The sequence below is a fragment of the Rutidosis leptorrhynchoides genome, chromosome 1 (assembly GCF_046630445.1).
Source record: "Rutidosis leptorrhynchoides isolate AG116_Rl617_1_P2 chromosome 1, CSIRO_AGI_Rlap_v1, whole genome shotgun sequence".
NCBI classification, from domain to species: domain Eukaryota; kingdom Viridiplantae; phylum Streptophyta; class Magnoliopsida; order Asterales; family Asteraceae; genus Rutidosis; species Rutidosis leptorrhynchoides.
This window is the reverse complement of record NC_092333.1, coordinates 331,724,940-331,869,118: the sequence shown is the minus strand read 5'-3', so window position 1 is coordinate 331,869,118 and position 144,179 is coordinate 331,724,940. Positions and strand designations below refer to the sequence as shown.

The window sequence follows — 144,179 nt, the reverse complement described above, 5'->3', positions numbered from 1 at the left end:
TATAACTATTTCGTACCCCTATGCTTTAACATCAAATTCATATATAGTTTAATATATAATATTCGAATTAATTAATACGTATCGTGACCCGTGTACATGTCTCAGACTCGATCACAACTCAAAATATATATATTATTATAGAATCAACCTCAACCCTGTATAGCTAACTCGATCATTACTGCATATAGAGTGTCTATGGTTATTCCAAATAATATATATAGATGCGTCGATATGATATGTCAAAACCTTGTATACGTGTCCCGATATTTAAAATGCGTAAATAACAGTATTAAAATGATGATAAATAAAGTGCGTAAAATAAATAACAGAAATTAAATGACAATAAATAAAATTGCGAGAATTAAATTGCGATAATTAAAATGTAATAAGGAATTAACAGTTAGCTAGGAACAGTTAGCTAGGATTTTGTTAGCGTGGATTCTTAACAAAATTTCTCATACTTAATTTGTTTGTTTCTAACAAATTTTATTTTTGTCCAATGTTTTCTTCATTATGCCACTTGTTGAATTCTGATAAGTCGAAATCCAAATATGAAATTGAATGAAAATGGTTATTCTGTGGTGAACGGTTACGTATATCGGTGGATGTAAGTAAGATGGTAAATGACTGTCGAATCAGATTGGAAGAATGTACAGTTTAACTTATTAATGTGAAACTAAATATTCCTCGGATATTACCTACCCGTTAAAATATTTTCACCATTAACAGTTTGTACGAAAGAATTTTTAATTACAATCTTTATGAAAATATACTTACATATATATTTTCTTCAGATGTTATCATGGATTTAATGAGTCAATTGTGATATTAATCTCATTTGCTTTCCGGTTTGAGCTAGAATAAATAATCTCTAAGACTTTAGAGATTACATAATCGCCATGAAGAACGAAGATAATTGATGTAGAACGATACGTAGAACGATGATTATACTCGAGGTACAGAATGAGATGTTGAGGCATGTGATGTTGAAACTTAGGTTGTTGGTGGTACTGGTGTTGATGTTGGTGGTACTATTGGTGCTGATGATGTTGCTGAAGCTGGTAAGTTTTGCACCATATTCTTCAAAGTTGTTTCTCGGGCGCGAAGCTCGTTGACTTCTTCTATTATTCTGGGATGATTGTCGGTCGAAATGAGCGGATGAATAAGGTTTAGAATTTTAGATAGAATATAATCGTGGAGAGATATTCGGGAAATGAGGGTGAAAATGGTGTTTCGGATTGGTTCGCCGGTAAGTGCTTCAGGTTCCTCGCCAAGAGGTGAATTCGGTTGGTGGAAAGGATCGCCTTCTCCTCGTCTCCATTGATTAAGTCGACTACGAACTCATCAGATGAATTGGGAATGGCTTATTGGTTGATTCATTCAGGTCACACTGCTTTCGAAGCTCAAGTGAAACTCTATATTGGAATCCGAGGGGCTTGAACTAATGACGAATTCCATTTCGTACGATTGAATAAAGGATTTTTTGATATGAAATGATTTTCCGGCTATCGTGGGGTATTCTAATTACATAGAATATATATATATATATATATATATATATATATATATATATATATATATATATATATATATATATATATATATATATATATATATATATATATATATATATATATATATATATATATATATATATATATATATATATAGAACAAAAGATTTCATAGATTACGGAGAAATTTACGAAATATATCAGGCAAAGTTTACAGTAACAGATATGCTAAGATATGAATTAGCAGATACGCTAAGATATGAATTTTGTCTATACACTATTCATGCAATCAATGCAGTAAGATGTGTCTAGACTAAGAATGATAAGCAGGTAATTTTCGACACAAAATGATAAGCAAAACTTTTGACATGCAGACACACTCGAAGTCCAGACCCACTAATGCATCTAAACAACTATCAGTTAGACACACTAATGCAAGACCTGGTTCGCTAAGACCACCGCTCTGATTCCAACTAAAAGGACCCGTTCATATACATTATAAACGATTAGCAATAGTTGATTACATCGCGAGGTACTTGACCTCTATATGATACATTTTACAAACATTGCATTCATTTTTAAAAGACAAACTTTCATTTCATCGAAAGTTGACGACATGCATACCATTTCATAATATATCCAACTATAATTGACTTAATAATAATCTTGATGAACTCAACGACTCGAATGCAACGTCTTTCGAAATATGTCATGAATGGCTCCAAGTAATATCTCTAAAATGAGCAAATGCACAGCGAAAAATTTCTTTCATACCTGAGAATAAACATGCTTTAAAGTGTCAACCAAAAGGTTGGTGAGTTCATTAGTTTATCATAAACATTCATTTCCATCATTTTAATAGACCACAAGATTTCAATTTTCATAAATAACATTACACTCGCAAGTGTATAAAAATCCATTCGTATGATGAACACCTGGTAACCGACATTAACATAATACATATAGAATATCCCCGCATACTCGCAAGTATGCCATAAATATTGGCAATCGCAATCACCATTTAAATCGAAGTACTAAAGCATTTCAAATTTCAGAATGGGGTTTGTTAAGCCCATAGATCTATCTTTAGGATTCGCATCAATTAGGGGTCATTTCCCTAATTCTTAGGTTACCAGACTTGAAGGGGCGATATTCGGTATAGTAATCCAACCATACAATGTAGTTTCAAGTACTTGTGTCTATTTCGTCAAACATTTATAAAAGCAGTGCATGTATTCTCAGCCCAAAAATATATATTACAAAAGCATTGAAAAAGGGAGCAAATGAAACTCACCCCACAATATTTTGTAGTAAAAATATTCATACGACGATACAGAACAATGCAGGTTTGGCCTCGGATTCACGAACCTATATCATTTGTATATTTATTAATACACATAATCGTATTCGAACAAATTTATATATTATTGTTAGTGAAATAATTTTTTTTGTATTAATATCTTGTATATGTCAATTTATATATATTTTAAATAAATAACAATATTATTATAGTTAGGTTTTGTATTAAATATATTTTTCATATAACTAACTTTCATTTGTGAAATTAATAATTATAATAATACTAGATTAAGGATATTAATAATAATGATAGTAATAATAGTAATGTAAATAAAAATGAAATTTTTTAATAAGGATAATAATTTAAATAATAAAATTATATGATAGTTTTAATAAACATTTTAAGAATCATACTAATGATTCTAATATAAAAGTTGTATTATTTTTACAATGAAAATATTAGTTTTGATTCTAATTTCAGACTTAATAATACCTAGTGCTAATATTTTGTAATAATAAATATAAATATAATAAAAATATTAATATTAATGATGATAATAATTTGTATTACGATAGTGATAATAATACTAATATTACTTATACATATAATCATATTCCAATGTTAGTACGATAATAATCATTTTGATAATAACAATAATTAATTATAATCATAGTAATAACATTAATAATAAGAATCATAATAATAACAATAACAACAAATAATAATCATAATAATCATAATAATAATAAATATAATGATAATAATAATACTTGTAATACTTTGTGGTTTTACTTAGTAATAACAAAAATGATAATAATATTGAATATCTTATTAACTTTAACATAATAACAACACTAATTAACAATAATAATAATAACTACATTTTTAATAATAATAATAATATTAATAATAATAATGATAAAGATAATAATAATAATAATAATAATAATAATAATAATAATAATAATAATAATAATAATAATAATAATAATAATAATAATAATAATAATAATAATAATAATAATAATAATAATAATGATAATGATTAAGTGACTACCTCAAAAGAAGCCTTAAAAAGAAAAACTGCCGCAGACCGGACTCAAACCCGAGACCTCTTGCTCAACCACAATCACACTGAACCATTGAACCAAACTCGTTTTTCTGATTTAAACTCCCCCATTTAAATATAACCCATTTTAATTATTTCCTTCTTCTCTTCTTCTTCACCATATCCAAATCGACCAGTGTTCAATTATAACTAGGACCACCTTTACAAATTTTAGTTTGATACTTGAAACTAAATTAGAAACAATTAGTAGTTGTTGCATTTGATTTAACGAAAAAATAAAAAAAATAACAGTACAGCAGCAGCTGTATGAACACGCGAAGAAAAAGCAGGAATAAAAACACTGATTTTGAATTTAAAGCAGTTTTGGATTATGATTATAACATGAAACAGGTTTTAAATCGCTTATGTAAGCTATACGATTCATCAATTGATCCTATAACACGAAAACGAATCCAAATTTTGATGAAAAACAATCGTTTGAGTTTTAAAAATTAACTTTGACTCTCAAAATTCGAATTCAATATAGAAAATTCAAACCTTGCAGATAGTTAAAACACATCAATCCTAATACTTCTGCATTTCTATATTTTGAGGAATGGTTCGATTTGGAGTTTTGGCTTAAAGATGCCACGAACAGAGGAGGAAGAAGCTGTAACCCCATTTTTCTGTTTTTATCTCTTGAATTTTAATAAGTATCGAATTATAGAATGCAAGTTAGTCTAATACAGCTATTGTATCTCAATTATCACTTGTTTGTTAGTTAATTGGCTTGACACAGCTCATTTGTTAGTACAGAAATAAGAAAAAAAATGTAAAAGGCAAATATGACTTCTCACAGACTTTTGGTTTGATTCCCACGATTATATCCTGATTTGTACTGGTTTCTCAATTAACTATAGATGATAACGATGTGAAACTGTATCCTAATTTTCTGTATTTGATTTGTATAGATATACGGATTATACTCATATTTATATATAAATATATTTAACTGTGTACTATATATATATCCATTTTTAATTATATATCCACTTTATATTTGTATATTAAATCTGTATATGTGTATCAGTATATATATTTTAGTATTTATACATCTGCATTTTTATATTTATTTGTATTCCTTTAATATTTATATATTTATATTTATAGATTATAGTTAATCTTTTAATAAATGAAATAATAATAATACCCTTAATATTTTAACTAATAGTAATACAAGTATAAAAATAATATTATTACTAATGATAATTATAATAGTTACTATAAAATGTATAACAATAATAATAATAATACTAATTTTAATAATACTTATATTTTTAACTTTTGTTTTGATAAACATACCTTACAATTATCAGAATTTTAATTATAACGATAATAATAATAATAAGATTAATAATACTAATATTGATATTAATATTAATAAAAATTATTGAAAGTAACTATAACAATTACACTTAATTATATTTTTACCCATTAATCAAACTTAATATTACATTTTATTATTTATGACATACATATAATAACATATATATAACATTTAATATTTATATATATTACCATATACATATAACATTAACTATGTATAGAAATCATATATATTTTATTATTTTACATATTCCATTTAAATGGTTAAATTGTTTCCTATTATTTCAAATTATTATGTATACTTATATTTATATTTATATATATATATATTTATATATCTATATATCTATTTACATGTTTATTCACACGCAATTGTTCGTGAATCGTCGGGAGTGGTCAAAGGTCAAATGTATATATGAGCACAGTTCAAAGTTTTTGAGACTCAAACATTACAGACTTTGCTTATCGTGTTGAAATCATATAAAGATTAAGTTTAAATTTGATCGGAAATTTTCGGGTCGTCACATTTTACATATATCTTAAAAGTACAAGCACACAACAATACATATATTACACAGCATGATTACAACTCTTTATTCCGACTCACTCGTTTCTTCTTCTTTGGACTTGATTCGTTTGGCTAACTTCCTCGGGATACATGGTGATCCTATAATAAGAGCCTTCATTTTCACAAATGGTTTAGAAAAACCTGGTGGCCTAGATGTTTCCGGATTATTGTTAAAATTTAAGAAATACGGGCGTTTACGATACACATAAAGTTCATCAGGGTCGAAATCAGGTTTCTATATTTTGATGCCCTTTCCCTTATTATTCTCTTTTTCCTTATTAAATTGAGTTGGGGTAATTTCTATAACATCATCGGAATCCTCATCGGGATCCGATTCATCAGAAAATTGGTAATTTTCCCAATATTTTGCTTCCTTGGCGGGAACACCATTGACCATTTTTAACTTTGGTCCATTGGTTGAGGATTTATTTAATCGTTTTACTGTAGGTATTAATATTTCTTCCTCCGGAACCTCCTCTTCTTCCGGTTCCTCCTCTTTCGATTCCTCCTCTTTCGGTTCCTCTTCGGGAATTTGTGAATCTTTCCAAAATATATTCGACTCTTCATTATTATTAGGTGAGTCGATGAGATTTGTACTAGATGTAGACATCTATTACACAATATCAAACACGTTAAGAGATTAATATATCACATAATATTTACATGTTAGTAATATGTAGTTTCCAACAAAAAGTGTTAAGCAATCATTTTTAAAGAAAACACGATCGAAGTCCAGACTCACTAATTGACCCTAACAAACTCAGTAAGACACACTAATGCAATTTCTGGTTCTCTAAGAACAACGCTCGGATACCAACTGAAATGTCCCGTTCATATTGATTATAAACGTTCCATATTAATTGATTTCGTTGTGAGGTTTTGACCTCTATATGAGACGTTTTTCAAAGACTGCATTAGATTTTAAAACAAACCATAACCTTTAAAATATTACGAAGATTATCAGAAATGATAACCTGAAATATAGCATTTTCACACGACCATTACATAATGGTTTACAATAATATTACACAACAATATATGTCTTCGAATGCAGTTTTTAAACAATATTATACAAGCATGCTGACTCCAACTCTTGTCCATAAATTAGCATGCAATAGCGGAAGCTCTTAATAATCACCTGAGAATAAACATGCTTTAAACGTCAACAAAAATGTTGGTGAGTTATAGGTTTAGCCTATATATTTATCAAATCGTAATAATAGACCACAAGATTTCCATTTCCATTTCTCAATAACATGCAATCTGCATAAAAATCATTCATATGATGAACACCTGGTAACCGACATTAACAAGATGCATATAGAATATCCCCATCATTCCGGGACTCGCATCGGATATGATAAATCGAAGTACTAAAGCATCCGTAACTAGGATGAGGCTTGTTGGGCCAAATAGATCTATCTTTAGGATTCGCGTCAATTGGTGGCAATTATCATAAACACCAATTCTTAGGCTACCAAGCTATAAAGGGGCATATTCGGTTCGATAATTCAACATAGAATGTAATTTCGATCACTTGTGTCTATTTTGTAAAACATTTATAAAACTGCATGTATTCTCATCCCAAAAATAATAGATTTCAAAAGTGGGACTATAACTCACTTTCACGTATTTTCACTTTGTTGGAAAATAAGACTTGGCCACTGGTCGATTCACGAACCTATAACAAATATGTACATATATATCAAAGTATGATGGAAATATATGCACAACATTTTTATTACGTTTTAATGATTTAAGTTTGTTAAGTTAACAGTCCAACGTTAGTAATCTACAACTAGTTGTCCACAGTTAGATGTACAGAAATAAATCAATATATATTATCTCGAATCAATCCACGACCCAGGGTATACAAGTCTCAGGCTAGATCACAACTCAAAGTATATATATTATTTTGGAATCAACCTCAACCCTGTATAGCTAACTCAAGCATTACTGCATATAGAGTGTCTATGGTTGTTCCGAAATATATTATATAGATGGGTCGATATGATATGTCAAAACATTATATACGTGTCTATGGTATCCCAAGATTACATAATATATGTTAGAATACATGTGTAATACAATATAAGTTAGTTAAGTTATGATTTGTATAGATTTGTTACAAATTTCACGTAGCTACAACAAGCATAATTATCCAATCTTGTTTTACCCATAACTTCTTCGTTTTAAATCCGTTTTGAGTGATTCAAGTTGCTATGGTTTCATAATGAATTGAAATTTATGAAACTAAACAGAAAAAGTATAAGTTTATAGTCAGAAATACAAGTTACAAGTCGTTTTTGTAGAGGTAGTCATTTCAATCGAAAGAACGACGTCTTGATGACCATTTTGAAAAACATACTTCCACTTTGAGTTTAACCATGATTTTTGGATATAGTTTCATGTTCATAAGAAAAACCATTTTCCCAGAAGTATAGCTTTTAAATCAAAGTTATCATAGTTTTTAATTATCCAAACCAAAACAGCCCCCGGTTTCGCTACGACGGCGTATGTCCGGTTTTACGGTGTTCTTCGTGTTTCCAGGTTTTAAATCATTAAGTTAGCATATCATATAGATATAGAACATGTGTTTAGCTGATTTTAAAAGTTAAGTTAGAATTATTAACTTTGTTTGCGAACAAGTTTAGAATTAACTAAACTATGTTCTAGTGATTACAAGTTTAAATCTTCGAATAAGATAGTTATATATATATGAATCGAATGATGTTATGAACATCATTACTAACTCAAGTTTAGTAGGTAAACCTACTGGAAGTGACAAGAAATGATCTAGCTTCAAAGGATCCTTGGATGGCTTGAACGTTCTTGAAGTAGAATCATGACACGAAAACAAGTTCAAGTAAGATTTCTACTCGAATTAAGATAGTTATAGTTATAGAAATTGAATCAAAGTTTGGATATGAGTTTTACCTTGAATAAGAAAGATAACCTACTGTAAATAACAAAGATTTCTTGATCTTAGATAATTACTTGGAATGGATTAGAAAGCTTGGAAGTTGAAAGGACCCGTTCATATACATTATAAATGATTCACAATAGTTGATTACATCGCGAGGTATTTGACCTCTATATGATACGTTTTACAAACATTGCATTCATTTTTAAAAGACAAACTTTCTTTACATCAAAAATTAACGGCATGCATACCATTTCATATTACATCCAACTATAATTGACTTAATATTAATCTTAATGAACTCGAAGACTCGAATGCAACGTCTTTCAAAGTATGTCATGAATGACTCCAGGTAATATCCTTAAAATGAGCTAATGCACAGCGGAAGATTTCTTTAATACCTGAGAATAAACATGCTTTAAAGTGTCAACCAAAAGGTTGGTGAGTTCATTAATTTATCATAATTAATCATTTCCGTAATAGTAATAGACCACAAGATTTCAGTTTTCATAAATATCCGTACACTCGCAAGTGTTTAAAAGTATTCTATAAGTTGTAGGCACCCGGTAACAAGCCTTAGCATTCATGTTTTACCCTCTAAAGTACACCAGATCAGGTGTGTTTAAAATAACCTCGAAGTACTAAAGCATCCCATAGTCAGGATGGGGTTTGTCAGACCCAATAGATCTATCTTTAGGATTCGCGCCTACCGTACATAGACAAGTAGTTTAATGTTACCAAGCTAAGGGTATATTTCTGGTTTAAACCCACATAGAATTAGTTTTAGTACTTGTGCCTATTTCGTAAAATATTTATAAATCGGCGCATGTATTCTCAGCCCAAAAATATATATAAAAAGGGAGCAAATGAAACTCACAATACTGTATTTCGTAGCAATTATGTATATGACGGCACTGAAAATGATAAACGTTAGGTTGACCTCAAGAGCAATACCCTCGATCAATACCCATAACCTCCATAGCTATAACCCATAATTTCCTTAGCTCTATCCCGTTTAAAAACTTATTTTGAAATCGTCCGAGTATAACTCCGTCGTAGTATTTTATGTATACTAATAATATCTTGAAATAATACAAAAAAATATATATATATGTAATTCGATTGAGAGAGTTTAGAGAAATATATTTTCAAGTTTCTATGAAATAATGAAACCTATTGAATTCTATTTATAATAGATTTTTGAATTATTAAAGTATGAATTATTAAAGTAAATTATTAAAGTATGAATTATTAAAGTGAATTATTAAAGTATGAATTATTAAAATGAATTATTAAAGTATGAATTATTAAAGTGAATTATTAAAGTATGAATTATTAAAGTATGAATTATTAAAGTTAAAGTAAAGTAAAAGTAAAAGTAAAGGTAAAGTTAAAGTATAGTAAAAGTATAAAAAACTATGTATGTATAATACGCGTATAAATATATATAATATTAATTTAAATCGTTATATATATTTAATAAAATAAAATATAAATATCGTTATCTTTATCATACTGGTTAAGTAATGAGTTGTCAAAAGTGGTTCTAGATATTTATAAAAGATATATACGTTTTAATAATAAAGTTCTTTTTAAACTGAAAACGTTTTTTGTACTTTTGAAACTAAATCAAATAAATATGATAATTTTGTTTTCCAAAACTAAATATATTTAAGAATCATTTTGTTAAAAGGTTAAAATAATGGAAATCGTTATACCACAAAACATTTTAGAAAAGTAGAATTATATATATTCATAATAGGTTTCAAGTTTTTAAATTACAGTCTGTTGGTGAAGCATGGGATAAAGTCCAAAGGTTAAATAAACGTATGAAATCATCTTAATGAAAAATGTCGAGTTACTTAACTTATCGATATCCAACATCTAAGTTATTTACACTCCACGTTCTTATTTTCATATTAAATAAAATGAAAGTTAACATAATTATCTTATCAAGGTCACGAGGAAAATATTATAAAACATGCCTTGGAAATTAAACAGGAATTTCCACTAACCCTTGTCTAGTCCCCGTTAATTGTCACATTTGTTCTTATTTATAAATCACTTTATCATTTTCCGAATGTTGTCAAAAAGAATAGATTTCTTAAATCACAGTGGACCTCATAACATAGGCCCGTAATCATATCATAATGTATCTAATAATTCAATCATTTGATATTATCTCTTAAGTCTGTCGATAAATATATCAAAACAAATACGTTCATGTAAAGTATCATATATCTAATACTTTGTTAATGTTTTTAGTTAATATTATATATTATATATACATATCCATATACTCATAATTGTTCGTGAATCGTCGAACACGGTCAAAGGGTAATTGATTACATGAATGTAGTTCCAAACTTTTTGAGATTCAACATTACAAATTCTGCTTATCGTGTCGGAAACATATAAAGGTTAAGTTTAAATTTGGTCGGAAATTTTCGGGTCGTCACAGTACCTACCCGTTAAAGAAATTTCGTCCCGAAATTTGATCGAGGTCTTCATGGCTAACAATAAGAATGTTATTATGATGAATATAAGTTGATTCATAGGGTTTTATCATGATTAAGAAATATGGATAAAATAATTCGATTACTCGAAACGTATGAGTGAAGCTATCGTAAAAGAGTGAAATGAGAAAATAGGGATTCGTCTTATCTTTTGACGTCATCACGGTTGATCTCCGGATTAAAGAAAATCTTTGTAATCTATATAGGATTTGATTCTTCGATGATTAAGGAAATTATGATCCTCTTCGATTTAATGCGATGATTCATCTCGATTTTTCTGTCGAATATTTCACTATAAATCCACCTCCTTCGTTTCCTTTTAATTCACACCTTCTATTCTTTCTCCCTCAATTCTTACTTTAAAATTATTCGTCAATATGCTTCATCCAGTGCTGATTCTCGATATACTCCTCACTTTCATATCTGTCGTTCTTCTTTTTCATCTACCTCCGGAAGAATCTATTTACTTCTACTATACTCTTGGTTTTATAGTGTTTTTTGTTCTCCTGTGTCTTTATATTGCTATATGCATCGATATATACGGTTTATAATTTCTGGGTTGTTGTTGGGTTTTATATCTTCCCTTATATTTCGATGTCCCTGCTTCTGTCTTCTATAATCATTGTCATCCCCAATTAATGCTCTCTTTTATTTGCTGCGATTTATACCCCAATTTCTATTTCGGAGTTTTGTCCTTTCGTTTCTTCTTCTTGCGATTAAGCACCGCTTGTAATGGTCCAGAATTCGCATATATGAATTTCGGAATGAACATTGTTAATGTTCTAAGAAGGAAATTGTAATGGCACGATCTTGACTTGTCAAATTACTAGAATACCTCGGATAAGGCCGAATCATCAAGAAATATTTTCTTGATATTTTAGAGGTTAAAGAGAATACAAGAGTCGTGTAACATAGAACATGATGACGTTATAATCTGTGAATCATCGCGTTCCATTTAGAAACTCAGCATGACTTACTGTAATATAATCACGTTGATCAAGTGTCATTATATTATACTAGTTCATGCTTCAGTTCCCAACACTACTTCAAAAATATTCCTATTTTAAATTCGAAAGTTTCAGAATTTAGAAACTAAAATAGTTTCTTTTATGATGTAATACAGACAGCACGAAGAGGTAAATGATTTCAGATAAGAATAATTATTGAAATATCTTCAGAAATATGGAGGATATTTATAATGAAAGATACGATGATATCTTAAAATTTCTAATATCAGAGGATGATGAAGAATATTGTCCGTAAGGGTTTAGAGTCAGGAGCAAGGTATTCGATAATGACTTCAGCAGACATGAAATCATTTGGATTCTTTGAAGGTAGATTTCGTCCTTGTGATTTATCCACAGCCTTCTTCATGGTTTGCTCAATCCGTATTTTTCAGTACCAAATCTTCTCTTTTTCTGAGCTTTGCTAACACACTACTCTTTATCATCAAACTTTTTACTATTAAGGTCGTTTATAGTTTTTGCTGCTTCATCAGTATTTCGAGAACTAGTTCGCAGTTTAGGGCATTTTTCAGAAACTTCACATTCAAAGTATATAAGTCCAGAAGATAGACACATATAATTGTTGGTGTAGACATGCTGCGAGATTTCAAAATACTGATTGCTAATTTCTGATGATTCGTATGGCAATTCTCGTTACAAGATGCAGATGAGTAAATGATGGGGTTTTGATAAATATAAAGATTTTTCGGAAAATCAATGATCAATGTAGTTGTTAATAAGTTTACTGCAAATGTGGCGAGATATGAAAGGTTCCCCGGTAATAATGATGAAGGGGTAATCATTATAATAAGGCTTATTCGAATGAACAATTGAAGTTAGTTTGCTGGAGCTGTGACAAAACCGTCTATTTTTAGAAGGGATTGAAAAGTTATTTTATCTAGTAAATGCCAAAAGGTCTGACATGGATACATGTTAAATTATGACTTTGGTTTCAAGAGTTTTTCAGGTACGTAACTGTGGATAACATGTGGTTGGATCATCATCTCGATTGTTCATTATTTGAAGTGTCTTCAGGTATTTCGAAGGGTTTGAACACAGATTATAATCGTTAATATACATACGATGTTCTAACATAGTTTTGAAGTTAAAGTATAGCTTTGAAAGATGTAAGAATCTAAGAGTGATGATACCGGTTATAACTTGAATTGAATTCGGCGATTTCAAAATCAGAATATGTAATTAGATTTTTGAACGAGTATGGTTGTTTTGATTTCTATAAAAGAATGTATATTGTTGTGAAAGTAGGGAGTATAATGGATGATTTGCTGAATCAGATTCGAAGAATGTAACATATTAATTGTGAATTTATATATCTCTCGGGTATTACCTACCCGTTAAAAAAATGTCACAATTAATATTTTGTACAAAAGAATTTTATTACAGTCTTTATGGAAATATATGTGTATATTTCTTCAGATGTAATATAGATTTAATGAGTTAATATTAAATTAAACTCACTTGATTTATGGTTAAGGCTAGGATAGATAATTTCTAAACTTTAGAAATTACATAATCGTCGTAGAATGTTTTCCCAATGAAGTTATGAATCAATACTTCATCGTTGTGGTATTCCTTAGTATCTACAGGGCGTATGACGTCGATGTTCATGGGACTTATTGTGAAGTTGAGGTTTGCGATGCGGTTGTTGTTGGTGGTGGTAATGGTACTGTTGATGTTGTTGATGGTGGTACTTGTTATGTTGCTGGTGCTGCTGCTGGTGTTTGTAACCTTTGCACCATATTCTCCAAAGCCACTACCCGAGCGCGAAGCTCGTTGACTTCTTCTATTACACCTGGGTGATTGTCGGTTCGGACGAGCGGATAAATAAGATCTAGAATTTGGTGTAGTATATAATCATGACGAGATACTCTTGAAATGAGAGAAAATGGTGTTTCGAACAGGTTCGCCGGTAAGTGCTTCAGGTTCATTGCCAAGAGGGCAATGTGGTGGATGGAAAGGATCGCCTTCTTCTTGTCTCCAATGATTAAGGAGGCTACGAACCCATCCCCAATTCATCCAGAATAGATGATGGCTGATTGGTTGATCCATTCCAGTCTCACTGCTTTCGGAGCTTGAGTGGGATTCCATTTCAGAATTCGAGGAACTTGAACTGATGACGAATTCCATTTCGGACGATTTGATAAAGGATTTTTCGATACGAAATGATTTTCCGACTATCGGGTGGTATTCTAACTACATAGAATATCTATAAATATAGATCAAAAGATTTCATAGATTACGGAGGAATTTACGGAATATGTCAGGGAAAGTTTACGGTAATAGATACGATAAGATATGATTTAGCAGATACGCTAAGATATGAATTTTGTCTATACACTATTCATGCAATCAATGCAGCAAGACGTGTCTAGACTAAGAATGATAAGCAGGTAATTTCCTAAGGATGGTAAGTAGATGATTTCCGACTAAAAATGATAAACAAAACTTTTGACATGCAGACACGGTCGAAGTCCAGACTCACTAATGCATCTTAACAACTATCAGTTAGACACACTAATGCAAGACCTGGTTCGCTAAGACCACCTCTCTGATACCAACTGAAAGGACCCGTTCATATACATTATAAATGATTCACAATAGTTGATTACATCGCGAGGTATTTGACCTCTATATGATACGTTTTACAAACATTGCATTCATTTTTAAAAGACAAACTTTCTTTACATCAAAAATTAACGGCATGCATACCATTTCATATTACATCCAACTATAATTGACTTAATATTAATCTTAATGAACTCGACGACTCGAATGCAACGTCTTTCAAAGTATGTCATGAATGACTCCAGGTAATATCCTTAAAATGAGCTAATGCACAGCGGAAGATTTCTTTAATACCTGAGAATAAACATGCTTTAAAGTGTCAACCAAAAGGTTGGTGAGTTCATTAATTTATCATAATCAATCATTTCCGTAATAGTAATAGACCACAAGATTTCAGTTTTCATAAATATCCGTACACTCGCAAGTGTTTAAAAGTATTATATAAGTTGTAGGCACCCGGTAACAAGCCTTAACATTCATTTTTTACCCTCTAAAGTGTGACGACTCCGTCAAAACACTTAACGGCTCCGTCACTCGGTCCCACAGCTTGATCGAAACTCTATATGAATTTTATAAAACAACCTTGCATTCTTTATTTAAAAATGATTTCCTATAAAGGAAATCTACTAAAATGTATAAGTTTAGAAAAACTATACAATAATACTTTAACCAAAAGTTGACCAAAATAAAGTCAACAAACAACCACTTTTTAATGTAATAAAATAGAATGCAAGTTAATGTTTAACAAAAGCTGCCATCATAAATATGCAGACTCTCTAAGCACAGCGGAAGCAATCAATCATGAACCTGAGAATAAAACATGCGAGTAACTGTCAACAAAAATGTTGAGTGAATTATAGGTTTAATATTGCAAACAATATTTAATTTAAACAATAAAAATTTATGTTTGAAAACATAAAAACTCCTTTTTGAACCACCAAATTATATGCTAGAAAACATATAATAAAACATTATTCCATTTTCCGTGAGCCACCTGGTGACCACTTAACCATTTATTTACCCTTGCCAAACACAATAAATAATATACACCGAACAAGTGTATCTACAACAAAATACGAAGTACTAAACATTCCGATAATAAATTGCTAGCGCGACTAGCTCGAAATGGGGTTGTCAAACCCGATAGATCTATCCATAGGATTCGCGTTCACCAGTAGAAACCAGTGATTACAGTTACCAGACTAGGGAATATTTTTGTTCAACTCACAATGAATAATTTAAACCAACTTCCACTTGTGTCCAAAATATAAATAAATTGCATGTATTCTCATCCCAAAAGATTTAAAATAGAAAAATGGGACTATAACTCACCTTAATAGCAACGAAGTAACCAATACAATTAAGCGAACAGCAAATGTAGTACAGTGATCAGGAATGATCACAACGCCGACCTATAAATAAAGCAGGTCGATATAAATAACTAACTTAGGTCAAGTCTTAGTATGACAGCTATTGTACATGTTGCAAGTAGTCATAGAACAATACTCAATATGCATCGGTTTGATCGGAACAGCTTACGGACACACACTTTCTATTTTTAGAAAGTTTCTATTTTTAGCAGGTTTCCATTTTTGGAAAGTTTTCTATTTTTGGAAAGTTTCTATTTTTGGAAAGTTTCCAAATTTAGAAAGTTCTATTTTTAGAAAGTTTTGAAGTTCGGAAAGTTTCCTTATTTAGAAAGTCAACAGAAGTCAACTGAAAGCCAAAGTCAACCGAAAGTCAACTCAATAGTCAACCTTGGTCAAACATAGTCAACATTAATTTTAAAAGTGTAAGTTATAATAATAACATAGGTTATAATGTTTATTAAAGTCAAAAGTGTAAAGTTATGTCATAACATAAGTTTAATTAAATAAAATAAATTATTAAAGTTAATATAAGTTGAAATGTTATAATTAGTATAACATAAGTATTTAATTAATTAATTAAATATTAATCATTATATAAGTTTTATTAATTAATAATGAATTTTAATTCATATCATAAGTATTATAAATTAATAATGAATTATTAATTATATCATAAGTTTCTAATTAAAATTATTAAATCATAAGTATTTAATAATTAAATCATAATTAAATAATAATTAAGTCTTACAATAATTAAATAATTATTTAATCTTTATTATAAGTCTTATAATAATTTCTCAAAAATAAATTTAATACTTATCATAAGTATTTTTCTTTAATAATAAAAGTATTATTAATCATAAGTTTAATTAAAATGTTAATTAAATCATAATTAATAATTAAATGATATAATAAATATTTATATCATAAGTCTTAAATAATAATAATTACTTCTTTTATCATAAGTAATTTATTAATAATGAAAGCCATTCATTTTAACATAAGTTTAATCATTAACCATAAGTTTTAAGTTTAAAAGTTCATCGGGTCGTATCTTGAGCCCCGGGTGTCGGTTTCGGGCGAGCCACATATGCATCTCCGCCTACTCAAACCACCCGACACAATTATGTACTCAAGAACACTCCAAGAACAGTCCCTAGGTCGTGGATATCAGCCATGACAACACTTGGGAATTCAATTTACTCAAAACAGTGATTTAGGCACAACGGGTGAACCGTGGCTCGGATTTAGGTGACCCGAACATGAAAATTCGTCCCACCATCAGTCCTAACCAAATGACACACCCTAAAGACACCAAGGATGATCACAAAGTCGGACCATACCTTGTTCTTGCCCATAACACCTTTCAATCTTTACCAAATATCAAATTAAGCATATCTAGGGCTCCGGGAATCGAAACGACATGAATCCGGAGTCTAAAATTAATGTCTTGATGAGAGGAACTCATTTATATACTTTATTTTATGATCAACATCAGTTACAATATCAGAAATACACGAAAAAGCTGCTGTTCCAATTTTATCAAACCGAAAAATATGCAATCGAGTAATTCTACGAATACAATCAACATTACAACAACTAATAATCATCATACTAATAAAATATAATCAAAATACAGAAAAATAAAGAAAAATTAAAAATCTAGGGTTAGGGTTTATACCCTAATCAATAATCAAGTGATATAGACGCGTAGAGAACGATGAGAGGAATCCGTTTATGTTGAAAGCCCTAATTCTTAACCTTGATTTGATGATGAAATGGTGATGATGATGATGAAAGGGGACGTTCATGGGAGGAGAGGGAGGAAGGAGGTGAAAAAAAATAAGATGATTAGGTTAGAAATGAGAGTAAGTAGTGAAGTTTAGAGTAATGGTCACTAGTTTGCAAGTTTGACAAAATACTCCCCTCCTTAAGGGATTTTCGGCCAAAAACTGAATGTGGTGGGCCCCATAGTGGCCCAATTTTATAAATGACAAAATCCTAGTGGCCCGAACGCCCGAACGAAACCCGAAACGCGAAAACGCCGCTACGCGATTGATTTTTCGGAGAGATAATAAGTACGCGACGAATAAAATATATAAACACTATATATAATCATATGACATCAAAATATCATATTTAAAATAATTAGGACTTAAAAATTCCAAAAGTTCGACCGTTGGTTTGAAAACCGAAAAGATTCGCCGGATAGAAATCCGCGACTCGTAGGAACGTATAATTTAAAATATGAATACAAATATTCATATAACACATAATAATTAATATATTATTACAAAAATAATAATATAGGTCATAGAAATGACGTGGCACGAATAACAATTAACGGTCGTTAAATAGTTAACGGTAAAAGATAACGGAAAAAGTAGGGTCGTTACAGTACCTTCCCGTTACGGAAATTTCGTCCCGAAATTTAAGCAGGTGCAGGGGTTTCCTCGGCATCTGGGAACAAATGCGGTTACTTCTGCTTCATCTGACCTTCACGCTCCCAAGTGAACTCGGGACCGCATCCGGTGTTCCCTCTAACTCGAACAATAGGAATTTTACTCTGCTTAAGAGTCTTTACCTCTCGGTCCATAATTTCAACAGGTTCTTCAATAAAATAAAGTTGCTTATCAACATGAAGTTCATCAAAAAGAATAGTTTCATTGGCCTCGGCCAAACACTTCTTTAAATTCGATACATGAAAAATGTCACGAATAGCACTGAGTTCTTGTGGCAATTTCAAACGATAAGCCACTGGTCCAACTCTCTCAATAATCCCAAAAGGTCCAACAAATCGAGGATTCAACTTTCCCCTTTTACCAAAACGTACCACACCCTTCCAAGGTGAAACTTTCAACATAACACGATCACCGACCTGAAAGTCGATATCGTTCCTTCTCTTATCAGCATAACTCTTTTGCCTACTCCTGGCAGTTCTCAATCTTTCCTTAATATGTGCAATCTTCTCGGTAGTCTCGTGAATGATCTCTGGTCATGTGAGTTGAGCATCCCCAACCTCATTCCAACAGGCAGGAGACCTACACTTTCTACCATACAGAGCTTCAAATGGTGCGGCTTTAATACTTGCATGATAACTGCTGTTATAAGAAAACTCATCCAGCGGCAAATATTTATCCCACCCATTTCCAAAATCAATAACACACGCTCTTAACATGTTTTCTACGTTTGAATGGTCCTTTCACTCTGACCATCCGTCTGTGGATGATAAGCGGTGCTCATATCCAATTTAGTTCCTAGAGCACCTTGTTAGGACTGCCTCAGTCCAACATAATCGATACGGGAACACCATGTCTCGAAATAATCTCCTTCAAATACAAACGAGTAAACTTCTTCATTGAATATGTTTCCTTAATTGGCAAGAAAAGAGTTGACTTAGCGAGTCGGTAACAATCACCCCAAATAGTATCATAACCACCCACAACTCCTGGTAACTTCGTAATAAATTCCATCTTAATACCTTCCCACTTCCACTCGGGAATTTCAGGTTGCACCAAAAGTCCAGACGGTTTCTGATGTTCAGCTTTAACCTTAGCGCAGGTCAAACACTTAGCCACATACGTAGCCACATCAGCTTTCAAATTAGGCCACCAATACAGCTCCTTAAGATCATGATACATCTTTCCTGAACCAGGATGAATAGAGTACCTAGACTTATGAGCCTCATCTAAAACAAGTTTTCGTAGATCACCAAACTTTGGAACCCAAAGGCATCCCGCAAAATACCGAGTACCATCGGTTTGTACCTCTAACTGTTTACTCAAGCCTCGGACCTTCCCGTTACAAAATTTTCCTCCTTCAAGGCTTCTTATTGTGCCTCAAGGATCTGCCTAGCGAGGTTTGTTTGAATTGTCATATTCAAGGCCCTAAACCTGCGAGGTTCAGCCCTTTCTTTACGACTTAATGCATCAGCCACATCATTGGCCTTTCCCGGATGATATAAAAGTTCGCAATCATAATCATTTAACGTCTCAACCCATCTTCGTTGCCTCATATTTAACTGTTTCTGATCAAGAATATGTTGAAGACTTTTGTGATCAGTGTACAATGTACCTTTGACCCCATATAGATAATGTCTGCAAATCTTAAGCGCAAACACAATAGCTCTCAACTCTAAATCATGGGTTATGTAATTCTGCTCGTGAATCTTCAACTGACGTGACGCGTACGCAATAACTTTCTTTCGTTGCATCAAAACACAACCAAAGTCTTGACACGAAGCATCACAATAGATAACAAAATCATCATTACCCTCAGGTAGTGATAATATCGGTGCAGAAGTTAACTTCTTCTTCAGAGTTTGGAAAGCAGACTCTTGTTCACTCTTCCACTCGTACTTCTTCCCCTTATGCATTAAAGCAGTCAGAGGCTTCGCTACTCGTGAAAAATCTTGAATGAACCTTCTATAATAGCCTGCTAATCCTAGAAACTGGCGAATCTGAGTAGGAGTTTTCGGAATTTCCCACTTTTCAATTGCCACAATCTTGGCGGGATCAACTAGTATTCCTTGTTTACTAACAATATATCCAAGGAATTGAACTTCTCTTAATCAGAAATTACACTTAGAGAACTTAGCGTACAACTCTTCTTTTCTCAATAAATCAAGCACCAACTTCAAATATTCTTCGTGTTCTTCATCACTCTTAGAATAAATAAGGATGTCGTCGATAAAAACAATAACGAATATGTCCAGATAGGGTCTGCACACACGGTTCATGAGGTCCATAAACACAGCAGGTGCATTTGTCAATCCGAACGGCATAACAAGAAATTCAAAGTGACCGTAACGGGTGCGGAAAGCAGTTTTCAGAATATCAGTTTCTTTAGCGCGTAATTGGTGATAACCGGAACGAAGATCAATCTTATAATAAACGGACGAACCTTGAAGTTGATCGAACAGATCATCAATTCTCGGAAGAGGGTAACGGTTTTTAACAGTAAGCTCGTTCAATTCACGATAATCAATACACAAACGAAATGAACCATCTTTCTTCTCAACGAACAAAACGGGAGCTCCCCAAGGGGACGAACTGGGCCGGATGAAATAAAGTTGCAATAATGAAGGAAGAAATAAATATGGAGTAGTCACATCGGTGGCAGAGATATTTAAGGCAATTCTCTCAAAGGAGTTAACGAGGATCATGGACTCCAAAGTAAATTTTCATTATATTTCCGAAAGGAAGACGTATGAAAGGTGTGATAATTCAACGAGAGTGAACTTCCTTGTACAATGAGCGAGGAAGTCTAGGATTCATCCATATTCTTAAATTTATGTGCGGATGAAAAGAACACGAATCATGGGTTATAAAGAATGGCCGACTCCAGGTGAGATGAATCTCCAAAAATAATTTCGTGCACCCTAAAGTATCGAATCCTAGGATTGATGTTTACGAGGGTGTTGCGGTTGACAGCGAAAATTGAGAGTAGAAACTCCTCAAATGGTCTAGAGTAATATATATCCATGATACCCATTATAACAACAGTTGGGGTAGAAACCCACCTAGCGCCTTTTCTACAATAAGGTGACCATCGAGTGTACCCCAGAAACTTGATTTATCGGTCTGCGTTTCGGCCATGTCCAACCATAAGAGGGAAAATTCTATGAGCGCAAAGACTTTCCAACAAATTTTATAAAACCGGCATCCAAACTGGTGTAAGAATTTCTATCAATGGACTTAATGGTAAATTTTCATCCTTAAACGGAGGATGAGAAGAAATGTGATCCAAACACTCTGTAGAGTAATGTGAAAATTCTAATGTAATCAATCAAAGAAGTTTTGAAAAAGCTTTAAACGTCTAATGTAACCCCATAAATGGAACGAAGCTCTTAGTAAATTTAGAAGTATGTACAACGTGTACCATTTTACGTAAATCAATTTGAGTTAACTAGACAACTCAATAAGAGTGGTTTTAAAATAATTTTGAAGGTATAAATTAGTGTATACTAGCCAAAATATGTAAGGGTAAATTTGTCCATTTGAATTCATACGTACATATATGATTTTATAAATTGTATACATGACAAAATATTTCATTACTTCTATTCGCCCATAAATCTCGTGAGAACCGCCCAATTACACAAATGTGTAAATTTTTTTTTTTATGAAAAGCAGGGTATCCGCATTACAGAGGTTACGAGTTGAAGTAAGATCGTTGTAGCTCGGGTGAAGGACTTGAATCGTCTTGCGACATCTAATCAATAAATGCTACGAGGTCATGAAAACAACGAGTTAAATATTGTTTTGACTTTTATCAGAACACAAGTCCTTGGGTCAAAACTATTCACGTGCGAAGCTGTCACTAACAAGCGAGTTATAAATGATAAAACATGGGGTAAGTAGTTCGGTAAAGACGAGTCTCTCGTATATCAATAAATAAGATAATGAGTATCTTCCTTACTCATGTAACAACGTTAGAATTTCCGAATGAGTGGTGTATAAATTTTCTTTGACTCGCTTTCTATTCCTTATGTCACAATATTGGGACTTTTTATGAATTAACGTAATATAATCACGTTGGCCTGACGCCATTATATTTCACTAACTCATAGTTCCATTCCAATATCACTACATAAGGTCAGGACACGTGGTCAACCTCGAATTTCAACACAATTTACCTAAAACAATTTCTTAACAATGTGCTAAGGATAGCACAAGAGACAAAGACATCGAAAGTAATGAATAGGAGTAACGGTGACATAAAAATGTCTTTGAAGTACCAAGAATCTCTAAAAGTAAGAATGACGTTTTTCGTTTCAACAACCAAAGCACATAGGCACAACGGCACAAATGCACGTAATATAACAAAAATGTTATATACCTAAACATAATAGCTGACATTGAAATGCTGAGCATTTAGAAGTCAAGAATGACATCTCGCGTAATATAACTCAAACGTTATATACATAACCATAATAGATGACATAGAAATGCCGAGAATTCTAGAACACGTAATGTAACTTAAACGTTATATCAATAAACACTAATTATGACATAGAAATGTCGAGAATTCCAGAAGTCAAGAATGACACCCCCTCGGTTTCACTAACCGAGGTGTTCCTTTAAAAGATGAACTCGCATGAGTCGGAGAATACGTTTAAATCGGAATGGGAGTTCCTCCCGGATTCAGAACATAATAGAAATGTATGTATGATAACAATATACATACCAACACGACACAAATAATCACATATAATAATATATAATAGGCCGGGCTGTAGACTAGACTCACTAATGCACCCTATTGACCCGGGTAACGACATCAATGCAGCCTAATTCCCTACAACCAGAGCTCTGATACCAACTGTGACGACTCCGTCAAAACACTTAACGGCTCCGTCACTCGGTCCCACAGCTTGATCGAAACTCTATATGAATTTTATAAAACAACCTTGCATTCTTTATTTAAAAATGATTTCCTATAAAGGAAATCTACTAAAATGTATAAGTTTAGAAAAACTATACAATAATACTTTAACCAAAAGTTGACCAAAATAAAGTCAACAAACAACCACTTTTTAATGTAATAAAATAGAATGCAAGTTAATGTTTAACAAAAGCTGCCATCATAAATATGCAGACTCTCTAAGCACAGCGGAAGCAATCAATCATGAACCTGAGAATAAAACATGCGAGTAACTGTCAACAAAAATGTTGAGTGAATTATAGGTTTAATATTGCAAACAATATTTAATTTAAACAATAAAAATTTATGTTTGAAAACATAAAAACTCCTTTTTGAACCACCAAATTATATGCTAGAAAACATATAATAAAACATTATTCCATTTTCCGTGAGCCACCTGGTGACCACTTAACCATTTATTTACCCTTGCCAAACACAATAAATAATATACACCGAACAAGTGTATCTACAACAAAATACGAAGTACTAAACATTCCGATAATAAATTGCTAGCGCGACTAGCTCGAAATGGGGTTGTCAAACCCGATAGATCTATCCATAGGATTCGCGTTCACCAGTAGAAACCAGTGATTACAGTTACCAGACTAGGGAATATTTTTGTTCAACTCACAATGAATAATTTAAACCAACTTCCACTTGTGTCCAAAATATAAATAAATTGCATGTATTCTCATCCCAAAAGATTTAAAATAGAAAAATGGGACTATAACTCACCTTAATAGCAACGAAGTAACCAATACAATTAAGCGAACAGCAAATGTAGTACAGTGATCAGGAATGATCACAACGTCGACCTATAAATAAAGCAGGTCGATATAAATAACTAACTTAGGTCAAGTCTTAGTATGACAGCTATTGTACATGTTGCAAGTAGTCATAGAACAATACTCAATATGCATCGGTTTGATCGGAACAGCTTACGGACACACACTTTCTATTTTTAGAAAGTTTCTATTTTTAGCAGGTTTCCATTTTTGGAAAGTTTTCTATTTTTGGAAAGTTTCTATTTTTGGAAAGTTTCCAAATTTAGAAAGTTCTATTTTTAGAAAGTTTTGAAGTTCGGAAAGTTTCCTTATTTAGAAAGTCAACAGAAGTCAACTGAAAGCCAAAGTCAACCGAAAGTCAACTCAATAGTCAACCTTGGTCAAACATAGTCAACATTAATTTTAAAAGTGTAAGTTATAATAATAACATAGGTTATAATGTTTATTAAAGTCAAAAGTGTAAAGTTATGTCATAACATAAGTTTAATTAAATAAAATGAATTATTAAAGTTAATATAAGTTGAAATGTTATAATTAGTATAACATAAGTATTTAATTAATTAATTAAATATTAATCATTATATAAGTTTTATTAATTAATAATGAATTTTAATTCATATCATAAGTATTATAAAGTAATAATGAATTATTAATTATATCATAAGTTTCTAATTAAAATTATTAAATCATAAGTATTTAATAATTAAATCATAATTAAATAATAATTAAGTCTTACAATAATTAAATAATTATTTAATCTTTATTATAAGTCTTATAATAATTTCTCAAAAATAAATTTAATACTTATCATAAGTATTTTTCTTTAATAATAAAAGTATTATTAATCATAAGTTTAATTAAAATGTTAATTAAATCATAATTAATAATTAAATGATATAATAAATATTTATATCATAAGTCTTAAATAATAATAATTACTTCTTTTATCATAAGTAATTTATTAATAATGAAAGCCATTCATTTTAACATAAGTTTAATCATTAACCATAAGTTTTAAGTTTAAAAGTTCATCGGGTCGTATCTTGAGCCCCGGGTGTCGGTTTCGGGCGAGCCACATATGCATCTCCGCCTACTCAAACCACCCGACACAATTATGTACTCAAGAACACTCCAAGAACAGTCCCTAGGTCGTGGATATCAGCCATGACAACACTTGGGAATTCAATTTACTCAAAACAGTGATTTAGGCACAACGGGTGAACCGTGGCTCGGATTTAGGTGACCCGAACATGAAAATTCGTCCCACCATCAGTCCTAACCAAATGACACACCCTAAAGACACCAAGGATGATCACAAAGTCGGACCATACCTTGTTCTTGCCCATAACACCTTTCAATCTTTACCAAATATCAAATTAAGCATATCTAGGGCTCCGGGAATCGAAACGACATGAATCCGGAGTCTAAAATTAATGTCTTGATGAGAGGAACTCATTTATATACTTTATTTTATGATCAACATCAGTTACAATATCAGAAATACACGAAAAAGCTGCTGTTCCAATTTTATCAAACCGAAAAATATGCAATCGAGTAATTCTACGAATACAATCAACATTACAACAACTAATAATCATCATACTAATAAAATATAATCAAAATACAGAAAAATAAAGAAAAATTAAAAATCTAGGGTTAGGGTTTATACCCTAATCAATAATCAAGTGATATAGACGCGTAGAGAACGATGAGAGGAATCCGTTTATGTTGAAAGCCCTAATTCTTAACCTTGATTTGATGATGAAATGGTGATGATGATGATGAAAGGGGACGTTCATGGGAGGAGAGGGAGGAAGGAGGTGAAAAAAAATAAGATGATTAGGTTAGAAATGAGAGTAAGTAGTGAAGTTTAGAGTAATGGTCACTAGTTTGCAAGTTTGACAAAATACTCCCCTCCTTAAGGGATTTTCGGCCAAAAACTGAATGTGGTGAGCCCCATAGTGGCCCAATTTTATAAATGACAAAATCCTAGTGGCCCGAACGCCCGAACGAAACCCGAAACGCGAAAACGCCGCTACGCGATTGATTTTTCGGAGAGATAATAAGTACGCGACGAATAAAATATATAAACACTATATATAATCATATGACATCAAAATATCATATTTAAAATAATTAGGACTTAAAAATTCCAAAAGTTCGACCGTTGGTTTGAAAACCGAAAAGATTCGCCGGATAGAAATCCGCGACTCGTAGGAACGTATAATTTAAAATATGAATACAAATATTCATATAACACATAATAATTAATATATTATTACAAAAATAATAATATAGGTCATAGAAATGACGTGGCACGAATAACAATTAACGGTCGTTAAATAGTTAACGGTAAAAGATAACGGAAAAAGTAGGGTCGTTACATAAAGTACACCAGATCAGGTGTGTTTAAAATAACCTCGAAGTACTAAAGCATCCCATAGTCAGGATGGGGTTTGTCAGACCCAATAGATCTATCTTTAGGATTCGCGCCTACCGTACATAGACAAGTAGTTTAATGTTACCAAGCTAAGGGTATATTTCTGGTTTAAACCCACATAGAATTAGTTTTAGTACTTGTGCCTATTTCGTAAAACATTTATAAATCAGCGCATGTATTCTCAGCCCAAAAATATATATAAAAAGGGAGCAAATGAAACTCACAATACTGTATTTCGTAGCAATTATGTATATGACGGCACTGAAAATGATAAACGTTAGGTTGACCTCACGAGCAATACCCTCGATCAATACCCATAACCTCCATAGCTATAACCCATAATTTCCTTAGCTCTATCCCGTTTAAAAACTTATTTTGAAATCGTCCGAGTATAACTCCGTCGTAGTATTTTATGTATACTAATAATATCTTGAAATAATACAAAAAAATATATATATATATGTAATTCGATTGAGAGAGTTTAGAGAAATATATTTTCAAGTTTCTATGAAATAATGAAACCTATTGAATTCTATTTATAATAGATTTTTGAATTATTAAAGTATGAATTATTAAAGTAAATTATTAAAGTATGAATTATTAAAGTGAATTATTAAAGTATGAATTATTAAAATGAATTATTAAAGTATGAATTATTAAAGTGAATTATTAAAGTATGAATTATTAAAGTATGAATTATTAAAGTGAATTATTAAAGTTAAAGTAAAGTAAAAGTAAAAGTAAAGGTAAAGTTAAAGTATAGTAAAAGTATAAAAAACTATGTATGTATAATACGCGTATAAATATATATAATATTAATTTAAATCGTTATATATATTTAATAAAATAAAATATAAATATCGTTATCTTTATCATACTGGTTAAGTAATGAGTTGTCAAAAGTGGTTCTAGATATTTATAAAAGATATATACGTTTTAATAATAAAGTTCTTTTTAAACTGAAAACGTTTTTTGTACTTTTGAAACTAAATCAAATAAATATGATAATTTTGTTTTCCAAAACTAAATATATTTAAGAATCATTTTGTTAAAAGGTTAAAATAATGGAAATCGTTATACCACAAAACATTTTAGAAAAGTAGAATTATATATATTCATAATAGGTTTCAAGTTTTTAAATTACAGTCTGTTGGTGAAGCATGGGATAAAGTCCAAAGGTTAAATAAACGTATGAAATCATCTTAATGAAAAATGTCGAGTTACTTAACTTATCGATATCCAACATCTAAGTTATTTACACTCCACGTTCTTATTTTCATATTAAATAAAATGAAAGTTAACATAGTTATCTTATCAAGGTCACGAGGAAAATATTATAAAACATGCCTTGTAAATTAAACAGGAATTTCCACTAACCCTTGTCTAGTCCCCGTTAATTGTCACATTTGTTCTTATTTATAAATCACTTTATCATTTTCCGAATGTTGTCAAAAAGAATAGATTTCTTAAATCACAGTGGACCTCATAACATAGGCCCGTAATCATATCATAATGTATCTAATAATTCAATCATTTGATATTATCTCTTAAGTCTGTCGATAAATATATCAAAACAAATACGTTCATGTAAAGTATCATATATCTAATACTTTGTTAATGTTTTCAGTTAATATTATATATTATATATACATATCCATATACTCATAATTGTTCGTGAATCGTCAAACACGGTCAAAGGGTAATTGATTACATGAATGTAGTTCCAAACTTTTTGAGATTCAACATTACAAATTCTGCTTATCGTGTCGGAAACATATAAAGGTTAAGTTTAAATTTGGTCGGAAATTTTCGGGTCGTCACAGAAGTATACTTGCAAACTTGAAAGGATTTTCGAAGTGTTCTTGAAGTGTTCTTCCTATGATGATTATAGCTTGATTCTTGAAGTAGTTTTTGATGAAAATCATGATTTGGTTACTGGAAAAATTCGTTCATAGGTGTATGTGTGTGTTGAGAGAGAATTAGAAAGGAAAATGGAAATAAAATGAAGTGAATGGTGAGTGGTGAGTGGGGTTAAAAGGAGTTCTTGTTAGTTGACTAGTTCATGATAGAAGTTAAACTTGATTAGTCATGCATGACATAATCAAGAGTGGAATCTCATGCTAGTTCCTATTGGTATATACCCATAGTAAGTACGTCTAGAAGCTGGGTATAATACGACTACGAAGACTGAATGAATATGAGTAGAATTGTTGATGAAAATGAATGAGAATGTAATTGTAAGCATTTTTGTTAAATATGAGTGTTTTGATATATGTATTGAAGTCTTTCAAAAGTGTATTAATATAACTTAATACACTACATGTATATACATTTTAACTGAGTCGTTAAGTCACCGTTAGTCGTTACATGTAAGTGTTGTCTTGAAACTTTTAAGTTAACAATCTCATTTAATGTAGTTAACCCATTGTTTATTATATCTAATAAGATGTTAAATTATCATATTATCATGATAACATGGTGTATGAATATATCTTAATACAATATATATATATATATATATATATATATATATATATATATATATATATATATATATATATATATATATATATATATATATATATATATATATATATATTAAAACGTCGTTACAACGATAATCATTACATATATAACTCGTTTCGAAACTTAATTCAATAGTCTCATTTTTATGCATATAACTCATTGTTAATATACTTAGTGTGATACTTACCTATGATAATTCTCATGTTAACTATATATATATATATCCATATATATATCATCATGTAGTTGTTACAAGTTTAAACGTTCGTGAATCGCCGGTCAACTTGGGTGATCAATTGACTACATAAACTCATTTCAATTAATCAAGCCTTAACAAGTTTGATTGCTTAACATATTGGAAACATTTAATCATGTAAATATCAATTTCATTTAATATATATAAACATGAAAAAGTTCGGGTCACTACACAACACAGTAAAAAAGTACTCTGTATAAAATAAAGTTAATACTATTTTCATTATTCATTTCCTCTCTCTAACTCTAACTTCTTCTTCTTCATTTACCTTCCATAAAATTCATCTGTAACTTAAAAAAAAAAAAGTTTCAAACTCTGCAAATGATGCCCTTTAAATCTGGATGCCTGTGCGTCGCCCTTGTGCCCCGCTTGTGCTCCCAACCGTAGTGTCGGTACTGCTGGCAGTGGTTGCACTCAACAATTTTTACACTACTTAATAGTATAACTAATCAAAAGCTCAAAAAAATTTCTACTAAATTGTATATCTCACTGGTAGCACGTGCTACCAGTGATTGGTATATAGATCTACCCCTGATTTTAATTGCTCAACGCATTGAGGCGTGTTACGCTAACTTCATATTTTACGAGCGTTAATCATAATTAGGAGGCATTCTTTCACCCAATCAGTACAATTTAACATATTTATTTATATATAATAAATTTATAGTATTTTTTTCCTAAGTTACAATCATATTTTATTACATCAACAAAAATTTTTTCACTCAAATTTACCTACCAAAATACACCCTTCTAATTAAGCGGTGCTACATCACATTTATATTTTTTTTTATTTGCTTCGAAGAACGCATAATTTAACTCTACATCAGGTAAAACCATCAAGGTAACCGGGAGTGGTGATGCTAAGACTCTATCCATCGCAGCGTCAATTTTACCCGTCATATGAGGTGGAATGAGCTTTGACGCTCTTGACGCTATTAACGGGGCTTCAAAGTTTGACACAAAGGAGCTTCAGTCGAATTTTTGATGGAAGGGTGACGAATTTAACCACCAGTCTTGATTTATTATTAAATATATTTTTGTTATTTATTCATTTTTACCTACCCAATTTTCAATTAGATTTTACCACATCATCCTCCAAATATTTGACACAAAAATTTAACATTTTAAGTTAATTAGAGTCAAATACAGTCATAATTAAAAATCCACTTTTTCCAGTGAATTTCAAAAAAAAAAATGCACAATTTACCTCTGACATCGTACTCAGTATTAGGGATAGTGTAAGAAAAACAAGATCATTAAATTAGAGTGGACCAATTATCGGGCCAATAAGAAATTGACACCCACTCATCAACTAACGTCAACACGTAATCATCTTTCCTCTTTCTCTTCTGCTTACCTTCTCAACTCTTAACCCAAAAACGCTACTTTATCCGGCGACCAAAATAGAATTTCACTCTACTCCTTCAAATATCACCATATTACACAAAATACCCCTACACAATCGCAAACTCCGCAAATCATTAACAATCAGTAATGTCCTCACCTGAAAAATCTCCTCCGGCAATCGTTGTCCAACCAGCTTCCCCTCGATTTCCAATAACCGGCAATTTGACCGCCGAAAGTCAACGCAAAGTCGCAATAGCTGTAGATCTAAGCGACGAGAGTGCATACGCCGTAAATTGGGCCGTACAAAACTATCTTCGTCCTGACGACGTTGTGATCCTCCTTCACGTCCGTCCAACTTCCGTCCTGTACGGCGCGGATTGGGGCGCCGTTGAACCTTCCGTCACCGAAGACGAACAATCGAAGAAAAAACTCGAAGACGATTTCGATACGCTTACGACAGCGAAAGCGAACGAGATAGCGAAACCGTTGGTTGACGGGAATATTAATTTTAAGATACGGATCGTAAAAGATCATGATATGAAGGAGCGATTGTGTTTAGAAGTTGAAAGGTTAGGGTTAAGTGCTGTAATAATGGGAAGTAGAGGGTTTGGTGCTGCTTCTTCTAGAAGAAAACGGATGATTAATGATAATAATAAAGAAGGATTATTAGAAAGAAGGCTTGGAAGTGTGAGTGATTATTGTGTGCATCATTGTGTGTGTCCTGTTGTTGTTGTTAGGTTTCCTGATGAAAATGATAAGGATGGTGGGATTGCAGTTGGATCGCCTCTTCGAGTTAGTGATAAGAATGGTGGTTTTGACGGATCGTTGCCTCCGGTTCTAGAAGAGGAACCTGAGTTTCATGATGCTTCTGATAAACAATCAGGTTGGTAATTAGGGTTTGGTATATTTAGGGTTGTTTGGCTAAGCTTATATCTTTTACTATGTTTTATGTGCTTGAATTTTTGAAAACCTGAGGTCCCAGGAGCTGATAAGCTTAGACTTATGGTTTATTGAAGATGATAAGCTCAAGTAAATAAGTTTGCATGATCTAAAAATGAGATTATCGGTAAGCAGATGAGTCTGGAGAATTAGTTAAGCCAAACACCCTCAAGTAGTTTTTTATGGTTTATATGCTGTTACAATAATCTATTTTACATCAGATATCAGAAGTATAGATGCCTGACTCGACTCACTTTGTTTTATGCATTTGATTTGTTTGATATATTTAGGAAAATGCGCTATAACTTGACTGTTTATATGCTATTACAACAGATAGATAGATTTCTTGAATATGTATTGGAGATGTTGTATTAAGTTGAGAATATTTTACTACAACTATTAGGTTCTAATGTTCCATAAGCAATGCTTGCCTTGAATTGGTGAAAAACTTGAGTTTTGGTACACTCTATATGCTTCTAGAACGTAGATTGGAGTCTCCTACTCAGCAGAAGAAACTGTGATTTAGAAAAACGATTTTTAGATCCTAAAGATAGGATAGACAGGAAAACTTACTATAATCTATCAATCATCATGGACTGGTCTTATTATAAATTCCCGGAATTCAAATGAATTGGGGAAGGCAGTCATCTTAAAATCACACCATTAGTGATCTGCTATAAGATTTTGAAGGACACCACGATCTTATAAGGATGCGACTATAGATATGTTTGTTATAGATACTCGTATGACATATATAGAATATAACAAACACAATATTAAATTGGGAAAATAGAAGTATTACTTTCTCTCTTTTAATACAATGATTAAAATGCATAAAATCCCTTTTTCTTTCTCTAGTTCATATGTACAGAACTAGGCATAACTATGTTCCATTTACATATTACATAACTATTTATAATAAGAATGTAAAGGAGCAATATCTACATGTTTACAATAAATTGGAACATGGGTACATGGGTATGATTAACTGTAAGTCATGACCCACGCTTGTTCTTTTTTGTTGAGAAAGACTTGACTTTCCTTATTTCTTGGCTTATTTCTCGGAGACGGTTAAACGTGATCGACCCGGATTAATTAGCACGTTCGTTGATTATGTTACTCATGTCTGACATGGTTTGATTCAACTCAGTAATGGCAGTCATCTTAAAAGCAAGAATATATAAGTGTTACATGTTGTAGAGATCACGATTGTTACTCAATTTCTTTGATTACTCAACAGAATTCTTTAGAGAAAACGTATAATACCCAGTGGTGGATGCAGGATTTTTTTTTTTCACTGGGGGCAAATAAAAATTTAAAACCGTAGGAATTTTTTTGGGCAAAATATGGAGGTTTTTAGGCAAATTATGGAAGTTTTGGGGCAAAATTTGAAGGTTTTGGGGCAAAAAAAATCCACCGGGGGCAAAGTCGAAAAATCCAAAATTTTTACCACCCCCTCTCTCCTTGTCCTCACAATTTCCTGAATTCAAAAGGTACACAGGATTACAAACAAAAGGATTACAATTACCTAAATTCAAAAGGTACACAGGATTACAAACAAAAGGGAGAGAATTGTCACAACTGATCTATAATTCATCAACTGCCCTCCTAGGCGCCTAACTAACTGATCAGTTGGTTATAGTCTAAACAACACAATTTCCATCCTTGACTAGCTACTAATCAACTAAGTGATTAACAAACTCGCTTGCATAGCACATGGACCTAATTGGCGCATATCAGGTTTCAACTTGAATTAGGCTTTATGTATAACCGAATTACGCTAGTGTTATGAATAGACAAACTACTGCAGCTTAAACACTTTAAAAAAGTTAAATCAACGATGATCAAGGTTCCAAAAAACGCTAATCGGGGATTAATCTGTCGGGACCATATAAGGATTAATCGGGGATTAATCGGATGTTGACCAACGTTGACTTTTACAGTTTCCGGCCGTTTTTTTATTTTTTCCGGCCGTTTTTACGGATTTTCCGGCGATTTTTGCCTTTTCCGGCCGATTACCGATTAATTTGAAGGATTAATCGGAGACTTAAAAAAAAGGAGTAATCGGCAATTAATCGGGGGATTAATCCCGTTTTTTTTGGAACACTGACGATGATACTTAACTCCTTCAGTTCTCATAAACAAGAGGGTAAAAAAACTATACTAGAAAATGCTCCGCTTCAGTAACTTGATGGTTTTCAGTTACACGCAACCTTTATTCTCATATGTTATGAGTTTATCTTATATTTATGGAATTGCTAATTATATTTGTGTTGGAGCTAATGCAGATCTGGAGAAGTCCTTCTAAACGAGTCTGAAATATAGCGAGAAATTAAAGAGGAAGATCGAGTAGGCTAAGTATACGACAATTGTGAGCCTTTTGGAACCGAAGGGATTAATTTATCTTTGGGTGTTTTCTTCGTGTTTGTTGTGTGTTTGAAAATCAGGGATGGCAAGTAAGTTGTTATTGAGCTGTAACAAGTTGTTGCTGATACTGGATCCTTGTTTAATGGTTTAGTGTTTAAAACCAGGTTGCAACCCTGTTATTATATGTATCTAATACTATAGCCTTTTGGAACCGAAGGGATTAATTTATCTTTGGGTGTTTTCTTCGTGTTTGTTGTGTGTTTGAAAATCAGGGATGGCAAGTAAGTTGTTATTGAGCTGTAACAAGTTGTTGCTGATACTGGATCCTTGTTTAATGGTTTAGTGTTTAAAACCAGGTTGCAACCCTGTTATTATATGTATCTAATACTATGGCCTATGAATTGTGGCTTTTGATCTGGAATGCGATTTGGTCAGATTATCAGACGCTTTTGTTCACAAAGTCTGTCAAATACCACTAAAAGATAAGATACAATCTAGTCTTTCTAATAATAACTAAAATCTGCAAACCTTTAATTTTAGATTATTGAGAAAGAAAAGTGGTGAGAGTATTCATGATTGTCAAGAGTCACAAACTCGTATTTCCGAATTGTATTTTAGTGAAATATGTTTTGTGATTACTTGGGCTTTAAACTGCGAATTAGAGTAAGGTTTAAAGCAAAAAGTAAATCACACAGCTCTTGTGTATAAGATCTTTAACACAAGTAAAAGTAAAAAAGTAATACTCTACAACACGGGTACATTGTTTACACACGCATTTAAAATCAATTAAAACTAACAGGGCCAATAGCCCGCAAAAGGTAATATAAAAATCACAATTTCTGAATAATTGTAATATAGTTTTTTCTTTTGCCTATAAAGGACTTGATTTCAATTTAGTAACTAAAAAGGTATGTGATTTGGAAATAGTTGTAATTGATAGATTTTATTACTAGGCGTAAGAGTCGATACGTTGTGGTAAAAATAATCGTGCAAAATTAATTTAGTGTATCAAAGAATTAGTGTCGTGAGCTATAAATGAAAAAGTCTCAATATCTGTATCCTTGTATTTATTTATACATCTATCTATCTATACAATATTATAAATATTCTGCATTAAAGCTTAGGTGCAGTGACTCCTTATATATAGTTTGCTTAACAGTGCTGACATGTAATTTAAATATCTATATTTGCTTAATTAGAATTAAAGAAGAAAATTATGCGTGGCATCTATCTGTGGTGTCGGATAATTAAATCATAAAAATTGCATCTATGCTTAATTACAATTTACAATTGAATTATAAATATTATGGTATTATGCAAAAGAAAGAGGAGTCTGTGCAAATCTACCATTTGAGTTTTAATAGTGTATCCTATGAACTACACACATCAAAACATCATTTGTATATGAAAGAATCACTCTAAACGCACAAAAATACCAACAAACGAAATTTTTCATTATAGCGGTTCAGCGTTTTTCGATCAAAGCAGGCATCCCAGTGTCATGCGTAAGCCCTAAAGGCAGCTTCTATGCTTAAGCCCTCAAATAAGCTCGTGAGCAGCACACATGCCACGTCAGCGTCAAGCTCAAGTCTGTTCACGTCAGCGTTAAACATCATTTGACACGTTTATCCGAATATCACGGAGGATCTGTGCCCATAAATAGACCAAATGCGTCACCACATTACATCATTCAATAACTGGTGGAAGAGAACACATTTTCTCTCTCACACCATACTTTCTCTCTCTAGAACTCAACCACTTAGCAACAATACGCTAGATGGACCAACTTATAGTTTGGTCCCAGAAGATTGACAAGGCCACCCCACGGAATCTTTGTCCTTGATCCGGTTCTACAGGGATTAATCCGAGGGAAAAAATCAATCGACAACATATCCCACCCCACTAAGCAGTTTTAGTATTGTACTCGTATACATTAGTCGCTAGCCAGAAAATAGTACCAACATATGGCGCCATTTGTTTCAAAGAACATCATAAACACCAGGAGCACGAAAGCAAATGACATATTAATGCGGAATGAAAGGATCGATGGGTTAAACAATTAAGATTGGATAGATAATTAGTATTGGATATTACTCACCAATACAAATAGCAAAATATGATTGGATATTACACACCAAAATATAATTGCTAAAAAGAAACCAAGCCTTCTCGGCTATAAATTTTATTCTTCACGAATAACAAATAACATTAATCAACTACCCAAATAAAAACATCCGTCATCTTTAAATACTACCACTACCGTTCTGATGCATATCCGTATGATCCAGGTGGATCGAGCCCAACAATAATGATGGCTGTTTATTTGGACCGTGGTTACGAACAGGCAAATGAATTGAAATATTGAGATATGCATGAGTGGAGATAAAGTTTAAAGATAATTGGAGTCAAAATTTAAAATTATTATTATTATTCTTATTAATAGATAAAATTCCAAGAGATTTTTATTTGAAATAAATATTAGATTGATAACCAATATAGTTGATAGTTGATGTTACTCCGTATTACAATTCTCGTGAAGCTTCTAGGCGTTCGTAGCTACGGAGTTAGTTAAGGAGTATTTGTTATGCATTTTATTATTCAGTTATCTAGTCTAGCTACATATAGCGATGGTAGTCTTAGTTTTCAGTCAGTTTTTGATATTGAATAAATAAAATACGTGTTTACATTTTGTTACAAAGTAGCCATATTGGCTTTTGTTTCATTTATCTTTATTCGTTTTAATATCTGTTTGGCCACGATTCTCGCATTATTTGGTATCAGAGCCAGGTTTTGGCCAAACAATGTTTCGTGGAGGTTATCGAGGAGACTATTGCAGAATCGCCGATCGAGGCAGTGATGGGGATAATCGTAGACACGCCGAAAGAGGCAACGAAGACCCTCGAGACGCAGAAATTGAACGATTATATAAGCGAATCGTCGAGTTGGAACTGAACCAACAATGATTCCCCGCACGGTACAATTCGGAACGAATCGATTCAGAAACCAACTGTGATACCGATGGTGAGGATGAATTATCCATCTATGATTCTGAACCCATCTATGATACAGATGGTGATGATGGAGAATTCCCTTATGATACCGAACCCATCTATGATACTGATGGTGAGGAATTTTTTTCTTTTTCTAAATCTGATGATGAAAGTGAGTTTGAAGTAGTTACTAATAAAAACACCAACATGTACAATGTTGATGTTGATTTGAAGAACAATTTCATTAAAGATGTTGATTTTGGTGTCCAAGACCATCTCTATGCTCTTGTTGCAATAATTTATACATCCAATGAAGAAAATATTATTTGTGTAGTTTTTGAGGATCACTTAGATGTTACAATCTTTGAAGTTGTAGACTCGAGGACGAGTCTTTTGGAAGAAGGGGAGAATGATGCATATCCGTATGATCGAGGTGGATCGAGCCCAACAATAATGATGGCTGCTTATTTGGACTGTGGTTACGAACAGGCAAATGAATTGAAATATTGAGATATGCATGAGTGGAGATAAAGTTTAAAGATAATTGGAGTCAAAATTTAAAATTATTATTATTATTATTATTAATAGATAAGATTCCAAGAGATTTTTATTTGAAATAAATATTAGAATGATAACTAATATAGTTGATAGTTGATGTTACTCCGTATTACAATTCACGTGAAGCTTCTAGGCGTTCGTAGCTACGGAGTTAGTTAAGGAGTATTTGTTATACATTTTATTATTCAGTTATTTAGTCTAGCTATATATAGCGATGGTAGTCTTAGTTTTCAGTCAGTTTTTGATATTGAATAAATAAAATACATGTTTACGTTTTGTTACAAAGTAGCCATATTGGCTTTTGTTTCATTTATCTTTATTCGTTTTAATATCTATTTGGCCACGATTCTCGCATTACGTTCCCTACATTATAGTCGCTAATATAGATAACTAATAGATAAGAACATTTTAAAATTTAAAATAAATACGTGTAGATAAAAACATCAATTAAATGCATGGCTTGTAGATAACTAATCCAAAAAGTCTTCATCTAATCTCCAGGCAATGAATCAGCACATATGGTTGGCTTCCAGCTGGCCCACTTTGTAATCCTTAATATATCATTCCATATGTAACCGTCCCAATTGTTTTTTATTGTTTCTAAATCTACTTCGGCCCAAAGGTTCTCTTCTTGGCCCAACGTACGCCACTCTTTATCAAGCCCGTATGCATCATTCTCCCCTTCTTCAAAAAGACTCGTCCTCGAGTCTAGATCATCGTCGCGTTTACCAACATACGGGAACAAATTCGTGACATTAAAATTGACCGAAATATTGTAACGATCTAGGACTTCAATGTTGCATGTGCTGTTAATTTTTTTCAACACACAAAAAAGATCATCAACCGTCTCATCTTCACTCTCATGATCGATTGGCATTTTCAACCCGTCCTCTTGTGACTCGCATTTATCTTCATCACCGTCAGTATCATAAGATGGTATCTTCAACCACACAAAAATCAGAAACGTATTCCATGTTGAAAACTTGATCAACCGAATCAACAAAGTCATCCGGTTGAGCCTCTCCTAAAAATTTTGGATTTTCAAGCTTCATCTCTATATGACGCAAGAGATATTGCATGTCTTCTAACTCTTGAATCTTGCGATTCAAGCTCTCAATCTCAGCTTGTTTAGCCATGCCTGAAATCTGATACCACCTAACGTAGTTTAAGGATCGTGGCTAAATAGAATGATAGATATTAAACCTTCTCGGTTTAAACAAAGGATAAAAGCTAACTTTCACAGTATAACTGATGAATAAACCTTCACGGTTTTAGTTTCTTATTCACGATAAAAAAATAACCAAATCTAATTTCTAAAAGCATACACTCACTACATATAAATAAACTAAACAATAGATAAACTTATAGATAAGAGTAAAATATTTAAATTAAAAAGAAGGTGCAGCTTTTCAATTGTTATCCAACTTTCTTGTTTATCTTATACTGTTCCGTTTTTTCCTTCCGAGATATGCTCACAAGTCCATAAGGGGGCCCAAGTGTTGTTTCACCAAAATAATCATGTAGCCCAACAATTGATGGCCCACCATTTAGCTTCATAATTTTGGTCCAATAATTTTGCAACCCAAGTTCTGCGTACCCAACTTGACCAAATCCTGCATCATTCTCCCCTTCTTCGACAAGACTCGTCCTCGAGTCTACGTCATTGACATCGCCATTATAATTGACATGTGATGAGAAATTAGTAATCTTAAAAGTGGCGAATACATTATAACGAACCGGGAGTTCAATCTTAGACGTGTAGTCATTATAATGCGAGAATCGTGGCCAAACAGATATTAAAATGAATAAAGATAAATGAAACAAAAGCCAATATGGCTACTTTGTAACAAAACGTAAACACGTATTTTATTTATTCAATATCAAAAACTGACTGAAAACTAAGACTACCATCGCTATATATAGCTAGACTAGATACCTGAATAATAAAATGCATAACAAATACTCCTTAACTAACTCCGTAGCTACGAACGCCTAGAAGCTTCACGTGAATTGTAATACGGAGTATCATCAACTATCAACTATATTAGTTATCAATCTAATATTTATTTCAAATAAAAATCTCTTGGAATCTTATCTATTAATAATAATAATAATAATAATAATAATAATAATAATAATAATAATAATAATAATAATAATAATAATTTTAAATTTTGACTCCAATTATCTTTAAACTTTATCTTCACTCATGCATATCTCAATATTTCAATTCATTTGCCTGTTCGTAACCACGGTCCAAATAAGCATCCATCATTATTGTTGGGCTCGATCCACCTGGATCATATGGATATGCATCACATATCTTCAACATGTTCCATTTGAGACAATCAATGAACCCCTTGTTGAGAATCTACCACCTAATAGGCTCACTTTAGAAGAGGTATCTATTGAGGAGGATGAACACGCAAAAACTGAGGTATCAGAAAAACTTGTAAATAAAACATCTACATAGAATGTATCCTTCAAAAGAGCATATGAAGTTAAGAGAAAGCATACGAACAAAGGGAAAATAGTTTCTAAACAACAGTTGTTCAAGTTACTTGAACAATTGGTCACTTTGGTTAATGATTCAGAACAAGAGCACGATGATGAGTATTTTTTGGAGAATGAAGTGGAATTCAGAGAAGAGGAAGAGGAAGTTACATATGAGGAAATGGCAACTAGAATGTTAGATGGGATCTTAACATAAACAGTGTCATTAAAGTATAAGCAAAAGCTAGCGCATCCCGCTATTCGCGCAACGGCGGTAGACAATTTCTTTGCACTCATAAGAGGAGAACAAGCAACTAAGCTGCCAGCAATGGCAGAATCAACCCATTTTTTCATAAATCGTATAAAAAATTATCCAGTTCTGAGAAATTTGTGAATACCATCAATTGATGTTTATGATGGGACATAAGACCCAGCGGATTTTTTAACCATGTTTGAAGGAGTAATGAGATTATAACATTAGGATGATGAAGTTGTCTGTCATATGTTTTCGACGGTGTTACAAAAAATGGCAAGAGAATGGTTTGAAGGTCTACCGCCCAGAAGTATTACTAGTTTGTTTGATTTACGAGCTAAATTTGTCATGCAATGTCAGAGCTTGAGAAGTTGTACATTAACACACTTGGATGCATGAAATCACGATGCCTAACAGTGAATCGTTGATCAATTTTATGAAACGCTACAATGTTGATTGTCAAAAGATTCCAGATTTACCAGAATCAGTTATTATCTAGTTTTATCTCCTATTTAGATCAATGTCATTTTTTAAGCCTCATCCATGCACTACGGTATGATATACCTAAAACCTTGCATCAAGCATTAATAATAGCACAAAAATACTTAAGGGCTGGAGAAATGGGACAACGGAGGTTTGAAAGGAATTACAAACAGCACAACGAAGGATGGTATCTGGAAAGGCATCAACGCATAAATGATAACAATTACCAAAGTCAGCATCATGGTTGGTGAGGCAACAATCATCCAAACGACTATTATCACGATCGCAGTCCGCTGGAGAGACATCCATTGATCATGGCCAAATCTTGTTTACTGAACCAATCAAAGAAACTTTCAACCCTCCTGCACCCATGGAAGAGCGGGAAGGATCAAAAAGTGATATTTGGTGTGATTTCCATGAAGCTTATGGTCATGATACAGATAACTGCAAATCCTTATAGAGGGAAATAATTTCTAAAATAAAAGCTGGAGAGTTGAAAAACTTGTTACCTGGAAAACAATACAGAAGGAATGACTCAAACAAAAGGTTTGCATGGCAAAAAAAAAAATCTAGAAACGGTGGGTAGAGAGATTAGAAGAGAAGGGAGGATAGATATCAGTATGATGAAAGAAAGAATGAAACAATGAAAGAGACCCAACACCAGAGTTACGTATCAATGTTATTTGGAATGAGGAAGAAGAGGTAGAGCCAGAAGGAGAAAGAGATGAAAAAGCATGGATCACTACAAGAAAACTGACTTTATAGGACCCCTCGTCTGGGACCCCACTGAAAAAGCATCCCAAGCAACCATAAATTGGGACTGGGAAATTCTGGGGGTCCCATTAGATATATGAAAAAGTAGTGGTGTCCTAAAATGCATTACACTTATAAAGTGGGGTCCTAAAAAGTTATAGAATAGGACACATGATTTTTGGGTCATATTATTAGATACGCTTATAATCTTGGTCCTAAAAAGTTCTTTAATATAACACATTATTTGTTGGGGTCCTATTATTCTATATTTTTATAGGACACTTAGAAGGTGAGTCACACTATGATATATAGGACGCTTGAGTCACTCATTTGATATACATGTTTATAACAATAGGATGCTCGGGTATTTAAGGTCCTAATTATCATAGGACCCTTAAATTATGGTTGCATAAAAATGGATCTATTAGGACATTATCTTGTTGGCGTCTTATAATTAGTGACCAACAAGATAATAAGGTCATAATAATAGGACACTTGGGTATTTAAGGTATTAAGGATCATAGGACCCTTAAAATGTGGTTGCATAAAAATGGACTTCTTAGGACATTATCTTGTTCGCGTCTCATTATTAGTGACCAACAAGATAACAAGGTCATAAAAATAGGACGCTTGGGTATTTAAGGTACTAATGATAATAGGACCCTTAAAATGTGGTTGCATAAAAATGGACTTCCTATGACATTATCTTGTTGGTGTCACATAAGGAGTGACCAACAAGATAATAAGGTCATAACAATAGGATGCTTGGGTATTTAAGGTCCTAATTATCATAGGACCCTTAAATTGTGGTTGCATAAAAATGAACTTATTAGGAGATTATCTTGTTGGTGTTTCATAATGAGTGACCAACAAAATATAAGGTCATAACAATAGGACGCTTGGTTATCTAAGGTCCTGATTATAATAGGACCCTTAAATTGTGGTTGCGAAAAATGCACTTATTAGGACATTATCTTGTTGGTGTCTCATAATAAGTGACCAATAAGATAATAAGGTCATAAAAATAGGACGCTTGGGTATTTAAGATCCTAATTATTATAGGACCCTTAAATCGTGGTTGCGATAAAATGGACTTATTAGGATATTATCGTGTTGGTGTCTCATAATGAGTGACCAACAAGATAATAAGGTCATAACAATATGACGCTTGGGTATTTAGGGTCCTAATTATCATAGGACCCTTAAATTATGGTTGCGAAAAAATGCACTTATGACATTTACTATTTAATTCATATTATTTCACTTTTGTTACAAAACTAATTCAAGTATTATATAATTGAACTTCCATTCAATATTCAAAAGCATTGATAGTCTAGTGGTTTATGTGTGACCTTTTCAACTGATTTACCTGGGTTCAAATCCACCTTTTGTCATTTTTGTTTCAAAAATTAAAAATGTGTGTATAACAGATCAGATTTTCAACTGGGAATCGTGGTTGAGCCATATTTAATGAATTCATTTTTTTATTTATTTGGCCTAAACAACATGGCCCAAAAAACATGGTCGTCGATCAATAGTTAAAGCATTGTTAACTTTTTTTATTTACTCCATACTTTTCAAACCTAGAAAACTCAAGTCTCAAACCATGGCTGCTCATTCGTCATATTCTTTAAACAACACGAACCCAATGCCATGAAGAAAATATTGTGATTGTGGATATCAAGTATATGATGTAATTGATGGACTCATGCAAACCCAGGAAGAAGATTCGTTGTGTGTCCAATATTTGTAAGTGCTCAATTTGCCCTAATTTTAAGTTTTTAATTTTTTTCCCCAATTGATTGTTTCTTTTGCAGAATAAACAAAGAAAGTGTAAATTTTTTATGTTTCTTAATGATGAGCTTCCAAACCAACATTACAAAGATTTTCTATACAAAATGATTTGGAAACTAAAAAATTGGACCCTCGAATTCATGATGTTGAAGATTTGAAACTCACAAAAGACTTAGCTATTTTCAAGACAAAGCTGGAAGTTTATGATAAATTGTTTTTATCTATGATAGCACTTACGGCTGTCTTATGTGTTGCAGTTGCTATTTTGATAGTTGGATGAATGTATGTAACTGTTCTTGCTATTTTGGTGTGATGTTATGAATTAGGTTAGTTAATGATGTAATTAAGGATGTTTCATTCATAGTGAAAGTGTTTTGGCATCAAATTATGTGTTTAATAACTACAATAAGTTTTATCCTAAAGTATTTAATAACTACAGAATGTTTGGACTACGCGATGCCACGGTTTTTTTTAGATGATGGTTATTACAAATTCAGTTTGTATCGTATTTGGTATGCAAAATTGTGAAAGGCTTATTGTTAGACTCTTCCATTCAAAGTGTGTTGGACGACTGCCTGATCAATATTTCGAAGTAACATAACTAGTACACCAACTTTGAGCCTCAAATTGTGTGTTGTTAAGCTATTTAGGAAATTGGTATTGTACAGATTAGTATTAAAATCAGCGTAATACTACAAAATATCCTCAACAGTAGTTAAGGTACAAAATATGCCAACTTACTATTTAACCTACCAACACATGACATTGTTCTACCACATACATACAAGTTATAACAACTAAACACAAACACATGGTTCTTAGTTTATATCATAAACAACTTAAACATCTGAATTGTTTGAATCATCTTCATTGTTGTAAACATAAAGGAGATAGAAAGTGATGCGGGTGAGCTGGGCAATGTAACCACCAATACAACCAGCACAAGCTCAAAAGATGTTACACCCGAGTCAGGTCAAGCAATGGTCGTGTTGCCATCTCTTTCTTATCATCTAGGTATTTTTGGAGCTGGTTCAAGAGGGTTAGTCCTTAAACTGAAGTAGTTAAGTTTTCATGAATAAAGATTTTGACAGTTGATGGCAAGCTAGCAAAGAAGAAGAACCAGTAGTTGGGCCAGCAAACGAACTTCAGTACAATCAGCAAGATGAACTTTAGCACAACCAGTAAATGACGCTATTTTCTTTCTAAAAGGACAACTTGCAGATACGATTCAAGTTAAGTTTAACTTATGCTTTCAATAAACCAGCCAGGTTATGTGCTTAACACGTGCGTGGATGTTCTAGAATGTTAGCTGTCCAAGGAAGATTCTCATCTATCATTGGCTGCTTTTTATCATGGGAGGAGCACTACCAAATGACAGGCTTTTTGCAGATTATGTCCTTTATTCTTATTGACTAATTTGTAATTATTTGTCCTTTTTGTCTCCTTTTCCTTTTTATGTTTTTGTCTTATCTAAAAAGTAGCTGTTATGCTTCTTCTATAAATAGAGAGCTCTTGTAATTGTAAAACTCAGTTGATGAATGAATGAAAGTTTGATAGAGCTTATCTATTTACAAAATCTTCGTGTCTCTACGAATCTTTGATTCTGGTGGCTAAGAGTGGTTTCTTTATCAGTGTTTGTGGTGTTACTTTATCAAACATTGTGGTGAAATCCAAATCTTCATATCTGATATTATAGTTGTGGTGGAATCTTTATCAGCTGTAATTGAAGGTTTGGAGTGTTTCTAGATCTCTAATTATGGTGGTATCTTTATCAATTTGGGGTTTATATTCTTTATCATTTTTGTTCTTATTTTCAGAGTTTATACTCTTTTTTGGGGCTTTTACTGTTACAAATTGGGGGTTTCGTGTTCAGATCTGTTAGGTGAAGAAAGCTTATTCCAAATTGCAGTTTTAAAGTCATAATTATGGATCAACGTGGTATTAGAGCTTAGGTTTCTAATCCAAAGCTTTCTTATCATTTTGATTTGTTGTTTCAGTTCATACTATGTTTTAGAGCTGAAAAGCTTATTTCCAGATCTGATTTGAAATGGCTGAGATTCCTAGACATATGACTCTTGAAGAAGCTCATAATCTTCGAAGAGATATAGCTATTGAAGCTCTGCAATATTTGAATGGAAAGAATGGTTAATTTGTTGGAATATGGTGTGCCAAGAATAAATAGAGCTAGATCTAAAAATGGAGATACAACCATTGTGTCTTCTAGTACTGAATCTGAAGATGGTAGCCATGGATATACTGATGGATCTCATGCTTCTTCATAATGAAGAAGAAGGCATAGGAAACAAGCTGATGATTTGAAATATATCAAGATAGATCCACCTATTTTTGAAGGGTCCTCTAATCCTGAAGATTACTATGAATGGGTTCAGACCATGGATAGAATTATGGAAGTTAAAGGCTATGATGATAAAAAGGCCTTTAAAGTTGCTGTAATCAGATTAAAGAAGTATGCTTCAATGTGGTATGATAATCTATAAAGGGAAAGGCAATATGAAGGAAATAAGACCATCAAGACCTGGTCGAAATTAAAAGAGTTTATGCAGAAAAGATTTGTTCCTCAAGCTTACAAGCAAGATCTGTATATCCAAATGAATACACTAAAGCAAGGCATCATGAATGTTGTTGATTACATTAGAGACTTTGAGCAGCTCAAAATTCGTACCAGTGTCAAAGAAGCTGAAGAACACACTATAGCAAGATTCGTTGGAGGCTTAAATGCTTCTATTATAGATCAAGTTGAAATGCAGCCTCCATGGACTTTTGAGAGTGCTTTCAAGTTGGCTATTCAAGTGGAGAAACAAGCAAAAAAGAAAACTAATTTTAAGTCTTATTCCAAGCCAGCAATGCTGCCTATGAAGGGTCAAACGTCAATGCTGCCTAAGCATAACGAGACAACATCAAAAGCCATTAAAGGCAAAGAGCAGGTTGTAGCTGGTCCTAAAGATGATAGAAGAAAATGCTTCAAGTGCCATGGATTTGGGAATTTTCAAGCTCAATATCCTAATCAGCGTGCTCTTACTTTGAAGGAGGTTGAAGATTTGGAAAGGGGTTTTAAAATTGAACCAGCATATGATGAGTTTGATAATGAAGAGTTTGTTACTGCTGATATTGGAGAGTTTTTGATGATTCGAAGAGTAATGCACACAGCAGAAACTGTTGAAGATAAGAGCCAGCGTGAAAACATCTTTCATTCAAGGTGCACAATTAAAGGTAAAATATGCAGCCTGATTTTTGATGAAGGCAGCTGTGCAAATGCAAGATCTGCTCACATGGTGGAAAAACTTGAGCTGGTTACAAAGAAGCATTCTCATCCCTACAAACTTCAATGGCTTAACCAAGGCAATGAGGTAAAGGTCACTCGCCAAGTTACTGTTCCATTTTCTATTGGTAGTGTTTATCAAGATGAGATTACTTGTGATGTTATTCCTATGGATGCTTGTAACGACCCGACTTTTTCGACTTATATTTTTGTGCTCTATACTTTCACGAAACTTCATATTTGTGCGTACTGAGCTAGTTTATACTCTGTGATCTTTATTCATGATTAATTACTTCTGTTAATACCTTACAACATGCTATTAAGTGTTTAATCACCTAACTTGATCCTCGAATGCTTTTATGACCGTTAGTGTCACTGGACGTTTAGAACGAGCTATGTACTTTGTACACGATTAATTTTGGTCATAATTGGAATATTATGACTACGTGAAACTAATTGTTATTTTCTAATGACAATTACTTGGCTTATTGGTTGCTTAATTACGCTTAGTAATTTACTAATGCACACTAGTTAGTCTTGTTGGACTTTCTACCTTATTGAACTTAAGCCCACCCTACTTTAGTTATTGGACTTTTAAGTTAGCCCAAATTTAAATGAATTATGACCCATTAAAATGCAAGACAAAAACCCATTAATATGAGCCAACATGCTAGCATTTTTGTTAACAATTACCATACATGTTGCATGGGATCACAACAATAAGCACCACCTTTAGACCACCACTAAGCAAAAAGTAAAAAGTTGTCCCCTTGTTCCCCCCCTCCCCCCCCCAAACCCCACGGCCTAAACCACCCATCACCACTATAAATACCAAGCTCATTTCATCCATTTTACACTTGATCTCATTCTCATTTTACACACACTTGCTTTCTAATTCTCTCTCTAATCTTTCTGACACTAAAAATTGTAAGTTTTAAATTTTCTTCTTCTTCTTCTTCTCTTCTTCTTGTACACGACATCATCATCATCATCATAAGATCAAGCTTTTTAGCTTTTTGATCTTGTTATATCTTGTAGATTCAAACTTTAATTTGAATCCTTCAAGAACATGAAAGATTCAAGCTTTCTAGGTTTGAATCTTCATTTACTTTGTTGGTTCTAAGTTTTCTAGCTTGTGATCTCTTTATTTTGTTTAAAAGATCAAAACTTGTGTTTATGATCTTCATGAAACTTGCAGATCTAGCCTTTTGCTTTAAGGATCTTCAAGAACATTAAAGATCCAAGCTTTCTAGCTTAGGGTTTTATTATTTTGTTTAAGATCTAAGCTTTTTAGCTTATGGTCTCATTACTTTCACTAGATCTTAGTTTTTTAGCTTATGGTCTCATTACTTTCACTAGATCTTAGCTTTCTAGCTTATGGTCTCATTAATCTTGTAAAGATCCAAGCTTTCTAGCTTAGAGTTTCTTAATACTTGAGATCTAAGTTATTATTGCAGATCTCACTTACTTGGAACCTTTCTATGATTTTTGTGGTGATAAAGATCAAGTCTTCATCATCTCATATGATGAAGATGCATCAAAAGAACAAAGGTTGAAGCTTTATTGTGTTTATACAATAAAGAGACAACCTTGATGTTCAAAACTTGTAGAAAGTTAGCTTTTACATTTAGTTGTGTGTTGATGGTTAAAACTTGGTCATAATGATGCAAAAAAATCAAAGAGTTGTACACTTGAGGCTTATACGCATCAAGGATGAGAACCGTGATAAGCATCAAGCACCAAGAAACCCACCGAAGCACTTGTTTCTGTTTTTCGCGGTCTGATCAGACACCTGGGACTTCTGGAAAGTTAATTTTCAAATAGTTCATTTCGATTATATGACTTTTCATTTAAGACTCGCCTAAATCCGATATACGGTTTAGGATTTATAGTCTTCCGAAAATCACTACGCCTTTGTAACGACGTGCTGAAAATTCTGACCTACTCGCGCTTGAACCGTCGCCACGGTCACACGACATCGAGTTAGGATCTGAAATTTGGATAGCGGTACGAGGACTCACATAAGGAGCCTTGCCCACTGACCACGCATCTTTTCAGTTTGTATAAAGGTCGTAGCAGCTGTCCGAAGTCAGCCTTTTGTTTCGATCTCTATTCTTGTTGAAAACTTACTTTATCTTTTACGAATGATGATGATGATGATGATGATGATGATGATGATACTTAAGACTTAATTTATTTACTTTTAAACCTTTGGGGAAAATATACTGACTTAGTAACCTTTGACTTAGGCTGAGGACCTTTTTGGATCGGCCAACTTACTTGTTTGGACCGACTTACTACTTGCATACTTTTTGTATCGACTTTTGTTGCACATTCACTGTGAGTTATAGCTTCCCTTTTTTACTTTAACTCATTTTGGGACTGAGAATACAAGTGTTTTTTATGTTTTACATACTAGACACGATTACTTAAACTTTATATATGTGTGGGTGATATAACAGCACAAATATTCCCCTTAGCTCGGTAACGTTTACTTATTGGTTTATGAACCGGTGAACGCGAATCTTAGATATGGATCCATAGGGTTTTTCATCCCCACTCGAGCTAGTCGTGCTAGCATTCAATGGGTGTTTAATACTTCGTAAACAGACGCACTCGCCAAGTGTACTTTTAGGGGGTAATATTACGTTAAGTTAGTTACTGGGTGCCCACGGATAAGCATATACTTTATCATACTGATTTGAAATACTGATTTGAAACGCTGGTTGAAGCACTAAAATCTCGTGGTCTACATTACATTACTGATTACAAACAAACTATAGCTCACCAACATTCGTGTTGACTTTTTAAGCATGTATTTCTCAGGTGCTTAGACGTTGTTGCTTCCGCTGTTAGACTTGCTGTTATAGTCTTGGTGTTATAGACTTGCTATTATAGAATCGATGTGTTAGACTTCCGCTGCATTACTTAGAGATGTCTCAATCACGGAACTTTTACTTTGCATTCACAACTTATGTTATTTCTGAATAATGGCTTTGTAATGACCTTTAAGTCACGTACTTCTGTTTATGCTTTCTATTCGTAGAAGCACGTTATCTTTTGTAAAATGTTATCTTTTCATGAATGAAAAAACTGGTTTTTAAACAGCATATAGCGTTTGACCTCGTAATGATCCTGTTGTTGATGATCCATACACGATGGTTTTGTACGGGGTGTCACATTTGGTATCAGAGCATTGGTTGTAGGGAATTAGGTTGCATTAGTGCGTCTTGACCGAGTCGAGTAGGATTCACTAATAGGACTAATCTACAAGTTGCTCGTTTACTTGTTTTTGCGGAACTGCTGCATGCTACTGCTTACTTTTACTGCTATATGATCTTGCTGTATGCTACCGCTTATTCTCGTTACTGCGTGCTACTATCTGCATTTTGCATGATACTTCTGTTTGGTACTGTTATTATTTCCATACTATGTACTGCTGTAGACGATCTAGGCTGCTGTAGTTATTATGCTTGATTACGTTCTCGCTACATGTCTGCTATTCGCTGTACCGACTTGGAAAATTTATCTTTCCTAGTACAGATGTTTTTCTGAACCCCTTTCCCACTCGTCTAACCTTAAGAACTAGTAATGTAATCCACCTGTTGCTACCGTTCCACCTTCCCAGAGATCGAAACATTACTTCACACAATCTAGGAAGAGAACCCCTCGGATTGCACGCCCACTAAAGGTGATCCTCGGAGGAGGAGATATGTGAAGACTTGTTAGAGTAACCGCACCTCGCCCCACCCCCCGAGCTCACCCTAGTTAGCCACGTACAACGTATGAACATTAGAAGGTTGTTCAGTTTCCGCAAGTTGACCCGTATCCCGTACGCTTTCATGACCGTTACTTATATCTTTCATCCTTCACCACTGCTCGACGATCTAACGACACTTCTGGACTTAGGTCCCTAACACTCTTAGGCATTGGAGAAGTCGGGAAGGCATCTCCTTCTACAAGGTCAGAGTGTCTCCTACTGATTCTCAGACATACCTAAGGACTTGGGATTCGCCTAAAGACATATCGTATTACTACTTGCTACATGTACAACTCGACACGAGACCCAGATTGGATTTCTAGAAAGGAACCTAACGACATTACCTGAACCCGAACATTTTAAAGAAAATTTCAGGACATTTAGGCATTGATGCATGACCTACGGAACCTACGCACTCACACCGAGAAACCATGAGATTAATTATGTAGATTTTGTTTTGAGATAGCATAGATAAAAGCACCGTTAGATGAAATTGAGTAGAACTTGAAGTGATCACGTTACATTGACCATATGGAGTGATATTGGAATAAACGTACGATTTAGTACAATATAATGACGCCAGACCAGCTGTAATGACCCGGAATTTTCCGACCAAATTATACTTACGAGATTAATATTTACATAAATTAAACCATACCAACATGATAAGCAATCCAAATTGTTGAGATTGTGTTTTTGAAAAGAGTTTTACACAACGTTTGACCGTCCAATATGACCGATGATATCACGAACTATATAACATACGATAATTATACGTTTGTGTATATATATGTATTTATATATATTTAACATGATCTAAGGATGGTTTAACATCTAATTGTGTACTAATGACAATGAGTTATAAGTATATTTTGAAACTACTAACTTAAGTTTTCAAAACGATAACTATACGTAACATTCTTTGATATATATACTTATAATCTATAATGCTTATACATGTATTGTATATATAATGTATTTAATCACTTTTTAAGGACTTAAATACATAAAACAATATAAGTATATTCACAAAAGATAGCTATATTTGAATTCTGGTTCCATTTCCTCAAGATTTCTATACGTATATCTAGGGTATATGTACCCGTATCATACCCAGCTTCTATACGTATTTACTATTGGTATATACACATCAAATCAACATCCTAATCAACATTATTACTGCCCTAGATATGTGGTAACTAGGATTTGTCAAGTAGTATGAATTATTAGTAAGAAAACAAAATTAGGAATCCTTTTCTTTCTTTATAAACTAAAAAAGTTTTTATAAATGAACACCATTTCTTCACTCTATTTTCTCATACCTACACCCTCATTTCTCTCTCAAAATACTCCTAACTTCATACTTGATCATCTCCAAGCATTTTCCCCATCATTTAGCTTCAATTACAAGCCTTAAACACCATAAGAAAACTCTTTCAAGAACATATCAAAATAACCACCCATTTGAAGAAGTTTACTTCCAACCTTTTGATCTAACTCCACCACTCTATGATTCCAAGATTATTTCTTATCTTTTGCAGTAACTTTGTCCAAGTAACTTGAGGTAGTAACCTTTTCATAATCTTATTCAATTGATATTCATATAGCTATCTTATTTTGTGGTATAAAATTTTAACAACAAGAACATAGTTTGAATGATTTCAAACTTGTTCGCAAACTAAATAGATCCTTCTAACTTGACTTTTAAAACACTTCAAGACCTGTAATATATCATAATGATATGCTAACCTAACAAGATATAACTTGGTTTTACAAAGAACATCTTAAAACTGAATCTACGTCGTCGGAGTGCAACCGGGGGCTGTTTTGGGTTGGATAATTAAAAATCATCTTGAACTTTGAATTGGAAGTTCATGTTTTGGAAAAATAATATTTATTATGAATATGTTAACACATAAAAATTTCATGGTTTAACTCAAAGTGTAAGTATTTTTAGAAAAATGATCATTAAATGTTGTTTTTATGATGGAAAATGATCACTTTCATAAGTTTCACCAAAGTTTGACCTATAACCTATGATTTTGAATACAAACTAAGGCATTTTCAGTCCATATTCTTAAAATTTGACTCGATCCAAGGAAGTGGCAAGTTGAACCAACAAAAACGGAGTTGTAATGAAGAAACTACGACTAAAACAAGATTGGGTATCCGAAGCTAGTTTAGCTACGAAAATATTTGGAGAAAAAGTAAATTAATCATATCTTTTCTAATTAATATGATATTTTATATATAATTACTTATGATTTGATTTTATTTATTTCAGGACCACCCTTAAACAACACGAGAAGATTAATCATAAGACCTCATGATTGTACGCAACACGTCATTTGACAACACGGTACTTTATGTACGCAACACGTCATTTGACAACATGGTACCATGGGTCGAGATTAATTCTGATCAATACGAATACGATGGGGTCTTTATTTATTTTATTTAAGCAACTAATTGTGGACCACTAACATCGGACTGCTAACTACGGACTAAGAAAATATTAAAAGTATTAAAAGTATATATATGTGTAACGATTACTTAAAAAGAAAATATGTTGATATATTATATATATGGTTAGGTTCGTGATATCTATCGGAGAACAAGTCGAATTAAATACCTTCAAGGCAAAAGTGAGTTTCATTTGCTCCCTTTTTAATTGCTTTTGCAATATATATTTTTGGGCTGAGAATACATGCGCTGCTTTTATAAATGTTTACAAAATAGACACAAGTACTTAAAAATATATTCTACGTTGAGTTGTACCACTGGCATATTTCCCTATAGCTTGGTAACTACTATTTACATGGGTATTGTAAACGCGAATCCTGTTGATAGATCTATCGGGCCTGACAACCCCAACCGGACTGGACGACCAGTATTCAACGGTTGCACAGTACTTCATTTTGGTGACTACACTTGGTACGGTGTAGTGAGATTTCATAATAAAGGGAATATGCGACGTTGATTAAATGTTAAGTATGGTTACCAAGTGCTCAACCACTTAGAATGCTTTACATACACTTGCGAGTGTATTATGTTTATGATTATGAAATCTTGTGGTCTATTAACATATTGAAATGATTATTATGATAAACCTATGAACTCACCAACCTTTTGGTTGACACTTTAAAGCATGTTTATTCTCAGGTACGAATTAAGTCTCCCGCTGTGCATTTGCTCAATATAAGGACATTACTTGGAGCCGATCATCGCAATGGGACCAAATGTTGATGACTTCGTCCAGGTGGATTAGGACGGGTCCTTTCAGTTGGTATCAGAGCAGTGGTCGTAGCGAACTAGGTCTTGCATTAGTGTGTCTAACTAGTAGTTGTTAGGATGCATTAATGAGTCTGGACTTCGACCGTGTCTACATGTCAAAAGTTTTGTTTATCATTTCTAGTCGGAAATCATCTGCTTATCATCCTTAGGAAATTACCTGCTTATCATTCATAAGTCTAGACACATTTTACTGCATTTACTGCATTGATAGTGTATAGACGAATTCTTATCTTAGCATATCTGTTATTGCAAACTTTGACTGATATCTTTTCAAAGATTCTCCGTAATTTACGGGATTTTGGTATTATATATACATATGTTAATTATGTATTGAAGAGTACCAAATCTAACTCCTATAATCTATTCCATACCAAAAATTCATTTTCCCCATTATACAAGATGGATTCCGCATCTAGTTCGAATTCTTCAGATTTCGATAGTTATGCCGATATGGATTTCCATTCGGGCTTCGAAAGCAGCGTCACCGGAATGGATCAACCAATTTCCCATCATTTATTCTGGAGGAATTGGGGATGGGTTCATAATATACTAAATCACTGGAGACAAGAAGAAGGTGATCCATTCCATCCACCAAATTGCCCTCTTGGCGATGAACCTGAAGCACTTACCGGCGAACCTATTCGAAACACTATTTTCTCTCTCATTTCTAGAGTATCTCGTCACGATTATATACTATCCCATATTACAAATCTTGTTCATTCACTCGCTCCAACCGCCAATCATCCCGGTGTACTAGCAGAAGTTAACGAACTTCGCGCTCGCGTGACGGCTTTGGAGAACATGGTGCGAAGGATGCAAACACCAGCAGCAGCACTAGCAGCATAATCAGCACCACCATCAATAACATCAACAATACCATCATCACCACTAATAAACAACATCCGCATCACACGTCTCGACATCATAATCTGTCCCACAAACATCAACATCATACGCACCATAGATACCAAGGAGTACCAATAATAATGAACGATGAAGTATTGATCCATAACTTCATTGATATTCTGCGAAGAATATGTGGTTTCAAAAAGTTTTAGAGATTTCTTATTCTAGCTCAAACCGAAAAGCAAATGAGATTAATATCATATTAACTCATTAAATTCATGATTTCATTTGAAGAAAATATATATGTATATATGTTTTCATAAAGATTGTAATTAAAAGTTCTTTTGTACAAAATATTAATGGCGAAATTTTTTTTAACGGGTAGGTAATACCCGAGGAATAATTAGATTTCATCTTAATAAGTTACATTGTACATTCGTCGAAGCTGATTCAACAGTCATTTACTATCCTACTTACAACCACCGATATACGTATCCGTTCACCGCAGAATAACCATTTTCATTCAATTTCATATTTGGATTTTGACTTTCCAGAATCCAACAAGTGGCATATGAAGAAAACATATGACAAAATAAAATCTGTTAGAAACAAACAAATTAACTATGAAAATTTTTGTTAAGAATCCACGCTAACTGTTCCAGCTAACTATTCCTAGCTAACTGATTACATTTTATTTATCGCAGTTTATTTATCGCAATTTAATTATCGCATTTTTATTTATCGTCATTTAATTTCTGTAATTATTTTACGCACTTTAAATATCGGGACACGTATACAATGTTTTGACATATCATATCGACGCATCTATATATATTATTTGGAATCACCATAGACACTCTATATGCAGTAATGATCGAGTTCTATATACAGGGTTGAGGTTGATTCTACAATAATATATATAGTTTGAGTTGTGACCGAGTCTGAGACGTATACGGGTCACGACACGTATTAATTAATTCGTATATTATATATTAAACTATATATGAATTATTGGACTGTTACTGTGGACTATCGACTGTGGACTAATGACATTGGACAATTAAAATGAATTAAAATATTGATTATAACATATGAAACTAAACATTTCTTCAAGATTGCCACTCGATTTCATCTTAAACCTCATTGTATCTCGACGATTACAATCAACGTTCAAATCTATCATGATTCTTAAAAACACCTCAATCGAGAGGATAAACCAACTGCACTTCATCTACGGAAGAAAAGATTGATGCATATAGTTATGCACCTGAAAAACCCTCGGAAACTGAGTAAACGTTTGACACGTATCTGTTCTAGTTCCTTTGACATTGTTATTACCGAAGATCGTTTTGCAATCCCTTTCCAAAGTAGCTAATTTTTTCACAGCTCCAGCAAGTCAACTCCGACTTTTCATCCGAAACAACTTTATTATAACCGCGATATATATGCGTACTCTTTATTGTTACTGGGGAACCTTTTATATTCCACAATATTACCATCAGCGATTAATCATTCTAAAAACACAATTCTCCTGGAACTACCTCGGTTTGATAACCGATGACCCAGATCAGTTAACTTTGAAAATGCTGACGAAGCAGCATGTTGTAGATGATCTTAATGGCCAAAAGTTTAATGATAAAGAAAGGAGTGTTAGGAACGCTCGATAGAAAATTTAGTACCGAAAAGCGAATTATGCGAAACTATGAAGAAAGTCGTGGACAAATCACAAAGAATAAGTTTGCCTTCAAAGAATCCAAATGATTATCTGCCTGCTGAAATCGTTAGCAAACATCTTATTTTTCATTCTAAACCTTCACAGACAAATCTTCTTCATCATCCATTGATATTAGAAATTCTAAGATATTCTCATATGTTCTATTATAAATATCCTCCATATTTCTGGCGATATTTTCACAACTATTCTTATCTGAGATCATTTATCTCTCCGTAATATCTGCAACATAAAAGAAACTGTGTTAGTTTCTAAATTCTAAAACCTTCGAGTTAAAAATATGAATGTTTTGAAGTAGTGTTGGGAACTGAAGCATGGATTAGTATAATATAATGACACTTGATCAACGTCATTATATTACAGTAAGTCATGCTGAGTTTCTAATGAAGCATGATGATTCACAGTACCATCATCATGTGCCATTTACACGACTCTTACATTCTATCTAATCTCTAAACATATCAAGAGAATATTTTTCTGGATGACTCGGTCTTCTCCAGGATATTCTGGTAATTTAACAAATCAAAATCGTTCTATTACCATTTTCTTCTTAGAGCATTAGCTATGTTCATTCTGAATTTCATATCTACGAATTCCGGACCATTACTCGCTTGACTCGAAGTGGGGAAGAGAAAACAAAAGCATGAAGCTCCGAAAAATAATGAAGAATATAAACTCCGATAATAACCCCGAAATTACAAACCGTATATATCGATGCAGATAGCAATATAGAGACACGGGAGAATTAGAAACACTATAAACACAAGAGTATAGTAGAAGTAAATAGATTCTTCTGGTGGTAGATGAAAAAGAAGAATGACAGATATAAAAGTTAGGAGTATATCAAGAATCAGGACTGGATGGAGCATATTGATGAATGCTTTAAAGTAAGAATCAAGGGAGAAAGAATAGAAGGTGTGAGTCATGGAAAATAAGGAAACGAAGGTGTGATGACCCGGGAATTTCCGACCAAATTTAAACTTTAATCTTTATATGTTTCCAACACGATAAGCAAAATCTGTAATGTTGAGTCTCGAAAATTTTGAAACTATATTCATGTAACCAATTACCCTTCGACCATTACCGATGATTCACGAACAATTTTTGTAAATATATATATATATATATATATATATATATATATATATATATATATATATATATATATATATATATATATATATATATATATATATATATATATATATATATATATATATATATATATATATATATATATATAATTTCTTTTCATAATTATTATTATATTGTAATATATATACAATGTATAAATATTAAATATTAATATAGGGATGATCAACATTATAATTCGGTTGTAATCAAAATATTATTAGTTATTATTATTATCATTATCATTTATTACTTGTATCATTATTATTATTTTATTAGTATTATTTCGATATTTTTATTTTGATATTATTATTATTATTATTATTATTATTATTATTATGATTATTATTATTATTTCTATTAGTATTATTATTAGTATTATTATTATTAATAATAATATTAATAGTATCATTATTATTAATATAATTACTAAATTATTAATATTTATTAAATAAAAATAATAATAAATAATAAATAATAAATAAATAAATAGAAATAAATATCTGTTCTATTATATTTCAATATCTGATTCCGTATCCTGTCTATCCAATCCTATCTGTGAATCACCAAAACAAAGCAAATATTCTACTATTACTAATTGAAACTTTTACAATGATAAATTGATTGATAATACATGTAGGGTGCTTTCTGCTTCCTGTCTAAATCATCGCACAGCATCACATTTCTTTTTCATTTGTTCTATCGACAGCTCACCATGACCATTTATCAATCCTCCACTATCTCTTTACAAACTAACTAACTTCTATCTATATTCATATATACATACACTTGAATATGAGATAAAGATATCTCCAAACCTACCACAGAATCCTAACATCAACCATCTATCTTCTTTATCTTCGTAAAATGCTATGAACAACCAAGATCATAACCCTAACCATGACCACTTTCAAACAGCCCCACAACCGAACCACCTCTCTTTTTGCTTCCTATCGAACCCCAACGACCCCAACCTCCTGCAATTACCTTATTGCTGCTACTATGGTTTTGTTACCATTTTGCACACACCACGAAATCATCATCACAACAAAAGCAACATAGACACCACGAACAAACGTCATCATCCCTTCAATCCTCTCTTGCTTCCTGTAGATAATCTGTTTTTACTTCATCCACAAACAAATCGACAACAATCACCACCCCACCTCCTGCTTGTATTTTTCTCCCACCTTCTGTCCAAACAGCTGCCACGAAACCACCTATTGAAAGTTGCTTCTGTTACTATTATACTCGTTGCAAACCACCAATACTTGAACACCACTTCCTACTGCTGCATCGTTCCTCTTCCCTTCCTTTTTATTTTCTGAACCGCTGCTACTACTGCTATTTTTTTTATTTACTTTTCGATACAACCCCAACATAATCACCACCGGCAGTTATACGATTCTTTTCTGCCTCATCTTCACCTATCACTTCATGTTCCTGATTTCTATTGTAATTTAAAATGCGAAAATGATAACGATAATGATGATAAAGATAGGAAGTGAGCTGTAAAGATTAGCAAGAAAGATGATTTGGAAGGTTATGGAAGGCTGCTATCATTTGTATCTTTTTATTTAATTACCGAACCCCACAACCATTTAATTATACGATGCCTATATTAAAATTATATTCTGGACGTGGGATCTCTTTGGAACTTCGGCCGAGAATCACTTTTCAGTTTGGGCCGTGACCCATTTTGTTTCATTGGGCCGTATGTATATAAATTGTTGGGCCGAGGATCTGCATTTTTGTTGGATCGTGATGATACTTAAGGTTGATAATAAACCAGGAGGATGACGATGATGGTGTTAAGATCATAATGATGAGGGTTAAATGATGATATAAGTTAGGATGAAGATGATGGTACATGATGATGAGTATGATGGTGATACTTCATGATAATGTTGGTCGATGGTAATGTTAATAATGATGAAGGTCGCATATGATTCCCGAGTGATTATGATTTGAGGTTGTAAATGAATGATGAAGATGATAGCAAAGCGTTTAGATGATTATGATTATGATTATGATTATGATATGATTATGATTATGATATGATTATGATTATATTATGATTACGATTATGTTATAATTATGATTATGATATGATTATGATTATATTATGATTACGATTATGTTATAATTATGATTTTGATTATGATTATGATTAAGATGGTGGAATTAAAATGCTTAGGATTATGATTGGGATTTTAATGATGATAGTTTAATAGGATAATAAAAGTTTACAAGTGATGATGATTCGAGTTAAGGATGTTATCGGGTTAGCGGGACGTCTCGGGTTAAAACCCGGGCTTGGGCGTATTTTAATATCTACTTTGAGGTAGTTATTTATTTACTTATTTATTTATTTATTATTATTATATTATTATAATTATCATTTTTTATTATTATTATTATTAACATAAGTATCATTATGGTTATTATCATTTTTATTATTATTTTTACCATTAGTATTGAAATTATCATTATTAATAAAAATATAATTTTTAACATTAGTATCATTACTAATATCATTAAAATTTTCATTATTATTAAATTAATCATTTTTAGAATTATTATTATTATCATTATTATTATTAGTATTAACAATATTTTATTTTTAACTTTATATTTATTATTAATATCATTATTTTAAGATTAATATAATTATTATTTTAAAACAAATGATATTATATAAAAATATACTTAACACATATAATATGATTGTATTTATATTTTTATTTAAATGTGTACATGAAACATATCAATTATTATTGTAAAATGATATAACTAATAAATTTAGATATATATAAAGTTGTTCGATTACGAGTATATGTGTTAATGTATATACAACTGATATAGGTTCGTGAATCCGAGGCCAACCCTGCATTGTTCAATACCGTTATATGTATTTTTACTACAAAATACAGTATGGTGAGTTTCATTATTCCCTTTTTAAATGCTTTTACAATATATATTTTTGGGACTGAGAATACATGCGCTGTTTTTATAACTGTTTTACGAAATAGACACAAGTACTCGAAAATTACATTCTATGGTTGGATTATCGAATCGAATATGCCCCTATATAGTCTGGTAATCTAAGAATTAGGGAACAGACACCCTAATTGACGCGAATCCTAAAGATAGATCTATCGGGTCCAACAAGCCCCATCCAAAGTACCGGATGCTTTAGTACTTCGAAATTTATATCATGTCCGAAGGAGGATCCCGGAATGATGGGGATATTCTTATATGTATATTGTGAATGTCGGTTACCAGGTGTTCAATCCATATGAATGATATTTTTGTCTCTATGCATGGAACGTATGTTTATGAGAAATGGAAATATGAAATCTTGTGGTCTATTAAAATTATGAAATGATTATTTATGTTAAACTAATGAACTCACCAACCTTTTGGTTGACACCTTAAAGCATGTTTATTCTCAGGTACGAAAGAAATCTTCCGCTGTGCATTTGCTCATATTAGAGATTACTTGGAGTCATTCATGACATATTTCAAAAGATGTTGCATTCGAGTCGTTGAATTCATCAAGATTATTATTAAGTCAATTATATTTGGATATATTATGAAATGCATTACATGCCTGTCAACTGTCGATGTAACGAAAGTTTGTCTTTTAAAAACGAATGCAATGTTTGTAAAATTTATCATATAGAGGTCAATTACCTCGCAATGTAATCAACTGTTGTGAATCGTTTGTAATCGATATGGACTTCGTCCGGATGGATTAGGACGGGTCCTTTCAGTTGGTATCAGAGCGATGGTCTTAGCGAACCAGGTCTTGCATTAGTGTGTCTAACTGATAGTTGTTAGGATGCATTAGTGAGTCTGGACTTCGACCGTGCCTGCATGTCAAAAGTTTTGCTTATCATTTCGTGTCAAAAATTACCTGCTTATCATTCTTAGAGAATCATTTGCTTATCATTCTTAGTCTAGACACGTTTTACTGCATTGACTGCATAAATAGTGTATAGACAAAATTCATATCTTAGCGTATCTGTTACTGTAGATCTTGCCTGATATCTTCCGTAAATTTCTCCGTAACTTAAGGGATCCTGGTACTATATATATCTATGTAAATTATGCATTGAGAATACCATCCAACTATCAACTACTATCACTAAACTCTTCATATCAAAAATCTTTCCTGAGATCGCGTAAGATGGCCTCTACGAATCGATCAAATTCCTCTGACTCCGAAGACAGCGTGACAGGAGCACATCAATCAATCAACTATCGTGATTACTGGAGAAAATGGGGGTGGGTTCGCGACATACTCACTCTATGGAGAAGGGAAGAAGGTACTCCATATCATGAATCGAATCTACCACCTAACCTTGGAGTCCTCGACCCGCTCACTGGCGAACCTGTTCGCAACACCGTTTATACCCTTTTTGCCAGAATTTTTCGTCTTGAGACTACCATTAATGGAACTAGAAAAGATATCCAATCTCTACCTCACATTGATAACCAACCAGGGTTAGTAGAAGAAGTTAAAGAACTCCGAGCTCGAGTGTTAACTTTAGAGAGCACGGTACACAGTCTGCAAACACCAGCAGTATCACCAACACCAGTCACATCACCAACCTTAGCACCAACAACACTAGTACCACCAACAACAACATCCGCATCACCAGCTTCGACATCTCATTCTATACCTCAAGTATAATCATCGTTCTACGTATCGTTCTATCTATTTTATTTTCGTTCGACATGGCGATTATGTAATCTCTAATGTTTTAGAAATTACATATTCTTGTTCTAATGATAAATCAAATGAGATCAATATCACATTAACTCATTAAATTCATGATTACATCTGAAGAAAATATATACGTATATATGTTTTCATAAAGATTGTAATTAAAAATTCTTTTGTACAAACTGTTAATAGTGAAAATATTTTAACGGGTAGGTAATACCCGAGGAGTATTTAGATTTCACATTAATAAGTTACACTGTACATTCTTCGGAATTGATTCAACGATCATTTACTATCCTACTTATATCCACCGATATACAAATCAGTTCACCCCAGAATAACCATATTCATCCAATTTCATATTTCGAATTTGATTTATCAAAAATCAAGTGGCATAATGAAGGAAACATTTGACAAAATAAAATTTGTTAGAAACAAACAAATTAACTATGAGAAATTTTGTTAAGAATCCACGCTAACTGTTCCTAGCTAATTCTTCCTAGCTAACTGATTACATTTTATTTATCGCAATTTAATTATCGCAATTTACATTCTCGCAATTTTATTTATCGTCATTTAATTTCTGTTATTTATTTTACACACTTTAAATATCGGGACATGTATACAAGGTTTTGACATATCATATCGACGCATCTATATATATTATTTGGAATCACCATAGACACTCTATATGCAGTAATGATCGAGTTCTCTATACAGGGTTGAGGTTGATTCTCAAATAATATATATACTTTGAGTTGTGATCGAGTCTGAGACATGTACACGGGTCACGATACATATTAATTAAATCGAATATTATATATTAAATTATATATGAAATATTGGACTGTTAACTGTGGATTATCAACTGAGGACTATCAACATTGGACAATTAAAATAAATTAAAATATTGATTATAACATATGAAACTAAACATATCTTCAAGTTTGCCACTTGATCTCATCTTAAACCTCATCTATATCTTGACGATTACAATCTGCGTTCAAACCTTTCATGATTCTTGAAAACATCTCAATCGAGAAGATGAACCAACCACACTTCATCTACAGAAAGAAAAGTTTGATGCGTATAGTTATACACCTGAGAAACTCTCGGCAACTGAGTAAACGTTTAACGCGTAGTTGTGCTAATTCCTTTAGCGTTATTATTACCGAAAATAACTTTGCAATTCCTTTTCAAAATTAGTCAATTTTGTCACAGCTCCAGCAAGTCAACTTCGACTTTTCGTTCGAAACAACCTTATTATCACCTTGACTAATATGTATGTTCATTTACTGTTACCGGGAACCTTTTATATTCCACCATATTACCATCAGCGTTTAATCATCTAAAAACACAATTCTCCTGAAACCACCTCGGATTAATAACCGATGATTCAGATATCATAGCATTAAATGCAGAGGAAACAGAAAAATGGTAGATGGTCTAAACGGACAAAAGTTGATGATAAAGAAAGGAGTGTTAGGAACGCTCGATAGAAAATTGGGTATTGAAAAACAGATTGAGTTACCCATGAAGGAGACCAAGGACAAATACAAGGACCAAATCCTATATTCAAAGGATTCAGGTAATTCTGGATCCGTTGAAATTTTTAGAGAATATCTTGCTCCGAGGTCATGTTAAAATCTTGCGAAAAATCTTTCTCCATCAACCGTCAAACTTAGAAATTCCAAAAATATCATCATCAATATCTTCTATATTTCTGAGGATATTTTCATAAATATTCTCGTCCGAAATTATATACCTCTTCGTGATTCCTGTGTATTATTATATTGGAAACATTCAATAGAATATTTAGTACTGAAAAGCAGATTATGCAAAACTATGAAGAAAGCCGTGGACAAATCACAAAGAATAAGTTTGACTTCAAAGAATCCAAATGATTCAATGTCTACTAAAGTCTTTAGTGAATATCTTGCTCCTTACTCTAAACCCTTGCAGATAATAGTTTCTATCATCCTCTGATCTTAGAAATTCCAATATATCATCGTATCTTCCATTATAAATATCCTCCATATTTCTGAAGATATTTTCATAAGTATTCTTATCTGAAATCATTAATCTCTTCATGATATCAGTATTACATCATATAGAAACTGTTAGTTTCTATATTCTGTAAACTTTCGAGCTTAAAATATGAATGTTATTGAAGTAATGTTGGGAACTGATGTATGAGTTAGTATAATATAATGACACTTGATCAACGTGATTATATTACAGTAAGTCATGCTGAGTTCTAATGGGACATGATGGTTCACAGTAGATCATACCACCATCTTGTGTCATGTTACATAACTCTTTCATTCTAATTAACTTCAGAACATATCAAGAAAGTATATTCTTGATAGCTCTATTCTCAATGATTCTGGTAATTTGACGAATCAAATCGTGCTATTACGTTCATTCTTGATTATAACATTAAATTCATTCGAAACTCCATACTTACAAATTCTAGACCATTACTCGTTTTACTAGAGATCGAGAGGAGATTAAAAAGATGAAGAGCTCCGAAACATAAAGGAAGATATAAAACTCGACAACAACACTGAAATTACAATAATTAAAAATTAAAACATCACGACAATTAAAAATTAAAAGATTACAATCAAACTACTCGTCGTCGTCAATTGTCATCTGCTAAGTAGCGTTCACCAGTCATTTCACCATCCGTGAGGTACTATGGAGACATCGGTATTTCTCTTGATGCCTCAACTGCTGATTCAGTTGATTCATCGAAGTAACGATAACCCAACGTCTCTTCATCTTCAAGAACCGCATACAAAGAAATGCGTTTACCGCGATCTTCAATGGTATCTTTTATAAAGTACCATTGATCATCGGTACACAGAAAACTTGCCCTACAATCCGCATCATAATCGTCTCTATAAAAGAACACAGACGTGAATTCACACGGAACTTTTTCCTTCAGAAAGGATAGCAAATCTTGTAAACCAACATCACGAATGTCGATATCTTCAAATGAAATACTGTCGCCCCACTCATATTCCTTCATTTGATTACGGAAATCACCTCCGTAATGAACATCGAATGAAACAATCATTGGGGGAAGTGTTAACATTTTGCAGTTTGGGAGTGTTTGATTTTGATCTTGAGAAAGATGGAAATATAAAAGAAATATATGTTTGAGTGTATAAAATGAAGTATATGGTTGGTGTTTATATAGTGTAAAAAGTGACCGTTGGGATAGCCGTTGAATTTTTTTTTTTTATTTTACTAACGGCTAAAAATTTGGGCAAGTTTTTGGACGAAGGTGGACGATGCCCGTTGGGACCTCTCTCATGATAATTTCATTCGTGCTCTTCGAATAATCGAATTATTTTATCTGTATTATTCGGTAAAGATGAAAACTCTATTTATCAACCCATATTCGTCATGAAAACATTTTTATTGTTAGCCATGATGACCTCACTCAAATTTCGGGACGAAATTTCTTTAACGGGTAGGTACTGTGATGACCCGGGAATTTCCGACCAAATTTAAACTTTAATCTTTATATGTTTCCAACACGATAAGCAAAATCTGTAATGTTGAGTCTCGAAAATTTTGAAACTATATTCATGTAACCAATTACCCTTCGACCATTACCGACGATTCACGAACAATTTTTGTAAATATATATATATATATATATATATATATATATATATATATATATATATATAATTTCTTTTCATAATTATTATTATATTGTAATATATATACAATGTATAAATATTAAATATTAATATAGGGATGATCAACATTATAATTCGGTTGTAATCAAAATATTATTAGTTATTATTATTATCATTATCATTTATTACTTGTATCATTATTATTATTTTATTAGTATTATTTCGATATTTTTATTTTGATATTATTATTATTATTATTATTATTATTATGATTATTATTATTATTTCTATTAGTATTATTATTAGTATTATTATTATTAATAATAATATTAATAGTATCATTATTATTAATATAATTACTAAATTATTAATATTTATTAAATAAAAATAATAATAAATAATAAATAATAAATAAATAAATAGAAATAAATATCTGTTCTATTATATTTCAATATCTGATTCCGTATCCTGTCTATCCAATCCTATCTGTGAATCACCAAAACAAAGCAAATATTCTACTATTACTAATTGAAACTTTTACAATGATAAATTGATTGATAATACATGTAGGGTGCTTTCTGCTTCCTGTCTAAATCATCGCACAGCATCACATTTCTTTTTCATTTGTTCTATCGACAGCTCACCATGACCATTTATCAATCCTCCACTATCTCTTTACAAACTAACTAACTTCTATCTATATTCATATATACATACACTTGAATATGAGATAAAGATATCTCCAAACCTACCACAGAATCCTAACATCAACCATCTATCTTCTTTATCTTCGTAAAATGCTATGAACAACCAAGATCATAACCCTAACCATGACCACTTTCAAACAGCCCCACAACCGAACCACCTCTCTTTTTGCTTCCTATCGAACCCCAACGACCCCAACCTCCTGCAATTACCTTATTGCTGCTACTATGGTTTTGTTACCATTTTGCACACACCACGAAATCATCATCACAACAAAAGCAACATAGACACCACGAACAAACGTCATCATCCCTTCAATCCTCTCTTGCTTCCTGTAGATAATCTGTTTTTACTTCATCCACAAACAAATCGACAACAATCACCACCCCACCTCCTGCTTGTATTTTTCTCCCACCTTCTGTCCAAACAGCTGCCACGAAACCACCTATTGAAAGTTGCTTCTGTTACTATTATACTCGTTGCAAACCACCAATACTTGAACACCACTTCCTACTGCTGCATCGTTCCTCTTCCCTTCCTTTTTATTTTCTGAACCGCTGCTACTACTGCTATTTTTTTTATTTACTTTTCGATACAACCCCAACATAATCACCACCGGCAGTTATACGATTCTTTTCTGCCTCATCTTCACCTATCACTTCATGTTCCTGATTTCTATTGTAATTTAAAATGCGAAAATGATAACGATAATGATGATAAAGATAGGAAGTGAGCTGTAAAGATTAGCAAGAAAGATGATTTGGAAGGTTATGGAAGGCTGCTATCATTTGTATCTTTTTATTTAATTACCGAACCCCACAACCATTTAATTATACGATGCCTATATTAAAATTATATTCTGGACGTGGGATCTCTTTGGAACTTCGGCCGAGAATCACTTTTCAGTTTGGGCCGTGACCCATTTTGTTTCATTGGGCCGTATGTATATAAATTGTTGGGCCGAGGATCTGCATTTTTGTTGGATCGTGATGATACTTAAGGTTGATAATAAACCAGGAGGATGACGATGATGGTGTTAAGATCATAATGATGAGGGTTAAATGATGATATAAGTTAGGATGAAGATGATGGTACATGATGATGAGTATGATGGTGATACTTCATGATAATGTTGGTCGATGGTAATGTTAATAATGATGAAGGTCGCATATGATTCCCGAGTGATTATGATTTGAGGTTGTAAATGAATGATGAAGATGATAGCAAAGCGTTTAGATGATTATGATTATGATTATGATATGATTATGATTATGATATGATTATGATTATATTATGATTACGATTATGTTATAATTATGATTATGATATGATTATGATTATATTATGATTACGATTATGTTATAATTATGATTTTGATTATGATTATGATTAAGATGGTGGAATTAAAATGCTTAGGATTATGATTGGGATTTTAATGATGATAGTTTAATAGGATAATAAAAGTTTACAAGTGATGATGATTCGAGTTAAGGATGTTATCGGGTTAGCGGGACGTCTCGGGTTAAAACCCGGGCTTGGGCGTATTTTAATATCTACTTTGAGGTAGTTATTTATTTACTTATTTATTTATTTATTATTATTATATTATTATAATTATCATTTTTTATTATTATTATTATTAACATAAGTATCATTATGGTTATTATCATTTTTATTATTATTTTTACCATTAGTATTGAAATTATCATTATTAATAAAAATATAATTTTTAACATTAGTATCATTACTAATATCATTAAAATTTTCATTATTATTAAATTAATCATTTTTAGAATTATTATTATTATCATTATTATTATTAGTATTAACAATATTTTATTTTTAACTTTATATTTATTATTAATATCATTATTTTAAGATTAATATAATTATTATTTTAAAACAAATGATATTATATAAAAATATACTTAACACATATAATATGATTGTATTTATATTTTTATTTAAATGTGTACATGAAACATATCAATTATTATTGTAAAATGATATAACTAATAAATTTAGATATATATAAAGTTGTTCGATTACGAGTATATGTGTTAATGTATATACAACTGATATAGGTTCGTGAATCCGAGGCCAACCCTGCATTGTTCAATACCGTTATATGTATTTTTACTACAAAATACAGTATGGTGAGTTTCATTATTCCCTTTTTAAATGCTTTTACAATATATATTTTTGGGACTGAGAATACATGCGCTGTTTTTATAACTGTTTTACGAAATAGACACAAGTACTCGAAAATTACATTCTATGGTTGGATTATCGAATCGAATATGCCCCTATATAGTCTGGTAATCTAAGAATTAGGGAACAGACACCCTAATTGACGCGAATCCTAAAGATAGATCTATCGGGTCCAACAAGCCCCATCCAAAGTACCGGATGCTTTAGTACTTCGAAATTTATATCATGTCCGAAGGAGGATCCCGGAATGATGGGGATATTCTTATATGTATATTGTGAATGTCGGTTACCAGGTGTTCAATCCATATGAATGATATTTTTGTCTCTATGCATGGAACGTATGTTTATGAGAAATGGAAATATGAAATCTTGTGGTCTATTAAAATTATGAAATGATTATTTATGTTAAACTAATGAACTCACCAACCTTTTGGTTGACACCTTAAAGCATGTTTATTCTCAGGTACGAAAGAAATCTTCCGCTGTGCATTTGCTCATATTAGAGATTACTTGGAGTCATTCATGACATATTTCAAAAGATGTTGCATTCGAGTCGTTGAATTCATCAAGATTATTATTAAGTCAATTATATTTGGATATATTATGAAATGCATTACATGCCTGTCAACTGTCGATGTAACGAAAGTTTGTCTTTTAAAAACGAATGCAATGTTTGTAAAATTTATCATATAGAGGTCAATTACCTCGCAATGTAATCAACTGTTGTGAATCGTTTGTAATCGATATGGACTTCGTCCGGATGGATTAGGACGGGTCCTTTCAGAAGGGGTGAATTTATAGTGAAATATCTGACAGAGCAATCGAAACAGATTATTGCATATAATCAAAGAAGATCCTGATTTCCTTAATCACCAAAGAACCAAATCTTATTACGTAAGATTCTCTTTAAATCCCTTAAATCCCGAAAATCAATCATAACTACGTCATCGGTTAAGACGAATATATTTTACTCATCTCACTCTTTTACGATAGTCTCATTTATATTCTTCGCACAATCGAATCGTTTTATCTACATTACTCAATGATGATAAAACTCCATTATCACCTTATATTTGTCATGAAAACCTTCTTATTGTTATCTTTAACAACCTCTATCAAATTTCGGGGACGAAATTTCTTTAACGGGTAGGTACTGTAATGACCCAGAATTTTCTGACCAAATTATACTTATGAGATTAATATTTACATAAATTAAATCATACCAACATGATAAGCAATCCAAATTGTTGAGACTTGTGTTTTTGAAAAGAGTTTTACACAACGTTTGACCGTCCAATATGACCGATGATATCACGAACTATATAACATACGATAATTATACGTTTGTGTATATATATGTATTTATATATATTTAACATGATCTAAGGATGGTTTAACACCTCATTGTGTACTAATGACAATGAGTTATAAGTATATTTTGAAACTACTAACTTAAGTTTTCAAAACGATAACTATACGTAACATTCTTTGATATATATACTTATAATCTATAATGCTTATACATGTATCGTATATATAATGTATTTAATCACTTTTTAAGGACTTAAATACATAAAACAATATAAGTATATTCACAAAAGATAGCTATATTTGAATTCTCGTTCCGTTTCCTCAAGATTTCTATACGTATATCTAGGGTATATGTACTCGTATCATACCCAGCTTCTATACGTATTTACTATTGGTATATACACATCAAATCAACATCCTAATCAACATTATTACTGCTCTAGATATGAGATAACTAGGATTTGTCAAGTAGTATGAATTATTAGTAAGAAAACAAAATTAAGAATCCTTTTCTTTCTTTATAAACTAAAAATATTTTTATAAATGAACACCATTTCTTCACTCCATTTTCTCATACCTACACCCTCATTTCTCTCTCAAAATACTCCTAACTTCATACTTGACCATCTCCAAGCATTTTCCCCATCATTTAGCTTCAATTACAAGCCTTAAACACCATAAGAAAACTCTTTCAAGAACATATCAAAATAACCACCCATTTGAAGAAGTTTACTTCCAACCTTTTGATCTAACTCCACCACTCTTTGATTTCAAGATTATTTCTTATCTTTTGCAGTAAATTTGTCCAAGTAACTTGAGATAGTAACCTTGTTCATAATCTTATTCAATTCATATTCATATAGCTATCTTATTTTGTGGTATAAAATTTTAACAACAAGAACATAGTTTGAATGATTTCAAACTTGTTCGCAAACTAAATAGATCCTTCTAACTTGACTTTTAAAACACTTCAAGACCTGTAATATATCATAATGATATGCTAACCTAACAATATATAACTTGGTTTTACAAAGAACATCTTAAAAACCGAATCTACGTCGTCGGAGTGCAACCGGGGGCTATTTTGGGTTGGATAATTAAAAACCATCTTGAACTTTGAATTGGAAGTTTATGTTCTGGAAAAATGATATTTCTTATGAATATGTTAACACATAAAAATTTCATGGTTTAACTCAAAGTGCAAGTATTTTTAGAAAAATGATCATTAAATGTTGTTTTTATGATGGAAAATGATCACTTTCATAAGTTTCACCAAAGGAAGTGGCAAGTGGCAAGTTGAACCAACAAAAACGGAGTTGTAATGAAGAAACTATGACTAAAACAAGATTGGGTATCCGAAGCTAGTTTAGCTACGAAAATATTTGGAGAAAAAGTAAATTAATCATATCTTTTCTAATTAATATGATATTTTATATGTAATTACTTATGATTTGATTTTATATATTTCAGGACCACCCGTAAACAATATGAGAAGATTAATCATAAGACCTCATGATTGTACGCAACACGTCATTTGACAACACGGTACTTTATGTACGCAACACGTCATTTGACAACATGGTACCATGGGTCGAGATTAATTCTGATCAATACGAATACGATGGGGTCTTTATTTATTTTATTTAAGTAACTAATTGTGGACCACTAACATCGGACTGCTAACTACGGACTAAGAAAATATTAAAAGTATTAAAAGTATATATATATGTAACGATTACTTAAAAAGAAAATATGTTGATATATTATATATATGGTTAGGTTCGTGATATCTATCGGAGACCAAGTCGAATTAAATACCTTCAAGGGACCAATATATAAGGACATTACTTGGAGCCGATCATCGCAATGGGACCAAATGTTGATGACTTCGTCCAGGTGGATTAGGACGGGTCCTTTCACCAGCGTGGTTATATTGAAGTAAATCATGCAGAAGTCTCAATGATACTACATAGGTAATATGAAGTGATTCAAAGAAAATTTTGGTAGGAACCACTTGAGTATACGCATTATGGTCTGTTAGAGGTAGGGAAAGAATAACCACATAGCCCAGATACCATACAAGAAGGGCCTTGATTGCAGAATTGATAACACAAAAATTTGTTATAGATATAGACACCCTGTACGCTAAGGAAAAAGTTCTCAAATAGGAAAAACTTTGGACTTACTTGTGGTAGAGCAATCATTATCTCAGCTATGGAGATTCGCATGGATCCTGATTATAGTTAGGGTATGATTCGTCACATGTTTTATTGTCTCGAAGTTGTTTAATACTAGAGTGATAGAAACCTTATATCTAAGGACCATAGTGTTATGACTAATAAGCCATTAACAACCATGAGAGTTAAGTATTCTATAGGACAAGCTAATGGTAAGCTGGCAGAGATAGAGGAATAATTTAAGGTAGTACCTTAAAATTAACAGGTGGGTCATTTGGAGATGACCTCATGTCAACAAAACTTGGAAGTTTTAAAGTAGTAGTGGAAAGAATTAGTTGCCTACATACAAGCAGATGTTATTTGAGAAAATTGGTAGAATTTTTCACTGTAGTATAATAAGATTTGGTTTGAATGAACCTTAAGATTAACCTAACACCCATCAATTTGGGAAGCTTGATGCAATAATTGGAATGGACTTTAGGATTAACCTAATACTCATCAAGTTAGGAAGCTTTGATAGTTGGAACGGACTGGCTTTTAAGGATGAAAGCGAAAGTAATTTATAGTGAGAAGATTATTCGTATACCTCGCGAGAATGGTGAGCCAAAAACCATCTGGGTTACTTCAACAGCCCGAAATCCCACAATCGAAATGGGAAGGAGTAATAATGGATTTCATCACAAAGCTACCGAAAACGGTTTCATGACCCATCCTAATCCATCCGGGCGAAGTCCATATCGATTAGAAATGATTCACAACAGTTGATTACATTGCGAGGTACTTGACCTCTATATGATACATTTTACAAACACTTCATTCGTTTTGGAAAAGACAATCTTTCATTACATCGAAAGTTGACTGCATGTATACCATTTCATAATATATCTTAACTATAATTGACTTAAAAATAATCTTGATGAACTCTACGACTCGAATGCAACGTCTTTTGAAATATGTCATGAATGACTCCAAGTAATATCTCTAAATTGAGCAAATGCACAGCGGAAGATTTCTTTCGTACCTGAGAATAAACATGCTTTAAAGTGTCAACCAAAAGGTTGGTGAGTTCATTAGTTTATCATAACAATCATTTCAATATTTTAATAGACCACAAGATTTCATATTTCAATACACATCCCATACATAGAGATAAAAATCATTCATATGGTGAACACCTGGTAATCGACATTAACAAGATGCATATATAAGAATATCCCCTATCATTCCGGGATCCTCCTTCGGACATGATATAAATTTCGAAGTACTAAAGCATCCGGTACTTTGGATGGGGCTTGTTGGGCCCGTTAGATCCATCTTTAGGATTCGCGTCAATTAGGGTGTCTGTTCCCTAATTCTTAGATTACCAGACTTAATAAAAAGGGGCATATTCGATTTCGATAATTCAACCATAGAATGTAGTTTCATTTACTCGTGTCTATTTCGTAAAACAGTTATAAAAGCAGCGCATGTATTCTCAGCCTAAAAATATAAAGGGTAAAAAGGCAAATGAAACTCACTGTACTGTATTTTGTAGTAAAAATACATATGACGATATTGATCAATGCAGGGTTGGCCTCCGATTCACGAACCTATATCATTTGTATATATATTAAAACATATAACGGAAATCACATAATTTTTATTTATTAATATATATTATTTATATATATATTTGTATTTATATAGGATTTATATTAAATTACATTTAAAACATATACTTATATGATATCTTAAATTATATGCGATATATATTTATTTTGTATATATATATATATATATATATATATATATATATATATATATATATATATATATATATATATATATATATATATATATATATATATATATATATATATATATATATATATATATATATATATGTCCATATATTTATATATATATATGTTTAGTATTATATAGTAATTTGTTATACGAAGGTATTTATAAGAAAATATATATATTTGTTTGATATACAGTTATATGGAATGTTAGTGTAATTATGGTATGTGTAATATGTATACCTTATATACATAATATTTATAATTTTTTTTATAGTTTTAATAATAATGGTTTACTAATAGTAACGATATTGTTAATAATAATAATAATATTTATTCATATCTTAAGAACTTAATGGTTTTATACCTATACTTACGTATGTATATATACTTTGTTTACAATATGCACGATCATAGTTATATCCTAATCAATATAAATCTTATATTTATCTAAATACCTATCTTATTCAAGATCATAAGAATTTCCATTATTTCCAAGTTTAATTCATAAATGTATAATACTTATTAATAATAATCATAATTGTACTGTAATAACAATAATATATGATAATTAATACTTATGTTAATGATAAAAATTACATTTTTAATGATAATAATAATATTAGTAGTAACAAAAATAGTAACAATATTAATATTAATTTTACTAGAAATCTTATTACTCATATTACTAAATAACAACAATCATAAATAATAATAATACTAACAAATATAAAAATATTAATAATAATAAGTAGCAAAAATAATAATAATATTAAAAGAAATAATGAGGCTACCTTTAAAAGAACAATTCCAAAAAAAATGCTATAGCCCAGGCTCGAACCCTCGACCTCTCACCCACCCGCTAATCCATTTAACCATCTGAGCTACACCTGTTTTCTGATTTATTATCACTTTCAATCCTTCTAACCCGTATTTCATTTTTTTTTTCCTATTTCCTCATCTTCTTCATATGTAAACCGACCCAATCAATCAACTAATCAAAACAACAATTAGATTCTTACAAGGAATTGCTAAATCGAATTTAAGAATTTAATGACCAATATATACAAAATTATACGTAATTAAATAGATTTAAAAAAAAATATAAAAAAATACAGCAAAAATGTTGCTGTCGCAGTTTTTACTAAAAAAAAATAACGATTTCATTTATAAGAACGTTTTAGGCAAAGGTTAAAACACGAAATATATTCCAAATTGATCCTAAAAACTTTCCAAATCCTCAATTGATCTTGAATCGTAACAGGTATCACGAATTTGAGTGAAGAACAATAAGTTTGACTTTTTAAATAAAAACTTTGACTTCGAAATTCTCGATTGTTTCTTCGAATTGGCTTTTGAAATTTTGAAGAAAGTTTCAATCAATGGATTAGAACGTTTCTGCAATTCCACTTTTCTTCAATTAACTTCGAATAATTTTTATGATTAAATGGGTTCCGTATAAGGCAGAATGAAGAACAGAAAAAATAAAATAAAGAATCTGACTGCAATTTTGTGAAGGAGGATTATGAGGTGCGGTTGTATGTTACATTCCAAAATAAATTGATCAAAGTCTTCATGTAGGGTTGGGGTAAGATCACGAGTATAATAGAAGTGCAGAGAAAAGAACAAAAAAATAAATAAAAGGATATCTGCTAATGATCTGTACACTTAATTATATATCCTTATATATTATTTTTAATATTAATTATTAGTTATTAATAAATAATAAATATAAATACAAATATGTTAATAACAATAATATTATTAATGATAAATATTTTGATAGAGATAATAATAATAATATTTAATAATAATACAAGTATTAATTTAGATACAACAAGTCACATGTATCGAATTTCATATTAGAAACAATAATATTAATAATACTGATATTAATATTAATTAATATTAATGTTGATAATACTAATGAATGTAATTATATTAATAACAATTTGTATTATAACTTGTAACATATAATAAATTACGTATCATTAAATAATTATATCTATCATACATATAATATTTATATCTTTTATCTCAAATAATATTTATATCTTTTATATGCAATCCAAATATATATATATATATATATATATATATATATATATATATATATGTATATATATATATATATATATATATATATATATATATCATAATAGTTATTTATAGAATTCATACATTTTTATGTGTAGCTTTATTTTAATAACCAATTTATTATTTTGTATATTATTTTTCATAATAAATCTTACGGATCTATTGTACTTTATTATTTATATTTAATCAATATACTTTTATTTATTTGAATATATATATATATTTTTATTTACAAATAATTGTTCGTGAATCGTCAGGCATGGTCAATGGTTACATGAATCCATCTAAACAGTTCAAAATTTTTGTGACTCAACATTACAGACTTTGCTTATCGTGTCGAAATCATATAAGATTAGGTTTAAATTTGGTCGGAAATTCCCGGGTCATCACAGTACCTACCCGTTAAAGAAATTTTGTCCCGAAATTTGAGTGAGGTGGTCATGGCTAACCATAAAAATGTTTTCATGACGAATATGAGTTGATAAATAGAGTTTTATCACCATTGAATAATTTGGATAAAACGATTCGATTATTCGAAGAGTACGAGTGATGCTATCACTAAATAGTGGAATGAGAAAGACATGTTTCATCATAACTTTTGTCTAGTCATGGTTGAATTCCAAAATTCAAGGGATTTAAAAGAAAATCTTGGAAATCTATAAGATCTGATTCTTCGGGATTTATAGAAATTAAGATCTCTATTATTAAATGCGATCATCTGTCTCGATTACTTTGTCTGGTATTTTCACTATAAATGAACTTCTTCCGTTTCATTACTTTTCTCACTCATATAACAAATTCCCAAATTTAAAAGATTATGAAAATGCTTAATCCAGTTCTGATTCTTCTTCTTATCCTCACTATCACCACAATCATTCTCCTTTTCCAATTACTACTGGAGGAATCTGTTTTCTTCTACTTCGCCCTTGGGGTTATAATGTTTTTAATTCTCCTGTGTCTTTATGTTGCAATAAACATTGATATACACAGTTTGTAATTTATGTGTTGTTATCGAGCTTTATATTCTCCCTTATATTTCGAAGCCCTATGCTTTTGTTTTCTTTTCCCGACTTCAAGTCAAGCGAATAATGGTCCAGAATTTGTAAGTATGGAATTTCGGATAAACATCGTGTTCTAAATAAGAACAAATGTATTAGCACGATTTGATTTATCAAATTACCAGAATCACTGAGAATAGAACTATCAAGAATATACTTTCTTGATATGTTCAGAAGTTAAGCAAACTGAAAGAGTTACGTAACATGGCACATGATGACGTTATGATCTGTGAATCATCACGTTCCATTAGAAACTCAGCATGGCTTAATGTAATATAATCACGTTGATCAAGTGTCATTATATTATACTAACTCATCCATCAGTTCCCAACATTACTTCAATAACATTCATATTTTAAGCTCGAAAGTTTACAGAATATAGAAACTTACAGTTTCTATATGATATAACACTGATAGCGCGAAGAGATTAATGATTTCAGATAAGAATAGTTATGAAAATATCTTCAGAAATATGGAGGATATTTATAATGAAAGATACGATGATATCTTGGAATTTCTAATATCGAAGGATGGTGAAGAAAATTTGTCCGCGAGAGTTTGGAATCAGAAGCAAGGTATTCGCTAAAGATTTCATCAGAAACAGAATCATCAGGATTCTTAATGTACAAATTTAGTCCTTGTGATTTGTTCAGAGACTCCTTCGTAGTTTGCTCAATCAGTTTTTCAGTTTCAAACTTTTCCTGAGCTTTGCCAACATACAATTCTTTATCATCAACTTTTGGCTGTTGAGGTCGTTTACAGTTTTTGTCGCTTTATTCAACTTTTCAAAATTCAGAGTATTAATTCGCAGACTGGTTGCTTTTCAGAATTTCAGAATGGAAGATCATAGTTCTAAGAGATAAATATTATATGGATACATATAACTGTTGATGTGGAAATGTTGCGAGGCTCACAATACAGATTTGCTGATTTCCGGTAATTGGTATGGCAATTCTTGTCACAAGATACAGATGAGTACATGATGAGACTTCAATAGATAAGTATAGTGATTTGTCGGAGAGATTGTAGCCAAAGAGCGACGAGGTTGCTGGTACATCTGTTGATAATATGGTGGAATATAAAAGGTTCCCCGATAACATTAAAAGAGCACGCATATATATCAAGGTTATAATAAGGTTGTTTCGAACGAAAATTCGAAGTTGACTTGTTGGAGCTGTGACAAAATTTGCTAATTTGAAAAGGGATTGCAAAGTTATTTTCGGTAATAACAACGCCAAAGGAGATAGCACAAATACGTGTTAAACGTTTACTCAAGTTTCGAGTATTTTCAGGTGCATGACTATATGCATAAATCTTTTCTCCCGTAAATGAAATGCGATTGATTCATCCTCTCGATTGAGATGTTTTCAAGAATCATGAAAGGTTTGAACGCAGATTGTAATCGTCAAGATACAAATGAGGTTTAAGATGAAATCAAGTGGCAAACTTGAAGAATTGTTTAGTTTCATATGTTATAATCAATATTTTAATTCATTTTAATTGTCCAATGTTATTAGTCCACGGTCGATAGTCCACAGTTGACAGTCCAATAATTCATATATAATTTAATATATAATATTCGAATTAATTAATACGTATCGTGAGCCGTGTACATGTCTCAGACTTGATCACAACTCAAAGTATATATATTATTATAGAATCAACCTCAACCCTGTATAGAGAACTCGATCATTACTACATATAGAGTGTCTATGGTTATTCCAAATAATATATATATATATATATATATATATATATATATATATATATATATATATATATATATATATATATATATATATATATATATATATATATGCGTCGATATGATATGTCAAAACCTTGTATACATGTCCCGATATTTAAAGTGCATAATATAAATAACATAAATTTAAATGACGATAAATAAAGTACGTAAAGTAAATAACGGAAATTAAATGACGATATATAAAATTGCGAGAATTAAATTGCGATAAAATAAATTGCGATAAATAAATTGCAATAATTAAATTACGATAAATAAATTGCGATAAATTAAAATGTAATACAGAATTAACAGTTAGCTAGGAATAGTTAGCTAGGATTTTGTTATTGTGGTTTCTTAACAAAATTTCATATTATTAATTAGTCTGTTTCTAATCAATTTTTATTGTGTCCATTATTTCTTCATTATGCCACTTGTTGGATTCTGATAGGTCAAAATTCAAATATGAAATTGAATGAAAATGGTTATTCTGCGGTGAATGGATACGTATATCGGTGGTTGTAAGTAGGATAGTAAATGACTGTTGAATTAGCTTCGTCGAATGTACAGTGTAACTTATTAAAGTGAAATCTAAATATTCCTCGGGTATTACCTACCCGTTAAAATATTTTCACCATTAACAGTTTGTACAAAAGAATTTTTAATTACAATCTTTATGAAAATATACTTACATATATATTTTCTTCAGATATAATCATGGATTTAATGAGTTAATATGATATTAATCTCATTTGCTTTTCGGTTTGAGCTAGAATAAGTAATCCCTAAAATTATTAGGAACCACGTATTCTTCGCAGAATATTAATGAAGTTATGGATCAATACGTCATCGTTAATTATTAGAATCACATATTCTTCGCAGAATATTTCTTCAATGAAGTTATAGATCGATACTTCATCGTTCATTGTTGTTGGTACTCCTTGGTATCTATGGTACGTATGATGTTGATGCTCGTGGGACAGATTGTGATGTTGAGGTGTGGGATGCGGATGTTGCTGTTGGTGGTGGTGATGGTACTGTTGATGTTGCTGAAGCTGGTAAGTTTTGCACCATATTCTCCACATTGATTACTCAAGCACGAAGCTTGTTGACTTCTTTCATTATCCCGGAATGATTGTTTGTTGAAACGAGCGGATAAATAAGATCTAGGATTTGAGATATTATGTAATCGTGATGAGATACTCTGGAAATAATAGAGAAAATGGTATTACGAATAGGTTTGCTGATAATTGCTTTAGGTTCTTCACCAAGAAGTGAATTCGGTTGGTGGAAAGGATCGCCTTCTTCGCGTCTCCATCGATTAAGTGGACTACGAACCCATCAGATGAATTGGGAATGGCTGATTGGTTGATTCATTCTGGTGACGCTACTTCTGGAGCTTAGGTGAATTTCCATGTCGGAATAGCTGTCGAAATAACTATCGAAATAGCTATCAAAATCTGAGGGACTCGAACTGATTGAGGGATTCATCTCGTACGATCAGATGAAGGATTTTCGATAAGAAATAGATTATAGGATGTAGATTAGTACCCTGCAATACATAATTTACATATGCATATAAAATACTAAAAATCCCATAAGTTACAGAGGAATCCACGGAAGCTGTCAGGCAAAGGTAACAATAATATATACGCTAAGATATGAATTTATCTATACACTGTCTATACAATAGAGGCAGTAAGATGTGTCTAGACTTTAAGGATGATAAGCAAATAATTTTCGACACTAATGAATAGCAAAACTTTTGACATGCAGACACGGTCAAAGTCCAGACTCACTAATGCATCCTATCAACTTATCAGTTAGACACACTAATGCAGACCTGGTTCACTAAGACCACCGCTCTGATACCAACTTTCATGACCCATCCTAATCTATCCGGACGAAGTCCATATCGATTAGAAACGATTCACAACAGTTGATTACATTGCGAGGTACTTGACCTCTATATAATAAATTTTACAAACACTGCATTCGTTTTTGAAAAGACAATCTTTCATTACATCGAAAGTTGACGGCATGCATACCATTTCATAATATATCTTAACTATAATTGACTTAATAATAATCTTGATGAACTCTACGACTCGAATGCAACGTCTTTTGAAATATGTCATGAATGACTCCAAGTAATATCTCTAAATTGAGCAAATGCACAGCGGAAGATTTCTTTCGTACCTGAGAATAAACATGCTTTAAAGTGTCAACCAAAAGGTTGGTGAGTTCATTAGTTTATCATAACAATCATTTCAATATTTTAATAGACCACAAGATTTCATATTTCAATACACATCCCATACATAGAGATAAAAATCATTCAAATGGTGAACACCTGGTAATCGACATTAACAAGATGCATATATAAGAATATCCCCTATCATTCCGGGATCCTCCTTCAGACATGATATAAATTTCGAAGTACTAAAGCATCCGGTACTTTGGATGGGGCTTGTTGGGCCCGTTAGATCTATCTTTAGGATTCGCGTCAATTAGGGTGTCTGTTCCCTAATTCTTAGATTACCAGACTTAATAAAAAGGGGCATATCCGATTTCGATAATTCAATCATAGAATGTAGTTTCATTTACTCGTGTCTATTTCGTAAAATAGTTATAAAAGCAGCGCATGTATTCTCAGCCCAAAAATATAAAGGGTAAAAAGGCAAATGAAACTCACTGTACTGTATTTTGTAGTAAAAATACATACGACGATATTGATCAATGCAGGGTTGGCCTCGGATTCACGAACCTATATCATTTGTATATATATTAAAACATATAATGGAAATCACATAATTTTTATTTATTAATATATATTATTTATATATATTTGTATTTATATAGGATTTATATTAAATTACATTTAAAACATATACTTATATGATATCTTAAATTATATGCGATATATATATATATATATATATATATATATATATATATATATATATATATATATATATATATGTTTAGTATTATATAGTAATTTGTTATACGAAGGTATTTATAAGAAAAAATATATATTTGTTTGATATACAGTTATATGGAATGTTAGTGTAATTATGGTATGTGTAATATGTATACCTTATATACATAATATTTATAATTTTTTTTATAGTTTTAATAATAATGGTTTACTAATAGTAACGATATTGTTAATAATAATAATAATAATATTTATTCATATCTTAAGAACTTAATGGTTTTATACCTATACTTACGTATGTTTATATACTTCGTTTACAATATGCACGATCATAGTTATATCCTAATCAATATAAATCTTATATTTATCTAAATACCTATCTTATTCAAGATCATAAGAATTTCCATTATTTCCAAGTTTAATTCATAAATGTATAATACTTATTAATAATAATCATAATTGTACTGTAATAACAATAATAAATGATAATTAATACTTATGTTAATGATAAAAATTACATTTTAATGATAATAATAATATTAGTAGTAACAAAAAACAATATTAATTTTACTAGAAATCTTATTACTCATATTACTAAATAAAAACAATCATAAATAATAATAATACTAACAAATATAATAATATTAATAATAATAAGTAGCAAAAATAATAATAATATTAAAAGAAATAATGAGGCTACCTTTAAAAGAACAATTCCAAAAAAAATGCTATAGCCCGGGCTCGGACCCTCGACCTCTCACCCACCCTCTAATCCATTTAACCATCTGAGCTACACCCGTTTTTATGATTTATTATCACTTTCAATCCGTATAACCCGTATTTCGTTTTTTTTCCTATTTCCTCATCTTCTTCATATGTAAACCGACCCAATCAATCAACTAATCAAAACAACAATTAGATTCTTACAAGCAATTGCTAAATCGAATTTAAGAATTTAATGACCAATATATACAAAATTGTACGTGATTAAATAGATTTAAAAAAAATATATATATAAAAAAATACAGCAAAAATGCTGCTGTCGCAGTTTTTACTAAATAAAAAATAACGATTTCATTTATAAGAACGTTTTAGGCAAAGGTTAAAACACGAAATATATTCCAAATTGATCCTAAAAACTTTCCAAATCCTTAATTGATCTTTAATCATAACAGTTATCATGAATTTGAGTGAAGAACAATAAGTTTGACTTTTTAAATAAAAACTTTGACTTCGAAATTCTCGATTGTTTCTTCGAATTGGCTTTTGAAATTTTGAAGAAAGTTTCAATCAATGGATTAGAACGTTTCTGCAATTCCACTTTTCTTCAATTGACTTCGAATAATTTTTATGATTAAATGGGTTCTGTATAAGGCAGAATGAAGAACAGAAAAAATAAAATAAAGAATCTGACTGCAATTTCGTGAAGGAGGATTATGAGGTGCGGTTATATGTTACATTCCAAAATAAATTGATCTAAGTCTTCATGTAGGGTTGGGGTAAGATCACGAGTATAATAGAAGTGCAGAGAAAAGAACAAAAAAATAAATAAAAGGATCTCTGCTAATGATCTGTACACTTAATTATATATCCTTATATATTATTTTTAATATTAATTATTAATTATTAATAAATAATAAATATAAATACAAATATGTTAATAACAAAAATATTATTAATGATAAATATTTTGATAGAGATAATAATAATATTTAATAATAATACAAGTATTAATTTAGATACAACAAGTCACATGTATCGAATTTCATATTAGAAACAATAATATTAATAATACTGATGTTAATATTAATTAATATTAATGTTGATAATACTAATGAATGTAATTATATTAATAACAATTTGTATTATAACTTGTAACATATAATAAATTACGTATCATTAAATAATTAAATCTATCATACATATAATATTTATATCTTTTATCTCAAATAATATTTATATCTTTTATATGTAATCCAATATATATATATATATATATATATATATATATATATATATATATATATATATATATATATATATATATATATATCATAATAGTTATTTATAGAATTCATACATTTTTATGTGTAGCTTTATTTTAATAACCAATTTATTATTTTGTATACTATTTTTCATAATAAATCTTACGGATCTATTGTACTTTATTATTTATATTTAATCAATATACTTTTATTTATTTGAATATATATATATATATATATATATATATATATATATATATATATATATATATATACAAACAATTGTTCGTGAATCGTCAGGCATGGTCAAAGGTTACATGAATCCATCTAAACAGTTCAAAATTTTTGTGACTCAACATTACAGACTTTGCTTATCGTGTCGAAATCATATAAGATTAGGTTTAAATTTGGTTGGAAATTCCCGGGTCATCACAAACGGTAGGCGGTTATGACACTATCTGGGTTATCGTTAACCGCCTCACCAAAACTGCTCACTTTCTAGCCATGAAAGAAACCGATACAATGGACAAACTTGCACAACGATACATAAAGGAAATTGTATCCCGTCACTTCAGCGATTCAAATTCTATATTAAAGACTACCCAAGAATCTTATTTGATACTCATTCTTACGCGACTCTAAATCCCAACTCATTCTGAGAGATTTCTTATTTGATGATAATCACACCATCATCATTCTTACTTCGATATTAGTCATACCAGTTCAAAATTTTCCAAAATCAATGGGTGGTTAATTTCCATCCTCATACTCTCCCATTCGTATCTCACTTATAAGCAACAACTTCACACTTAAGCATTTTTGGTCAAAGGACTTAAGCCCTACTAATAGTCATCAATCACATTTAAATTCAACAGTTTTCATTACCTCGTGACATTGTTGCTCAATTATCACCCGAAATTTTCAAAAATCTTTTACTCGATCCTCATCAATCTTTTTTCAACTTGTAACCTCCGAAATATGAAAATTTTGTTTGCCAAAATTTTACACACACTATTTTACAGTGCGATCCTCTCAAAGTTTTATAAAAATAAATTTATTTTATTTGCTATACGTGCAAATTTTTGAAATCGTACATGTTATATAAAATAAAGTAAATAATTACTTATTTTTGACTAGTACATATGAAATTTTATTTTTACTTTTACGAATCAATTCTTTTATTCACAAGATATTTTACTTAGAATAGTACATGTTGTACATAACTCTAGTTTACTAAGAACTTCGTTTCTTTTCTTACATTGTCACCTAAAACGATTTCTATAAAATTTTCGTTGCTTATTATATAAAATTTTTCGTTGCTTATCCGTATCCAAGTCATCATGAAGACTTTACAATCGTCGAAATCGAGAGATTCATGTGTGTGTGTTTGTAATGAAGGCACTTACTACCACGTCATGCAGAGCCTTCGGGCATCCACTAACACTTAAACCATTCAAAATTATTGCATTATCCCAAGGATCTTATTTGCCATACCTGTTGGAACGATGCTCTTTCTTACATAACTCTAAGGCCTGACTTATTTCAAGGGATTCTCGTTTAGTGATATTAACACCATCAGTATTCCGACTTTAATATTAGCCATAACCTGTTTGGCATTTTGCAAAGTCAAGAAGCGATTAACTTCTTGTCCTCATGCTCTGTCCTTCATACCTCACTTTTTAGCAACGGCTTCGCACGTGGACATTTTTGGCCCAAAGACTTATGTTGTAATAATTATCAAAACTACATTTAATTCCTTAGTTTACATTACCTAGTGACATGTCACCCGATCATTCAAAGATTTTTCACTCGATCTTTTTCAACTCGTAACCTCTGAAATACGAAAAACTATGTTTATCAAAATTTTTACACGTTGTTTATTTGTGTGGTCCTCACGAGATTTATGGACAAATGAAAGTAATAAATTTTTTTTCTGTCACTTATGCGATTTATAAAATCATATATGTATGCATATAATTAAGTTAATAAATTTACCTTTACTTATTTTGGTTAGTACATACTAAGTTATACCTTCGAATTATTTAAAAAAATTGCTCCTTTATTGAGTTGTTTAACTTAAGTCAAATAGTTTTGTGCAAAATGGTACACGTTGTACATACTTCTAAATTTACTAAGAACTTCGTTCCGTTTATGTTGTCACCTCAAATGTTTAAAGGTTTTTCAAAACTTCCTTGGTTGATTTTATTAAAAGTTTTTGTATTAGTCTCCACCATGTATGGATCACACTTCTTCTTGTCCTCCGTTTAGGGATGAAGCTTACCATAAAGATCTTTGTTAAAAACTCTTGAGCCACTTTAGATGGCAGTTTTATAAAATTTGTTAGGAAGCCTTTGCGCTCATGAAATGTTCCTCTTAAGGTTAGACATGGCAAAAACGCGGGCCGATAAATCAGTTTTCTGAGGCACGCTCAGTAGTCACCCCATTGTAGAAAAGGCACTAGGTGGGTTTCTACTCTCAATATTTCACGGCTAATTATCCAGTATGATCCAGTATGTTGAGGTACAAGAAATCGTTTTCGAGATTCTTTTCACTTGGAGTAAACTATTTTTTATGACCAAGGGTTCACGTATCTTCTCATCCGCGCATCCCCTTTAAGTATAACGATAAATTCAAATCAACTCGCTCGTTGTACGAAGAGTTCACTCACGTTCAAAGATCACATCTTTCGTGCGATTTTCTTTCAGAAATGTAATATAAATTACTTTAAAAACCTATGAATCTTGTTATCCTCTTGGAAGGGACTGCTTAAAACATCTATAACACCGATTTGGCTATTCTATATATTTCTACCTTCGTTGGTATGGAACTGTGCTTTCATTCCATCCAAGGATAAATTCACATGCAGTATGTTGTGATCGCCATGTTTTTCATTCTATCTATCAGCTTTGTATTGCGACATAAGCGCTCAATGTTTTAGATGAGTTTGGTAACATCCATGATGCATTTCATGCACCCAGCTTACTGAAGATGCCTGTAAGGTTAAAAATATAATCTTTCCTTTTGTGGATATATATTCAGATGACATACTCATGTTAACAAGAAACGAAGTCAATTTGTTGATCTTAAGGTCAAGAGACTTAATTAATAGCATATACCTATTCTTACTTTTATACGCCCAAGTACCTTTCAAGGTAAATAGCTCACTTCTGAGCCCACGAGTCTCTCGGAACTTTGATACGCTCCTTCTTTTTCAAATTCGGTACCATTGTTGGTCACTCCTCAAAATTTCGGGACAAAATTTTCTTTAACGGGTGGGTAATGTAACGACCCGACTTTTTTGACTTATATTTTTGTGCTCTATACTTTCATGAAACTGCGTATTTGTGCGTATTGAGCTAGTTTATGCTCTGGGATCTTTATTCATGATTAATTACTTCCGTTAATACCTTACAACATGCTACTAAGTGTTTAATCACTTAACTTGATCCTCGAATGCTTTTACGACCGTTAGTGTTACTGGACGTTTAGAACGAGCTATGTACTCTGTACACGATTAATTTTGGTCATAATTGGAATATTATGACTACGTGAAACTAATTGTTATTTTCTAATGATAATTACTTGGCTTATTGGTTGCTTAATTACGCTTAGTAATTTACTAATGCACACTAGTTAGTCTTGTTGGACTTTCTACCTTATTGAACTTAAGCCCACCCTACTTTAGTTATTGGACTTTTAAGTTAGCCCAATTTTAAATGGATTATGACCCACTAAAATGTAAGACAAAAATCCATTAATATGAGCCAACATGCTTGCATTTTTGTTAACCGTTACCATACATGTTTCATGAGATCCCAACAATAAGCACCACCTTTAGACCACCACTAAGCAAAAAGCAAAAAGTTGTCCCCTTGTCCCCCCCCCCCAAACCCCACGGCCTAAACCACCCATCACCACTATAAATACCAAGCTCATTTCATCTATTTTACACTTGATCTCATTCTCATTTTACACACACTTGCTCTCTAATTCTCTCTAATCTTTCTCACACTAAAAATTGTAAGTTTTAAATTTTCTTCTTCTTCTTCTTCTTCTTCTTCTTCTTCTTCTTCTTCTTCTCTTCTTCTTGTACACGACATCATCATCATCATCATCATCATCATCATAAGATCAAGCTTTTTAGCTTTTTGATCTTGTTATATCTTGTAGATTCAAACTTTGATTTGAATCCTTCAAGAACATGAAAGATTCAAGCTTTCTTGCTTTGAATCTTCATTTACTTTGTTGGATCTAAGTTTTCTAGCTTATGATCTCTTTATTTTATTAAAAAGATCAAAACTTGTGTTTATGATCTTCGTGAAACTTGTAGATCTAGCCTTTTGCTTTAAGGATCTTCAAGAACATTAAAGATCCAAGCTTTCTTGCTTAGGGTTTCATTATTTTGTTTAAGATATAAGCTTTTTAGCTTATGGTCTCATTACTTTCACTAGATCTTAGCTTTCTAGCTTATGGTCTCATTAATCTTGTAAAGATCCAAGCTTTCTAGCTTATGGTTTCTTAATACTTAAGATCTAAGTTATTATTGTAGATCTCACTTACTTGGAACCTTTCTATGATTTTTGTGGTGATAAACATCAAGTCTTCATCATCTCATATGATGAAGATGCATCAAAAGAACAAAGGTTGAAGCTTTATTGTGTTTATACAATAAAGAGACAACCTTGATGTTCAAAACTTGTAGAAAGTTAGCTTTTACATTTAGTTGTGTGTTGATGGATAAAACTTGGTTATAATGATGCTAAAACATCAAAGAGTTGTATACTTGAGGCTTATACGCATCAAGGATGAGAACTGTGATAAGCATCAAGCACCAAGAAACCCACCGGAGCACTTGTTTCTGTTTTTCGGGCTCTGATCAGACACCTGGTGAAATGTCCCGTTCATATTGATTATAAACATTCCATACTAATTGATTTCGTTGCGAGGTTTTGACCTATATATGAGACGTTTTTCAAAGTCTGCATTTGATTTTAAAACAAACCATAACCTTTAAAATATTACGATGATTATCAAATAATGATAATCTAAAATATAGCATTTTTCACACGACCATTACATAATGGTTTACAATAATATTACACATCAACATAAGTCTTTTAAATGCATTTTTTAAACAATATTATACAAGCATGGACTCCAAATCTTGTCCTTAATTTAATATGTAACAGCGGAAGCTCTTAATAATCACCTGAGAATAAACATGCTTAAAACGTCAACAAAATTGTTGGTGAGTTATAGGTTTAACCTACATATTATCAAATCATAATAATAGACCACAAGATTTCATTTTTATAACACATCTCATATCAGGCATTTCGCAAACTGCATAGAGATAAAAATCATTCATATGTTGAACACCTGGTAACCGACCTTAACAAGATGCATATAGAATATCCCCATCATTCCGGGACTCTCATCGGATATGATAAATCGAAGTACTAAAGCATCCGTAACTCGGATGAGGCTTGTTGGGCCAAATAGATCTATCTTTAGGATTCGCATCAATTAGGGGCCATTTCCCTAATTCTTAGGCTACCAAGCTAAAAAGGGGCATATTCGGTTCGATAATCCAACATAGAAAGTATTTTCAATTACTTGTGTCTATTTTGTAAAACATTTATAAAATCGCATGTATTCTCATCCCAAAAAAATAATAGATTTTAAAAGTGGGACTATAACTCACTTTCACAGATTTTTTTACTTCGTCGGGAAGTAAGACTTGGCCACTGGTCGATTCACGAACCTATAACAAATATGTACATATATATCAAAGTATGTTCAAATTATATTTACAATATTTTTAATACGTTTTACTATTTTAAGTTTATTAAGTCAGCTGTCCTCGTTAGTAACCTACAACTAGTTGTCCAGAGTTAGATGTACAGAAATAAATCGATATATATTATCTTGAATCAATCCAGGACCTAGTGTATACACGTCTCAGGCTAGATCACAAATCAAAGTATATTTTTTTTTGGAATCAACCTCAACCCTGTATAGCTAACTCCAACATTACTGCATATAGAGTGTCTATGGTTGTTCCAAATAATATATATACATGGGTCGATATGATATGTCAAAATATTTGCATACGTGTCTATGGTATTTCAAGATTACATAATATATTAGAATACATGTATAATACAATAAGTTAGCTAGGATTTTATTAATATAGATTTGTTACCAATTTTCACGTAGCTACAACAAGCAAAAATTATCCAATCTTGTTTTACCCATAACTTCTTCGTTTTAAATCCGTTTTGAGTGAATCAAGTTGCTATCGTTTCATATTGAACTTAAGTTTATGAATCTAAACATAAAAACTATAAGTTTATAGTTAGAAATATAGATTACAAGTTATTTTTGTAAAGGTAGTCATTTCAGTCGAAAGAACGACGTCTAGATGACCATTTTGGAAACATACTTCCACTTTGAGTTTAACCATGATTTTTGGATATAGTTTCATGTTCATAAGAAAAATCATTTTCTCAGAAGAACAACTTTTAAATCAAATTTTATCATAGTTTTTAATTAACTAACCCAAAACAGCCCGCGGTATTACTACGATGGCGTATGTCCGTTTTTACGGTGTTTTTCGTGTTTCCAGGTTTTAAATCATTAAGTTAGCATATCATATAGATATAGAAAATGTGTTTAGTTGATTTTAAAAGTCAAGTTAGAAGGATTAACTTTTATTTGCGAACAAGTTTAGAATTAACTAAACTATGTTCTAGTGATTACAAGTTTAAACCTTCGAATAAGATAGCTTTATATGTATGAATCGAATGATGTTATGAACATAATTACTACCTCAAGTTCCTTGGATAAACCTACTGGAAATGAGAAAAATAGATCTAGCTTCAAAGGATCCTTGGATGGCTTGAAAGTTCTTGAAGCAGAATCATGACACGAAAACAATTTTAAGTAAGATTTCCACTCGAAATAAGATTGTTATAGTTATAGAAATTGATTTAAAGTTTAAATATGATTATTACCTTGTATTAGAAAGATAACCTACTGTAATTAATAAAGGTTTCTTGATCTTGGATGATTACTTGGAATGGATTTAAAAACTTGGAAGTAAACTTGCAATCTTGGAAGTATTCTTGATTTTATGAAACTAGAACTTTTGGAATTTATGAAGAACACTTAGAACTTGAAGATAGAACTTGAGAGAGATCAATTAGATGAAGAAAATTGAAGAATGAAAGTGTTTGTAGGTGTTTTTAGTCGTTGGTGTATGGATTAGATATAAAGGATATGTAATTTTGTTTTCATGTAAATAAGTCATGAATGATTACTCATATTTTTGTAATTTTATGAGATATTTCATGCTAGTTGCCAAATGATGGTTCCCACATGTGTTAGGTGACTCACATGGGCTTCTAAGAGCTGATCATTGGAGTGTATATACCAATAGTACATACATCTAAAAGCTGTGTATTGTACGAGTACGAATACGGGTGCATACGAGTAGAATTGTTGATGAAACTGAACGAGGATGTAATTGTAAGCATTTTTGTAAGTAGAAGTATTTTGATAAGTGTCTTGAAGTCTTTCAAAAGTGTATGAATACATATTAAAACACTACATGTATATACATTTTAACTGAGTCGTTAAGTCATCGTTAGTCGTTACATGTAAATGTTGTTTTGAAGCCTTTAGGTTAACGATCTTGTTGAATGTTGTTAACTCATTGTTTATTATAACAAATGAGATGTTAAATTGTTATATTATCATGATATTATGATATATAATATATCTTAGTATGATATATATACAGTTAAATGTCGTTACAACGATAATTGTTACATATATGTCTCGTTTCGAAATCATTAAGTTAGTAGTCTTATTTTTACATATGTATTTCATTGTTAATACACTTAATAATATATTTACTTATAATTTAACATAATTAACCAAGTGTATCAATATCTTAATATGATTCATATGTACCTAGTAATACGTTGTTATAACGATAATCGTTATATATATCATTTTCGAGTTTCTTAAATTAATAGTCTCATTTTTATGTATATAACTCATTGTTAAAATACCTAATGAGATACATACTTATAATAAAATCATGTTAACTATATATATAACCATATATATGTCATCGTATAGTTTTTACAAGTTTTAACGTTCGTGAATCACCGGTCAACTTGGGTGGTCAATTGTCTATATGAAACCTATTTCAATTAATCAAGTTTTAACAAGTTTGATTGCTTAACATGTTGGAAACACTTAATCATGTAAATAACAATTTCATTTAATATATATATAAACATGGAAAAGTTCGGGTCACTACAGTACCTACCCGTTAAATAAATTTCGTCCCAAAATTTTAAGCAGTTGGAGGTGTTGACGTATCTTCTGGAAATAAATGCGGGTATTTCTTCTTCATCTGATCTTCACCCTCCCAGGTGAACTCGGGTCCTCTACGAGCATTCCATCGAACCTTAACAATCGGTATCTTGTTTTGTTTAAGTCTCTTAACCTCACGATCCATTATTTCGACGGATTCTTCAATGAATTGAAGTTTTTCATTGATTTGGATTTCGTCCAACGGAATAGTGAGATCTTCTTTAGCAAAACATTTCTTCAAATTTGAGACGTGGAAAGTGTTATGTACAGCCGCGAGTTGTTGAGGTAACTCAAGTCGGTAAGCTACTGGTCTGACACGATCAATAATCTTGAATGGTCCAATATACCTTGGATTTAATTTCCCTCGTTTACCAAATCGAACAACGCCTTTCCAAGGTGCAACTTTAAGCGTGACCATCTCTCCAATTTCAAATTCTATATCTTTTTTTTAATGTCAGCGTAGCTCTTTTGTCGACTCTGGGCGGTTTTCAATCTTTGTTGAATTTGGATGATTTTCTCGGTAGTTTCTTGTATTATCTCCGGACCCGTAATCTGTCTATCCCCCACTTCACTCCAACAAATCGGAGACCTGCACTTTCTACCATAAAGTGCTTCAAACGGTGCCATCTCAATGCTTGAATGGTAGCTGTTGTTGTAGGAAAATTCTGCTAACGGTAGATGTCGATCCCAACTGTTTCCGAAATCAATAACACAAGCTCGTAGCATGTCTTCAAGCGTTTGTATCGTCCTTTCGCTCTGCTCATCAGTTTATGGCTGATAGGAAGTACTCATGTTTAGACGAGTTCCCAATGCTTGCTGTAATGTCTGCCAGAATCTTGAAATAAATCTGCCATCCCTATTAGAGATAATAGAGATTGGTATTCCATGTCTGGAGACGACTTCCTTCAAATACAGTCGTGCTAACTTCTCCATCTTGTCATCTTCTCTTATTGGCAGGAAGTGTGCTGACTTGGTGAGACGATCAACTATTACCCAAATAGTATCATAACCACTTGCAGTCCTTGGCAATTTAGTAATGAAATCCATGGTAATATTTTCCCATTTCCATTCCGGGATTTCAGGTTGTTGTAGTAGACCTGATGGTTTCTGATGTTCAGCTTTGACCTTAGAACACGTGAAACATTCTCCTACATATTTAGCAATATCGGCTTTCATACCTGGCCACCAAAAATGTTTCTTAAGATCCTTGTACATCTTCCCCGTTCCAGGATGTATTGAGTATCTGGTTTTATGAGCTTTTCTAAGTACCATTTCTCTCATATCTCCAAATTTTGGTACCCAAATTCTTTCAGCCCTATACCGGGTTCCGTCTTCTCGAATATTAATATGCTTCTCTGATCCTTTGGGTATTTCATCCTTTAAATTTCCCTCTTTTAAAACTCCTTGTTGTGCCTCCTTTATTTGAGTAGTAAGGTTAGTGTGAATCATTATATTCATAGATTTTACTCGAATGGGTTCTCTGTCCTTTCTGCTCAAGGCGTCGGCTACCACATTTGCCTTCCCCGGGTGGTAACGAATCTCAAAGTCGTAATCATTCAACAATTCAATCCACCTACGCTGCCTCATATTCAGTTGTTTCTGATTAAATATGTGTTGAAGATTTTTGTGGTCGGTATATATAATACTTTTGACCCCATATAAGTAGTGCCTCCAAGTCTTTAATGCAAAAACAACCGCACCTAATTCCAAATCATGCGTCGTATAATTTTGCTCGTGAATCTTCAATTGTCTAGACGCATAAGCAATCACCTTCGTCCGTTGCATTAATACACAACCGAGACCTTGCTTTGATGCGTCACAATAAATCACAAAATCATCATTCCCTTCAGGCAATGACAATATAGGTGCCGTAGTTAGCTTTTTCTTCAATAATTGAAACGCCTTCTCTTGTTCATCCTTCCATTCAAATTTCTTCCCTTTATGCGTTAATGCAGTCAAGGGTTTTGCTATTTTGGAGAAATCTTGGATGAATCTTCTGTAGTAACCAACCAATCCTAAAAATTGACGTATATGCTTCAGAGTTTTTGGGGTTTCCCACTTTTCAACGGTTTCGATCTTTGCCGGGTCCACCTGGATACCTTCTTTGTTCACTATGTGACCGAGGAATTGAACTTCTTCCAACTAAAATGCACACTTTGAAAACTTAGCGTACAGTTTTTCTTTCCTCAATACTTCTAGCACTTTTCTCAAATGTTCTTCGTGCTCTTGATCATTCTTTGAGTAAATAAGTATGTCATCGATGAAAATAATGACAAACTTGTCAAGATATGGCCCACACACTCGGTTCATAAGGTCCATGAACATAGCTGGTGCGTTAGTCAATCCAAACGGCATAACCATAAACTCGTAATGACCATAACGCGTCCTAAAAGCAGTTTTTGGAATATCATCCTCCTTTACTCGCATTTGATGATATCCAGAACGTAAATCGATCTTCAAATAAACCGACGAGCCATGTAGCTGATCAAATAAGTCGTCAATTCTTGGCAGTGGATAACGGTTTTTGATGGTAAGTTTGTTCAACTCTCTGTAGTCAATACACAACCTAAATGTACCATCCTTCTTCTTGACAAACAAAACAGGAGCTCCCCACGGTGATGTGCTTGGTCAAATGAAACCACGTTCTAAATGTTCTTGTAATTGACTTTGCAGTTCTTTCATCTCGCTGGGTGCGAGTCTGTAAGGAGCACGAGCTATTTGTGCAGCTCTTGGTACAAGATCTATTTGAAATTCAACGGATCGATGTGGGGGTAATCCCGGTAATTCTTTCAGAAATACATCGGGAAATTCTTTTGCGACGGGAACATCATTGATGCTCTTTTCTTCAGTTTGTACTTTCTCGACGTGTGCTAGAACAGCATAGCAACCTTTTCTTATTAGTTTTTGTGCCTTCAGGTTACTAATAAGATTTAACTTTGCGTTGCTCTTTTCTCCGTACACCATTAAGGGTTTTCCTTTTTCTCGTATAATGCGAATTGCATTTTTGTAACAAACAATCTCTGCTTTCACTTCTTTCAACCAGTCCATACCGATTATCATATCAAAACTCCCTAACTCTACTGGTATCAAGTCAATCTTAAATGTTTCGCTAACCAGTTTAATTTCTCGATTCCGACATATATTATCTGCTGAAATTAATTTACCATTTGCTAATTCGAGTAAAAATTTACTATCCAAAGGTGTCAATGGACAACTTAATTTAGCACAAAAATCTCTACTCATATAGCTTCTATCCGCACCCGAATCAAATAAAACGTAAGAAGATTTATTGTCAATAAGAAACGTACCCGTAACAAGCTCCGGGTCTTCCTGTGCCTCTGCCGCATTAATATTGAAAACTCTTCCGCGGCCTTGTCCATTCGTGTTCTCCTGGTTCGGGCAATTTCTAATAATGTGGCCCGGTTTTCCACATTTATAACAAACTACATTGGCATAACTTGCTCCGACACTACTTGCTCCACCATTACTCGTTCCGACACCATTTGTTCTTTTCGTTCTGTTAACCCCTGGTCCGTAGACCTCACACTTAGCCGCGCTATGACCATTTCTTTTACACTTGTTGCAAAATTTGGTGCAGAACCCCGAGTGATACTTTTCACACCTTTGGCATAGCTGCTTCTGATTGTTGTTGTTGTTGTTGTTGTTGTTGCGGTTGTTATTGTTGTTGGGATGATTGTTGTAGTTGTTGTTGTTGTTGTTGTTATTATTATTGTTGTTGTTGTTGGGCCGTTTGTTGTAGTTGCGATTGATGTTGCGATTGTTAGGATAATTATTGCGATTATTATTGTAATTGCTGTTGTTGTTGTATTGGTGATTCTTATCACTGTTTTTCTCCCACTTTCTTTTAACTTGCTTCACATTGGCCTCTTCAGCCGTTTGTTCTTTAATTCTTTCCTCAATCTGGTTCACTAGTTTGTGAGCCATTCTACATGCCTATTGTATGGAGGCGGGCTCGTGTGAACTTATATATTCTTGGATTCTTTCCGGTAATCCTTTCACAAATGTGTCGATCTTCTCTTCCTCATCTTCAAACGCTCCCGGACACAATAGGCACAATTCTGTGAATCGTCTTTCGTACGTGGTAATATCAAATCCTTGGGTTCGTAACCCTCTAAGTTCTGTCTTGAGCTTATTGACCTCGGTTCTGGGACGGTACTTCTCGTTCATCAAGTGCTTGAATGCTGACCACGGTAGTGCGTACGCATCATCTTGTCCCACTTGCTCTAGATAGGTATTCCACCATGTTAACGCAGAACATGTGAAGGTATGTGTAGCGTACTTCACTTTGTCCTCTTCAGTACACTTACTTATGGAAAACACCGATTCGACTTTCTCGGTCCACCGTTTCAATCCGATCGTTCCTTCGGTTCCATCAAATTCCAAAGGTTTGCAGGCAGTGAATTCTTTGTAGGTGCATCCTACATGATTTTCTGTACTGCTAGATCCAAGGTTATTGTTGGTATGTAGCGCAGCCTGTACTGCGGCTATGTTTGAAGCTAGAAAAGTATGGAATTCCTCTTCATTCATATTCACGGTGTGTCGAGTAGTCGGTGCTATTTCCTTCAAAATAGTCAAATGGAACAAATTAATCATACAGAATATTAAGAGTAGTTAATAGTATTTCGTAGCATAATATGAACTCATTTATAAAAGCTTTTTCTTCATATTAGCGTTTTATAAGTTTAAATTCGGGTAGTACCTACCCGTTAAGTTCATACTTAGTAGCTAATATATACAATTCAACTACTACAATTCTATATGAAAAACTGATTATAATAATATTTCGCGTTCAAACTTTTATACAATATTTTACAAACTTACAATACCGCTTATTTTACATAAAGCATGAAATATAGCACACAATAACTTTGATACAAAATAGTTGTGAAGATAATTCTAGCTAGTACATAAGTCGTTCAGCAAAGACAATAAAGACACGTAATTCATACGTCCAGAAACAAGTCATGCATTCTGGTTTTATTAGGACTACTTCCCATCCTTGGTCTTGGCGGAAACACCATTGACCAAAATTAACCTTGGTCGGTTGGTTGAGGATTTTCTTTTACTTAACCGTTTTATTATTTCCCCCACCGGTTCTATTTCCTCCTCGGGTTCCTCCTCTTCCGGTTTTGATTCTTCTTCCGATTCTGATTCTTCTTCCGGTTCTTCTTCGGGAACTTGTGAATCAGTCCAATATATATTCGACTCTTCGTTATTATTAGGTGAGTCAATGGGATTTGTGCTAGAGGTAGACATCTATCACACAATATCAAACATGTTAAGAGATTAATATATCACATAATATATACATGTTAATAATATATAGTTTCCAACAAAAATGTTAAGCAATCATTTTTAAAGAAAACACGGTCGAAGTCCAGACTCGCTAATGCATCCTAACAAACTCGATAAGACACACTAATGCAAATTTTCTGGTTCTCTAAGACCAACGCTCGGATACCAACTGAAATGTCCCGTTCTTATTGATTAAAAACGTTCCATATTAATTGATTTCGTTGCGAGGTTTTGACCTCTATATAGGACGTTTTTCAAAGACTGCATTCATTTTTAAAACAAACCATAACCTTTATTTCATAAATAAAGGTTTAAAAAGCTTTACGTAGATTATCAAATAATGATAATCTAAAATATCCTGTTTACACACGACCATTACATAATGGTTTACAATACAAATATGTTACATCAAAATCAGTTTCTTGAATGAAGTTTTTACACAATATCATACAAACATGGACTCCAAATCTTGTCCTTATTTTAGTATGCAACAGCGGAAGCTCTTAGTATTCACCTGAGAATAAACATGCTTTAAACGTCAACAAAAATGTTGGTGAGTTATAGGTTTAACCTATATATATCAAATCGTAACAATAGACCACAAGATTTCATATTTCAATACACATCCCATACATAGAGATAAAAATCATTCATATGGTGAACACCTGGTAACCGACATTAACAAGATTCATATATAAGAATATCCCCATCATTCTGGGACACCCTTCGGATATGATATAAATTTCGAAGTACTAAAGCATCCGGTACTTTGGATGGGGTTTGTTAGGCCCAATAGATCTATCTTTAGGATTCGCGTCAATTAGGGTGTCTGTTCCCTAATTCTTAGATTACCAGACTTAATAAAAAGGGGCACATTAGATTTCGATAATTCAACCATAGAATGTAGTTTCACGTACTTGTGTCTATTTTGTAAATCATTTATAAAACCTGCATGTATTCTCATCCCAAAAATATTAGATTTTAAAAGTGGGACTATAACTCACTTTCACAGATTTTTACTTCGTCGAGAAGTAAGACTTGGCCACTGGTTGATTCACGAACCTATAACAATATATACATATATATCAAAGTATGTTCAAAATATATTTACAACACTTTTAATATATTTTGATGTTTTAAGTTTATTAAGTCAGCTGTCCTCGTTAGTAACCTACAACTAGTTGTCCACAGTTTGATGTACAGAAATAAATTGATAAATATTATCTTGAATCAATCCACGACCCAGTGTATACGTATCTCAGTATTGATCACAACTCAAACTATATATATTTTGGAATCAACCTCAACCCTGTATAGCTAACTCCAACATTCACATATAGAGTGTCTATGGTTGTTCCGAAATATATATAGATGTGTCGACATGATAGGTCGAAACATTATATACGTGTCTATGGTATCTCAAGATTACATAATATACAATACAAGTTGATTAAGTTATGGTTGGAATAGATTTGTTACCAATTTTCACGTAGCTAAAATGAGAAAAATTATCCAATCTTGTTTTACCCATAACTTCTTCATTTTAAATCCGTTTTGAGTGAATCAAATTGCTATGGTTTCATATTGTACTCTATTTTATGAATCTAAACAGAAAAAGTATAGGTTTATAGTCGGAAAAATAAGTTACAAGTCATTTTTGTAAAGGTAGTCATTTCAGTCGAAAGAACGACGTCTAGATGACCATTTTAGAAAACATACTTCCGCTTTGAGTTTAACCATAATTTTTGGATATAGTTTCATGTTCATAATAAAAATAATTTTCTCATAATAACAACTTTTAAATCAAAGTTTATCATAGTTTTTAATTAACTAACCCAAAACAGCCAGCGGTGTTACTACGACGGCGTAAATCCGATTTTACGGTGTTTTTCGTGTTTCCAGGTTTTAAATCATTAAGTTAGCATATCATATAGATATAGAACATGTGTTTAGTTGATTTTAAAAGTCAAGTTAGAAGCATTAACTTTTATTTGCGAACAAGTTTAGAATTAACTAAACTATGTTCTAGTGATTACAAGTTTAAACCTTCGAATAAGATAGCTTTATATGTATGAATCGAATGATGTTATGAACATCATTACTACCTCAAGTTCCTTGGATAAACCTACTGGAAATGATAAAAATAGATCTAGCTTCAAAGGATCCTTGGATGGCTTGAAAGTTCTTGAAGCAGAATCATGACACGAAAACAATTTCAAGTAAGATTTCCACTCGAAATAAGATTGTTATAGTTATAGAAATTGAATTAAAGTTTGAATATGATTATTACCTTGTATTAGAAAGATAACCTACTGTAAGTAATAAAGGTTTCTTGATCTTGGATGATTACTTGGAATGGATTTAGAAAACTTGGAAGTAAACTTGCAATCTTGGAAGTATTCTTGATTTTATGAAACTAGAACTTTTGGAATTTATGAAGAACACTTAGAACTTGAAGATAGAACTTGAAAGAGATCAATTAGATGAAGAAAATTGAAGAATGAAAGTGTTTGTAGGTGTTTTTGGTCGTTGGTGTATGGATTAGATATAAAGGATATGTAATTTTGTTTTCATGTAAATAAGTCATGAATGATTACTCATATTTTTGTAATTTTATGAGATATTTCATGCTAGTTGCCAAATGATGGTTCCCACATGTGTTAGGTGACTCACATGGGCTGCTAAGAGCTGATCATTGGAGTGTATATACCAATAGTACATACATCTAAAAGCTGTGTATTGTACGAGTACGAATACGGGTGCATACGAGTAGAATTGTTGATGAAACTGAACGAGGATGTAATTGTAAGCATTTTTGTTAAGTAGAAGTATTTTGATAAGTGTCTTGAAGTCTTTCAAAAGTGTATGAATATATATTAAAACACTACATGTATATACATTTTAACTGAGTCGTTAAGTCATCGTTAGTCGTTACATGTAAATGTTGTTTTGAAACCTTTAGGTTAACGATCTTGTTGAATGTTGTTAACCCATTGTTTATTATAACAAATGAGATGTTAAATTATTATATTATCATGATATTATGATATATAATATATCTTAGTATGATATATATACAGTTAAATATCGTTACAACGATAATCGTTACATATATGTCTCGTTTCGAAATCATTAAGTTAGTAGTCTTATTTTTACATATGTATTTCATTGTTAATACACTTAATAATATATTTACTTATCATTTAACATAATTAACCAAGTGTATCAATATCTTAATATGATTCATATGTACCTAGTAAGACGTTGTTATAACGATAATCGTTATATATATCATTTTCGAGTTTCTTAAATTAAAAGTCTCATTTTTATGTATATAACTCATTGTTAAAATACCTAATGAGATACATACTTATAATAAAATCATGTTAACTATATATATAACCATATATATGTCATCGTATAGTTTTTACAAGTTTTAACGTTCGTGAATCACCGGTCAACTTGGGTGGTCAATTGTCTATATGAAACCTATTTCAATTAATCAAGTCTTAACAAGTTTGATTGCTTAACATGTTGGAAACACTTAATCATGTAAATAACAATTTCATTTAATATATATATAAACATGGAAAAGTTCGGGTCACTACACCTGGGACATCTGAAAAGTTGATTTTCAGATAGTTCGTTTTGAGTAGATGACTTTTCATTTAAGACTCGCCTAAATCCGATATACGGTTTAGGATTTATAGTCTTCCGAAAATCACTACGCTTTTGTAATGACTTGCTGAAAATTCTGACCTACTCGCGCTTGAACCGTTCCCACGGTCACACAACATCGAGTTGGGATCTGAAAATTGGATAGCGATACGAGGACTCACATATGGAGCCTTGGCCACTGACCACACATCTTTTCAGTTTGTATAGAGGTCGTAGCAGCTGTCCAAAGTCAGCCTTTTGTTTCGATCTCTATTCTTGTTGAAAACTTACTTTATCTTTTACGAATGATGATGATGATGTTGATACTTAAGACTTAATTTATTTACTTTTAAACCTTTGGGGATAATATACTGACTTAGTAACCTTTGACTTAGGCTGAGGACCTTTTTGGATCGACCAACTTACTTGTTTGGACCGACTTACTACTTGCATACTTTTAGTATCGACTTTTGCTGCACATTCACTGTGAGTTATAGCTTTCCTTTTTACTTTAACTATTTTTGGGACTGAGAATACATGCGCTTTTTATGTTTTACATACTAGACACGAGTACTTAAACTTTATATATGTGTGGGTGACATAACGGCACAAAGATTCTCCTTAGCTCGGTAACGTTTAGTCATTGGTTTATGAACCGGTGGACGCGAATCTTAGATATGGATCCATAGGGTTTGACATCCCCACTTGAGCTAGTCGCGCTAGCATTCAATGGGTATTTAATACTTCGTAAACAGACGCACTCTCCAAGTGTACTTTTAGGGGGTAATATTACGTTAAATTAGTTAGCGGGTGCCCACGGATAAGCATATACTTTATCATACTGATTTGAAATACTGATTTGAAACGCTGGTTGAAGCACTGAAATCTCGTGGTCTACATTACATTACTGATTACAAACAAACTATAGCTCACCAACATTCGTGTTGACTTTTTAAGCATGTATTTCTCAGGTTCTTAGACATTGTTGCTTCCACTGTTAGACTTGCTGTTATAGTATTGGTGTTATAGACTTGCTGTTATAGACTCGATGTGTTAGACTTCCGCTGCATTACTTAGAGATGTCTCAATCACGGAACTTTTACTTTGCATTCACAACTTATGTTATTTCTGAATAATGGCTTTGTAATGACCTTTAACTCACGTACTTATATTTATGCTTTCTATTTGTAGAAGCACGTTATCTTTTGTAAAATTTTATCTTTTCATGAATGCGAAAATTGGTTTTTAAACAGCATATAGCGTTTGACCTCGTAATAATCTTGTTGTTGATGATCCGTACATGATGGTTTTGTACGGGGCGTCACAATGCTGATGTGCAAAAGTGTGTAGTGCTTAATTTGCCTTTCAAACTTTTAAATTTATAAAACCTTTATTAATACACTTTTAACACCCTAATGAGCAACAAAACCCGATCAGAGGTAGTATTTTAGGTTATCGTCCCAAAAGAGCGTAGATGCGTTATAAGTTGTTTTATTCTATAGTTTAATTCTTATTAAAGAATTAAAGATATATTTTTATGTCTTTTATGGGATAGATTTATCTCTTAGGAAAGAGATGCTTTTTGAGATAAACAGAATAAAATAAAGCAGGAAACTTAAGATACAAAATAAACAGATAAAAGTAAAAGTAGTTACATGAACAACTAATTCATAAGGAAATCATATTAGGCAAGTTTCATGACTTATGGTAACACAAAGCAGAATAACAATCATAGACCAATTATTATCCCTTAATAGGCTAAGCTAAGTGTCGCATATCATTCAACAAGTAGGACTTAAAGCATATGCTAGATATGTGATGTGCATAACTAACATCTTAATTCTTCATGTTCAATTCAATTACATGATACATACCAATCTTGTGATGAAGATCAATATGCAAATAGACTAACAAATTAAATAAGCTATTAAACATCAAGTAGATCAACTCAAGTTACTAGCTGAAAGTCAATTACTATTAAGTTCACATGCAAACATTAATTAAACAAATCCAAACGAAGGTTCTTCGATTAAGCCTAACAATATCAAACTCTATTATATAAACTAATTCCAATTAAACAAGTTCATCACTATTATGCTGTTTAACTTAGTTACATGCAATTCAATTTAACAAGTTTGATGGACTAGATCTAAACAAGTAGCATGAATCGAATAATAGATTATCGGATTAAGTACTATTCAACCCTAAAATCATGTTGTTTAATCATTAAGCATGGAAAACAAGTGTAATTAAGCAAAACAGATTCGAAACAGTTCAATTATTATTACAGAAAATTGACCATACAGATCTAGAAAAGAACCAGAAACTGTACGGATGAAGCACTGAAGCCGGCTGCTTCCTCCCATCCAAGTCGGCGGCTTGGGGTTGTGAGGTCGGCGACTTCATCTGATTTCCAGATAAAGTTCAGTTTTCGTCCACGTAACCACTATGAACGTTTAGTTCATAGCAGAAGACGAACAGAAACAATTACAGTAAATAAAATAAATAAAGCAGTAAAATAAGGATAGAATCATACCTTGAAAAGCTAGATGTAAGAAACTTGAATTAATAACTTGAATGAATCTTATTTACAATGAATAAATCTAACCTAAGGGTTTAGAGAAAACCCTAAAAAGAAAAACGAACTAAGCAAAATTATTGAATTCTAAAAACTGCATATGAAAACTGAGACCAGAGGCCTTTATTTATAATGTTCAGATTCGGTGGCCAAGCCGGCGGCTTTAGTGGGAAGCCAGCGACTTCAGTGGGAAGCCGGCGGCTTGCCTTAAGTCGGTGACCCCTTTCAAAAGTTAAACTTAATCCGCAAGCACAAATCTTTTAACCGTCATCACTAAGCCAGCGGCTTCAGGGAAGGCCGACGGCTTCAAAGATCCGACAAATCTTTCTGATTTTGTTTCCATTTTTACTTGAACTTGGTCGATAAGTTGAGAAATTGTGTTTATTAGGCCGGCGGCTTCAGGATGAAGCCGGCGGCCTCCTTGCCTTTTTGCTTGATCAACAAGTTCTTTCAATTTCACAAAGATTCTGGAACATTTTGACGTATGTAACTCCAAGCCGACGGCTTCATGGAATCCATGCCGGCAGCTTCCTTAGCCTGTCTGCAATTTCCTGTATTTTTGATCCTGTTTGATACATAACTTTGATAAAATCATTAGAAATAGCTTTTTCCCATTTTTATCCTTTTTAGCGTGTTTCGAGGTTAAAATGACTCTAAAATACTAAGATAACACCTCAAATGTTATTAAAAAACTGTATAATTTAGGAGGTATCAAATGCTTGTCATTTGCTGCTTAGTAGACCTTGGTTATTTGATAATTATGTCTATCATAATAGACACTAAAATACTTACTCATTTTATGTGAATGGAAAGAAGATCACCCTCACTTCTTTAAAGCATAGTGAAATATCTAGAGCTGACCCTACTGCTAAGAATGAAAAGACTTTGTTTATGAGTCAAGCTAAAGTTGATACTGAGTTAAAGGGTGGTACTCGTGCTTACTTGTTGCTACTGGTTGAAAGCGATGAGTTGAACTAGCATGATGAAGTACCAGCTCGGGTAAAAGCATTGTTATCCGAAGTTTGCTGATGTGTTCCCAACTGAGTTACCTGCTGGTTTTCCACTAATCAGGGATATTGAACATCAAATTGATCTTGTACCTGGGTCTATTCTTCCTAACAAAGTAGCTTATCGATGTTCTCCTCATGAAGAAAAAGAATTAGAGAAGAAAGTTAATGAGCTAGTTGCAAAGGGGTATGTTAGAACCAGCATGAGTCCTTGTTCAGTACCAGCTTTACTAGTTCTAAAGAAAGATGGTTCGATGAGAATGTGTGGATAGCAGAGCTATTAACAACATCACCATCAAGTATAGGTATCCCATACCTAGATTAGATGATATGCTAGATGAGCTGCATGGTTCTTGTGTATTCTTCGAAGTTGATCTTAGAAGTGGGTATCATCAGATTCGAATGAAAGAAGGAGATGAATGGAAGACATCTTTCAAGATCAAAGGTGGGTTATTCGAGTGGTTGGTTATGCCTTTTGGCTTATCTAATGCACCCAGCACATTCATGACACTTATGAATGAAGTGCTCAGGCCACTTATTGGACAGTTTGCTGTTGTTTACTTTGATGACATTCTAGTGTACTAAAAACTAAAGAAGAACACTTGGATCATTTAAGGAAAGTATTTGAGCTATTAAGGCAGTATCAGTTATATGCAAAGATGGAGAAATGTGATTTCTTTGTTAGCTAAGTGGTGTTTCTTGGATATGTGGTTTCTAAAGAAGGCATTTCAATGGATCCATCTAAAGTGGAAGCAATCAGGTCTTGGCCTAGTCCTTCTTCCATCACTGAAGTCAGAAGTTTTCATGGTTTAGCTTCATTTTATAGAAGATTATTAAAGACTTCTCCACAATTATTGCTCCAATTACTGATTGTTTGTAGAAAGGGGTATTTGAATGGTCCGGTTCTGCTCAATCAACATTTGAATCATTGAAGGAAAAGATAAGTTCAGCACCTATATTTGCTTTACCTAATTTTGATATGCTGTTTGAAATTGAGTGTGATGCAAGTGGTGTTGGCATTGGAGCTGTGCTAGTGTAAGGAAAAAGACCAGTAGCTTATTTCAGTGAAAAGCTAAGTGGGGCCAAGCTAAATTATAGAACTTATGATAAAGAGTTTTATGCCATCATTCGGGCTGTTGATCATTGGTCTCATTATTTGAAGCCAAGGCAGTTTGTTCTCTTTTCTCATCATGAAGCATTGAAATACATTAATGGTTAGCACAAGCTAAATCCAAGGCATACAAAATGGGGTGAATTCTTGCAGATGTACTCCTTTGTTTCTAAACACAAGGCTGGTACTTCTAATGTTGTTACTGATGTTCTATCAAGGAGATATTCATTATTGTCAATTCTGGAAGCTAGAGTTCTTGGATTCTTATTTGTTAAGGAGTTATATGAAGCTGATCCAGACTTTGCTCCAATTTTAAATTGTTCACCTGCTGAGTTCAAAAGAGATTATGTTGAACATGATGGGTTTCTATTCAAGGCCAGCAGAGTGTGTATTCCAAAAGATTTAATCAGGGAGTTGCTGATTAGAGAAGCACATGTAGGCAGTTTAGCTGGTCATTTTGGGATTAACAAGACTTTGGAGATCCTAAATGAACATTTTTATTGGCCATGTATGGATAAAGATGTTAAAGCTGTAATTAATCGTTGTGCTACATGCTTTCAAGCTAAGTCAGCTTTTCACAAGGGTTTGTATACTCCTCCTCCTGTTCCCAACCAACCATGGGAAGAGTTGAGCATGGACTTCATTGTTACATTGCCAAGAACTCAGCGAGGCAAAGATTCAATTATGGTTGTTGTTGACAGATTTTCAAAGATGGCTCATTTCATAGCCTACAACAAAACAAATGATGCTACTATTATTGCTGCTTTATTCTTCAAAGAGATTGTTCGTCTTCATGGAGTTCCCAAAACCATTGTGTCTGATCGAGATACAAAGTTCTTAAGCTATTTTTGGAAGACATTATGGAAGTTGCATGGTACCAAGCTATTATTCAGCACTTCTCACCATCCCTAAACTAATGGTCAAACTAAAGTGACTAATAGAACTGGGGGAATGCTGCTAAGAACACTTGTGAAGAAAAGTTTGAAGGAGTAGGATTTGAAGCTTGCACATGCTGAATTTGCTTTCAACAGAGCACCTAATTACTCCACAGGAAAATCACCATTTGAAGTCTGCTATGGTGCAACTCCAATCACACCCATTGATCTGGTTTCTTTTGCAATTGAGCCTAAAGCAAGTGTTGAGGCAGAAGCAAAAGCAAAAGAAATGAAAATGTTGTATGAGCATGTGAAAGAACAAATTGAGAAGACCAACCAGCAATACAAGGCTAAAGCTAACCAACACAAAAAGTGGCCTACTTTCATTCCTAGTGATCTTGTTTAGATTCATCTAAGGAAGGAAAGATTCCCAGCAAAAAGGAAGAACAAATTGATGTCAAGAGCTGAGGGTCCTTTTAAGGTGTTAGAATAAGTTGGTGATAATGCTTACAAGGTCGAGTTGCCTGGTGATACAGCTATATCTAGCACTTTTAATGTGGGTGATTTGATGCCATACTTAGAAGATGACAACCTCGAGAACTTGAGGTCAAGTTCCTTTTTAGAGGGGGAGGATGATGCGGGTGAGCTGGGAAATGTAACCAACAATAAAACCATCACAAGCTCAAAAGATGTTACACCCGAGTCATGTCAAGCAATGGTCGTGTTTCCATCTCTTTCTTATCATATAGTTGTTTTTGGAGCTGGTTCAAGAGGGTCAGGGGTTATCCTACTTCAGTCCTTAAACTGAAGTAGTTAAGCTTTCATGAATAAAGATTTTGATAGTTGAAGGCAAGCCAGCAAAGAAGAAGAACCAGTACCCAGGCCAGCAAACGAACTTCAGTACAACTAGCAAGATGAACTTTAGCATAACAAGCAAATGACACTATTTTCTTTCTAAAAGGCCAACTTGCTGATACGATTCAAGTTAAGTTTACCATATGATTTCAATAAACCGGTCAGGTCATGTTCTTAACACGTGCGTGGTTATTCTAGAATGTTAGATGTCCAAGGAAGATTCTCATCTATCATTGGCTGCTTTTGATCATGGGAGGAGCACTACCAAATGGTAGGCTCTTTGCAGATTATGTCCTTTATTCTTATTGGCTAATTTGTAATTGTTTGTCCTTTTCAACACTTTTACCGTTTGAGTGAAGATGTCATCCTTCTCAGCAGCTTCATTGCTCCAATCTTCCTATTGTGCAGTTATCATTTCTAAGAGAATCCATGCTTCGTCTGCTATTCGTGACATGAAATTGCCTTGCGAGGCCATGTATAGGAGAGACTAATCATCATTGGTCAAACCATTGTAATGCATGCAGATTATGTATGCCTGACTTAACGAATGATTCGGACATATTTTAAGCATCACCTTTACTCTATTCCATGCTAGACACAATGACTCATTTTCTTTTTGAGAAAAGTTTGTGATGTCATTTTTTAAACAGGTTTGTAGGGAAGGTGGATAAAATTTGTTTAAAAATTTGGTGGCTAATTCCTCCCATGAATGTATTGAATTTGGTTTAAGCTCATCAAACCATGTTAAAGAGCGTGTAGACAAAGAATATTAGAAAAGATGAAGTTTCAAAATATTTTTCTCGTTTTCTTCCTTCTTAAAAGAGTCAACTAGACTGATAAGTTAATTTAGGTGAAAGTTTGGATCGTCAGTCGGAAATCCTTGAAATTTACAGATCTTGCTGACCAGTTTGATCATATGTGAACTGATTTCAGGTTTTCCTTCGGTTCCTAAGGTGACTGGTTCTCCTTTGTCTTCGAAGCATGACTTTTGCATAGAACCAAGGGTGTTTTGTTGTTCCATTTTTTAGATTTTCTATTTAAAAGGACTAAAAAAGTAACTTTTAGAAAATATTAATTAACTAAAAGGATCGATAATTTAATTAAAACAATTATTTTTGAAATTCGGTCGCTAACCTTATCGGATATTCTAATATATATGATTTCTTACATATTACTTTGAACCTAAGTGGCCTGATCCACTACGGAGAGGCATGATCCTTTTTGTTCCAATATAATTGAAGACTGTTTAGAAAATCCAACAACCAAGTCCGTGTATAATTGTCTTTCTTAGACACCACCAAATAATACTTTTGTCTGTTTAAAATCTTTCTCAATCAAATTATTCGATCCCCGGTAAGGGCACCAAAAACTTGTCTATCTCTTGATATGACCGAAATGGACGGTTTTATTTATGCGGTGTCATTAGGCCGCAAGGCGTCAGAATCAGCTATCCAGAGGGAGAACAGTGGTTTATTATTAATATTTTGCGGGGCTTAAATTTACTTTTAACTTTCTAAGGTAGAAGGTGTAAGTTAACCTAGGGTCGTGTTTTTGAATGGTCTAACGAATTCAAGATCAAGTGGATAATTGTCTTTGGTTAAATTACCCAGATAAAAGATAGTAGTTGGTTTTAAGCTAATGATCCTAATTATGGAAAAGTAACGGTAATGGAGGGATATCCGGAGTGTGCAGATCGGGGAAATGTTGACTAAGATATCAGTTTGGGCTAGGGAAAGGTAATTATATTTATGTTAAAGCTATGATTGGATTAGTGTAGATCTGGTTGGATGAGCCAATTACACAGACCTACTTATCTCTATACCCTCGAAGTTCTCGTTTTGAGTAGTTAAAAGTATGTCACTTGGTTGTATAATTGAAAGGTAACTATACCTCAGAGGTTATCCTCAGTAAAGCAGTAGGTTTATTAGTGAGTTAAGTTCTAATCCTAACCCTCGTTATCAGTTTGGATAACTAAATAACAGCGTGCCGCATTGAGTGAACACTGATCACAAACGAAAGGAGTCCGTCAGGTTAAGTTGACAAACCCTTAATGTAAACTAACAACCATTTCATCATACTAATGTGATCATACCAATCTAAACATTATACAGTGTTACAATTGACATACTGAAAGTAAAGCAGATAGAAACCTAATAGATACCTACACAGCTAATATGACTTAATCCTAGGACGACTTTCAAACAAGAACATGCGTTAGGTTTGGGTCACACAGTCAAGGCACTAAATAGATCTTAACAGCTCCTAAGAGGTCTCTTTGGAACAGTTAATAGACATACTAGGTCATTCATGTCTAAATTCCTAAGTTTCATGTCCTAAAAGCGCATTAGATGCCTCTCGGGAACTCCGGCCATACCGAGTTCATAGAATCTTCAGATACAGTATAACCAGGGGTCTTAATCTGTCATACCCCCAAATAGGACCGGGGGTAAATATGACTTCACAATATCACAACACAAGTATATAAGCGAGAATGACTCTAAATGAGACGTTTTTAATAGAAAAAATTTTTATTTGCAGCGGATACATAATAACTTTTTACATAATGATATTCATAAGTAAATAACAAATGATATGTTCTAGATATGTGGACTCCAATGCATCAGCTAGCTAAACGTCATAGGGTAGCACATAAGCTAATCTTCACATGAGATAAACATGCTTAAAATGTCAACACAATGGTTGAGTGAACATCATAGGTTTATATAATCAACAAGTTTTTATACCACAAGATTTAGTTCAAAACATCAAAATATCGATATGCCATGAGTTATAATATCGAGCTAAACATAAAACCCCTGACACTGTACGGGTGTCGGTAATCATTATTATGTACCCACTTGATGATAGGTCAATGGGTAGAGACGTCACTCTCAATAGGCCTACTCACAATAATTAAGCATGCAACATTTTAATTATAGCAATTAACGATATTATGGTGGGGATTTGCATGTAAAGATATAATCAATACAAGTTAACAATAGTCTCACGAAGTTGCATATAAAAAAGTGTAGGCACTTGTGTCTAAATTATAAATCATTTAAAAGTAAGCATGTGTCTCACCCCAAGATTTATAAAATTCAATAAATATGTAAAAGCGGGGCTATGAAGTTCAACTTAGTAGCAAGTAAGATATTCTATGCAAGAAGTATGAACAGAGTATGTAATCGGAGATCTCAACGTAGAGGTATAACATTTGATTAATTAATGTCTAACAGACATAAAGTATGTTTATTAATATAGCAACTATATTAAAAGTGAAGGTTTTCGAGAAAAGTTTCTATTTTTGGAAACCTACTATTTATGAAAAGCTTCCACTTATAGCAAGTTTCTAATTTTACTATGTTCGGGTTATAATTTATCACAAAGATGTTGTACAATCTTGCCCAAACTTCGTTGCTATCATGCAAGTCACTTAAATGATCTGTTGTTACCGGGCGCCCAAGATTCTTGACCAGAATCTAAGTCATGGCATTCGAAATCCACAAGCAGTTTTTATAAGGCAACAAGGACCACCCTAGGCCACAAGTAGCGGTGATGTTTGTAGACTTTGTACGTTATCTTTAATTATAACCTTCATGTTATAGGTGTATACACATAACAAATTATTGACGTACCTATTAATTATATATATATATATATATATATATATATATATATATATATATATATATATATATATATATATATATATATATATATATATATATATATATATATATATATATATATATATATATATATAGGTGATAATATAACTTAGTGTACTTAAGTGTTACCATATAGATAGGTTTATAAGTTATAATAATAATAGTATTATTCTTTAATTAAACAACTATTATGTAATCTTATCATTATATGTGTTACATATATAAATATACACCTATGTGATACATACATATATATTCTTTATTCTTATAATACATGTATATGTTTATAGCTATATGATATTTATGTATATATTATATGTAAGTGTTATATATATAAATAAAAATATGGTACATGTATATACACTTATAATACTTAACTTTTTATGGTTACTAACCTTATATACTTACACATACACACTCATACATACATACACACGTACATATACATACATACATACATATACATATACACGTATGTATATTTTTACATATACATACACACACGTATATCTACAATGTATACACGTACATACATACGTTTGCATGCATGCATGCATGCATGCATGTGTATCATTATCATTATTATTTACTAACCTTCATTCATGTACATAAAATCATAAACCTTTTATTTGTATTAATCATATTCAACAACCCTAATCTTATAAATATAATACCACATTTATTTAACTAGCTTATTAATCAATAATCATAATCTTTCATTATAATAACTAATCATAATCATAAACTAATTTCATAACTTATTCATAATCATAATCATAATTCATAATCTCATTAACCATAATACTTTAAATTTAACAATCTTAACTTTATTCATACATGATCATACTTAATCATAATTCATCACCTTAATCTTTTACTCATAATCATGACAATAATTATTCATATTCATACTCTTTAACTTATTAAACTGTTTTTATAACTTCTTAAACCTTTACTCACAATAATATTCATAATTCTAAACCATAACTTAACAACCTTACATATATCAATTAAAAGTATAATTAACACTAGGGTTTAGGTGTACCTTAGGAGGTTAGAGATCTAGAAGAAGGTGATGATTAAGGAACCGAAATAGCAGCAGATATCCAGCAATAAATTCGACCCAAACAAAGATTTCTTAGGTCTGTTTTGGCTCGACAGAAACAGTAGGAAGAAACGCAGCAACTATGGATCGATTATGAGGCTGTTTTGAAGGCTTATTTGCAGCAAGAGAATAGCAGCAACAAGTGTACTTTATGGGGCTGTTTCAGGTGTCGAATACAGCAGAAACAGGAGGCTGTAATAGCGGAAAGATCTTGGTGAAAAAGGGGCTGTTTGGACGACGAATGCAAGCTGTTAATGGAGGGTTGATGGAAGTTGATTTGCAGGCTTGTTTGAAGGGTTGTTGTCGAAGTCGATGATGGTGGGATGAGGCTGAAATTAATCTGTCGACTAATAAGCAACAAAAGGAGATTTTGTGGTTTTGAATGCAAGTTGTGAAAAGAAAGCAAAGCCAAGGGTTCCTTTTATAGAATGCATTTGGAAATCCTAATTTCACTATGATTCTAAGAGATTACTTGGAGAGAAATGAGTGATATTCAAGAGTTAGATTAGGATAGAAATTAGTAATTTGAACACACTTAGGACTAGTTACTTAGTAAGCAAGTTCTTTTTATATATATATATATATATATATATATATATATATATATATATATATATATATATATATATATATATATATATATATATATATATATATAATTGTCCCCTATTTTTATTTATATAATCATTTATTTTTATTTTTATTTTCGGCACATGCATTTATTTTTATATATTTTATATATTATATATATTTTTTTAAATGTTACTTTTAATTAATATAAGTTTTACTTAATCTTTTATTTATCAGTCCATGTCTTTTATTAATTTTTATTTAGTTCTAATTAGTTTTTAATTTATAAATGTCACAATTTAATATTACATATAGTTTATATAATAAAAATATCACACAAATACATAAACTTATATTAACAAGAAATATTGATCAAAAAATACTATTTAATCAAAGTATTGTTAAATAAAGTTTATGAATACAATAGTCCTAATAGTGGAACAGTAGAAACAGAAATGGAAAAATGAGAGTCGTCATAGTACCTCCCCGTTAATAAAATCTTCGTCTAGAAGTTTTAGGTAGACTTCTCGGATGCATCAGCGGTTGAGAAGAGATGGGGATATTTCCGTCTCATCTGTCTTCACGTTCCCAGGTATACTCGAGGCCTCGTCATGAATTCCAACGGATTTTTAACAATAGTAATATTACATTTGCTTTAAACCCTTGATCTCACGATCCATAACCTCTATCGGTTCTTCAACGGAATGCATTTTATCATTAATGCGGATATCATCCAATGGAATAACAAGTGTGTCATCAGCAAGACACTTTTTAAGATTCGAGATGTGAAATTTATTAACTTTAATTAACAGGAAGTGTTGACTAAAAATTACCATTCGGTCAACGTTTTGTTAAAACAAAGTTTACACTTAATTACAGTGGGGATCTACATTTTCATCCGTATGATGCCTCCAATAAAACTTCTTCACATCGTGATACATTTTACTAGAGCCTGGGTGAATAGAATATCTAATCTTATGTACTTCATCCATGACTAGTTCTCGAAAAATTTCTGAATAGCGGTAATTTTGTAATAGCGGTAATTTTTGTATGATCGTTATGTATTCCTTCACTATCAACTACATGCCCAAGAAATTGTATGGTTCGCAGCCAAAATTCACATTTAGATAACTTGACATACAGTTGTTCCTTCTTTAAGAGCTCTAGAATCAATCGCAAATGTTGCTCATGCTCTTTCTCGTTCTTGGAATAGATTAGAATATCATCGATGAAAACAATCACGAATTTATCAAGATAAGGTTTGCATACACGGTTCAGAAGATCCATGAATACAGCAGGAGCATTAGTTAAACTAAAAGGCATGACAAGGAAACTTATAATGTCCATAACGAGGTCAGAAAGCAGCCTTAGAAACATCAGCTTTTTTGACTCTCAATTGATGATAACCCGACCTAAGAACAATCTTCGAATAGATACTTGACCCTTGCAATTGGTCAAACAGGTCATTAATACGCGGGAGTGGATAACGATTCTTGATGGTTAGCTTGTTGAGTTCTTGGTAATCAATACGCATTCTCAACGTGCTATATTTCTTCTTGACAAATAGAACGGGTGCTCCCTACGGAGATGAGCTAGGACGAATGAAACCTTTCTCCAAAAGTTCTTAGAGTTGACTGGATAATTCCTTCATTTCGGATGGAGCTAATCGGTATGGTACCTATGCAATAGGTGCAGCACCGGGCGTGGATAATTTGAAGGCAAAAGATAATATAATATCTAAGGTTGATATTTTTTTGTTGTTGACAATATAGAGATAAGGTGTAGGTAACGGTACACAATGGTCCTAAGGTTGATCAGACCTTATTTCCATCATGATCCATTAGGATTTCTGCATGACTTATCATAATATAACTACGTTGATCATGCGTCATTATATTATACTAAATCATACTTTTATCACTCCATATAGTTACTACTAATGTCATCTAGCCAACAGTCCTTCTTCAAGATGGATGGTTAAATTGAAAATGAAAGAAAAGAAAATAACATCATTCATTCATTTTAAAGAAAATAACCAGAGTATTTCATAAACATAACGAAATCTTCCAAAGTATACAAGTACTAAATGGTAACATAAAGAACACTATGAAAATGATAAATTTAAATGACTCGTGTAGTTTCCAAAAACTCTTCATTGTGCCTCTTCATCCTTCTTCTTATTCGGACATTAATTTTTGAATTGCCCTACTCCTCCGCATTTCTTGCAAGCAAGAACAGTTGCATTTGCCTTTGTGGCTGGAGTTTTGGTTGATGGATCCGTACCTCTGCAGTTTTTGGCTATGTGACCCACCTTCTTACACTTGGTGCACTTAGCCTTACACCATCCTTCATGATGTTTCTCACATCTTTTACAATAAGGATGGTTTCCCTTAAAAAGCTTGTTAAATTTTCCCTTAGAATTTTTTTGTTCCATTCCTTCCCTCTTCCTTTTTGCACCTTCTTTCTTCTTATGTTCGTCGATGAAATAGCTTGCCATGCAAGCGGCTTCTTGTATGGTGCTTGGGTTTGTCAAGGTAACATCTCTCCGGACGCCATCAGGTAATCTATTGATGTAGCATTGGATCCCTAGATACTCGGGAGTAGTCATGTGAGGATTCTTGAAAGCAAATTCTTGGAATCGGTTGGTGTAGCTCATGAGATCAGCATTCACCATTTCCATATTTCTAAACCCACGTCTTTCGGTACTCTTGTATGTAGGGGGCTGGTAGTTCATAAAATTTTGATGTGAATAAATAGTCGAAAGATTTCGCGGTGCCCCATTGTTGCCATTGCTTTGTGCGGCAGCCAACCGTTGTTGAAATTGCGCAGTGGTCAAAGTAACATTCGGGATGTTGGTAGTAGTACGAGTTGATTGAGCCATTGATCTTCAATACATAAAACAATATTAGTTGAAGAGTTAATGGTGCTAGTAAATTTATAAATTTGCTAAATAAATGCGTAAGTTTCGCACAATGCGTAAAAGGATAAATAGGGGAAACAACGAGATGTATTAAAAACACTTGAATTTCATTAAACATCATAAAGATAACTAACATCTTTTATTAAACACGAAACGAAACAAGAATAAACACGAAACGAAACAAAGATAGTAGTTTTAGGCAAAGTCTTTATAATGAGCGAAAACTAATACGGAAATAGAAAAAGAAATCCTAAGATCTAATTCTTCTTGGGAGATGGGGGTTGGGTCTTGAATTTTTCCCACATAAGATCCTTGAGAAACTGCATATCCTTCTCCAGTTCCTCAATCCTTTGATTTTGCAGCTCAATTCTCTATCATGTCTCATAGCAGTCTTTCTGAAGATGTTATACACATCATATGAGTATGTTGATAATTCCTCTTGTTGATCTTCAAGCGTACTAAAGTGACCATCAAGAAGTTTCATTAACTTACCAAACTCTGTCTTCACTTCATGTAAATCACTCTTTACCATAGCATGTTCAACAGAGTTGGTTCAAAACACGGGAATAGTGGTAAAACGGGGTTCTTTAGATGAACTTGAACTCTTGGTATCTGATGTCTCGGGTTCCTTTCTTTTTAAAGAAGGATCTATGACAACAGGTGATGCGGGTGGTGCAGCAGGAATATAATATGGGTGAGTTGGTGATAATGGTGGGGAAATAGGTCCATAAGTCGGTGTGCGGACAAATCTTTCGGAGTCGAATCCCTCGGAGTCAGAAATGACGATTGGGTTACGGCGTGACATCCTAAATGAAAAGAAAGAGAGATGATTATGTAGGTTCTAAGGATGACGCAAAAGCATGAATAAAATGTAAGGGGAAAAAGCACTCAAAACTAAAATAGGAAAGGTTATAGACCTATAGATTGCTAAGGCACCTAACTAGCACATAAGGCATACATAAATTGCAATCTTGGTTCTCTATAACAACCTAGCTCTGATACCAATATGTCATACCCCCAAATAGGACCGGGGGTAAATATGACTTCACAATATCACAACACAAGTATATAAGCGAGAACGACTCTAAATGAGACATTTTTAATAGAACAAAATTTGATTTGCAGCGGATACATAATAATGTTTTACATAATGATATTCATAAGTAAATAACAAATGATAAGTTCTAGATATGTGGACTCCAATGTATCAGCTAGCTAAACATCATAGGGCAGCACATAAGCTAATCTTCACCTGAGACAAACATGCTTAAAATGTCAACACAATGGTTGAGTGAACATCATATGTTTATATAATCAACAAGTTTTTAGACCACAAGATTTAGTTCAAAACATCAAAATATCGATATGCCATGAGTTATAATATCGAGCTAAACATAAAACCCCTGACACTGTACGGGCGTCGATAATCATTATTATGTACCCCCTTGACGATAGGTCAATGGATAGATACGTCACTCTCAATAGGCTTACTCACAATAATTAAGCTTGCAACATTTTAATTCCAGCAATTAACGATATTATCGTAGGGATTTGCATGTAAAGATATAATCAATACAAGTTAACAATAGTTTCACGAAGTTGCATATCAAAAAGTTTAGGCACTTGTGTCTAAATTGTAAATTATTTAAAAGTAAGCATGTGTCTCACCCCAAGATTTATAAAATTCAATAAATATGTAAAAGCGGGGCTATGAAGTTCACCTTAGTAGCAAGTAAGATATTCCACGCAAGAAGTATAAACGGAGTATGTAATCGGAGATCTCAAGCTAGTGATATAACGTTTGATTAATTAATGTCTAACAGACATAATGTACGTTTATTAATATAGCAACTATATTAACAGTGACGGTTTTCGAGAAAAGTTTCTATTTTTGGAAACCTAATATTTATGGAAAGCTTCCACTTATAGTATGTTTCTAATTTTAGTATGTTCGGGTTATAATTCATCACAAAGATGTTATACAATCTTGCCCAAACTTCGTTGCTATCATGCAAGTCACTTGAATGATCTGTTGTTACCGGGCGCCCAAGATTCTTGACTAGAATCTAAGTCATGGCATTCGAAATCCAGAAGTGGTTCCCATAAGGCAACAAGGACCACCCTAGGCCACAAGTAGCGGTGATGTTTGTAGACTTTGTACGTTATCTTTAATTATAACCTTCACGTTATAGGTGTATACACATAACAAATTATTAACGTACCTATTAATTATATATATATATATATATATATATATATATATATATATATATATATATATATATATATATATATATATATATATATATAGGTGATAATATAACTTAGTGTACTTAAGTGTTACCGTATAGATAGGTTTATAAGTTATAATAATAATAGTATTATTCTTTAATTAATCAACTATTATATAATCTTATCATTATATGTGTTACATATATAAATATACACCTATGTGATACATACATATATATTCTTTATTCTTATAATACATGTATATGTTTATAGCTATATGATATTTATGTATATATTATATGTAAGTGTTATATATATAAATAAAAAGATGGTACATATATATACACTTATATTACTTTACTTTTTATGGTTACTAACCTTATATACTTACACATACACACTCATATATACATACACACATACATAAACATACATACATACATATACATATACACGTATGTATATATTTACATATACACACACACATATATTACAATGTATACACGTACAAATGTACGTTTGCATGCATGCATGCATGCATGTGTATCATTATCATTATTATTTACTAACCTTCATTCATGTACATAAAATCATAAACCTTTTATTTGTATTAATCATATTCAACAACCATAATCTTACAAATATAATACCTCATTTATTTAACTAGCTTATTAATCAATAATCATAATCTTTCATTATAATAACTAATCATAATCATAAACTAATTTCATAACTTATTCATAATCATAATCATAATTCATAATCTCATTAACCATAATACTTTAAATTTAACAATCTTAACCTTGTTCATACATGATCATTCTTAATTCATAATACTTAATCATTATTCATCAACTTAATCTTTTAATCATAATCATGAATAATAATTATTCATATTCATACTCTTTAACTTATTAAACTAGTTTTATAACTTCTTAAACCTTTACTCACAATAATATTCATAATTCTAAGCCATAACTTAACAACCTTACATATATCAATTAAAAGTATAGTTAACATTAGGGTTTAGGTGTACCTTAGGAGGTTAGAGATCAAGAAGAAGGTGATGATTAAGGAACCAAAACAGCAGCAAATATCCAGCAACAAATTCGACCCAAACAAAGATTTATTGGGTCTGTTTTGGCTCGACAGAAATAGCAAAACAGCAGGAAGAAACGCAGCAACTATGGATCGATTAGATGACAACCCGAAAATTTCTGACTAAATTCAAACCTAACTGTTATATAATTCCGACGATTCACGAACAATCCTTCATAAATAATTATGCATTAGTATCAATTCGTTATATTAATATTATTATTAATATCATTTTTTTATATATCACTCATCATTACCAAGTATTATTATTACAACTATTACTAATGTTATTATTATTAATAATTATTAATAACATTAATATTATTAGTATTATCACTTTTTAAAAGTGATAAGATTATTAGTAATATCATTAACATAATATATATCATTAACATTATTATTAGTATTATCATTACTAATATTACTTTTAGTAGTATTATTATTGTTACTAATATTATTAGTATTATTAACATTATATAGTTATCATTATTTATAATGATAATTTAACATTTTTATTAAAATTATTATTGTTATTGATATTAACATATTATTATTAATATCATTATTAAACTTGATATTAATTATTATTATTATCATTATAATTTTTATGATTAATATTTATTATTAACTCTATTATATTATTATTAGAATTTTTATTACTCTTAATAATATTAAAAGTATTATTATTATTATTATTAATATTAATTATTAATATCAATTAAAATTAAAATTTAAAAGTCAAAAATTGTAGTGACCCGAACTTTTCCATGTTTATATATATTAATTGAGATTGATATTTACATGATTAAATGTTTCCAACATGTTAAGCAATCAAACTTGTTAAGACTTGATTAATTGAAATATGTTTCATATAGACAATTGACCACCCAAGTTGACCGGTGATTCACGAACGTTAAAACTTGTAAAAACTATATGATGACATATATATGGATATATATATATAGTTAACATGATACTATGATAAGTAAACATATCATTAAGTATATTAACAATGAACTACATATGTAAAAACAAGACTACTAACTTAATGATTTTTAAACGAGACATATATGTAACGATTATCATTGTAAAGACATTTAATGTATATATATCATATTAAGAGATATTCATACATGATAATATCATGATAATATAATAATTTAAAATCTCATTTGATATTATAAACATTGGGTTAACCACATTTAACAAGATCGTTAACCTAAAGGTTTGAAAACAACACTTACATGTAACGACTAACGATGACTTAACGACTCAGTTAAAATGTATATACATGTAGTGTTTTAATATGTATTTATACACTTTTGAAAGACTTCAATACACTTATCAAAATACTTCTACTTAACAAAAATGCTTACAATTACATCCTCGTTCAGTTTTATCAACAATTCTACTCGTATGCACCCGTATTCGTACTCGTACAATACACAGCTTTTAGATGTATGTACTATTGGTATATACACTCCAATGATCAGCTCTTAGCAGCCCATGTGAGTCACCTAACACATGTGGGAACCATCATTTGGCAACTAGCATGAAATATCTCATAAAATTACAAAAATATGAGTAATCATTCATGACTTATTTACATGAAAACAAAATTACATATCCTTTATATCTAATCCATACACCAACGACCAAAAACACCTACAAACACTTTCATTCTTCAATTTTCTTCATCTAATTGATCTCTCTCAAGTTCTATCTTCAAGTTCTAAGTGTTCTTCATAAATTCCAAAAGTTCTAGTTTCATAAAATCAAGAATACTTTCAAGTTTGCTAGCTCACTTCCAATCTTGTAAGGTGATCATCCAACCTCAAGAAATCTTTGTTTCTTACAGTAGGTTATCATTCTAATACAAGGTAATAATCATATTCAAACTTTGGTTCAATTTCTATAACTATAACAATCTTATTTCAAGTGATGATCTTACTTGAACTTGTTTTCGTGTCATGATTCTGCTTCAAGAACTTCGAGCCATCCAAGGATCCATTGAAGCTAGATCCATTTTTCTCTTTTCCAGTAGGTTTATCCAAGGAACTTAAGGTAGTAATGATGTTTATAACATCATTCGATGCATACATATAAAGCTATCTTATTCGAAGGTTTAAACTTGTAATCACTAGAACATAGTTTAGTTAATTCTAAACTTGTTCGCAAACAAAAGTTAATCCTTCTAACTTGACTTTTAAAATCAACTAAACACATGTTCTATATCTATATGATATGCTAACTTAATGATTTAAAACCTGGAAACACGAAAAACACCGTAAAATCGGATTTACGCCGTCGTAGTAACACCGCGGGCTGTTTTGGGTTAGTTAATTAAAAACTATGATAAAATTTGATTTAAAAGTTTTTATTCTGAGAAAATGATTTTTATTATGAATATGAAACTATATCCAAAAATTATGGTTAAACTCAAAGTGGAAGTATGTTTTCTAAAATGGTCATCTAGACGTCGTTCTTTCGACTGAAATGACTACCTTTACAAAAACGACTTGTAACTTATTTTTCCGACTATAAACCTATACATTTTCTATTTAGATTCATAAAATAGAGTTGAATATGAAACCATAGCAATTTGATTCACTCAAAACGGATTTAAAATGAAGAAGTTATGGGTAAAACAAGATTGGATAATTTTTCTCATTTTACTACGTGAAAATTGGTAACAAATCTATTCCAACCATAACTTAATCAACTTGTATTGTATATTATGTAATCTTGAGATACCATAGACACGTATACAATGTTTCGACCTATCATGTCGACACATCTATATATATTTCGGAACAACCATAGACACTCTATATGTGAATGTTGGAGTTAGCTATACAGGGTTGAGGTTGATTCCAAAATATATATAGTTTGAGTTGTGATCAATACTGAGATACGTATACACTGGGTCGTGGATTGATTCAAGATAATATTTATCGATTTATTTCTGTACATCTAACTGTGGACAACTAGTTGTAGGTTACTAACGAGGACAGCTGACTTAATAAACTTAAAACATCAAAATATATTAAAAGTGTTGTAAATATATTTTGAACATACTTTGATATATATGTATATATTGTTATAGGTTCGTGAATCAACCAGTGGCCAAGTCTTACTTCCCGACGAAGTAAAAATCTGTGAAAGTGAGTTATAGTCCCACTTTTAAAATCTAATATTTTTGGGATGAGAATACATGCAGGTTTTATAAATGATTTACAAAATAGACACAAGTACGTGAAACTACATTCTATGGTTGAATTATCGAAATCGAATATGCCCCTTTTTATTAAGTCTGGTAATCTAAGAATTAGGGAACAGACACCCTAATTGACGCGAATCCTAAAGATAGATCTATTGGGCCTAACAAACCCCATCCAAAGTACCGGATGCTTTAGTACTTCGAAATTTATATCATATCCGAAGGGTGTCCCAGAATGATGGGGATATTCTTATATATGCATCTTGTTAATGTCGGTTACCAGGTGTTCACCATATGAATGACTTTTATCTCTATGTATGGGATGTGTATTGAAATATGAAATCTTGTGGTCTATTATTATGATTTGATATATATAGGTTAAACCTATAACTCACCAACATTTTTGTTGACGTTTAAGCATGTTTATTCTCAAGTGATTATTAAGAGCTTCCGCTGTCGCATACTTAAATAAGGACGAGATTTGGAGTCCATGCTTGTATGATATTGTGTAAAAACTGCATTCAAGAAACTTATTTTGTTGTAACATATTTGTATTGTAAACCATTATGTAATGGTCGTGTGTAAACAGGATATTTTAGATTATCATTATTTGATAATCTACGTAAAGCTTTTTAAACCTTTATTGATGAAATAAAGGTTATGGTTTGTTTTAAAATGAATGCAGTCTTTGAAAAACGTCTCATATAGAGGTCAAAACCTCGTAACGAAATCAATTAATATGGAACGTTTTTAATCAATAAGAACGGGACATTTCAAAAATTATGTACTAACAGCTTTTAATTTTTTTCTAAAATTGTGAACTACTTTTGATTTTTTAAAACTAAACGTGATCAGCATCATGATCCAGTTTTATTTTTTTCACCATCTGATATTTTTTTCCCTTCTGTCTGCTTTTAATTTTGTATATATATATATCGTGATGTATATTTTAATCCCCTACTAGTTACAATTTTGTAGTTAATCGATCCAATTTAGCTATAAAACAATCAAGCATTACACTGTCATTCTAAATTAATTAATTTAAACTGCAAACAGAAAATTTTTATATATATCGAACCCTGTTCTTGACTAATTTACCAAAACCTCGAATCCGAATCAATTATTAAAATCTATAAATGTAGTCTTGTTAGTAATCTCATACTCAAACTATCTGTAAAATCTCAAGTCCCAATTCTTCAAAACGAGTCTTAATTTTCGAGTCAAAGTTATTTTTTAAAAGTCAACTAAATTGTTTATCAAAAAATTCTTAATTGTGTTGATGTTTCTGTTTAAATTGAGGGTTCAAACAGTTTCTAGGATTGATTTGGAAAATATTTCATGAAGGAATCAAGGTCTTAAAACAGCCCAATCTCAAAAATCGATTTTATGTTCTTCATTTTTTTTCATCAGTGACTGCTTCTGCTATCTGTTTAATTTTTTTATTCTTTTTTTGTGTCTGTTGATTACAAATATAAGTCATTTATATTTATGTGTCCAAACTAAATCAAAATTTAAATCGAAGTTGGGATTTACCATGGTCGACTGTTTAGAGGAAGAAGAAGAAAAACAGATAAGATATATCGAATATATAGATTTAAGTCGAGTAATAAATCAGGAAAACAGATTAGAACAGATGGTTAAGGTGTTAGCGGGTGTGCGAGAGGTCGCGGGTTCGAGCCCCGTCTTGGGCATTTTTTTTAGAAAAGCTTTTCAAGGTAGTTTCCTTTATCAAAGTTTTATTTTAATTATTATTGTTATTATTATTAGCATTATAATTATTATCATTATTATTATTATTATTATGATTTTAACTATTATTATTACTAATAAAATTTACCAAGTATTATTAACATAATTAAAATTATAATTAAAATTACTATTATTATTATTACTACTAAAATTATTATTACTATTATTATTAGTAAGTATTATTATTAATATTATCATTAGCATCATTAAAAGTATTACTAATTTTACCATTTTAAGTATTATTATTATCATTATGATTAAAATTATTATCATTATTATTATCATTTTAAATATTATTATCATTATTTTGATTTGAATTATTATTATTATTATTATTATTATTTTGAAAACAATATAAATTATTATTATCATTATTATTAGTACTGGTATCATTTTAAAAGTATTCTTATTAATGTTATCATTATTATTATTACTAATATGACTATCTTTATTAGTATTATTATTATTATTAAAAAGCATTATCATTATTATCATTTTTACAAAAATTATCATTTTTGCTATCATCAAAACTATATTATTATTATTATTATTATTAGTATTATCATTTTTACTACTAGTATTATTATTGTTATTACAAAATAATACAACTCTTAATTCATTATCATTATTAAAGTCATTTTATCACACAAATACTTATATATATATATATATATATATATATATATATATATATATATATATATATATATATATATATATATATATATATATATATATATATATATATATAACAATTGAAATAATATATATAAACTTATTCGATTACGAGTATATGTGTTAATATATATACTTGATATAGGTTCGTGAATCTGAGGACAACTCTGCACTTGTTCAGTGCCATCATACACATATTTACTACAAACTATCGTATCGTATCGTGTGTTTTCATAGCTCCCTTTATATATATTTTTGGGCTGAGAATACATGCGCAACTGTTATAACTGTTTTACACGTTAGACACAAGTACCAACTATTAAACTGTGCTATATCTGGCTATGTCATGCAAGTCCCCACTGTGATATTTTTAATTTCTTTTACACAACGCATTCTTAATTATTGGGGGTAGGCCTATCGGGAGTAACGTCCCCGATACATTTGACCAAGTCATTGTATTACTTAATAATGATTTAAACCAACAAGGACAGTACAAATTGTCACGGGGCAAACTTTGAAACTGTTTAGTCTAAATATCACAAACTTGGCACTACCTTTAGATCCCTGCGAGATCTACTTTTATAGATAAAAATCTTGTGGTCTATATCTATTACTGAAATCATTATTTATGACAAACCTATGAACTCACTCAACCTCGTGTTGACTTTTTAAGCATGTTTATTCTCAGGTACTTAAATATTGCTTCCGCTGTATATCTGCTGCTTTGATGATGATTGCTTGCTATGCTTGGAGTCTTGATTACATATCATATCAATTAAAGACATTTAATGATCTAAATACAATGTAATCTATTTATCTTCCGCTGCAAAACTCAATAAAACTTCTCATATAGAGTCGTTCTCGTTTATACAACTGTGATTTGATATAATTAGTCACAAATACCCCAGGCCCTATTTTGGGGTGTGACAGATTATGAGGCTGTTTTGAAGGTGTATTTGCAGCACGAGAATAGCAGCAACAAGTATACTTTATGGGGCTGTTTCAGGTGTCGAATACAGCAGAAATAGGAGGCTGTAATAGCAGCGGGATCTTGGCAAAAAAGGGGCTGTTTGGACGAAGAATGCAGGCTGTTGATGGAGGGTTGATGGAAGTTGATTTGCAGGCTTGTTTGAAGGGTTGTTGAGGAAGTCGATGATGGTGGGATGAGGCTGCAATTAATCTGTCGACTAATAAGCAACAAAAGGAGATTTTGTGGTTTATTTTGGAATGCAAGTTGTGAAAAGAAAGCAAAGCCAAGGGTTTCTTTTATAGAGTGCATTCGGAAATCCTAATTTCACTATGATTCCAAGAGATTACTTGGAGGGAAAGGAATGAGATTCAAGAGTTAGATCAGGATAGAAATTAGTAATTTGAACACAATATATATATATATATATATATATATATATATATATATATATATATATATATATATATATATATATATATATATATATATATATATATATATATATATATATATATATATATATATATATATATATATATATATATATATATAACCGTCCCCTATTTTTATTTATATAATCATTTATTTTTTTTATTTTCGGCACCTGTATTTATTTTTATATATTTTATATATTTTTTTAAAATGTTACTTTTAATTAATATAAGTTTTACTTAATCTTTAATTTATCAGTCTATGTCTTTTATTAATTTTTATTTAGTTCTAATTAGTTTTTAATTTATAAATGTTACAATTTAATATTACATATAGTTTATATAATAAAAATATCACACAAATACATAAACTTATATTAACAGGAAATATTGATCAAAAATTACTATTTAATCAAAGTATTGTTAAATAAAGTTTATGAATACAATAGTCCTAATAGTGGAACAGTAGAAACAGAAATGAAAAAATGAGGGTCGTCATATAATCCTATGAAGTAGCTAAGTTTATATAGGTGGACAAGTCATGACCACAACATAGGTTGGTCAATCCTTAAGATGCTAGCATACAAATCTATCTGGGTCACAGATTCAGTTTAACAGTAGTAAGTGTACTAATTTAACATAATTACACTAACTCAAACTTCTATCATGGCAACATACATATTAATTAAGCTAACATGGTAATATCGGAATGCATTATTAAACATAAATGATAACAATACATGTTTAATTAATAAGACAAGCGTTTCGAATAAAAACCTGAAAAAGCTAAAGAAATCTGCCCGAGATCGCTGGGACTCGCCAGGATATCCTCCGAAAAATAAAAGCTAAGCTAGCTACTACTAAAAACTAACTAAAAATCTTGAAAATCTAAATTGAGTTACAAATTGAGTGTGTGTTAAAATGGATGCAAAAAGCTCCATAAATAGGCAAAAATTCTCCTAGCATATGGCTAGCAGGCCGTGTGGCAGGCCGTGTGGCATGCCGTATGTCATGGCCGTATGCCGTGGCCATATGCCAGGGTAAGCGGTTTGTTGTGCCCGGATGCTGGCAGACCATTTTCTATAGTGGCAGGCCATATGTCAGGCCGGATGGCAAGCCGTATGGCTGCCCTGGTCTGCTGTTTTTCCTGGATCGTAACTTGATTTCCTGAGTCGTAACTTGTCTTTCACCGTTTTCGCTCTAGAATCTTCGATTTAGCTCTCTTTTACTTGATTCTTTTTGCATCGCCTTTGTAATTACTTAATCTACAAAATTAACCGAAAAATCAATTATTTTTCTGACAAATTTTGGAACTTTATGGATTTATGGCTCAATATCGGGGGTAAAAACATGACTTTTTGCCCGATATCAGTGGTGTCATTGTCAAGGGCTTTGGTTGCATTTATACTAACCTCCATCTTCTCATGCCATACCAAGGTATGCTCGAATCCTTTCGACATGACTGGTTGATCAATGAAAAAAATTCACCCTCCATTTGCTAACGTTGCTTTTAGGGGTTGCGTAAAAAAATTTCATTCAAACGTTAACCATGACCCATTGTGTGGAGCAAGTCTACACAGGTGGCTAAAAACATCTACAAATGAAATGTGACTAAAATCATGGCACCACATCTTAAATAGTACAATTTTGCCAACGGTATACGGATGAAACTGACCTAATCATACTTTGTAATGGTTTAATTTTACAAAAAAGAAAACGGTTGGAGTAAACCTAAAGTTTCTGTAACTGAAGGAATGTCCATAAATCACCACCATGCATGGTGGGAGCTCGTGGGCTCGTTGGTTTGGCAGTGGGGCTATAGGCTTCGACTTTTCTAGATGGGGTATTGTTTTACCATATGGTTGATGTTTTCCGTACGGTTGATCCCCTACGAAAATCTTCGATGACTTTTGCATTGTATGCTTTACGATCAACTTAAAATTAGTGTAATAATGGAACCAAAGTGTTACAGATAACAGGGACTAACCTGATAAGATGATCGGAAGTTGATTGTCGTCGTAGCTGGAAGTGTAGTGAATATAGTAGTAGGAAATTTTGAAATGAGAAATTTGGATAATATTTCAAGTGTGAAATTACATGGGTATTTATAGTGCCAATTGAATGGCTGGCAAAGCATGGATTTTAATCCTGACTGACCACTTGTTTGGATCCGCACCGATAAACATTTAACATTAGCATCGACGTTGTGTATTGAAATGTCCCGTTCTTATTGATTAAAAACGTTCCACATTAATTGATTTCGTTGCGAGGTTTTGACCTCTATATGAGACGTTTTTCAAAGACTGCATTCATTTTAAAACAAACCATAACCTTTATTTCATCAATAAAGGTTTAAAAAGCTTTACGTAGATTATCAAATAATGATAATCTAAAATATCCTGTTTACACACGACCATTACATAATGGTTTACAATACAAATATGTTACAACAAAATAAGTTTCTTGAATGCAGTTTTTACACAATATCATACAAGCATGGACTCCAAATCTCGTCCTTATTTAAGTATGTGACAGCGGAAGCTCTTAATAATCACCTGAGAATAAACATGCTTAAAATGTCAACAAAAATGTTGGTGAGTTATAGGTTTAACCTATATATATCAAATCATAATAATAGACCACAAGACTTAATATTTCAATACACATCCCATACATAGAGATAAAAATCATTCATATGGTGAACACCTGGTAACCGACATTAACAAGATGCATATATAAGAATATCCCCATCATTCCGGGACACCCTTCGGATATGATATAAATTTTGAAGTACTAAAGCATCCGGTACTTTGGATGGGGTTTGTTAGGCCCAATAGATCTATCTTTAGGATTCACGTCAATTAGGGTGTCTGTTCCCTAATTCTTAGATTACCAGACTTAATAAAAAGGGGCATATTCGATTTCGATAATTCAACCATAGAATGTAGTTTCACGTACTTGTGTCTATTTTGTAAATCATTTATAAACCTGCATGTATTCTCATCCCAAAAATATTAGATTTTAAAAGTGGGACTATAACTCACTTTCACAGATTTTTACTTCGTCGGGAAGTAAGACTTGGCCACTGGTTGATTCATGAACCTATAACAATATATACATATATATCAAAGTATGTTCAAAATATATTTACAACACTTTTAGTATATTTTGATGTTTTAAGTTTATTAAGTCAGCTGTCCTCGTTAGTAACCTACAACTAGTTGTCCACAGTTAGATGTACAGAAATAAATCGATAAATATTATCTTGAATCAATCCATGACCCAGTGTATACGTATCTCAGTATTGATCACAACTCAAACTATATATATTTTGGAATCAACCTCAACCCTGTATAGCTAACTCCAACATTCACATATAGAGTGTCTATGGTTGTTCCGAAATATATATAGATGTGTTGACATGATAGGTCGAAACATTGTATACGTGTCTATGGTATCTCAAGATTACATAATATACAATACAAGTTGATTAAGTTATGGTTAGAATAGATTTGTTACCAATTTTCACGTAGCTAAAATGAGAAAAATTATCCAATCTTGTTTTACCCATAACTTCTTCATTTTAAATCCGTTTTGAGTGAATCAAATTGCTATGGTTTCATATTGAACTCTATTTTATGAATCTAAATAGAAAAAGTATAGGTTTATAGTCGGAAAAATAAGTTACAAGTCGTTTTTGTAAAGGTAGTCATTTCAGTCGAAAGAACGACGTCTAGATGACCATTTTAGGAAACATACTTCCATTTTGAGTTTAACCATAATTTTCAATATAGTTTCATGTTCATAATAAAAATCATTTTCTCAGAATAACAACTTTTAAATCAAAGTTTATCATAGTTTTTAATTAACTAACCGAAAACAGCCCGCGGTGTTACTACGACGGCGTAAATCCGGTTTTACGGTGTTTTTTGTGTTTCCAGGTTTTAAATCATTAAGTTAGCATATCATATAGATATAGAACATGTGTTTAGTTGATTTTAAAAGTCAAGTTAGAAGGATTAACTTTTGTTTGCGAACAAGTTTAGAATTAACTAAACTATGTTCTAGTGATTACAAGTTTAAACCTTTGAATAAGATAGCTTTATATGTATGAATTGAATGATGTTATGAACATCATTACTACCTTAAGTTCCTTGGATAAACCTACTGGAAAATAGAAAAATGGATTTAGCTTCAACGGATCCTTGGATGGCACGAAGTTCTTGAAGCAGAATCATGACACGAAAACAAGTTCAAGTAAGATCATCACTTGAAATAAGATTCTTGTAGTTATAGAAATTGAACCAAAGTTTGAATATGATTATTACCTTGTATTAGAATGATAACCTACTGTAAGAAACAAAGATTTCTTGAGGTTGGATGATCACCTTACAAGATTGGAAGTGAGCTAGCAAACTTGAAAGTATTCTTGATTTTATGTAACTAGAACTTGTAGAATATATGAAGAACACTTAGAACTTGAAGATAGAACTTGAGAGAGATAAATTAGATGAAGAAAATTGAAGAATGAAAGTATTTGTAGGTGTTTTTGGTCGTTGGTGTATGGATTAGATATAAAGGATATGTAATTTTGTTTTCATGTAAATAAGTCATGAATGATTACTCATATTTTTGTAATTTTATGAGATATTTCATGCTAGTTGCCAAATGATGGTTCCTACATGTGTTAGGTGACTCACATGGGCTGCTAAGAGCTGATCATTGGAGTGTATATACCAATAGTACATACATCTAAAAGCTGTGTATTGTACGAGTACGAATACGGGTGCATACGAGTAGAATTGTTGATGAAACTGAACGAGGATGTAATTGTAAGCATTTTTGTTAAGTAGAAGTATTTTGATAAGTGTATTGAAGTCTTTCAAAAGTTTATAAATACATATTAAAACACTACATGTATATACATTTTAACTGAGTCGTTAAGTCATCGTTAGTCGTTACATGTAAGTGTTGTTTTGAAACCTTTAGGTTAACGATCTTGTTAAATGTTGTTAACCTAATGTTTATAATATCAAATGAGATTTTAAATTATTATATTATCATGATATTATCATGTATGAATATCTCTTAATATGATATATATACATTAAATGTCTTTACAACGATAATCGTTACATATATGTCTCGTTTAAAAATCATTAAGTTAGTAGTCTTGTTTTTACATATGTAGTTCATTGTTAATATACTTAATGATATATTTACTTATCATAGTATCATGTTAACTATATATATATCCATATATATGTCATCATATAGTTTTTACAAGTTTTAATGTTCGTGAATCACCGGTCAACTTGGGTGGTAAATTGTCTATATGAAACATATTTCAATTAATCAAGTCTTAACAAGTTTGATTGCTTAACATGTTGGAAACATTTAATCATGTAAATATCAATCTCAATTAATATATATAAACATGGAAAAGTTTGGGTCACTACAGTACCTACCCGTTAAATAAATTTCGTCCCGAAATTTTAAGCTGTTGAAGGTGTTGACGAATCTTCTGGAAATAGATGCGGGTATTTCTTCTTCATCTGATCTTCACGCTCCCAGGTGAACTCAGGTCCTTTACGAGCATTCCATCGAACCTTAACATTTGGTATCTTGTTTTGCTTAAGTCTTTTAACCTCACGATCCATTATTTTGACGGGTTCTTCGATGAATTGAAGTTTTTCGTTGATTTGGATTTCATCTAACGGAATAGTGAGATCTTTTTTAGCAAAACATTTCTTCAAATTCGAGACGTGGAAAGTGTTATGTACAGCCGTGAGTTGTTGAGGTAACTCAAGTCGGTAAGCTACTGGTCCGACACGATCAATAATCTTGAATGGTCCAATATACCTTGGATTTAATTTCCCTTGTTTACCAAATCGAACAACGCCTTTCCAAGGTGCAACTTTAAGCATGACCATCTCTCCAATTTCAAATTCTATATCTTTTCTTTTAATGTCAGCGTAGCTTTTTTGTCGACTTTGGGTGGTTTTCAACCGTTGTTGAATTTGGATGATCTTCTCGGTAGTTTCTTGTATAATATCCAGACCCGTAATCTGTCTATCCCCCACTTCACTCCAAAAAATCGGAGACCTACACTTTCTACCATAAAGTGCTTCAAACGGCGCCATCTCAATGCTTGAATGGTAGCTGTTGTTGTAGGAAAATTCTGGTAACGGTAGATGTCGATCCCAACTGTTTCCGAAATCAATAACACATGCTCGTAGCATGTCTTCAAGCGTTTGTATCGTCCTTTCACTCTGCCCGTCAGTTTTTGGATGATAGGCAGTACTCATGTCTAGATGAGTTCCTAATGCTTGCTGTAATGTCTGTCAGAATCTTGAAATAAATCTGCCATCCCTATCAGAGATAATAGAGATTGGTATTCCATGTCTGGAGACGACTTCTTTCAAATACAGTCATGCTAACTTCTCCATCTTGTCATCTTCTCTTATTGGCAGGAAGTGTGCTGATTTAGTGAGTCGATCAACTATTAACCAAATAGTATCAAAACCACTTGCAGTCCTTGGCAATTTAGTGATGAAATCCATGGTAATGTTTTCCCATTTCCATTCCAGGATTTTGGGTTGTTGAAGTAGACCTGATGGTTTCTGATGCTCGGCTTTGACCTTAGAACACGTCAAACATTCTCCAACGTATTTAGCAACATCGGCTTTCATACCCAGCCACCAAAAATGTTTCTTGAGAACCTTGTACATCTTCCCCGTTCCAGGATGTATTGAGTATCTGGTTTTATGAGCTTCTCTAAGTACCATTTCTCTCATATTACCAAATTTTGGTACCCAAATCCTTTCATCCCTATACCGGGTTCCGTCTTCCCGAATATTAAGATGCTTCTCCGATCCTTTGGGTTTTTCATCCTTTAAATTTCCCTCTTTTAAAACTCCTTGTTGCGCCTCCTTTATTTGAGTAGTAAGGTTATTATGAATCATTATATTAATAGATTTTACTCGAATGGGTTCTCTGTCCTTCCTGTTCAAGGCATCGGCTACCACATTTGCCTTCCCCGGGTGGTAAGGAATCTCAAAGTCGTAATCATTCAATAATTCAATCCACCTACGCTGCCTCATATTCAGTTGTTTCTGATTAAATATGTGTTGGAGACTTTTGTGGTCGGTATATATAATACTTTTGACTCCATATAAGTAGTGCCTCCAAGTCTTTAATGCAAAAACAACCGCGCCTAATTCCAAATCATGCGTCGTATCATTTTGTTCGTGAATCTTCAATTGTCTAGACGCATAAGCAATCACCTTCGTTCGTTGCATTAATACACAACCGAGACCTTGCTTTGATGCATCACAATAAATCACAAAATCATCATTCCCTTCAGACAATGACAATATAGGTACCGTAGTTAGCTTTTTCTTCAATAACTGAAACGCTTTCTTTTGTTCATCATTCCATTCAAATTTCTTCCCTTTATGCGTTAATGCAGTCAAGGGTTTTGCTATTCTGGAAAAGTCTTGGATCAACCTTCTGTAGTAACCAGCTAGTCCTAAAAACTGGCGTATGTGTTTCAGAGTTTTCGGGGTTTCCCACTTTTCAACAGTTTCTATCTTTGCCGGATCCACCTTAATACCTTCTTTGTTCACTATGTGACCGAGGAATTGAACTTCTTCCAACCAAAATGCACACTTTGAAAACTTAGCGTACAATTCTTCCTTCCTCAATACTTCTAACACCTTTCTCAAATGTTCACCTTGTTCTTGGTCATTCTTTGAGTAAATAAGTATGTCATCAATGAAAACAATGACAAACTTGTCAAGGTATGGTCCACACACTCGGTTCATAAGGTCCATGAACACAGCTGGTGCATTAGTTAAACCAAACGGCATGACCATAAACTCGTAATGACCGTAACGTGTTCTGAAAGCATTCTTTGGAATATCATCTTCTTTCACCCGCATTTGATGATACCCGGAACGTAAGTCAATCTTTGAATAAATAGATGAGCCTTGTAGTTGATCAAATAAGTCGTCGATTCTCGGTAGTGGGTAGCAGTTCTTGATGGTAAGTTTGTTCAACTCTCGGTAGTCGATACACAACCTGAATGTACCATCTTTCTTCTTGACAAACAAAACAGGAGCTCCCCACGGTGATGTGCTTGGTCGAATGAAACCACGCTCTAAAAGTTCTTGTAATTGGCTTTGCAGTTCTTTCATCTCGCTGGGTGCGAGTCTGTAAGGAGCACGAGCTATTGGTGCAGCTCCTGGTACAAGATCTATTTGAAATTCAACGGATCGATGTGGGGGTAATCCCGGTAATTCTTTCGGAAATACATTGGAAAATTCTTTTGCAATGGGAACATCATTGATGCTCTTTTCTTTAGTTTGTACTTTCTCGACGTGTGCTAGAACAGCATAGCAACCTTTTCTTATTAGTTTTTGTACCTTCAAATTACTAATAAGATGTAGCTTCGTGTTGCCCTTTTCTCCGTACACCATTAAGGGTTTTCCTTTTTCTCGTATAATGCGAATTGCATTTTTGTAACAAACGATCTCTGCTTTCACTTCTTTCAACCAGTCCATACCGATTATCACATCAAAACTCCCTAACTCTACTGGTATCAAATCAATCTTAAATGTTTCGCTAACCAGTTTAATTTCTCGATTCCGACATATATTATCTGCTGAAATTAATTTACCATTTGCTAATTCGAGTAAAAATTTACTATCCAAAGGCGTCAATGGACAACTTAATTTAGCACAAAAATCTCTACTCATATAGCTTCTATCCGCACCCGAATCAAATAAAACGTAAGCAGGTTTATTGTCAATAAGAAACGTACCCGTAACAAGCTCCGGGTCTTCCTGTGCCTCGGCCGCATTAATATTGAAAACTCTACTGCGGCCTTGTCCATTCGTGTTCTCCTGGTTCGGGCAATTTCTAATAATGTGGCCCGGTTTTCCACAGTTATAATAAACTACATTGGCATAACTTGCTCCGACACTACTTGCTCCGCCATTACTCGTTCCGACACCATTTGTTCCTTTCATTCTGTTAACCCCTGGTCCGTAGACCTCACACTTCGCCGCGCTATGACCATTTCTTTTACACTTGTTGCAAAATTTAGTGCAGAACCCCGAGTGATACTTTTCACACCTTTGGCATAGCTGCTTCTGATTGTTGTTGTTGTTGCGGTTGTTATTGTTGTTGGGATGATTGTTGTAGTTGTTGTTGTTGTTGTTGTTATTGTTGTTGTTGTTGTTGTTGTTGTTGTTGTTGTTGGGCCGTTTGTTGTAGTTGCGATTGATGTTGCGATTATTGGGATAATTGTTACGATTATTGTTGTAATTGTTGTTGTTGTATTGGTGATTCTTATCACCATTTTCCTCCCATTTTCTTTTGACTTGCTTCACATTGGCCTCTTCAGCAGTCTGTTCTTTAATTCTTTCTTCAATCTGGTTCACTAGTTTGTGAGCCATTCTACATGCATGTTGTATGGAGGCAGGCTCTTGTGAACTTATATCTTCTTGGATTCTTTCCGGTAATTCTTTCACAAACGCGTCGATCTTCTCTTCCTCATCTTCGAATGCTCCCGGACACAATATGCACAATTCTGTGAATCGTCTTTCGTACGTGGTAATATCAAATCCTTGGGTTCGTAACCCTCTAAGTTCTGTCTTGAGCTTATTGACCTCGGTTCTGGGACGGTACTTCTCGTTCATCAAGTGCTTAAATGCTGACCACGGTAGTGCGTACGCATCGTCTTGTCCCACTTGCTCTAGATAGGTATTCCACCATGTTAACGTAGAACCTGTGAAGGTATGCGTAGCGTACTTCACTTTGTCCTCTTCAGTACACTTACTTATGGCAAACACCGATTCGACCTTCTCGGTCCACCGTTTCAATCCGATCGGTCCTTCGGTTCCATCAAATTCCAAAGGTTTGCAGGCAGTGAATTCTTTGTAGGTGCATCCTACACGATTTCCTGTACTGCTAGATCCAAGATTATTGTTGGTATGTAGCGCAGCCTGTACTGCGGCTATGTTTGAAGCTAGAAAAGTACGGAATTCCTCTTCATTCATATTCACGGTGTGTCGAGTAGTCGGTGCCATTTCCTTCAAAATAGTCAAATGGAACAAGTTAATCATACAGAATATTAAGAGTAGTTAATAGTATTTCGTAGCATAATATGAGCTCATTTATAAAAGCTTTTTCTTCATATTAGCATTTTATAAGTTTAAATTCGGGTAGTACCTACCCGTTAAGTTCATACTTAGTAGCTATTATACAATTCAAATACTACAATTCTATATGAAAAACTGATTATAATAATATTTCGCGTTCAAACTTTTACACAATATTTTACAAACTTACAATACCGCTTATTTTACATATAGCATGAAATATAGCACACAATAAATTTGATACAAGATGGTTGTGAAGATAATTCTAGCTAGTACACAAGTCATTCAACAAAGGCAATAAAGACACGTAATTCATGCATCCAGAAACAAGTCATGCATTCTGGTTTTACTAGGATTACTTCCCATCCTTGGTCTTGTGGAACATAACCGTTATGGCCGTTGATAAGACAGCGTGTTGTAACGTCGTCAAAGGGACGAGGGTTACGTAATGTCCAATAGTCCCGTAACAATCTAAAAACCTCATTTCTTACCCCAATTACCGACTCCGTCACTTGTGGGAACGTTTTGTTTAATAGTTGTAGCCCAATGTTCTTGTTCTCACTTTGGTGAGAAGCGAACATTACTAATCCGTAAGCATAACATGCTTCTTTATGTTGCATGTTAGCCGCTTTTTCCAAATCACGAAGTCCAATATTCAGATATATTGAGTCAAAATAATTTCTTAACCCATTGCCTAAAATAGCATTTGGGTTCCCCGCAATATATGCATCAAAGTAAACACATCGTAACTTATGGATTTCCCAATGTGATATCCCCCATCTTTCGAACGAAAGCCTTTTATAAACCAAGGCATTCTTGGAACGTTCTTCGAATGTCTTACAAACTGATCTCGCCTTAAATAGTTGTGCCGAAGAATTCTGACCGACTCTAGACAAGATTTCATCAATCATGTCTCCGGGTAGGTCTCTTAAAATATTGGGTTGTCTATCCATTTTGTGTTTTTATACTGTAAAATAGACAAGAGTTAGATTCATAAAAAAAAATACTTATTAATACAAGCAATTTTTACATATATCATAAAGCATAAGCACACTATATTACATATATTACACCACACGAATACAACTATCTTATTCCGACTCGCTTGTTTCTTCTTCTTCAGTTTTGGTTCGTTTTGCCAAGTTTCTAGAGATATATGATGTTCCCCTAATACGAGCCGTCATTTTCCACATTGGTTTAGAAAAACCTGGTGGTTTAGAGGTTCCCGGGTCATTGTTACAACTTAAGGACTTCGGGGGTTGACGATACATATAAAGTTCATCGGGGTTGGAATTAGATTTCTCTATTTTTATGCCCTTTCCCTTATTATTTTCTTTTGCCTTTTTAAATTCAGTTGGGGTAATTTCTATAACATCATCGGAATTCTCGTCGGAATCCGATTCATCGGAGAATTGGTAATCCTCCCAATATTTTTCTTCCTTGGCGGAAACACCATTTGTAACATCCCGCGTTTTTCCGTTAAATTTAATTTTAACACCGTTTTTTTTTAAAACATAATCTTTCGTATTTAAATTAATAGTTTCCGTGAGTAACGTTCATTATATTCCCGCTATTTAATTTTGACATCACCCGTTTACTCGAGCGTTTTAAAAATATTCGTTTGGTTAATTCCCGCACCCGACTACAAACATGAGGGACTTAAGTTGACAAGTGGGCAAAGTGGTGACTAGGTCAACTAGTCAACCACTTCACCTCCTCCATCCATTTCCATCCATCTCCCTCATCTCTCTTTCTCTCTAGCAAGAACACACACACACAACACCCAATTCAATCATTCATCATCTAAATTCGATTTAGGAGGCTTACAACAAAACAAATTGCATATTTGGAATCCTCTCTTCATCCTCTACAATTTGATACCAACTTCATCTCGTTTGGGTAACATTTCTAAAACTCTAGATTTCTCTAAATTCGTGTTTTTGATTTGAAATGGTGTTAGTTAGTGTCTATGGCTCAAGTCTAACATGAATATATGTTTGGTTTGCTCGATTTGTTGTTTTTGGAGTAACTAGCATGAACTTGAAATGGGTTTGCTTAATCCTTGACTTTGGATGAGTTAATGTTGTTAGATTGTTAAAGTGCATGTTTTAATTGTGTTACTAGTATCACTAGCTTCGTTTTGATGCGTAGGTTGATTAAGAAAACTTCAAAAACATGAATATTGATTTTGTGATATTTGACTAGGGTTTGATAGTTCTTGACATGAACTTTTGATGCTTGAATGCCATGGAATGTTAATTGTTAGTGATTATTTGTAATGTATGCTTAATTACCTTCGAAACGGCATATCGTATGTGTAAATTGGATTCCCGAAACTTAAAATGCAATTGATGAACTTGAAACTTTGAAAATGGACTTTTAAACGATCACTTGACGAGAAATCGGTTATGTAAAATGTTGTTTTTGTTTGATGAAACATGTTTAGTTGTGTTCCTTGTCAAAAGAGCTTTCCAACGGTATAAGATACGCTTCCTAATTGTTTACGGTTTGAGTTTTGCGTTTGTTTGAAATTTTACCAAGCCTTGAACAAGTGAAACAGGCCAGGGACCAGGCCACGGCCATTGTCGCGCCGCGGAGCAATTTGTCGCGCCGTGGCCCAAAGGGTGATTTTAGAACATGTTTTTCAAGCTTTCTGACCTTCAACATAGGCATTTGTCGCGCCGCGGAGCAATTTGTCGCGCCGTGACAATTGCCTGTTTCATCCGAACTTCAGCAAACTTGTTTTGGCCATAACTTTTTGACCGTAACTCCGTTTTCGATGAATCAAATATCGTTGGAAACGTAATAAGATTTCCTTTCTAATGTTAAGGTTTTGAAATGTCAACTCAAACTTTATTACAATCGTTCTAACATGCTTTTATACTTGATTCTTGCATGAAACTTGACAACGTGATTCACATGCTATACTATTCGAGTCGTAACGAGCCATAGGACTAATTGAACACATTTCACCCGACCTTGTGTCGTAACCGGTTAATTGATATAACTTACTTGTTTAGGTCAAGGCTAAGCAACTTTCATGCACACGTTTACTTGTTGAAGTACTTTTATACTCGTGCACTCGAGGTGAGATCATAGTCCCACTTTTAATCACTTTTATTCTTTACATCGTGGGCTGAGAAACACATACATTTCACACTTATTTACTTTTCATGCTTTTACATTGTGAACAAATACGAATACAAGGATGCATACGAGTTTGAACAAAAGTCCTCAATCCAATTATCATTAATTCCACTTGCAGGGTGTAAGTGTAAGCGTGTAATTATGTTGTGTGGCCATACGGGTTTAACAAACCCTCATTCAGACGGTTCGCTACCGTTAGTGAATGAAATATAATTTCAACAATGTATAGTGTAAGTTCTAACACTAAATTCAAAATTCAGAGGGAAGATTCGGTTAAGCCTTGATAATTGGGTGCTCGTGATACAAATACTATTTTGGAATGTGAATGATTCTAGTTGAGCAATTCTTAAAGAACCTTGTGGTTCAATACAATTTACTTACTAAACCTATGATTTCACCAACGTTTTCGTTGACAGATTTCTATGTTTTTCTCAGGTCATGCACGATATGTGAAACATGCTTCCGCTTACTATTTGATACTTGCATCCGATGTCGAGTATACATGCATTTCATGGAGCGTCTTTTGACTTTACTTTAAACCGTGTCGCCTAGATTTCAATCGTACTTATAACGTTGTAACTTAACTTTTGGTTGAACAATTCTTGTAAACTTTGAAACAATCTTTATTTTGAAATGAAGGCGACATATTTTGGTCAAACGTTATCTTAAAGACTTATAATCAGGTAATGGGACCCACGTAGCCGACGCCGTCACTTGACGATTTGTCGGGGTCGCTACAGTTGGTATCAGAGCCTTGGTTGTAGGGATTTAGAGTTCATTTGTGTCCACCCCGAGTCATAGGGTACATAGGTGAATCTAGACTACAACCGGCATATAGACTGAAGTAGGAATTATTTGACAAATTGTGCATTTATACTCGAACTCTTCTATCATATCTAACTCGTATTCGATCTTGATCTTACGTTGATAAATTTTGTTGATGCGCCACTTTGACTTTATGAAGTAATGTTAAATGCACATGAGAATCAGGGTAATATAATTTCCGGGATTATATTACGGTGATTCACATGGACGTTCCGACATTATGACGTAAAGAATTTAAGGCGAGTCAAGGAAAATTTTCTCTCTATCCTTATTCCATACTGTGGTTAGTATTGTTGAAAATACTAACCAACGATATTCTTGTGTCATGAAGGAACAATGGCTCGTCGATGCGCTCCTCCCGAAACTCCCGAACAAGCCCTCCAACGTATGATAGCCACTGCCGTGGATACGGCCATGGCCGGTCACTCCTCCAACAACAACAATAACAACCACAACCACAACAGCCATGGAGCCGGTAATTCAAACGAGGGTTGCTCCTACAAAACTTTCATGGGGTGCAAACCTCACACCTTCGATGGGACCGGAGGACCGGTCGTGCTCACCCGATGGTTTGAGCAAACAGAAGCCGTTTTTAGCATAAGCGGTTGTCGGGACCAAGACAAAGTCAAATATTCCACCCATACTTTTGCCGGTATCGCCCTCACATGGTGGAATACGTATGTGCTGTCGGTGGGTATCGATGAAGCCCACACACTCTCATGGGCCGACTTAAAGAAAAAGATGATCACCGAATACTTCCCGCGCGAAGAGACCCGTAAGCTCGAACACGAACTAAGAACTTTAAAAGCGGTCGGGAATGACCTAAAGGCATATAATCAACGATTCTCCGAACTTGCTTTGATGTGCCCAAATCTTGTAAACCCCGAATCTTTAAGGGTTGAACTTTACATGGATGGTCTCCCCAAGAGCATCAAACAAGGAGTAATGTCATCCAAACCCGCTAACCACCAAGAGGCTTTGAATATGGCCCGTCAATTGATTGAAACAGTGGACGAGATTGAAGTGCCGGCACCTAAAGCCGAGGATAAGTCGGGTGACAACAAAAGAAAATGGGAAGCCCCCCAATCAAGCAATTACAACAACCTCGCCAAGAAGCCCTTCATCCCCAACGGCAAGAAAGGTTATACCGGACACCTACCGTATTGTAACGAGTGCTACAAACATCATTTAGGCGAATGTGGCAAACCATTTTGCTTGAAGTGTCAAAGAAGTGGCCATGTAGCCCACGATTGTAGGAATACCGCTCCCGTCGCTCAAAAGGAGCACAATGCACCCAAGACGGGTGTTTGTTTTGAATGTGGCCAACCGGGTCATTTTAGGAGTGCGTGCCCAAACAAGAAAATCAACCCCAACGCACGCCGTTGAACTTTCAACATCGACACCTAGGATGCCCGAGACGACGATGGACTAGTCACGGGTACGTTTCTTCACAACAGACAGTATATTTCATACTTATTCGATTCGATTACCGCTAGATGTTTATTAACCAAGTCTTTGACTCGTGCTCTTTACATTCCACCTTTTTCCCCTAGACACTACTTAGGCAATTTAAGTGACCAACGGAAAATATTGTGTGCCTATAAATTTTATTGGAGGATATACGTTAAGACTTTTGACTTGACACCTATAGAACTAGGGAGCTCGGAACCTATTCGTTTAAAAAAAAAAAAAATGTTTCCCCATCATCTTGTATAGGTTATTGTGAACTGAGTAATTTTCGGTTGGAAACCGATACCCTCTCCCTCGCATCCATGACCTCATGATTATTTGCACGAATCCCGTATGTTCCAAATCGACCTCCGTTCCGGTTATCATCAATTGGGGGTTAAGTGAGACGATGTCTCCTAAGCCACTTTCCGAACTCGCAACGTTAGTTGTAAAACTCTCTTAGTACCGTTTGATTTATTTAGGGCTCGCCCGTATCCATAAACCTCTTGAACCGCGTATGCAAATTCATATAGACTAATCTGTTATCGTATTTATAGATGACATCTTAACTTATTTAAGTAAAGAAGGAAAACGAACAACATCACCATCTTACGCTCGAACTTTTGAGAAAAGAGCAACTCTATACCAAATTCTCCGAGTGAGAATTTCTGTTGAACGAAGTCCAATTTTCTAGACCATGATGTCAATGGTCAAGGCATTACAATCAATCTCGAAATCAAGCCACATGTAATCAGGAAACTCTACCAACTCGGACTTGTATTCGTAAAAATCTTAGATCTCGTCTGTTATTACCGAAGATTCATTTCTGACTTTTCTCGTGTTACACTACTTTTAAACTCGTTAACTCACTAAGGAAAACTCTAAACCTCTCCGTGTTCGAACCTTGAGCGTGATTCTTCACACCAACATTCTAGTTAAAATCGTATAGCAACAGAGGGAACTCGAACATGGAAATATTTTTATTTGAACGCCGAAAGGCATACTCTCTCAAAAAAAAAAAAAAAAAAAAAAAAAAAAAAAAAAAAAAAACTAAAATTCGTTATTTTACACGAAGAATTCGAATACTAAATTGTGGATCCGAGCAAACTTCTCGTCATCACGTACCACACTACATACCTCTGTTATTTCACCGTTACCGTCTGATATTACTGGAAATTAAGATAACACGCAATCCAACGATACTTCACTCTTCTTTGACTTAACGCCCTTGTGTTTCTGATAATCGGTCAACTATTATTCAACCCCGAACTATACAACTACGTGTACTACCTCGTTTCTCTTTTAGACTTTGACTTTTGACAACTAGAGGCACGTTATGGCAACCTCGAGATGTAAACTCATCCTATTCTAAGTCCTCATTTCACTACTATCTTTACCGTTCGCATTTCTGTTTAAAGAAACTCCTTGTAACATTTCTCCATGGATAGAGAAACTCCTCATATTACATAAGTATTCGCCACGAGGGTGAATAGTCCTAACGAACATTTTTTTCGAACCCTAACTGACTCGTTCAAACATATCTTAAGAGATTCTATTCCAACACGGTGTATCTTTGTTAATTATCCCGTATCGAAATACTCGTTTCACTTCTAGTTTTACAAGAAGCCTCGGGACCGCGTTTAGACATGAGTACCGCGTACCATCCACAACCCGACGGACCGAACAAACATGTGATTTAAACCTTGGAAACCATAATACAAGTTTGTATTACCAACTTCAAATTTACTTGAGAAAAGTATTTTCCTTTAACCGAATCCTCGTACTACAATGATTTTCATTCAAGTTTTAACGTCACTCCTTTTGAAACCACATGTGACCGGAAACGTCATTCTCCCTTGTCGAACCAAGTAAACGATGATCAATTCACCGGGGCCGAGGTTGTTCATGAGCAACCGAGAAAATTTATTCATATTCAGGTAAAACCCTACGCGACTCGTAATCACCAAGAGCTACGCCGATGTTAGACGTAAACATTTCAAATTCCACGTGGGAAACCGCGTCACGTTAAGAGTCGCACCTTGGAAAGGTGCAATCCGTTTCGGGAAACGTAGGAAGCTAAATCCGCGATATTTTGATCCTTTA

General features: G+C 32.5%; 1 protein-coding gene and 1 pseudogene across 1 annotated transcript; both read left to right on the top strand.

Annotated features, from left to right (window-relative positions):
* Positions 1-30,985: 30,985 nt before the first annotated feature.
* LOC139870301 (universal stress protein PHOS32-like) lies at positions 30,986-34,720 on the top strand. Its single transcript, XM_071858135.1, has 2 exons — positions 30,986-31,876; positions 34,221-34,720. Exons 1-2 carry the CDS (start codon positions 31,141-31,143, stop codon positions 34,238-34,240), a joined length of 756 nt encoding a protein of 251 aa, XP_071714236.1. The 5' UTR covers positions 30,986-31,140; the 3' UTR covers positions 34,241-34,720.
* A 10,950-nt stretch (positions 34,721-45,670) lies between these two features.
* Positions 45,671-107,402, top strand: LOC139899254 (uncharacterized; annotated as a pseudogene).
* Positions 107,403-144,179: the final 36,777 nt, after the last annotated feature.

Coding starts and splice junctions, on each gene's coding strand:
- LOC139870301 (XM_071858135.1), top strand. CDS start 31,141: ATGTCCTCACCTGAAAAATCTCCTCCGGCAATCGTTGTCCAACCAGCT. Junction 31,877..34,220: donor TGCTTCTGATAAACAATCAG/GTTGGTAATTAG, acceptor GAGCTAATGCAG/ATCTGGAGAAGTCCTTCTAA.